Source organism: Staurois parvus, unplaced genomic scaffold (genome assembly GCF_062004578.1).
Source record: "Staurois parvus isolate SC_StPar_1 unplaced genomic scaffold, SC_StPar_1.0 ptg001090l, whole genome shotgun sequence".
Taxonomy (NCBI): Eukaryota; Metazoa; Chordata; class Amphibia; order Anura; family Ranidae; genus Staurois; species Staurois parvus.
The window spans coordinates 2,532,085-2,676,263 of NW_028318886.1; the positions used below are offsets into that span (position 1 = coordinate 2,532,085).

The window sequence follows — 144,179 nt, forward strand, 5'->3', positions numbered from 1 at the left end:
ACCCCCTTCCTGCCCAGGCCAATTTTCAGCTTTCAGTGTTGTGGCACTTTGAATGACAATTGCATGGTTATGCAACACTCCACCCATATGAAATTTTTTATAATTTTTGTTTTCACACAAATAGATCTTTCTTTTGGTGGTATTTAATCACCAGTGACATTTTAATTTTTTGCTAAATAAAACAAAAACACACCTGAAACTTTTGAAGAAAAAAAAACCCACTTTACTTTGTTTCTGTTATAAAATGTTGCAAATAAATAACATTTCTTCATACATTTAGGTCAAAATGTATTCTGCTACATTTCTTTGGTGAAAATAATAATACTAATTGAATTTGTATTTTTTTTGCAAATGTTTCTATTTTTTTTTTCCCATTACATTTTTTCATTACTATTTTATTTTTCAGCACACTGTGACCAAAGCAATACAATGTTACCATAGTAACATTGAACTACTCTGGGCAAGTGATCAGGATTTTTTTTGAACACATTATGATTGCTAATACCAATGTATTTAATTGATATTTGCAATCATTGTTGCTGAATTCATTCAATCTTTTGTTGTGATTAGCTGTGAGTGGGCAAAGCTGATCACATGATACAGATGGGCTGTGATTGGCCCTGTCTGTATTACGTGACTGCCTGTTACCAGTCACAGCTAACAACAGGATTGTATACAATGGATGGTATGACAGGAAGCCATCCATTGTATACAATTGACGTGATCTGCTGTGATTGGTCACATGACACTGGCAACGGGCCAATGTAGTGATATGTCATCAGCTGCTCACGCGGTCCCATGCGCAGCCCTGCGACCGCGTGAGCGGCTCGTTTTGACAGGACGTCATATGACGCCCAGTCATAATGGCGAGTGTCCGGTCCGGTCCTCAATCTGCTATAGACTAGACGGGAAGGTGTTAAAGCCCATACAAAGCCACAGGTGTGTCGGAGTGTGGATACTAAGGGCAAGTTCACACCACTCAAACGTTCTTCAGATCTATTCTGAATGCTTTTCTGCATACGCTTTTTTAACATGTATATGATGCACTTTTGATGCATTTCCGGATGCATTCCAATTGCTTTTTTCCTTCTTTTTTGGGGCGGTGTCATTTCAATTGCAAAATCTTTATTTTCATGAAGACAATTCTTCCAGGTCACTTTTTCCATCAGATCACTTCCTGTTTATCCCTTGAAAGTGTCCTTTGCTTGATGTGTGCTGCTGTGTAAAGAAGATGTCTGCACTGGTAGGCTTATTCATGGTTATGGCCATTGCACTGCTGAGACTGCATGCCCACAAGAGAAGGCGTCATTGGGTACATCCACTGTTGATGGAGCCTATCAGTGTCCATATACAGCCTGCTATGCTCCATCTTGTCCAGGTGTGCATGTGACCAGAAGAGAATCATGGGAGGAGTTACAATACATTTTTCTTCAGCCTGGTTCACACCAATGCGCTTTGTAGTGCTTTTTGCAGAAACGTACTAGAGTCCATTTAACATGGTTTTCTGTGGGACATGTCCACATCTATGCTTTTTGAGCTGCTGCATTTTTGGAAAGGGTCAGGAACTTTTTTAAATGCAAAAAGCAGCGTTTTTGCTATAATAGAGTTCAATGGAGAAGCTGCAGGAATGCAAATAGTGCATTTTTGCCGCACGTTGTGTTTTATTCTGCCCAGCAACAAAAACATTTCCCATTTAACTAGAAAAAAACACAAAACACTGTAAAAATGCGTGTGCAAAAATGTACTGCAAAACGGACAAAAAGCACAAAGCATTGGTGTGAACCAGGCCTTCATTTTCTTGTCATTGTACTTAGGTCCGGTGCATTTTTGATTTTGCTTTTTTTGCTGCGTTCCAGTACAGTTCTCTGTAGGAAAAAAGCAGCATGTTGTACTTTTTTTTTGGAACTGAAATGCACAGAACTGACTGCACTGCTGTGAACTAATGCCATTGGAACCCATGTAACATACTTTCCAGTTTCCATTCTTTTTTGATGCAGAAAAAAAAACTTCACTGCATATGGTGTGAACTGGCCCTTAGAACAGAGACTTGAAGAAACAGCAACTTCTTTAGGGGTGAGCACGGCACATAGAAAAAAGTGAAAGTTTTAAATAATACATTTTTTTTTAGCACTACTTTTCTTCATTCTGGCTTTTCAAGATGACAGAGAAAAAAAAACTTAAAAAGGTTGGATTAAAGATTTAGTACAATTTAACATTTTTATTGGTTAAAGAGTACATTTTTTTGTATAGAGGTCTATACATCAGTCCAAAAAAGATAAGTGGGGCAATGAGGAGGAAAAAAGGACAGAGGGATTTAGTTCCAAAAAAGGACAGTCCCTCTAAATAAGGAATAGTTGGGAACTATGTTATATCTACAGCTAATTAAACATTTGCATGAACAGAAAGTTGGAGGTATAATAATAAAGAAATAAAGAATGTACTGTGCAGTCTACCTAGCATATAGGACACCCAGTGCAGATCATTTTTTAACCCTCGTCTCTGCTACACAACAATTTTAAAGTGTCCCTTGATATTGATGTTCAGTGAAAAAAATGCTCCTTTACATTGGTAGTCAGTGGAAAAGTGCCTTTATAAATTGACAGTCAGTATAAATATGTCGTTTTACACTGGAAATCATAGGAATAGTTTTCCTTTACATTGGTGGGCAGACACAAAGGTGTCTCTTTACATCTATGATTAGTGGGAGAACTGCCCCCATACACTGGTGGTTAGTGGATCCAGCAGTAACAAAAAAACAAATCCTTGAGCAGGAACAATAAATACCCCAGCAAGGCATATGAAATGAGGAGGTGCAGAATGGGAATGTACATCCTGGTGCAGGGAATGTACATCCTGACATATAGAATGAGGCAGTGTAGAATAGGGAACATAACGAATGGCATATGGAATGAGGAGGTGCAAAAACAGGGAATGTACAGCATAGCATATGGAATGAAGAGGTGCAAAATAGGGAATGTACAGCATAGCATATGGAATGAAGAGGTGAAAAATAGGGAATGTACAGCATAGCATATGGAATGAAGAGGTGCAATATAGGGAATGAACAGCATAGCATATGGAATGAAGAGGTGCAGAATATGAAACATGCAGCTTGGCATATGGAATAGGGAGGGGCAGAATAGGGAACATACAGCATGGCATATGGAATGGGGAGGTGCAGAATAGGGAACATACAGCATGGCATATGGAATGGGGAGGTGCAGAATAGGGAACATACAGCATGGAATATGGAATGGGGAGTGCAGAATAGGGAACATACAGCATGGAATATGGAATGGGGAGGTGCAGAATAGGGAACATACAGTATGGCATATGGAATGGGGAGGTGCAGAATAGGGTACATAAAGCACAGCACATGGAATGAGGCAGTATGGAATAGGGAATGTACAGCATAGTATATGGAATGGGGAGGTGCAGAATAAGGTACATACAGTACAACATATGGAATGGGGAGGTGCAGAATAGAGAACATACAGCATGGCATATGGAATGGGGAGGTGCAGAATAGAGAACATACAGCATGGCATATGAAATGGGGAGGTACAGAATAGGGTACATAAAGCACAGCACATGGAATGAGGCAGTATGGAATAGGGAATGTACAGCATAGTATATGGAATGAGGCATGTGGAATGTGGAATATACAGCATGGGATATTGAGTGTACCCACAGAAATATTTTTGTACCTTAAAGTAGAAGTCCAGACTAATCCTATCTAATCTTAAACATACTTTCACCCCCATTCTAAGCCCTATAATAACTAGCCTGTAGAGGAAAGATGTGTATACTTACTGTACCGATCACCGACAATGGCTGCAATACCTATGCGGTGACATCACCTATAGGCCTACTATGGGGCATCCATTGTCAGCTGTCTCCTCACCCCTGAAGCTGTTGCTGGGAGCCGATCCTGTTACTGGACTAGAGCGATTAGGAAATAGGTAAGCATAGACATCTTTCATCTACAGGCTAGTTAGTATAGGGCTTGGAATGGAGGTGGGAGTAGGTGTACGTTTAGATAGCATTAGATTGCATTTCTACTTTACTAGAATGATCCTGGCCCATTCAGACCTCCATCAGCACAAATCCATCATCAATTGCCGTGATAGCTTAACATGTCAGTTCCCAGAAGTTAGGTCCTTTGTTCTCATTGGAAGAGTTCCCCCCTATTACTTTTCTGGGAACAAACCTCAAATTTGGGATTTTTTTTACTTTCACTTTCAATGATCATGGTAAACAGGACAAATAGAGAGGGTAAATCTCCGTAACTTGGCTACAGACAGCAATAAAAACTGAGAGGTACTCTAATCCCTTTCCACTCTAAAACTAAATAAAAAGTTAGTTATACTGTAAGAGTGTTACAAGACAGTGGGATTTGTAGGAGGGAAGAGATGGGTGACTAAAAGAGAAAGGAAGAATTAAAAAAATGCTTAAAGGAACTGGAACTAATTAATTTGCCACTTAGGCTTGGAAAGAGGAAGAGTCACTAAAGGCCCACCGGTACGTCCACATGGTGTGTAACCTATCAGGGTTGGAACTATCTTCTGCAACCAAAGTTACCATTGTTGTGATCTTCTTTCAAATCTGGGCCCATTCCAAGAGGTGAGGCGGGGAGGTGGATTTCCAATCAGATAACAGTTTTTAAGCAGTTACAGCTGCAACTCAGTTTTAACACATGGATGCCAACCAGCACTTCCAGTCACCTAAGAAAAAAAAAAAATTTAAATGCCAAAAATACCTACCTAAGTCTATGGCCACATGCACTGGTTGCCAAGCCTTCCATTTCCTTAACTGAGTTGGAGGAGAGTCTTTCTTTGAGGTCCATGTCACTGCCTAGGTGACATTTTTGCTGGACATTAGCGGGAGTCCTCATAGTATACAGACAGTGGCTTGTGATGCCAGGAAGAGTTAGCTGGGCTACTGCAGCACTGGATCCACAACTCATCACTACCACAAGAACCAGCAGAGAGGGCACAAATGACAGTTAGGTGGGTTTAACAAAACTTAATTAGGCATTTTATAAAAACATTTTATGCAGAGAGGGCCTTTAGGATACTTTCATTCAGTTATGGGCTCCAGCTGACTGATGGCTTTTTAATAGTCAACCAATACAGTGGCCTTCAGGATTCTAAAAATGTGTCTGAATTTATTTTAATGTATATTTTTATATTTTTTTAATTATGTGTTTCTTTTTTTATGCCATTATGTGTTCATGAGCATTACAGCTCACCAGTGCCCAGAGATTGGAAAAACGTATCTGGCCATACATATAGACATTTTCTAGAGCAGTGATGTCACCCATATGCTTCAAAGGCCCATCTGTTGTCGGTGCTTCCTCCTCTCCCCTGAAGCCACGCTGGCTGATGTAGGGGAGCTGAATCACATGACGGAGTCAGAGCTGACTGAAAATAGGTAAGTATATGCAATTTTCTAACACAGGTTAGTTAGAATATATGTTAGGAGGGGAGGGGGGGGGGCAGTTTTAAGAGTAGTTAGCTGGAATTCCACTTTAAGTTGATTAGGTTGCCCATGTGGATCTAAATACTGGAGTATGTCCTAGGCACTCAGTAAGCTGAGGAAGCTGCTTGGATTATTAGCAAAACATCTTTTAAATCTTTGACATTACAGAACAAGTCTAGATGAATGTAACTATCTTCAACTAGGAATACCATGACCTAGATAAATAACAACCTTCACAGGCATATCCGCATCTGATTTAAATTTGTTTATCTGCAAGCCTGAAATACTGGAAAAACTGTTGGAGCACTAGCATTGCCATGCCATTTATTCTGAATGGCAACCCAACAAATCTTCAGAACACAACTACATTACAGCACAATGTGGATTGGATAGGAATAGTACTTAGTATTGTCTTGTCCCTTTCTTTTAGGGAATTTTGTAATTTCCAACTCACAATATTTTAGGCTTGCATTTAGATTGTTATGTAAGAAGATATGAAGTCACTACCACTCCATATAAATGCATTTCACATATTTATTGTGAAGACAGTATTATAAAAGTCATAAGAAACAAAAGTTTTAGGTGGCCTTCCAAGGTCCCTTTCTCAAGGCATCCCAAAGACACCTTGAGGAAGGGAACCTACGAGGCCCGAAAACATCGCTTTCATATGGCTTATGCTGTCGTCACAATAAATATGTGAAATCCATTAATTTGGAATGCTGGTACTTTCATGTCTTCTTATCTGATCATGGCACAGCACCATCCATATCAATCACTTTGAGCACTCACCAATTATTTAAAAGTTTGTCAGAAGCGCAGCGTCTATTAAACTTTTACTACAGCTTAAATCCAAATTATTAAGCAATGTTTGAGAGAAGGATGTAAAAAAGGTCATGGTGACGAATTAAAGGCCTTCCAGACATCAAAGGGGAAGATTCATTGCCAGCGAATGTGATTTTGACATTGCGGAAAATTGGATGGTTTTACGAATGCTATCCACTCCTTGTCTGCTTGGGAAAAACCTAATTGGTCTTTATGTATAAGCTGACCAAGAAAGGTAAAACTGCACCCAAAACATCCTGCCTCGCCATTCAAGTTTGTGAATAATGTGTAAAAAATTCAAAATAAAATATAAATGTTGCTGGAAGCGACTGTCATGTGTTTCCACATCAGTAATAAATGATACCATAAAACAACTTTTTTATCCTGTGAGAAAGTCACGCATCAGAGGCGGGCTACGTGAAATCATCACGCCAGAAGTTCAAGGTCGGCCATTTTACTTGCTGTCAGTGTGGATGGATGTTTATCCTTAAAATAGAACTTCACTCATAACAATTGATAAAAAATAATGTTCTTTAGCAAGGAACATACATTCCACATTAATAATTATGGTACCAAAATTAGTGTGTGCTGTAAATTGCCTTCAGCATTGCTCCTGTTTCTCTTACTGGAGGCTGCCATTTTGTTGAAGCCCAAAGCCCCTGAGCAGCAGTTAAGCATAATTAAACCCTCCTGTCCTTTACAGCCAAGGAAGCTGCCATCTGTTTGATCTGCAGCTGCCATGGTGCTGCACATATGATCAGTTATAACACCAGTCATTTGATGGGTTGGCAGTTTGATTGAGAACGCAAGCAAATGTGACAGTTACATTCTTGGCAAGCCGGCAATGTAACCATTTTTTTAAACTGTTAAATCGATAGGTTTGATTCTGGTTTTAATCTTTAGACTGTCAGTAGCCTGGCCTCTACAAATTCGGCACAGTTCCTAAAGATGCCAAAAATTGGAGAGCAAATGAACATGTGTAGAGCGGGGTGAGATGATCTTTTACTGGATTTTAGCCCTTTCTCTGCCAGCACCGTTTTTACATTTTTTGCACACATTTACAACATCGTTTTAGACCAGAAGATTACACAAACCCCTAAACATTATATATTTTCTGAAAGCAGACACTCTAGAGAATAAAATAGTGGTAGTTCTAATTTTTTTATGTCACACAATATTACTGGTCTAGGTGTAGGAAACACAAAATGTAAGCAAAAAAACACACTAAAGTGAATTTTAGGGCAAACAAATGCAATAGATTACCCACATTTTTAATAAAATATAAAAGACGAGGTTGCACCTAGTAAAAACCCAACATTTAAAATGTTAAATTTGCATGCTCCTGTGAAATGGCGACAAACTTCAGTACCCTATATTTTTTTCTAGATGACGCTTCAAAGGTCCCTACAGGTCATCAATTTAGTGTTACAGAAGAGGTATGATTGCTCTCACTCTGCAATCGAGGTTTTCATGCGTAGGTGCCCCCAATGGTATATGTGGGGGTGGGGCTCAAATGTTTTTAGGAGGGATGTTGAGTGCTTGGGTGTAACTTTTTTTTTTTTTGCAAAATCGAAAAAAAAAATTTTTACTTAACTTTTTTTTCATCACATACAGGACACAAAGTTCCCTATGTGATGATTTTCAGGTAACAGGTTCTCTTTAATGAGACATGCAGGGTCCAAAACACTTTGCATGTCTCCTCCAGGCTCCACTGCAAGTATTGCAATGCAGATCGCAATCGAAAGTGACAGCGGTGACCCGGAAGTGACGTCATGCACGTCACTTTCTGGGTCACAACAAGAGGGAGGAGAGCAACGTGTGTATACTCTCCTCTCCACCCACCAGCACCCACCATGTCACTCACTGGGCCAGCAGGTGAGCAAGCGGAGCCCAGAATACATGGCAGGAGCTCATGCTTGGGGGGCTGCAGAAGCAAACAGGTGGCAGCGTAGCCGCCCAACTGCTTCCATCTGACAGGCAGGAGTCTGCCTGTCAATTTTATACACTATCCTGATGGCTGCAGCCACCGGATTGTGTATGAAGCCCCCCTCTGTCAGGTCTGTATGCCAGCAAAAGGGTTAAACAGTGTAGGCAGTTATTTTTAATATTTTACTTAGCTATACCTGTAAAAGGGGCCTGACTGAAGTGATCTAGTAAGACTTCATTTTCTGACTAAAGTTCTACTTTAAGGGGGCAATAAGTATTTATGAAACGGGTGTTTAATCTGTTTGGACGGTATTTTTTTTAGAGCTTTAGGTCGATACTAAGCAATAAAATTGGCCTGTAATGGATATGTTGAGTTTACATACCATCATTACAATAACTGCATTTAACATAGCTGGGTTTTAAGATGTTTCTTCCTTAATATGATTGAAGAGAGTGGTTGAATGGGGGGTTATGGAGGTCAAGAAACATCCTGGTCTTGTATTTTTGTTATGTTTGTTCTTTTTAATTTCCCTTTTGGCTTTTTCATCCTCAACATCCATGGCGTCAGATTTAAAAAGTTTGCAGCTTCGTTTAGGATGGGCAATGGTGGGCTCTGAATTTATCTAGAACCCTGAATGGATTACCAGACAGTGTGTTATATTTTGTAAGCAATATAATTAGCTTATGTATTTGCTTTATATCCCGTTTCTTCTCAGCCATTTCTGTACAATAAAGCCAGTCAAACTTAACTTTTTTCCAAGGTATTTTTAGTTGTAGGTGAGGGGTTTCATTTTTAATTGCAATGGAAAATCTAATTATAATTAAGATTAAACAATCGGATTTACATGTGCATGGCCAGCTTGAGCGCATTATTCTGGGTTTCCAGCAGTGAGCTCTTTCTTCTCCATGCCAAACAATATAATCAAGCTCCACCTATTGATTTCTCCACAATCAATCCACAGAGAGTGAGCTGACTACCTTATTTGCCTAAAAATTGAAAAAAGACAATGACCTGTTTTATCTGGGTATTTCAGAAGAGCCTCAAAGAAAACTGAGAGGTGTCTGCATCAACATACTGATATCCAGTTTTAGAGACTAGATTTGTTTGGACAACACCTTTAAATGGCTTCAGAAACACTTTAACACATGTATAGGTGTGGCATGTTACTTTTCAGGCACCTGAAAACCACAATCACACCAAAAATAACCACAAATGTCACTATATGCTTCCATATGTCTATATCTTTCCACCAATCCTCTAGCCTGTATTGCCACCTTATCATGTAAAAGAAACCTACAGAGAGAAAATATAGAGTCTGCTTGCTTGTTGTATGGCAATTATTCAGAGAAAGATTGAATCCAGAGATAGCTAGGAAACTAACAGTATTATCAGAAGGCCCAAGGTAGCCTCCATGTTTCCCCCAGGTACAGCAGAGGTTTCCTCCACTTATCCTTTCCCCTAACACTTAACCTGTTCACTAAAATGAAACCTTAAAACTTAACGTATTGCATACAACTGAACTCATAGTTACATAGTTAGCCTGGCTGAAAAAAGACAAAAGCCCATCCAGTTCAACCATTAAAAAAAAAAAGTTATAATCCTATACCCACAGTTGATCCAGAGGAAGGCAAAAAAAAACCAGCAAAGCATGATCCAATTTGCTCCTTCAGGCAAAACAATTCCTTCCTGATCCCCCGAGAGGCAATCGGATATTCCCTGGATCAAATTTACATATTTTAGTATCCAGTTATATTGTGTGTATCTAAGAAAGAATTCAGGCCTTTTTTAAAGCAATCCACTGAGCTGGCCAGAATCAACTCTTGAAGGAGTCAATTCCACATTTTCACAGCTCTCACTGTGAAGAAACCTTTCCATGTTCGGAAATTACATTTCTTTTCCTCCAGACATAAAGAGTACCCCCTTGTCCTCTGATGACCTCAGGGTGAATAGCTCTATACCTAACTCTGACCTTTAACCGTTCTCTAATTCTAACACTTAAAGCCCAACTCTGGGAAAATGTAAAATTATCTCTTGCAGTGGGGCTGTGCCCGCACTACAGGGGTTAATTGCTTGTTTTGTCTAGGGGAGAGGAGAAACACTTTTATTTACCGTATTCTCTACTCCCCCATGCTTTGGCGATGGACTGTCCCTCAGCGTCAACAAATCCATTGCAGGGCTTTGGACCCTGCTTCATTTTTGATGACATCAGTATTCTAGGAGCTAGTGCTAGAAGACTAGCAGCACGGAGGAGCAGAGGATCAGGTAAGTAAATATTTTTTGATCCCTTGGAACTAAATGAGCAATTAGCCAATTGCAGTGTGGGTGAAGCCCCATTGCAAAGGATCATTTTTTAGTTTCCCAGAGTTGAGCTTTAAAGTTAATTTAAACCCTAACTGATTAATATTTGGTTTGCACCGTATTCTCACAAAATCTCATGGTAAGCAAGTGTTATGTCAGCACCTAGTGAGGGAGCCAGGAGCTGTGGTCTAAGTTGAGTATCTTTTACTGTTTTCTCCTAATTGTTTTACTTTTCTTTGGGTTTAACTTAGAGTTTTACTTGGTTACATGCGAGGTGCAGTTTAACGCTATCCGTGTCCTTAATCTTACACTGTTAGAATGTAGCGCAGACCCGTTACAGGTCCTATTGATTTGTCCAAGATTTCCTCCCTGTCTGGGACCCCAGGCAGTTAGGCACACAAGACCTGAACAGAACCAGGCAGTGGATGTCTTTGTATGCTTGATCGCTGGTTAAAATTGGATGGGGTGCAGGGAAGCTTTGGGATACTCCAGAATTTAGTGCACAAAGTATTTGGAGGACACTCTCTATTCTGTCTACTGTCTTCGGGGGCATTTCTTTGCATTAGATTAGAGACACCAGCACTTCTAGGACTCCCAGAAGGGCAGATCTCACTTTAGCAACATTGACACAGTCACACAAGGGGTTAAACAGTAGACAGTCACTAGGATCCCAGTTCCAAGCTTCTACTCACTCCAGATACTTGGATACCTGTGTATAGCCCTCTAGTGTACATAGTTGGGTAAGTGAAGTTAGAGGCTTGTTAGGAGCCTGGGTAGCATAAGTTTATTTCAGCTTAGGCTGGAGGGCTCTACAGGTCAGTTCTCTGGTACCTACCCCTGCTCTAGAAGCTTGGAGAAGCTTCTAGATGTCAGTAGGTGGAGGCAAGGAGGAGCTTATCTGCATATTTATGGGAGTCTGAGTAATCCCAGGCAGGAGGTCTGGCAGTGTGGCAGACTGGCCCATAAATATGGGAGAGCCTGGCCAGCAGGAGAGTCGGGTGGAAGATGGATGGCTGAGGTGCTGCTGTGGGGGGTTGAGGGGGTTCTGACTCCAGGCTGGAGGTTGGAGGAAAGCTGAAAAAAGAGCTCCACTGGCCTGCAGTCCACTGGGGAAGGACAGCCTGCATAGCCTGTAAAAGAACCAGCCTAGCAGAAAGTCTGAAAGCAGTTCTATCCATAGCTGCAGGACAAGGACAATGTGAGTACCTCTACAACCCCAGGGCCTATAAAGAAGAAGTCTGCTAGATGAAAGTTCTTGGCAAGCCTTCAGGAGACATTTTATTGCTTACCCAATCCCTTGCCTTAAATTTGCTACTGTGGCCAAGTGGGCTGGTATTTTCTTCATTAAGGGAACTAAGAGCTCCTTCAAGTTGGGACTTTGATAAAAATCCACTCGGGGGACACCAGACTTCTAGGAGGGGATTACTTTGCCAAAGGCTGTTGCTGTCCTGGAGGGTATACAGTCAGGTATCTGTTGCAGTGTGCCAGAGAAGGAAGTTGTCCTCATTTTTCTTGTTCTGTGAGTCAAGTTCGGCAACCTCTCTACAACCTATTCTAAGTGGGTGCTACAAGACATACTGAAGTTTTGTTTGATCACTAGAGACATGTTTGGAGTGTAACACAATTTGTGTCTTGTGGTTCAGCAATGAATTTTGTGAACTGAAAGACTAAAAATTTCTAAATAAAATGAGATTAACAAACAACTTGTCAGGTACAGGTACACTTGATTAACAGGGAATTCTGTAAAAGCTCACAAACCCATTTTTGGGGTTTAGTAAACACTTTTATTTAGTTGGTGATTTAGGGCCAGTTCACATTATGCCCTGATATAAATCGCACAGGAACGCGCTGTGCATTCCTGTGCGATTCATATGGGGGTCTATGCGGAGCGATTTCGTGCCCATTTATTTGAATGGGATGAAATCGCATTGCACTGCACTAAAAGTAGTGCAAGCACTACTTTTTTTAAAAGCATGGCACCCACATCGCATGGTGCTTTGTACCATGCAGTTGGTGCGGGCCAGTGTGGGCGAACGCAATGCAGTTGCGACCTATGTTCGGGGTGTTGTCAACTTTTACCGACCCCCGCAGCAGATCGAAGGGCACTGCGATTGGAATGTGGTGCTGGAGCCACACGGGAACGCGGTTCTCCAGGGACTCTCATTCCTGATTGGCTGAGGCAGCAGCAGGAGCCATTGGCTCTTACCTCATCCCTTTAAAAACGAACACATTTAATTGCACAGGTCATGTGGCTAATTAAGGTGGCAATTAAATTCAGTTAGTGCCTTATCTGCATTAAATTATCCTCAGACCCTGTGTAATTAATATGTGTTCGGTTTTAAAAAGATGAGGTGGCAACCCTAGCTCCCACTGCTGTCAGTCACAGCCAGAGTCAATCAAGAGAGGGAGGGGGCATGGCCAAGCCGCGGCTCTGTGTGTGAATGGACGCGAAGAGTTGCGGCTCTGGAGCGAGTCTGCTTTGGTGCCTACCATAGAAATCCACTTGCTGTGGGGGCACTCTGACAGGAGGGAGGGGCCAGGAGCGCTGGCAGGGGACCCGAGAAGAGGAGGATCCAGGGTGCTCTGTGCAAAACCACTGCACAGGGCATGTAAGTATGACATGTTTGTTATTAAAATGTAAAAAAAAAAATTTAACCCCCTCCGACTGCCTCTTTAAGAGTTCTAAAAGCCGGGAGGTGGGCCTTCGGGTCATGTGACTGCTGTCACATTAGTTGGCTGTCACAGCGGTCACATGAGCGAAACGCTCCTGATGGCAAGTATGCATTAGGAGTTTACCAATCCCATTGACTACCGTGCTGGGAGCATGCAGGGAACGTGCTCTCAGCACACTAAGCTGTTTATACAGGACCGCATATATGCAGGTACTTGATGTTATGGCCCACCTACCGAGAGCCCAGTGGGAAGGTTTTAAAGAAGTGTGGTTGTGGGCAGTAAAAACACAGATCAGTCACAGATCAGGCACTTATGCAGACTATACATGGGATGAGTTCCGAATGAATTTTCTTTTCTTTAGAAAATCAGAAATTTTGTGCGTTTTATAATCTGATGGTGCCTCCATTGATTTAGAAATTTGACCCACCAAGCCTTTCATTTCACCCCATGTTGCTACAGAAAAGAATTTTCGTGGCCAAGAATTTTCTTTCCAGGTCACAGCTCATGTTTGTAGCGATACTCCCGAAGGGGCTGCTTAAGTTTGTTCACTCCGACACTCTGCCTCTCAACCCCAAGAACTGTCTCAGTCCCAACTGACACACCTGGCAATAGTGTAATTGCAAGGACCAATGAAAAGCACACACTTTGTAATAAAACACAGAGATCAGCTTTACTGTAAGACCTCTATGGAAAGTAATAAACATTAACAACAGGTATATGTTAGGTGAATCAAGAGAACTGCAAATACTGTGACTGAAAGCAATATAGCTCACTTTTAGGCTACGTTCACAGTAGAGTTGTTTGCAGGAGGCAGAAAGGCGTTTGGGAAGCATTTTTACAGCTTCCCAAACGCCTCGGACAATTCTGCACATTGCAGCACATGGTGCTGTTCTAACGGGAGCGTTAGTGTCGCAGTGCGGCAAAACGGACGCCTCTGGTCGAGTCAGGAGGCGTTGAAGCCTCCTATTCTAGTCTAAGGTGCCGCTCCGCAAATCCCGGCATTGCGACGCGCTTGCAGGGCGTTTGCAGAGCGGTAACACCATTCAAACTTCATTATAGGCATTTGTAGGGCGTTTGTAATGCTCAGCAAATGCCTAGCAACCGCCGCTGAACCGCGCATGCAGCGTTTGCGGAGCGTTTGCTGAGTGTTAAAAAACGCTCCGCAAACGCCTGGACCAACGCTTGCCAAATGCTATAGGGGCGTTTGGCAAGAGTTGGTAAAACAGTCAAGTGTGAACTAGCCCTTACACTCAGGCTGCTTTCAGGGGATTCCAACCGTGAATAACCTCAAGTGCAGAGGCAAACACTTAAATGTCAACCTCAAAGTGGGTCTAAACCCCTTTACATAAATTTGGCTCTATGATGTCCAAGCAGGAGCAGAGCAGAAGAATGACTCTGTTGTGTCAGACTTCTCCCTTCTAACCCCCAACACTACAAGAACAGTAGGCAAACACTGTACCCAACCGATGCTTAATACGGTAGCTACTTTCTAGGGTGAAGCTATTCCCTCACACACCATGCAATATAGAGGCCTGAATACGCATGCGCGTGCCCGTATGGCACCAGTAACTTCAGTCTCTTGGTAACAGGATGAATGTTGGGCTCTTCAGCTAGCCACATTCGTTGGTGCACTTAAACTCCTATGGTAAAAGTATAATTGTAATCCCGTGGCAGTATTTGTATAGCAAAGCAAGTACTGTGTCCAGGGGCGGACTGACAACTCATGGGGCCCCAGGCAATAGGGGATCATGGGGCCCCTGTGGCCTTGCCCACACTCAAACCACACCCAAAAAAGCCTATGAAAGGTACCAGGGACATCTCATGGGGCCCCTCACTGACCCCGGGCCCTTGGGCAGTGCCCGAGTTCCCCAATGGTCAGTCTGCCCCTGACTGTGTCTGTTCAGCAGGGCCATCTACACAAAGCAGTGCCTGATGAGTATGGGCAAAGTGTAATGCCTCTGTCTGTGTGCAGTGTTCCTGTCATCTGCCAGTGGGCAAAATCCCTCTCACCAGATCCTGTGACTAATGCCCAAACGATGGTCCTGGAAATACCACGCTCCTCTGGTCACCTCACGATGAGCGCTTCACACTGTCAGTGTAGGCACTGTACTGTAGGCCACTTCTCTCAGTTTGGATGTACCCCTGACTGATGCAGATAACTAAACATGCAGTGAACTCACCCTAAGCAATCCTCAGCTAAGTCCAGACTGTTACCTTGCCACATGCAGACTGCCTCCCCTCAGGAAAAACAAGATGGAGTCCTCCACTCTGCTCTCACTAAGCATGCTGGCCTCTGTAGTTCCATTTCTCATATAAGCCTATCAGGCCGTTTCTGTTCAAGACTGCATATTCCACAATGCTTTGCAGCTGCACCTCCTGCTTGAGAAAGTCCCTGTCATTGGCTCCTTTAATGGCTCTTCTGATTGGCTCTCTCTTTATTAGTCTGAGAGGAGAAGGGAGGGGCTGAAATCCCTCACTGTGCAAGTGTCAGGGTTCAGAGGAGATGCAAGTCAGCAGGTTACAGCAGTCACAGATAGGATTAATTTCCTCCACTACATGTTCATTTCTTTTTCGATTACATTTCTTGCACGATTTCTTCCATCATTGATTAGAAATTTGTTCATTTTTCCAAAAATTTCCAACATGCCCGATCACGCAAATTCCATGGTCGCTCAAAAATCGGCCGTTGTTGTGGCCCACTGAACGAAAATTCTTAGAAAAGCTTTTTGAAAGAAGTTTCTTTCGGAATTCGACCCATGTATGAGGGAATGGTGTACAAAAGAATCACTCTGCCAGGAAAGGCATAAGCAGTGGGTGCCGCGAGCTATACCATGGACAGTGCAATATGCGTCAAGGGCTTATCTGCCTGCGTGGAAAAAATGGAAAAATAGTCCCCCCTCTGCTGTCACTTTCTGTAGACCTGATGGGGGGCCAGGAAAATGTAATTATGCCCTGGTAAGCAAGAAGTGGGGTGTGGTTTAGCAAAATCCTTTTTTTTATTTATTTAGGCATAAATTAACTATAAAGTTGCCTGGGCCCAGGCCGGGTACAACAGGGCCAGTTGTGCCGCCTTGTCTGTGGTCCTGCTCTTGCACATGAATGGGAGTGATGTCATTCTGCACCAGTCAATCAAGATGGCTGAAGACTGGCACCTGGAAGAAGATGGGCAGAAGATACCAATGCTGGCGAAGGAACTGATGGGCACTGAAGCAAGAGTAAGTATTTTGGACTTTAGTTCTGCTTTAAATGCTGTCACATCTATTTGACATAGCAGGAAAAATAACAAATTTTACTATTGCATAGAGTGTAGGGAAATTATAGAAGATTCTTGCTGAATCACTTCTTCATCCACCATTTTGTAACAATGCCTAGATTTCACATTTGCAGTAAGCTTACTGGCCTTACCGCCTCTGCATTACTCTGGCCTCCTGACTGCCTGATTTTTTTCTTCCTTCTTACCTTTATTTTTTATTTGCCAAAGTGTAATTTTACATTTTCACATCGCGATCAACTGTTAAACGCTGCACTCCAAGTTAAAAGGCATGGGCCCACAGAATGTGTATAGCCTGTCCTGCTGTATTGTTACAATTTTAGTGGGCTGGGGAGGTCAGCTGCCTGTTTTTACCACCCCTCAGCCACCCGTCTGGAAAAGCCTTAAAGTGGTTGTAAAGGCTCAAGGTTTTTTACCTTCTGTAGCAGCAGCCCCCCTCAGCCCCCCTAATACTTACCTGAGCCCCATCTCCATCCAGCGATGTGCATGAGAACCTTGGCTGTCCTGGGTTTCTGCCTCCTCATTGGCTGAGAAAGTAATCACAGCCAGTGAGACAATGAGAAGACAGAGGGACAGGGCGGGGCCGAGCCACAGCTCCATGTATGAATGGACCCACGGAGCAGCGGCTCAGGAGTGTGCCTGCTCAGGTGCCCCCATAGCAAGCTGCTTGCTATGGGGGCACCAGACAGGAAGGTGGGGCCAGTAGCACCAGCGGGCGATCCAAGAAGAAGAGGATCGGGGCTGCTCTGGGCAAAATCACTGCACAGAACAGGTAAGTATAGCATGTTTGTTATTTAAAAAAAAAAAAACTGAACCTTTAGTATTGATTTAAGGCAATACATAGAGGACTAGTCTGGACAAGTCTAAAACTTAGTAAACATGTCAATGAGAGAAATTTTAGAAAGCCATCATCTCATGGCACATGGCCAAGGACATCGCCAGACAACAAGGGGTAGATTTAAAATTGGAGCACTCATGAATCTGGTGCAGCTGTGCATGGCAGCTTCAGCTTGTTCAAATAAGCTTTGAAAATAAAACTTGAACGTTTATTGGTTTCTATGCAGAGTTGTACCAGATTTTGCACTCTCCAGCTTTAGTAAATAAGCCCCCAAGAGTCACAAAATGGACTAACACCAGAGTTGCCAACCATCCGTAAATTTACGGACAGTGTAAATTTTAACCATTTATGGTTTGAACATAAATGTCCATTTACGGACAATGGCTGTCAGTGAATAAAATGGCCTTCAGCCAATTTTCCCACTGCACATGTGTGATGCCGGTTTGGGCAAGCTCAGCTGAATTCAGCTGGGCTCAAGCAGCGGGGAGGGCAGTGACTTCATGGCTCCACTTGGCGCCTTTTTATGAACAGCAACAGCCATCAACCAGGCGCCGGAGTGAAGCCGGATTGGAAGAGGAGGCGAGAGAGACGTCTCCTGGACCTCAGGAGTTTGCCAGTGCCACTCAGCCAGAAGCCGGAGGAAGGGTGACTGGTTTTAAGATTTTAACCAATAACCATATCATGTCCACAGCCTATATCCATCTCCTGTGCCGTGCCTGCAATCTGTAACCATCTCCTGTAGTATGTCTGCAGCCTGTAACCATCTTCCGTACCGTGTCCACAGCTTCTATCCAACTTCTGTACCAAGTCCAAAGCCTCTAACCATCTCCTGTACCGTGTCCGCAGCCTCTAACCATCTCCTGTACCGTGTCCACAGCCTGTAACCTTCTCCTGTACGATGTACACAGCCTATAACCATCTCCTGTACCATGTCCACAGCCTCTAACCATAGCCTGTAGTATGTCTTCAGCCTCTAACCATCTCTTGTACCGTGTCCACAGCCCCTAACCATCTCCTGTACTGTGTCTGCAGCCTTTAACCATCTCCTGTATAATGTCTACCATCTCTAACCATCATCTGTACGGAGTCTGCAGCCTCTAACCATCATCTGTACTGTGTCCACAGCCTCTAACCATCTCCTGTAGTATGTTTGCAGCCTCTAACCATCTCCTGTACTGTATCCACAGCCTCTAATCACCTCCTGCAGTATGTCCGATGCCTCTAACCATCTCTTGTGGTATGTCTTCAGTCTATAAACATCATCTGTACTGTGTCCGCAGCCTCTAACCATCATCTGTACTGTGTCTGCAGCCTCTAACCATTTCCTGTAGTGTGTCTGCAGCCTCTAACCATCTCCTTTATCATGTCTACAGTCTCTAACCAACTCTTGTATCACGTCTACAGTCTCTAACCATTTCCTGTAATACCTCCACAGTCTCTGACCATCTCTTGTATCATGTCCACAGTCTGTGACCATTTCTTGTATCATGTCCACAGTCTCTAACCAACTCTTGTATCATGTCTGCAGTCTCTGAAAGGGAGCCTGGAAAGGAGTCAAGAGCGGGAGCACCGGTGAAACGGGGTAATGGGAAGAGTCAGATGTGTTACTGTGGAGAGGAGAATATAGGATGAAACCACAGCTGCCAAGCTGGAGACAGTGAGGACTGTCTGACTGAGCCCTGCATGGTATACCTGACAGGAGGTCAGCGACAATGCCGCCGCTGAGGCAAGGGGGCAATTATGTAAGGGGGGAATTAATACAGTAAGGTAAGGGGGGCACTAATATTTAGGTTCCCCTTATATCAGTAATCCCCCCACTGTATTCACTCTACAGAAGGTGGTCTGTTGCAGCAGTTTTCACTGGAACAGGTGGTGAGGTGAACCCTCATACGGGGACACCTGTTTGACTGAAAACTGCTGCAAGCTCTTTTAACAAACTTTTATTTTAACAATGCATTAGCATTATTGCAGTAGCAAAATTACCAGGGTCACAAAGGTTGCACTTGTGACCCGGCCCTGGCGTTCCACTACTGTCGGAGGGGGCCCCAGCTGGATGCAGGGTTTTGAGCTGAGAGCGTCTCTCTCATACAGCCCAGAGCTTGCACTGACAGTTCCTCCTCCCTCGCGTGGATGGGAGAGGAGAGATGATCTGCTCCTCCCCACATGGAAGAATAATATATTTGAAATATATTTTAAAAATATTCTTACCGAATATATTGCCATATATTTGAAATGTTACAATTTTGGCCATATTCATTATATTTTTCTTCCATATGGGTCCTCCTCCCACCCCTCTCCTCCTGTGTGTGCACCACAGGAAGTGTGAAGCCCAGCAGCTGAACGATCAGACTGCTGGGTTATATTAACCTGACCTTCATGGAAAAGGAGAAATATGCTTTCTGACTTTTCTTATAACTATTAATTATAATAGACTAATAGCACTAGCTATACGTTTATAGCTTAAATATTGATATTTGCACTGTTTTGCACTTAAAATTACCACTTTATGTACTTTTTGAAGTGTCAGTAAAAAATGTGGCTCTATCAGTACATTTCATGATTTTTGTCAGTACAAAAAATTGGTGCTGTTTTTAAATTGTTGGCGTCCTGTCAGTAAATTTCACTTGAAGGGGGTTGGAAACACTGACCAACAGCCTACCAGTCTTATCTTGAAGGACAGTTCTGATGGTTATGGATATTGATTAAATATTATTTTGTGATTGGATGGATATGAAATAATTCATTATCATAACCAATGATGTTAGCATTTGATCGTATTCTTGCTTTGCAGAGTCTATAAAACCTATGTGATTGAAAGGTGATTCAGTGGTCCTTTAGCTTGTAAGCTGACCCCCCACTTATGTGTATAGCGTGTACTCAAAAAAATGATGTACCTAATTTGATAAGCCTTATTACCCTCCATTTTGTAAAAATGTCTCCATTTTTAGGCAAATACATATATTGTAGTGGACAAATCTAAAACTTAGTATACATGTCAATGAGAGAAATTTTACAACACCATTACATCATGGCACATGGCCAAGGACATCTCCAGACACTGGGAGTCACCAGATGGAACAACACCCTGCCAGCCTTATCTTGGAGGACACATCCGATTGATGGATATTATTTTGTGACTGGTTGGCAATGAAATAATGAATTATAATAACCAATGATGTTAACATTTTATTTTAATCTTGATATGCAAAATCTATAAAACGTACAGTGACTTGGAGAGGATCTGCCAAGAGGAGTGGGCCAAAATCCCTCCTGAGATGTGTGCAAACCTGGTGGCCAACTACAGGAACGTCTGACCTCTGTGATTGCCAACAAGGGATTTGCCACTAAGTACTAAGTTATGTTTTGTGAAGGGGATCAAATAGTATTTCCTTCATGAACATGCAAATCAGTGCATAATTTGTTAGACATGCATTTCTTTTGAATTTTTTGTTGCTATTCTGTCTCTCAGTGTTACAATACACCTACCATTCTATTTTTAGGCTAATCATTTCTTTGTGAGTGGGCAAACATTCAAAATCAGCAGAGGATCAAATACTTATTTCCTTCACTGTATACAATCAAAGGGGAGTTTGGTGGTCCTTTGGCTTGTAAGTTGACCACACACACATGTTCAGGTGTGCTTCAATAAAAACTTATCTAATTGAAACCTACTCACAGATGCTACTGTAATCAGTTTCTTGCTGATACCTATACAATAGCAATACTCAATAAGCACAATAGGTGCAGACAACTGGCATTGGGACACCAGCACATGAAGCGCTAATAGTCTTTTAAAACTGCTAATATCCGTTGCATTTTTTTTTTATAAGGCTTTTAGTGTTCCTGCAATAAAAAAGGTATAATAGACTGGGGAACGTGAGCATAATAACGCAAGCATATACAAATGGCTAATATAATGAATCACAAAACAAATGCATTTTTTAAGTGGGTGCTTGGAGAAAGCAAGCATAATCAAGTGAAAAAAATGTCAGGATATTGGAGCGAGTGTACGAGGGAGGAGAGGAGCAGCAAAGTGTGTGGGAGTCAGATGGAGTTTTATGTAAATACTGCCTTTTTCCTCTAGCCAATCAGAAGGAAGAGATTGAATCCTATCCCAGCCCTTCATCGCTTGCCAATTTGGCTACCAGACTCAGCTCTCAGTGGATAATCAAATCTTCTGAGCTACAGGTCTGGCCTCCAACTGACAGGCAATAAATGGGAGCAGGTGAGTAGAGCAATAAGGACCATGACCTATTCAGCAGGGAACATCAGCGTTCATAGAAGACTGGCTGCATGCTTATTGAGAGGTGATCACTGAGTGTGCAAAGTGCAGTAACCCATAGCAACCAATCAGATTTCAATTGTCATCAAGTTAAAAGCGTTCAGAACAATGAAAGATGATTTTTGAATGCTATGGGTTGCTACATACCTTATTTAATATGTTTGATTCTGCATGAAATGAATTATTTCCCAATGCATGTGATGACAGCTTCTCTATAGAAATGTTTTCTGTAACTTTATATGGATCGGGTATCAAAATATCATAATGTTTCAATATTTTTAAATATTAAATCTATCATTTAAAAAATATGTTTGAAGCTAAAATGCAGGGCCAAGTGACTCTATTCTTGATGAGAACAGACTGATGATCTGCATACATGTGGGGGAGCATGCAATGTTCTGCAAGCAAAAAAGGGAGGGGGATACTATTTAAGGAATTGGATGGAAGCAGTGATATTCTGCAGGGATAAAGAACAGAAGAAGAAAGAGCAATATTCTGCCGGTAGGAGATACAAAAAATGCAGGTCCATTAAGCAATGTTCTGTATATCTTGGGGCTAGAGTAGACTACCCATCGTTGACGAACTACAAGTCCCAGCATAGCCTGGCATATTTTATATATTAAGACATGCTGTAACTTGTAGTTCCTCAACCGGTAGACTGGAAAGGTTTAATAAAGATGGATTGCATTAGCTACACTTGATGGTACAAATGAATTGGATGAAGTTAATATTTTGAAATGAAGTTGTCATTCTACAAATTATGAAGTCAGTGTACAGTTAATGGCCAATGACAGCAGACAATTCCATTTCAGATGTTGAAATGAGAACTCAATCTGTCAGATATTAAGCAGTGACTCTCTGCTGGAGTGATGCTCTGCCAGTTTTGTCAGACAAGGCAACGAAAATGATTCCTATGGGATATCTTTCACAAGCTAAAGGAAAGAAGGAAGCTCCGCAGGGGGCTTATTAAGTGGCGTGACATCTTATTGTGGCCCATTTATGCTGCGATGTTCTGCATCATTGCTAATGAGTTCTTTTCTGCAGGCGGATTATAGCTGGGGTGAGATTGAAAAAATAATCTACATGTTTCTCTGGGCAGTATGGTAAAGGAATGCTCTGCAGATTTACTTAAAAGTATAGTGTGACACTCTGGTCTGACACTAGTGGAGCTGTTAATAGACTGATACTGTGCCGTGAGTCTTAGTGGAGAAGTTAAAAAGGTTATGTTTTACATTGGTAGTTAATAGACTGGTTAATAGAGTAATGTTCTGCGCTTTCTGGTAGCCAAGGAAATGGCGAAGTAATGTTCTGCAGTGTCTGGATAGTTGAAGAGATGGTGGAGCAATGCTCTGCTGTCTGATGAGTGGGGGTAATGCTGGAGGCGATGCTCTGTAATGTAGAAAGAGTAATAGAATGATGCTCTGCAGCAATGATTAGTAGAAGTGATAATGTGGTAAAGATAATTTTAAAGAAATGCTCTGCGGCGTCTGGTAGTATAAGTGACAATGGCACAATATTCTGCAGTGATTGAATGATAGTTTGCTGTGGGTGAGGTGAGGTAATAGAGCAACATTATATCTGTCGTGCCTGTTTGTGGAAGTGACAGTGGAGCAATGGTCTGCAGAGTCTGCTTAGTGAAAGTGATAATGGAGTCAGGTCCTCCTTGTGTCACTCAATAGAAGTGATAATGGAACAGTGTCAGATAGTGGAAGCAGTAATGGAGCGATGGTCTGCATTGGCTTGTTTGTTAAAGTGATATTAGAGCAATGTTCTGCGGTGCTGATTAGTAGATTTGATAATGGAGAGATGCTCTGCAGTGTGTTATTGTGAAGGGAGTAGTAGTGGGATGCGTCTTAGTGTATGGGCTGCAGAGAGGATGTTTGATGCCCTTTAGTGTCTGGTAGAAGAATTAGTGGTGGAGTAATGTTCTGCAGTATTTGGTAGTAGAGGTGATTGGTAGGGTTTTGTTCTGCTGTATCTACCTATAAAGTTTTTGGTGGAGCAGTGCTGTCTGGTTTTTTAAGGCAATGGTGCTCTGTAGTGTCTAGGTAACATAGGTGATAGTGGTGCAATGATCTGCAGAGTCTGAGGAGCGAAGATGGTTGTGGTGCAATGTTCTCCACCACCTGAGTAGCAGAGATGACAACAGAGCATTGCTCTGCTGTGTTGGGGTAATGGAAATAATGGAGGAGTCAAATTCTTCAGTGCCTGGGCAATGAAAGTGATGTTGGAGCAACATGCTGTAGACTCAGGTTAGTGGAGGTGGACCAATGTTTTGCAGGTCTAGGTGACAAAGCTAATGGTGGTGCAATGTTCTGCACTGTCTGGATAATGGAGTTAATTGCACAGCAATGTTCTGCAGTGTCTGGGTGATGGTAGAGCAATGTTCTGCAATCTCTGGTTGGTGGAGGTGGACAATGCTTTGCAGGTGTGAGCTGAGCAGAGCTGATGGCGGTGCAATGTTTTTCAACTTTTTGGCAATGTAGGTGATAATGCAGCAATGTTCTGTAGTGTCTGGGTAATGTAAGTAATGGTGGAGCAATGTTCTGTAATATTGGGATAGTGGAGGTGGATTAATGCTTTGCAGGGCTGGGTAGCACAGCTGATGGCGGTGCAGTGATTTGCAATGTCTGGGTATTGTAGGTTACGGTGGAGTATAATTCTGCAGCATGAGGGTAGTGAAGCTGGTGCAATGTTCTGCAGAATCTAGTTAGTGAAGGAGATGATGGAGCAATGGAGGAGTGCTGCATTTCATGGTATTGGATAACTGAGCATATGGTGGTGCAATGTCCTACAGTATCTAAGTAGTGTGAGAGATGGTGGAGGAATGAAGGAGGGACGTTCTTCATGATTTAGGTAAGTGAGCTTATGGTAGTTCTGCAGTGCCTAGGTAGTGGAAGAGATGATGGAGTGATGGAGGAGTGATGTTCTTCATGGTTTAGGTAGCTGAGTTTATGGTGGTGCAATGTTCTGCAGTGCCTAGGTAGTGTAGAAGATGATGGAGAGGTGTTCTTTATGGTTTGATTGGGTGAGCTTATAGTGGTGCAATGTTCTGCAGTGTCTAGGTAGTTGAGATGATGGAGCGATAAAGGAGTGATGTTCTTCATGGTCTGGGTAGCTGCGCATATGGTGATGTAATGTTCCGTATTGTCTAGGTCGTGAAGGAGATGATGGGGCGATGTTCTTCATGGTTTGGGTAACTGAGCTTATGGTGGTGCAAAGTTCTAAACTCTACAGTGTCTAGGTTGTGAAGGAAATGATGGAGCAATGTTCTTCATGGTCTAGGTAGCTGAGCTTATGGTGGTGTAATGTTCCGTAGTGTCTAGGTCATGAAGGAAATGATGGAGCGATGTTCTTCATGGTCTAGGTAGCTGAGCTTATGGTGGTGTAATGTTCCATAGTGTCTAGGTCATGAAGGAGATGATGCAGCGATGTTCTTCATGGTTTGGGTAGCTGAGCTTATGGTGGTGCAATGTTCTAAACTCTACAGTGTCTAGGTAGTAGAGAAGATGATGGAGAGATGTTCTTCATGATTTGGGTAGTTGAGCTTTTGGTGCTGCAATGTTCTGCAGCATCTAGGTAGTGGAGGAGATGATGGAGAGATGTTCTTCATAATTGGCGTAGCTGAGCTTTTGGTGGTGCAGTCTTCTGCACTGTCTAGGTAGCTTAGGAGATGAGATGATAGCGCAATAGAGGAGCAATGTTCTTCATGGTTTGGGTAGCTGATCTTATGGTGGTGCAATGTTCTGCAGTGTCTAGGCACTGGAGAAGATAATGGAGAAATGTTCTTTATGGTTTGAGTAGCTGAGCTTATGGTGGTGCAATGTTCTGCAGTGTTTAGGTAATTGAGGAGATGATCTAGAGGTTTTCTTCATGGTTTGGGTAGGTAATATTATGGTGGTGCAATGTCCTGCAGTATCTAGGTAGTGGAGGAGATGATCTAGAGGTATTCTTCATGGTTTGGGTAGGTAAGCTTATGGTGGTGCAATGTTCTGCACTGGCTAGGTAGTGGAGGAGATGATCTAGAGGTATTCTTCATGGTTTAGGTAGGTAAGCTTATGGTGGTGCAATGTTCTGCAGTGTCTAGGTAGCGGAGGAGATGATCTAGAGGTATTCTTCATGGTTTGGGTAGGTAAGCTTATGGTGGTGCAATGTTCTGCAGTGTCTAGGTAGCGAAGGAGATGATGGAGGAGCGGTGTTCTTCATGATTTGAGTAGGTGAGCTTATGGTGATGCAATGCTCTGCAGTTTGTTGGTAGTGAAGTTGGAATTATATTCTGCAGCATACAAATGTATGAGAAGGGTAAGTAGGTGATTACTTACCTGACATCCTGATGGTATGGATGCCCAGTAGTGGTAGTAAAGGTCTATTCGAAGAGAAGTGCTGACAGTAATTATTAGACTTGGGGGACACAGCAGGCTCAGTTTAATTTGTACTTCCAGCTTGTTCTAGAAAGGTAACACTGGAAGGCAGAAGGGTTAACACATGTACAATGTGCAGGTTATGGTGAGGGGGATTAATGAGCTGATGCAGTGAAGGAGCTTGTAGTCAGGGAGCAGCAAACCCTGTGTGGTCTCGGAAAGGTGAGCTATTATTCTGCTTGTGCTCTGTGGGGCTCTCTGTACTGCTCTTCATATTTCTCATCTCTGGGAAGTGATTGAAGCCGGCAAGGGGTTAATGGAGTGGGTAAATCTCAATATCTAAGGAGTAATGCCAAAATGAGGTGATTGCATATCACTTATATCCACTTATCTAGAGCAAAGGGCAGGACACTTCTTCACCCATAGCAACCAATCTACAGCCATCTGAGAAATAGAAGATGGTATTTGCTCGGTTGCTATGGGTTACTACACTTTGCCTGTTTCTATAGGAACTAATAAAAAAACAAGGTTGCCAAAGCAACAAGTCAGATCTAGTCTTCCATTTTTATTCAACACGGAGAAAATTAAACATGGCGTGTGTTTCTGATTGTAGGTAACAGTTGCTCTTCTCCTTGGATGAGTATTCTGCAATCCTTGTCTTCTATTATTGTGTGTGCATGTATGTATGTATGTATGTATGTGTGTATATATATATATATATATATATATACATACACACAGAGTTAGGTGCATATATTTTTGGACACATGCAAAATTTTAGCTTTTTTCAGGTGTTTACCAAAATATATTCAAGCTCTAGTTATATAATGGAAATGGGCTGAAAGTAAACACTCTCAGGTTTAATTCAAGGGTATGTACATCCAAATTGGAGGAAGGGTTTAGGAATTACAGTTCTTAAGAGTAGCCTCTTGCGTGCGTGTCTCCTTAGTGAATTTCTTTTTAAATAGGGTGCGTGTCTCCTTAGTGAATTTCTTTATAAATAGGGTGCGTGTCTCCTTAGTGAATTTCTTTATAAATAGGGTGCGTGTCTCCTTAGTGAATTTCTTTATAAATAGGGTGCTTGTCTCCTTAGTGAATTTCTTTATAAATAGGGTGCGTGTCTCCTTAGTGAATTTCTTTATAAATAGGGTGCGTGTCTCCTTAGTGAATTTCTTTATAAATAGGGTGCGTGTCTCCTTAGTGAATTTCTTTATAAATAGGGTGCGTGTCTCTTTAGTGAATTTCTTTATAAATAGGGTGCGTGTCTCCTTAGTGAATTTCTTTATAAATAGGGTGCGTGTCTCCTTAGTGAATTTCTTTATAAATAGGGTGCGTGTCTCCTTAGTGAATTTCTTTATAAATAGGGTGCGTGTCTTTTTAGTGAATTTCTTTATAAATAGGGTGCGTGTCTCCTTAGTGAATCTCTTTGTAAATGGGCTGAAAGTAAACACTCTCAGGTTTAATTCAAGGGTATGTACATCCAAATTGGAGGAAGGGTTTAGGAATTACAGTTCTTAAGAGTAGCCTCTTGCGTGCGTGTCTCCTTAGTGAATTTCTTTTTAAATAGGGTGCGTGTCTCCTTAGTGAATTTCTTTATAAATAGGGTGCGTGTCTCCTTAGTGAATTTCTTTATAAATAGGGTGCGTGTCTCCTTAGTGAATTTCTTTATAAATAGGGTGCTTGTCTCCTTAGTGAATTTCTTTATAAATAGGGTGCGTGTCTCCTTAGTGAATTTCTTTATAAATAGGGTGCGTGTCTCCTTAGTGAATTTCTTTATAAATAGGGTGCGTGTCTCCTTAGTGAATTTCTTTATAAATAGGGTGCGTGTCTCTTTAGTGAATTTCTTTATAAATAGGGTGCGTGTCTCCTTAGTGAATTTCTTTATAAATAGGGTGCGTGTCTCCTTAGTGAATTTCTTTATAAATAGGGTGCGTGTCTCCTTAGTGAATTTCTTTATAAATAGGGTGCGTGTCTCCTTAGTGAATTTCTTTATAAATAGGGTGCGTGTCTTTTTAGTGAATTTCTTTATAAATAGGGTGCGTGTCTCCTTAGTGAATCTCTTTGTAAATAGATTTTTATGATTATATAATGGCTTAAAGCTGAACATTTATAAAAGCTATAATCTGATGTGGGCAGGAAGGGTGATAGGCACAGCGCGGGGGCAATTACTGGAACTGATCCCCTGTATGTTTCTCTCTGCGGCACCTCCTGGTGCACCATACATTTCTGCTGCCTAAGCCCCCCCACCCCTTTCTCTCCTCTTCTTCCCAGCAGCAAGTGCACTATAGGATCCATAGGATGAAGGATGAAGAGTGGGGGAAGGATCTGTAAATATATCACATTTACCAGCCCCTTTCTTTCCTGAGTGAACACGAGTGACTGGCACCGATCACTCACTGTGTTCAATCATAACTGAAGCAAGGTAAACTGTGTTTATTTGGGGGCCCTGTCACGGTTGGTGCACGGGCCCCTGTGGTTTTTGACAGCAGCCCTGAATGCAAGCAATGCTAGTACCTGAATTTTACCTGACATCAGCTTCTTGTAGCCCCTGTACAGCAGAGCAAGAGTGTGAGAAGAAGCAGCAGCACAAGGAGCCAATCAATTTATGTGCTGACAAGCAGCATGCTGATATGAGGGGAAACCAGAGTGACAAAGAGATGAGCCTATCACTGTGCTGCTTCTCCTTTCACTGTCCAGTAACAGGCTGGTGTATGTTCAGGACAACCTGGGCTCAGTGGAAGTGGGTTGAATGATGCTGGCCATCAGACTGAGGACAGCTAGCATACTACAGGAAAAATCTCTGTATTTAAGGCGAATATTACAATGGTATTTTTTTCTATTCTTTTAATACGCTTTTCATTTTATCTTGTTGTTTTTGGCTGGAGTTATGCAATATTGAAAGAAGATGGCTTGCTAAGCACAGAAGGACATTAGAAATGTTCAGCCTCTCCAGGCTAGACATGAAGATGGGTTGATTTACTAAAACTCAGAATCTGGTGCAGCTGAGCATGGTAGCCAATCAGCTTCTAACTTCAGCTTGTTCCTTAAAGTGTTACTAAACCCAGGACCCTGCATTCACTATATCTGGTCTCCCACAGTACACAGAACATGGAAATGCAATTGTTTTAGTAAATATAAACTGCTAAATACCTTTTCTCATCAGCAGTTAGAGCAGCCTTGTGACTTCTGCAGAACTCCAGGAGGATGCAAAACCCCTGACCTCTGTCTGAACAGTGCTGATTGGCCCTGTGCTGATCACATGCACAAAAAAAAAAAACCTCTCTAGCAATACACACTAAATTGAGCATGTGCAGAAGGGCTACGGGTTCAGTCTTTCTTATCTTTCATTTGAACAAGAGGAGGGGCAGAGAAAACAGGATCAAACAACCTTTTTACACAATGCAGAGGATTAACCCCTTAGGTTCCACAGTGAGTATAACAAGCATGCTTTACTGCATATACAGACTGATTGTACTGTTGTAGGTTTTGTAACAGTTTAAGCTTTGACAAAAAACCTGATTGGTTTCTATGCACTCTCCAGTTTTAGTAAATCCCCCCGAAGACATTGTGGGTGGAATCAGGATCTTCCAAGGGTCCATAGAAATCCTGGTGTTTCAGTGCCTGGTGACCGTCCTCTGAAAATGCTTGTTGCCTTTGAGTTTCTTGCTGAATATCTTTTGAGTCTCTGACCCAGAATGCACAGATGCAGTCCAAGAGACTCAATGATCCTTGTAAGTCATTAGAAAGTACTTAAAGGCCAACCTCAGGAATAAAATAAAACTACTCTTGAATTGCCCTCTGCCCCCCCCCCCCCCACTGCAAGGGTTAAATGCACATGTCATATAGGGGGTACAGATACAGGTAGGATTACTTATCCTATCCCCTGCTTCGGTTGGCTCCAGCGCTGTCCTCTGCTCTGGTCTGTGGGCAGTCCCTCTGTGCCATCAAATACAATGCAGTGCTGTTAACTCTGGATTGTATGTGATGGGGCAAGCATGCAACTGGGGCAAGGAGCACCTTAGAGAGGTGGTTGTAGAGTAATGGTTGCACTGCCGGAGGGACTCTACATAGGGTAATTATTTTTCCTTATTCTGACATCCCTAAATAGAACAAGCATTTAACCTTTGCACTGGGGGCCCCCAGATTTTTTTCTAATTCCTGGTTGGGTTTAAAGCCACTGTACCAGCAAACGTGTGAAACCGTGGCCAGGAGCGCCCTACAGAGAAGGCTGTGGGGAACCAGACACACCACTGGAAGGACCATGCTGGAACCAGAATACTGCATTACTACTTATCCTAGTGTACCTAGACATAACAAGCATTTAACCCTTGTAGCGTAGAGGGGGTGGGCTTTTTTTCTTGTTCCTAGAGTTGGGCTTGATGCCACTGCACTAGCATGAGCATTGACCCACAGCTAGAAGTGTTTTAGGAAGGAGGCTGTGGGGGACCAGTCACACTGCTGGTGGACCCTGCTGGAATGCAAGGTATTACTACTTATAACAGTATACCTAGACATAACAAGCATTTACCCTTGTAGAGTAGAGGGGGTGGGCTTTTTTTTTTCTTGTTCCTAGAGTTGGACTTGATGCCACTGTACAAGTGTAAAACCGCGGCCAGGAGCGCCCTACAGAGCAGGCTGTGGGGGACCAGAAACACCACTGGAAGAACCATGCTGGAGCCAGAATACTGCATTACTACTTATCCTGGTGTACCTAGACATAACAAGCATTTAACCCTTGTAGAGTAGAGGGGGTGGGCTTTTTTTTCTTGTTCCTAGAGTTGGGCTTGATGCCACTGCACTAGCATGAGCATTGACCCACGGCTAGAAGTGTTTGAGGAAGGAGGCTGTGGGGAACCAGTCGCACTGCTGCTGGACCCTGCTGGATTACAAGGTAATACTACTTATTCCAGTATACCTAGACATAACAAGCATTTAACCCTTGTATCATAGAGGGGGTGGGCTTTTTTTTCTTGTTCCTAGAGTTGGGCTTGATGCCACTGCACCAGCATGAGCGTTGACCCATGGCTAGAAGTGTTTTAGGGAGGAGGCTGTGTGGGACCAGTCACAGTGCTGGTGGACCCTGCTGGATTGCAAGGTATTACTACTTATTCCAGTATACCTAGACATAACAAGCATTTACCCTTGTAGAGTAGAGGGGGTGGGCTTTTTCTTTTTTGTTCCTAGAGTTGGACTTGATGCCACTGTACAAGTGTGAAACCGCGGCCAGGAGCGCCCTACAGAGCAGGCTGTGGGGGACCAGACACACCACTGGAAGGACCATGCTGGAGCCAGAATACTGCATTACTACTTATCCTGGTGTACCTAGACATAACAAGCATTTAACCCTTGTAGCGTAGAGGGGGTGGGCTTTTTTTTTCTTGTTCCTAGAGTTGGGCTTGATGCCACTGTACCAGCATGAGCGTTGACCCACGGCTAGAAGTGTTTTAGGGAGGAGGCTGTGTGGGACCAGTCACAGTGCTGGTGAACCCTGCTGGATTGCAAGGTATTACTACTTATTCCAGTATACTTAGACATAACAAGCATTTAACCCTTGTAGCTAGAGATGAGCGAATCGAACTTGGCGAAGTGGAATTCGTTTCGAATATTAGGAAAAATTCGATTCGCATCGAATCCGAATTTTAGCAAACTTCGGATGCACGAATCAAATTTTCCCCGATCAGCCGGCAAAAGTGTCACTGCAGAGAGCTCCGCTATTTCTGACAGTTCTCTGACAGTTCTGACAGTTCATTTACAGCGGTTGAAACATTGTATCTATTTGTTTCCATTTAGGATACAGATGTTTTTATTCGGAAATAAATAGATACAATGTTTCAACCGCTGTAAATGAACTGTCAGAACTGTCAGAGAACTGTCAGAAATAGCGGAGCTCTCTGCAGATACACTTTTTGCTGTACTGGAATTCTTCTTCTTTTCATTCTTCTTCTTCTTTTCATTCTTCTTTTCATTCTTCTTCTTTTCATTCTTCTTCTTCTTCTTTTCATTCTTCTTTTCATTCTTCTTCTTCTTTTCATTCTTCTTCTTCTTCTTTTCATTCTTCTTTTCATTCTTCTTCTTCTTCTTTTCATTCTTCTTCTTCTTCTCATTCATTCTTCTTCTTCTTCTTTTCATTCTTCTTCTTCTTCTTTTCATTCTTCTTCTTTTCATTCTTCTTCTTCTTCTTTTCATTCTTCTTTTCATTCTTCTCATTCTTCTTTTCATTCTTCTTTTCATTCTTCTTCTCATTCTTCTTTTCATTCTTCTTCTTCTTTTCATTCTTCTTCTTTTCATTCTTCTTCTTTTCTTTCTTCTTCTTTTCATTCTTCTTCTTCTTCTTTTCATTCTTCTTCTTCTTTTCATTCTTCTTCTTCTTCTTCTTCTTCTTTTCATTCTTCTTCTTCTTCTTTTCATTCTTCTTCTTCTTCTTTTCATTCTTCTTCTTCTTTTCATTCTTCTTTTAATTCTTCTTCTCATTCTTCTTTTCATTCTTCTTCTTCTTTTCATTCTTCTTCTTTTCATTCTTCTTCTTCTTCTTCTTTTCATTCTTCTTCTTCTTCTTTTCATTCTTCTTTTCATTCTTCTTCTTCTTTTCATTACTCTTCTTCTTCTTTTCATTCTTCTTTTCATTCTTCTTCTTCTTCTTTTCATTCTTCTTTTCATTCTTCTTCTTCTTCTTTTCATTCTTCTTCTTCTCCTTCTTCTTCTTCTTCGTCGTGCCCCGTGACTGCCCAAATGAGTGAAGTGTGCGGTAATTCTAAGATCGACGGCACTCATCTGCATGTCATACTGACTGACAGTATTACTTCTCTTCCCCAGCAGACTCCAAGGGCATTTAAATTAAAGGTACAGTGTTCTGCACTAATATAAAGGCTCTCTGAAGCCTAGAAACCCTTTAAATAAGTTAAATTCGCGGCGAATAAATTCGCATCGAATCGAATTTCTCCCGCAAATTCGGAGAATCAGCCGAATCGAATTTTTGAATAATTCGCTCATCTCTACTTGTAGTGTAGAGGGGGTGGGCTTTTTTTTCTTGTTCCTAGAGTTGGGCTTGATGCCACTGTACCAGCATGAGCGTTGACCCACGGCTAGAAGTTTTTTAGGGAGAAGGCTGTGGGGGACCAGTCACACTGATTGATGGATTGCAAGGTACTACTACTTATTCCAGTATACCTAGACATAACAAGCATTTAACCCTTGCGCCACAGGATGGGGAAGTTCTAGCACCTAGAGTTTGGTTTGAATCCACTGGATCAGCCTGTAATCTATTACTTTCGGAAGATGAAGCTGGTAGTAGCTTCCTCAGATTTCTTTTAGGGCTTGTTCACACTGCCTTCAAGCTATGCCCAGTTTTAGCACGCGGAAAGCTGTCAGTTATCACTTGCAGTGAGGGGCGGTGTTGATGTGCATCTTAGTGCATCGCACTGTCAACTTTTTGTTTTTTTTAAACTTTACTTGAAATGTCACAAAGAGACACTTCATTCATGTCTCCACACAGCAAAGCGGTGACAGGTGGTACCTTCTTGTGCACCACCGCTGTGGTAAAATTCTACATGTCTATATTGTATTGCAACTCATCGCACCATGTCTCTCAGTTGTGTTGAAGTGTGAATGGAGCACAATTGTTCTCTATGTGCCCTACGGGGACTAGTGTGTATCCAGTGTGGAAAAACACCAGGCACTGTACCATATCTGAACAATCCCTTTAAACACATTCATTTTGCGTCATATACATTTTTTCTTTATTAAACCCACAACAGTAAAATCAGTCTGTATATGCAGTAAAGCATGATTGAGATACTCACTATGGAACCTAAGTGGTTAATCCTCTGTGTTGTGAGAAAATGCTGTTTTAACCTGACATCTCTGATCCTCCCCTTCTTCCAGTGCCCCCCTCTTATCTCCTGATAAGACATATGGTATGGAGATACTCTGCACATGCTCGGTTTTGTGTGTATTGCTAGAAAGGTTTTTTTTCTTTTTCTTGGGACAGTGCATGTGATCAGCACAGGGCCAATCAGCACCGTCCAGACAGAGGTTAGGGTTCTGCATCCTCCTAGAGCAGAAAGAACACTCCTCCTACAAGGTTTAACCAGTGTTCTGCTGGATACTGACAGAAGTCACAAGACTGCTCTAACTGCTGACGAGAAAAGGTATTTAGCAGTTTATATTTACTAAAATAATTGCATTTCCATGTTCTCTGTAATGTGGGAGACCAGATAGAGTGAATGCAGGGTCCTGGGTTTAGTAACACTTTAAAAATGTAATGTCTAAATAGACTGTCATAATCAGGAGGAGTATTTTTATCCTTTAGATGTTCTCCTTTTGGATTTCCTAATAATCTTTTCCAATTCAGATCAAATGTAGGCTGTTTTCTTCTTATTGATGGCGCTGGATGTTGTTATTGGTACGAGTTTTACATAGCAGCAGCTGGGGGAGACCATCTAAATGCTGGGTGGTTTTTTTTTTGCCTGTAATGTGTGGGTCTGTTGCCATAGGATTCTGTCAGAATTTGACTTGATCTGGTAGAGGCTGCTGTCCCTGACGATTGCTCCTGCCTGACTCATGCAGCACAGAGTGTGCGTGGGAGGCTCAGCTACCTCTAAAGACTACAGCTGAAAAATCAGGGACAACGAGACTTTCTTAGGGTTGAACAGTGAGTGTGTGGGAGCTCGCTGCCTGGATGATTTTGAACCTATCTCCATTAATATTGTTCTTTCTGATCCTTGAACATTGACCTTACCATATGTCTAGATTACTTATTGTACAAAATGGTCTCAAATATAAAAATTATAACAAATGGTGCTTGTATGATCTGATCGCTGTACAATCGCATTGAAAATGACATGAGGAATACACAAGGATGCATATGTATACAGCAAGTGGATACTCCTGATTCCAGTTTTTTTTCTACAGGAAAGGTAACAATGAACCGGACTAATCAAATCTTCCCTTGACTCCCAACGAGGGTCACACAGGTATTTCTGACCATTTATGCAAGAGTATTTAACCTCTTACCGACCACGTAAAGCAGGGGTGTCAAACTCAATTTCATTGTGATAACATAAAAATAGTGCAGCGCTGAAAAATAATGACAAAATGACAGAAAAGTAGTCCACTAAAAGTCTATGTCATATAAACGTATCCAGTGTCAGATGTGGATTCAGAATTGGTGATCCGTGTGGAAATGGCTGGAAAACGCACTCACCAGAAGTAAGACACATAAACGCAGTGTGTATATGAAGCTCTTGGGACTTCAATCCAGAGGGAAATAAAGCTGATCCAGTTACAGGAATGGTGGGTCCCTCCTCGGTAGATGCAGCAACAGATCTTCCTTAACACGATTAGATGTAGAATTCCAAGACCAAGGTTCTGCAAGCAAAAAGCTCCTCAAGGGAGTTTTAGGGAAGGACACCCATAGTGAAGTAGGTAATAAAAGGCAGCTTTATTCACAATAATGATATCCAATTCAAAGCAGGCAGGTATCATACAGATGTGTCAGCAAGACAACTAACCCTGGTACTTTGAATAGTGGCCGCCGGGCCTCCACGTGGCACCGGCGGCGTAGCGTCTCGACGTCCAGGCTCCTCAATTTCATTGTGGGCTGCATCAGCATTATGGTTGCCCTCAAAGGGCCAGTTGTATGTGTAAGTCAAGATGTCCAGAGCACCCCACCCCCACTTAAATCAGATGTCAGGAGCCCCCCCCACTATCAGAAGTCAAGAGTTCCCCACCCTCCCTTACATTACAGTGCACCTCCCACTTACCTTGTGCTTCTGCCAGGAAGAAGCTGGGAAGCAGAAAGTGCAGGGTCTGCAAGAGGACCAGAGGAGGGCTGGAGTCAGCTGCTGGAGTCTACTGAATGCTGAGACCAGGGGAGGCAGAGATGAGGGGGTACTGTGGCTGCACAGGGAGATGCAGGATCTGTAGGAGGAGTTCTATCCTCCACTCTTCTGTTGACTACTAACGGGGGGGGGGGGGGGTGCAGAGATGAGCCTGTCCATGGCTGCACAAGGAAGTGCAGGATCTGGAGGAGGAGTTCTGTACCCTTTTCTGTTGCTGACTGCTTAGACAAGGTGGGGTCAGAAACAAAGGGGGTGCTACAGCTGCAGGAAAGGTGGGTGGCCACATGAAATGGCCTGGTGGGCTGATTTGATCCACGGGCCTTGTGTTTGACACATGTGACGTAACATATGTGCAGCAGTAGGGAGGGTGAGCCAGTTCCATTGTCACAAAATTTGAGCAGTCAGGCTCTTTATTGTAAAAGAGACATGCAAGTCTCGTCTGCAACAAAATATACCTACCTGCCTGTTTGCTGTCTTCTTCAGCCTGTAAACTGAGCTGCACATGTGCAGCTAACCTTACATCATTGGTATGGTCTCTGTGTGCTGGGATGACCAACTCATTTACATGTGCAGGTGTGACATCATCCCGTGTCATCCAATGAAGACTGGTACCCAACAGAAGATACTACTTTTGAACACAAACACGTTGCCCACTTGGGTCCATGGGACCAAGGATTCTGCGGTGAGAGCATGCACACTGCCCGCTTCCAGCACAGTGTCACAGACAACTCCCAGTCTCTGTTTATAAGCAGGAGCTGGCAGGATGGGCTCCTGATCATGTGACCACTGTGTAGCCAATCCTGCCTCCCAGTGTCAAGACCCACTTAAAGAGCCTGGGGGGGGGGAGTCGTGAAGGGGTTAAACATTGACGTTGATCTGCCTGTTTAAAACAAGGTATATAAAGCATATACAGTTGTGGCCAAAATTATTCAACCCCCAATGCTGTAAAGGGGTTTAGGGACTATAGTGTACATTTGGAATTGTATTCAGAATCAAATCCTACAAGGACGTTGTAACTACCCAAATGCAACTAAAATGACATCAATTGTTTATGTAATACAGTAGTAAATGGTTCTTATGTGGTTTCTTCATTGCCACAATTATTCAACCCCTTAAAGACTACCACTCTGAAGAACAGAGGTTCATACAGGTGCTTTCCATCAGGTATTGAAAACACCTGTGGATGTCACCGAGCAGCAATCAAGCATAATAAGCACCAATTAGGCAGCTTTAAAATGACTGTGATACTCAGCTCCTTCTAGACATTTACTGGTGTGGTTACAAACATGGTGAAGGCAAGAGAATGGTCCAGGAAGACAAGAGAAGAGGTGATTTCTCTTCACAGGAAGGGCAATGGCTATAAGAAGATTGCAAAGATGTTAAACATACCAAGAGACACCTTAGGAAGCATCATTCGCAAATTCAAGGCAAAGGGCACTGTTGAAACGCTACCTGGTCGTGGCAGAAAGAAGATGCTGACTTCGACTGCTGTGCGCTACCTGAAGCGTAGAGTGGAGAGAAGTCCCCGTGTGACTGCTGAGGAACTGAGAAAAGATTTGTCAGATGTGGGTACAGAAGTTTCAGCCCAGACAATAAGACGCACACTGCGTAATGAAGGCCTCCGTGCCAGAACTCCCAGGCGTACCCCCTTGCTGTCTCCAAAGAATAAGAAGAGTCGACTGCAGTATGCCAAAAGCCATGTGGACAAACCACAAAAGTTGTGGGATAGTGTTCTGTGGACTGATGAAACAAAATTAGAACTGTTTGGGCCCATGGATCAACGCTATGTTTGGAGGAGGAAGAACAAGGCCTATGATGAAAAGAACACCTTGCCTACTGTGAAGCATGGTGGAGGGTCAATCATGCTTTGGGGCTGTTTTGCTTCTGCAGGTACAGGGAAGCTTCAGCGTGTGCAAGGTACCATGAATTCTCTTCAGTACCAGGAGATATTGGATGGAAACGTGATGCAGTCCGTCACACACCTGAGGCTTGGGAGACGTTGGACCTTTCAACAGGACAATGATCCCAAGCATACCTCCAAGTCCACTAGAGCATGGTTGCAGAGGAAAGGCTGGAACATTTTGGAGTGGCCATCGCAGTCACCAGACTTAAATCCGATTGAGAACCTCTGGTGGGACTTAAAGAAAGCAGTTGCAGTGCGCAAGCCTAAGAATGTGACTGAACTGGAGGCCTTTGCCCATGAAGAATGGGCGAAGATACCCGTAGATCGCTGCAAGACACTTGTGTCAAGCTATGCTTCACGTTTAAAAGCTGTTATAACTGTAAAAGGATGCTGTACTAAGTACTAAGATTGAATGTCACTTGGGGGTTGAATAAAACTGATAATGCTGTGAGCACAGAAAAGACATTTGTGGTTATTTCATTATAACTGTTATGTTATATTTGTCTGACCTACAAGTGCCTCTTTAATGTAAATGTAAGCAAGATGACTGAATGATCAAAAGCAATGTCAAACTGGCCAAAACACTCAATTTCAGTGGGGGTTGAATAATTTTGGCCACAACTGTATCTATATATAAAGTATGTCATATATAATCATATCATCATCAGATTATTGTCATCACAAGTGCATATCATCTAACATTGATAGACACTATAAATTCAAATAAAAGAACACATACCCTTACCTTTGTATCTCCTCTTCCCCCCCCCCCCCCACACACACCTATACTTACCTTCTGTCTGCTAAAAAAAAACACTGAGGGCTTAATACTATGTTAATTGAACCTTCCCCAGCTCTTTTCACCAACCTGGATATTCTTAGGACAGGTTAGAACCTCTATTAAGTGTTTATTGCTTTTGTGTTCCCTTCCAGGAGACTTCCTCTCATCTAGGAAGTTGACCGTGGTCCAGGGGTGTATTTACCACAAGGCAAACAAGGCATTTGCCTAGGGCGGCATTTTTCAGGGGGGCAGCACTGCCCCTTTGAAGAAGGGATACACATGGCATGGGGACCTGGTGGGTTCCGAGAGATGCTGTGGGTTTCATGACGGTGTATGCACAGCCTGACTCTCGTTCCTGGGGATGTCCGGAGCTGTGAAGGTGAGTGTCTTTCTCTCTTTCGCCATGGGGGATGGTGGCTGGTATATGGGGGGCAGTAGTGGTGGAGGACAGGGGTGTTCTTGGTCAATGTCAGGCTCTTTTTGTGGGGGAGGCGGCGCCAATTTTTGTGTTGCCTAGGGCAGCACAAAACCTAAACACACCACTGTTGTGGTCACTAAGACACGAAGTGAGGGGAATCTCTCCAAAGTGAAAGCAGAAAGCAGTATAGGACATATAGAGTCTCTAATCTTTCTCTGCTCTAGTAAAAATAAAGATTGTTATTGCTGTATATGTCCCTATTGTAGAGATCTTCTGTCTCTATGACCACAGTCACTGGAACAGGATACAAAGGAAATACCCAATGGAGTCACAGCAGCAAAAGTCTAACATTTCAGTCTAGAAAGTAAGTTATAATGTAGATGGTCACTGATACAAGGCACTATTCCCCCTACTGACACCAACAGTGGAACATTTTTACTCTCACTGATACCGACATCGGGGCACCATTCTTTCCACTGACACCAGCGATGGGGCACTGTTCCTCCCACTGATGCCAATGAAGGGACATTTACATTAAGAGCATTTTCTGCTCACACTGGCTACAGTCTGCCTCCCAGAAAGTCTGGCCCTTTGTTTGGAAACACTGCAGATCATCTTTTCCCATTAGTAGCTTACCATGCCTTGTTCAGTGTCTCAGTGTGTAGGCGGCCATCTTGGTAGAGCCATTTCAGAGCTGCTCCAGATGACTGGTGATCTGATAACTGATTGGAGGAATATTTAGGAAGCACCAGGATAGATGGAAAAAACACAGATCCCAAGAATGATTTAGGCAGAAGCAGGGAGATGCTTGCAGTGCAGATCCTCAAGTTCAGATTCCTCTCCTGAATTGAAACCTGAGCAGCAGAGCAGTAAAATCACAAAATCTCCTGAGACTTAACAGAGGTGGCATTGACTTATATCTCACACTTCAGATGTACAGCTAGGAGGCTGTAGGCACAAAAATGATGGAGCATCCTTACACACAGAGTGATCTGTGCTTTTCAAGACAAAAGGTAAATCTTTTAGGATACTTCCTAGACAAATAACATCTCAAGATGTTCCACATACCATAGCAAATGTTCATTTTTTAATTCAATGTTGACTTTAACATGAAAACTATAAATCTGAGGCTAGGTCCACTTTAGTTCCTAGCTGACAAAGACCATATGATGCATATTGTAGACTCTTTGAAGAAATGGACCAATATAGTTGGAAAAAAGAAGGAAACTACCATGAAGCTTCAGAACTTTCACTAGAAGAACAGCCTGGGGTTTGACCACAGCAGTGGTGTTTGTGCAGGCATCAGGCACCAGAACAAAAAGTGAGAATGAATCTTCCCCAATGAGGTACAGACAGCAAATAAAACCTGACAACTTGATGTAAAACTAGAAAAAATGTGGCTGGCCTTCCACTTTCCAGTAACCTTGTCCACATACAGCTTAAATCAAGATGAAGGCTCCATGCACAATAGCTCCTAGAAGCTGTTCTTAGCTTCCACAGACATGGAGTTTGTAAGAGTCAAATAAGACTTAGTCTGGCAATCTGGCAGCTCTAACATTTGCCAGAAGGACTGAAATGTACACTCATCGGCCATGTTTTAGGTACACCTGTTCAATTGCTTGGTAACACAAATTGCTAATCAGCCAATCACATTGCAGCAACGCAATGCATTTAGTTATCTAGACGTGGTGAAGATGAGTTGCTGAAGTTCATCAGAATGGGGAAGAAAGGGAATTTAAGTGATTTTGAACGTGGCATGGTTGTTGGTGCGAGACAGGCTGGTCTGAGTATTTCAAAAACTGCTGATCTACTGGGATTTTCACGAACAATCATCTCAGTATCTCCTGTTTTATTTTAGTCTTTATATACTCTGCTTTCCCAATATTACGCATAAATGTTATAGCGCCTTTATGAAGTAGGCCCTTCCTGTGCTGCAGAGTACACTGGGCAGCAATAGTTGCTGTTTCTGTAGTGGCTGATGCTTTTTTATACAGAGCTGTGTGCCCAGTCCTCCTCCTTTCTCAGTGCCGGCTATGGACTGGCCATGGCAGAGTAGGAAAATCAGACTGGGGCCAACTTAGTCAGAGCCCAATTAACCTACCAGTATGTTTTTGGGGTGTGGGAGGAAACCAACAGCGCCAATACATAAATATTATTGCTTAATTAGTCCTCATACTCACGGGTGATTAGGGTCGGTCTGCAAATTCTGGCGGAAAGAATCAGTGGATTCCTGCAGTTGGAATCACCTGTGTTCACATTCAGCTGTGACCATGTGAATGAATGACAAGTTGACAGTGGCCATAACAGTCCACAGGTAAATGCACCACGTGCAGTGGTTTCCTGTGGTTAGGGATGGAGGGTTGCCACTGGACGCAGAAATATGCATCTAGGCTCACACATCCTTCCCTAATTGCAGTTATCCACTGCATGTGCAGATACATGCAAACTGAAAAGCCTCCTTTCAGCCCATCATAACTTTGTACAGGCTGAAGAGCCACAACTGTTCACATACACTGGTGATCCCAGCTGCAAGAATCGAATGATTCCTGTCGCCAGGATCCCTTATGCCTCCCTAATTGCTGGTGTGAAGGGAGGCCATAGGCTTGGGAAAGTCTGGCTGCAAACACAAATGTGGGACACTTTATTTAACCAGGGGTGATATTTGGTTCCTATAATATCAACAATGACACTTAGTTGCCAACATTTGAAAAAAGTTTTTAGGGACACTTTTTGTTCTGCATGGTGTGAAAGCCTTTGTAGGCGGGGCGGTACACTAATTAGGGGCGGGGCAATTATATATTGTGGGCGTGGTCTGGGTAGTCATGGTGGGAAAAGTGGGGTGTGGTTTAAATAATTTAAATAGCGGGTGTGGCTTAAATGGGGTGTGGTTAAATAGAGTTTTAGATTTCTTACGTTTTGCAGAATGAGGTAATGTTAAACAGGGCAGGTACAGTGCAGAACAAGGGAGGATGGAGATGACTGGATGGAGGTGTGTGTGTGTGTAGGATGGAGTTAACAGGATGGAGATGACTGTGTGTTTGCAGGATGAAGATGACTGGATTGAGGTGTCTGTGTGTGTGCAGGATGGAGATTACTGCATGGAGATGTGTGTGTGAGTGTGCAGGATGGAGATCACTAGATGAAGGTGTGTACAGGAGGGAGAAGGCTGGATGGAGGTGTCTGTTGGAGGGAATTGACTAGATGAAGGTGTGTGTAGGAGGGAGATGACTGGATGGAGGTGTTTGTAGTATGGAGATGACAGACAGCTATCCCAACCAGATAGTGACCCTAAATGGCTGCTGCTGCTTGCTCCCCTCCCAAAAAAAAAACAACACAGAGAGAGACCCTTAGCCATCATGATCTCCCCCCAGAGATGGAGATGCAAAGAGAGCAAAATTTACAGCACTAACATACCTCCAGTCAGGTCCACTGCAGGCTCACCCGTATTTCCAGTGTCCTGGAAATCCAAGATCAGGGCAGGGGCAGCAGCAGATAGGGGTTCCTCAATATTCTGCAAGAGTTAGTGTAGTTGAAAAAAACTTTCCTTGCCTTATTTGCTCAGCGGAAAGTGGGGACGTGGCAGACTGGGGACTATTTCTCCATTTTTGGGAGCGGCGGAGTAATCTGTAGCACTGCTGTTTCCTTTAGTATCACAATTCGATAAGTACCTATAAATCAGCATACAGTTTTGACACTCTGTCACCTTCTCACCGTTTTAAATTTAAGGCGGGATCCTCAATAGCAAAACCAATGTGTCCAATGCAAGCAACGAGGGCTAAAGGAGACCACCATAAGAAGTAGCTAAAAAAAGAGTATAAATATAAAAAAAATTCCATATACATCAAATATATAAAGTCTAAACCTTCCCTCAAACACCATTATTATTATTATTATACAGGATTTATATAGTGCTAAAAAGGTTTGCTCAGCGCTGTACATTATAGTGGGGGACAGAACATGAGACAATACAGCAACAAACAATACACGAGGGGTTCAAGGGCCCTGCTCTTTCGAGCTTACAGTCAAAGATTGACAATGTGGTCACCTTTAAAAATTAAAGCCACCTACACATCTCACTTCCATGCATCACTGAATAGCTAGTTCCATACAATACTCTCACCAGTCAATGTGGAGCTACCCAGTTATACTAAGAGCTAATGCATTGGTAATCCACCCTTTCAGGATTATAATGACATTACTGTTCCATACAAGATGGTAGTAGCATTGGGTAGTCCTCTCTTTGTAACATTGGTGGTCCTAATCCACATGGAACGTTGCCTATTCGGATCAATTGTCAAGTTAATCATTGGAGTACTAGCCTCATATTATAATCCAGGCTACCAGCATTCATCAACCTCACTGGTAGTAACAGGAAGCCATTGGCATTCCACAGCCTCTTCCATTCACATATAAAAATAGTCCATCTGCCAGTTTTCCATATAACTCAATCATACAGCGGTATATCAGCATTTAAGCAGGCAGGTGAAATAAAGCATTGCAAAGCAGAAATTACAGTAAGGGCATTAGCAAAGCAGCATAAACTCAGTCCATCATATTCCTTCCCACGCAATTATACAGAGTACTGCAACGCTCTTATGCCATTATACAGCTTGTGCCCGGAGGCTCTCACCACTCCTGGGTCCGGTTTTAATCAGATGCCTGCCTGTCCCAGTAGGTCTGCACTTCTCGGTATTGAAGTTTAGTTTACTAATAAGAAACAGCGGCGCTAAAGATTGCTCCACCGCTCCCGAAAAATGGAGAAATTGTCCCCAGTCTGCCGAGGCCCCTACTTCCTGTCTGAGCAAATAAGGAAGGAAAGTTTTTAATCTTTTATCTACTTTAGAGTCTTGCAGAATATTAGGAACCCCTATCTGCTGCTGCCCCCATCCTGATCTCGGGTTTCCAAGGCACTGGCCAGGACCCCTGCAGATTTCCTGGACACTGGCTGGGACTGAGGCATGACGGGACATCATTCAAAAATTCATGACTGTCCCGGGCCATCCGTGACAGTTGACAACTATGCACTTAACTGTGTATATTGGTTGCTTGACTTTGCACCTTGCTTTTTTATTTTCTTTTAGCGCTTTTCTTATCTCCAACATTCTACTTTAAAGTACATCCATACCCATATTTACCATATTAATGTAAGAGCAGTGCGTGACGTATGGCATAAGATTCCAATGTTGACCCTGAAATGCCACGTTAGCAGAAGCACCCCCCAAATGATCCCTTTTTGGAAAATAGACACTCCAACGTATCTGCTAAGAGGCATGGTGAGTATTTTGCAGATCTCATTTGTTGCCACATGTTTTTAGAAAATGAAGAAAGAAAATTAAACATTTTTTTTTAAACTGTATGACAAAAAATATCTTCAAAAAACTCACCATGCCTCTTATCAAATTCCTTGGGGTGTCTACTTTCCAAAAAGTGGTAATTGTTTGTATTATCCTGGCATTTTAGGGCCTCCGAAACTGTGATAGGTATAAAGAGGTGACATGAGGAAATATGCCCTTTGAAAGCTGAAGGTGGCCATTGAATTTTAGCATCCTGTATGTGGCTAGGCTGACAAAAAGTTTCTCATATGTGGTATCCCCATACTCGGGGGTGGGGGGGGGGGGAGTAGTAAAATGTGTTTTGGGGTGTATTCCACATACTGTATACACATGGAATGTGTGAGCAATATATCATTTACATTGTGTTTAAAAAATGTTTTAAAAAATGGTATTTTCCAAAAATATGTAGCAAAAAATAAAATGTTCCATGAACTTAACATGCCTCTCAGCAAATTCCTTGGAGTATCTACTTTCCAAAACATTTTGGAGTTTTTTTTTACTGCTGTGGCATTTTAGCACCTCAAGAAATATGATAGGCAGTCAGAAAGTAAAAGCTGCGTAAATTCCTATATATTTACCATAGTCTGAAGATGCTATACCTTTCACACAAACCAATTAATATATACGTATTGGTATTTTTTTTTTTACCAAAGACATAGCAGAATACATTTTGACCTAATTCCATGACTAAATGTAAGTTCATTGTACATTTTTTTTATAACAGAAAGTAGAAAATATTTTTTTTCAAAAGTTTTTTTTTTCGTTTATATTACAAAAAAATAAAAAAAAAAAGTGGTGATCAAATACCACAAAAAAAAAGCTCTATTTGTGTGAAAAAAAGGACACAAATTTTGTTTTGGGTACAGTGTTGCATGATCGTGCAGTTGAATAGCACATAATTTAAAAGCTGAATTCCAGCCTTGCTTTCAGTTTTGCATAGCTGTACAGGCTCCTCTCTTGCATGCTGTAAGCTAATTTCCTGGCTGAAGCACATTCAGCATCATCTCTTAGATTGTAAGCTCCAAGGAGCAGGGTCCTCCTAACCCTCTTGTATTGAACTGTATTGTTGCTGTATTGTCTCCCGTTATATTGTAAAGCGCTGAGCAAACTGTTGGCACTATATAAATCCAGTATAATAATAATAAGATAATAATCTAACAGCTATGTCTCTCTTCCCCAGCCAGACTGTCCCGGTCCTTCCCTTTTCATTCATTGGACTTCAGTTCTTTTAGTCGTGGAGGCACAAAATCACATGCAGGCATTACCTAGGGCAGTGATGGCGAACCTTTTTGAGCCCGAGTGCCCAAAACTGCAACACAAACCAACTTTTTTATTTCAAAGTGCCAACACTGCAATTAACCACTTGCCTACCTGGATGCACTGACAGACGGCACTGATCGGTGGCACTGCTGGGCATCATTGATGGGTGGCACTGATGGGCAGCACTGATGGGCGACACTGCTGGGCACTGACAGGTGGCACTGCTGGGCAGCACTGACAGGTGTCACTGCTAGGCAGCGCTGACAGGCGACACTGCTGGGCACTGATGGGTGACACTGCTGGGCACTGATGGATGACACTGCTGGGCATCATTGATGGGTGGCACTGATGGGCGACACTGCTGGGCACTGACAGGTGGCACTGCTGGGCAGCACTGACAGGTGGCACTGCTGGGCAGCACTGACAGGCGACACTGCTGGGCACTGATGGGTGACACTGCTGGGCACTGATGGATGGCACTGCTGGGCATCATTGATGGGTGGCACTGATGGGCGATACTGCTGGGCACTGACATGTGGCACTGCTGGGCAGCACTGACAGGTGGCACTGCTGGGCAGCACTGACAGGCGACACTGCTGGGCACTGATGGATGGCACTGCTGGGCATCATTGATGGGTGGCACTGATGGGCAGCACTGATGGGCGACACTGCTGGGCACTGACAGGCGACACTGCTGGGCACTGATGGATGACACTGCAAGCAGTTAATCTCACCTCTGGCAGCGTCGGTGTGGCTTCCAACCCAGCAGCTCATTCCCATTCATGCTGAACACGTTGCCCCTGGCCCCGGAGCAGTGTGGGAGCCTCTTCCTCTCTTCCGCGCCCATCCCCGGGTACATCACCCCTGGTGCCAGAGCCGCATTGGAGCCGTTTCCTCTCGTCCGCGCCCACCCTGGCCCCAGAGACATGTGGGAAATGTAGTTTGATGGGGGTCCAGTGTGGACGAGATCTGGATGGCCGGTCCGTGTGCGCTCATCATCCTCTTCTTCCTGGCGTGCCCACTGAGATGGCTCTGCGTGCCAGCTCTGGCACGCGTGCCATAGGTTCGCCATCACTGACCTAGGGCATGACAATGCACCCTCCTTAGGAACACCTGCTTCTCCACTAATATCCATCCAGAAAGGCATTTTTATATTTGCATTACTCCTCCCAAGAACCAGCCTGCTGTCTGCAGGGCTGAGGACTCTTGAGATGGTCTTCCCATCCAGGTGATCTTCCCATGTAGGTCCATGTCCATGTGCTGTTTCCTAATTATGCACCTCTGTTGTCCCCTGCTGGAGATTACAAGTGGTGGCAAATGTGTATAGCAATATTGTCACTATCAAGAAGCCAGTACAGTAATGATATGTGGCTAACACTAGAGCAAGTGCATGGAGACAAAATTTGGCTAAAAGAGACTGAGATCAGCAGCATTGAGTGCAAAATCTTAAAGAAAGCGAAGAAAGCGAAAACCAAAATTTTATGGGGAAAATGCAATTGTCTATGATACACAGTGTTTTAGCAAACTAAATGTCAACCTGTTAAGGCAAGAGTGAGGACCCATTTAGATCTATGTATGTGTGATTTTTTTTTTGTAGCGTTAGGCAGATGCCTTGTCAACACACAGTTCATTGTGCTTTGACATTCAAATTTGGAGTGTATAGGGCGTTTTGATAAACTGACTACTATTAGCTTTCCTGTGCACTAAAGCAAAAAAATGGACATGTCATATTTGTAGCACTACCCCTGAGTTTTGGGTCCCCCTAGAGTCCTGGCTTTTTTTTTTGTCTTAGTAAGGGGTATTAAAATTGGATAGGGTTGAGGGATGCATGGGATGCCCAAGGGAACTGCAACTGAGGACAACTGCTGAATAACTATGTACAAGTTCATAACAGCAAAATCTCTTCTAGGAGAGCTCTCCAGCCTCTCCTGGTGTACCACTCCAGACCTCAGATGAATCCTCTTCTTCTCTGGCTGTACTGAGGGAGTCCTTGGGCAAGGGGTCCCAGCATTTGTCACTTTAGGTGGACAGTCCCAGATGGGGGCTAGTCAGGTTTCCCGCCAGAATAACCTCTTTCCTTATCTGGCCCAAGGGGTGTAGGATTACTCACTGTTCCTCGCCTGCAGACTTGTTGGGTCAGTGGCTGCCTTCAGGCCTTCTGCTGACTGGCTCCTTCCCTGGCTCTACAGATGGTCCTCTCTTAAAGGTCTGTTGAGGTAAAGTGATCCTCCTTTACAAGTCCAGCCTGTAGGTAGGCTTCTTCCCACTTGGCCCCCTCCCAGGCTCCTGCATCCCAGCCTCTCACTCCATCTTCCACCTGAATTCTCCTGCTGCTGAGTAGGATCAGTTACACTTAAAGGAGAAGTACAGCCAAAGCTCTTTTGGCTGTACTTCTCCCATGGATCACAGGAGTGCAGTTCGTTCTGCATTACTGTGACCCATTTTCAGTTGACAGTGGGCTGAAGCCTGCTGTTGGCTGACTGCACCCAGCCGGTCCAGGCTGGGGAACGATCTCGACTTTAAAGTCAGGATCCACCCCAGAGTCTGAAGCGGCAGCGGCACCTGGCTCAGCCTCTCAGCTATCTGCACTAGTGAGCGTGGGGGGGTTCAGAGCAGAGAGCAGTGACTGACAGTCCCGCTCCCTGCTCAGAGCGGCTGTGAGAACCCAGCGCTCATATGATCGCTGAATTCTCACCCTTAGAGCTGATGGGGGATCGGACCAATGTTGCATCCACCTAGATAAGCATGATTTGAAAAAAACAAAAAACAAAGCCTTACTTCTCTTTTTTTAAGGGCTTCCCTAGCCCCTTGCCAAGCCTCCTGCTTGGGGATTGGCCAGAATCCCTTAAGTGTGCAGATCAGCCCCTCCTCATCACCACCCACTGCCTTCTGGAAACTTCTCAAATCTCTAGAACAGGGGGAGGTATCAGGGAGCTAATCTGCAGAGCCCTCAACTCTGACCCAAGATGGCCTGGCTTACTTATGCAGGCTGCTACCCAGCCTTTAACTAAAAAAAAAACTAGCTCCCCCTGGCTAACTAGAGAGGTGCTATTTATCAAAACTCCCTGCACTGCAGGGTTGAGATGGACACACACATTATACAGTACCATCCCCAGCTTCAGTATGTGTACTAAGAGAACTAAAGCTTATATGGACAAAATTAGGAATGTGATAGATTTCTGATTGTCATATATGTGTCGCACTCTCCGGCTAAAAAAAAAAATCCATTCTAGCAGTGTTAGTTACTGTTGCCGGTCAACAAAGTCTGCACAGTACTATGTTTTTTACCAAGCTTTAGCATGTTAAACCTTCTTAAAGCTTTTTTTGTGTAAGTACAGTGGTTCGGCTTGGTCCAGTGTAAGTATATGTAGCACTACCCTCTTAGGGGCCACTGAGTTTTTTGGGTTTCCCTAAGCTCTGCTCAGCCAGGCAACATGCAGTTTCCACACTTTCATCCAAAGTCAGTAAACCGTCCATGAGCTTGTTTTTTTATTGCTTTATTAGGGGGTAACAACTTGGATGGGGTCTAGGGGTATATGGGATGCCCAATAGAACTGAACAGCTGTAGAGGACAACTTCTTAAGCACAAAAAAAAGAATGGCAAGAATCCAGCAAACAGCACAAAATTGTATCCTAGGCTCTCTATTCCTTAAGGAGTGGCACCTCCCTTCTGAAGAGTCTCTGCAAGGAGCACTTGGTCCCCTTAAATGAACCTCCTCAGTCCCCATATGAAAATCTCATTCATCCACCTGGTTGTCTACGTACTACGTTCTGTGATACACTCAGAATGTAGTTCCAGGTAGAACTAGTTAGGTATTGCACCTGACTGCCCTCTCCCTTCTTTGGCCCAGGCGGTGTAGAAGTACTCACACTGTCCTGATCCTGTAGCTTAATGGGTGGCAGCTGCTTTCAGGCCATACGCAGGGCTGGCTTCTTCCCTGCTGAAGCTGTCTTTCCCCAGTAGACTGTGTGACAGTGGAGGTCCTTCTATACAGCTTTGAGGCCCCCCTTTGGGCTCCACACCAACAGCACTTCCTGACTCCATCTTCCACCCAACTTTCCTGCTGACCAGCCTCTCATATTTAAGGGCTGACCCAACCACCATACCAGGCCTCCTGTCTGAGGATTGGCCATATTCCCCTAAGTATGCAGATCAGCCCCTCCTCACCCCCACCCACTGCTTCTAAAAACTTCTCCACGTTTCTAGAGTAGGGGGAGGTATCAGAGAACTGACCTGCAGTGCCTTTCAGCCTTAATCTGAAGTAACCTCACTGACTCACTTCCAGGCTTCCACCAACTAAACACAAAACTATGTACACTAGAGGGCGTTACACATGCATGTGCCATACCTGGCCAATCCACATGGAAACTGTAAATCACTGTAACTTTTAAGTCCCATGTCGAGCAGTTGCCCTGGTGCTTAGTGAACATGCTTGCTTGACATGGGCACCATTTAGGGAACACTTTGCATTTTCAAAGTGTTCCCTGACTGGATAAATAGGGGAGGTGCGATGATGATGTTACAATCTCTACCTTGTCCAATTAGAGAACAATTTGCATTTATTGAGAAACTGCAAAATGTTCTCTGAATGATGTCCGTGCCAAGCGAGTGACTTCCTGTGTTCACTAAGCAGCAGGGTAACCACTTGGCATAGAACCTAGAAGCTAGCGGTGATCAGTGTAATAGCGGTGCTTACTACAGTGATTTCCAGTTTCCACAGGGATCCTACAGGTATGGTTCATGCATACTTACAGTACCTAGGTACAAACTGGACCAATGTAATTATGCAAAAATTTCTATACCTAATATTCAACTTTAAAACACAAGTCAAGGCCTGGACTGAGCGAAGCTATAAGGGAGGGCCAGCATGACTGGGGCGTGCAGACGAGGCGGAGAGTGTAATTTGGGTGGGAGTCTAAGCAAGAGAAAAGGGGGGTGGGGGTGGTTACTTACTTGATTGGAGTACGCATAAGTGTGGGGTGGTCTTGCAGGATTTGAAAAGGGTTGGGTCTTGTCGGAGTCAGTCAGAGCTTGTGCCATCACGGAGGTGGTTTCTCCCGCCCTGGAGTTGGTTTGGTATTCTGTTTGTTGTGTTGGTTATAGTTTTGTCCTTGTGTTTGTCCTGGTGTTGGTTTGCTGTTTGGTTTGTTGTTTGTGGTGTTTGTTTTATGTGGGTTCATTGTGTTTGTTCAGTGTTCAGGACAGCTGTTGTGTCCCGAAGTGTTTGTTTGTTTTGTCATGGCAGCCGGCAGGGGTCGATGGGTCTTTGAAGGCGGTGTTGGAGTGACAAGTTGGTGAATTAAGGGTTGGGCCCATCGTAGGTATGGGTGTCCCTTCCCAATAAAAGGTCATGTTGGTAATGTGGGAGTTCATTGGCTGTATCTGGGCTAAGTAACGGTAGTATTGTCCCCAAGGTGGTGTAGTAGCGGCTGGGGGCCTTTCATTGGGTGTCAGCTACAGCCGAGTTTGTGATGGGAGTAATGGTGCCTTCGAAGACCTTGGACCCGGTTTGGGATCTTACTGTCAGGTATCCATTAAGTTACTGTAAGAAATTTATGTTTGAGTTATGGTAAATAAATGGCTGCTATGGCCGGTTTTACACCAGAAAGAGAGTTGCGTGTTTATTTGGGTGGGGAAGGTTTTTGAAGGGGGTGGTGGTTTTATGGAGTAGGTAAGTATTAGCCTCGGGGATTCTGCAAGTCCAACAGTCAAGGTATTCACATGTCTTGTTCCATCACATATCCCAAAAACAAGAGCATCATTCCTTATTTCAGGACAGTTGGTGGACACGTGCAAATGATTACTTTTCGCCCCTCTGGCCAGGTGTACATCCAGAACCACTGGTATATAGTACAAATATAGCCTAGTGTTATGGAGCTGTTTATTCCAAACTGTATACAACTGCTGTGGCCATCAGTGCATTATATGGAAAACATGGCTTCTATGGACTAGAGCTTGGGACCCAATGGGATTGGTATAGTCTGCATGGTTGTACTTTTGCCAAGGCTTGAACACAAACATAAAGCACATAAATTAGCATATCCTTTGATTCAGGTTCAGTGTCTTAGTCAGCCAGACACTCGATCTTCCTTGTACGCTGTTAGTTAAAACAACAGTTTAGTGCCATTTCCACCCACAATAAATATGTCAGGACATTAGGAAAGAGAGAACAAACAGCATTAAGTGAACCAAAAGCAGAAACACAATACTGCTAGGCTTAACCTTCATGCAAGCTGCAAAGAGGCCAATACATGACTCCCAAACACCTGATATGGCTTATAGACCTTGACACTTGCAGTGCGATGGGATGATGTCACTGACTTTGTGCTAGGGTACCACATTTCACTCTGTACTCAGAACATTAATGGATTAGCTTACCTTTGAGAACATATTGGATGTTCCACTTGATTGTAGGGTGAAACATGTAACATGTTCCCAATGCTGCATCCGCTACCACCCTCCCCCCTGTGACAGAAGTACGGGGAGACGTTTTCCATACTAGCTGTCCCTTTTTAAAAACAGCATGGCTGTGCAGGGCTCCGCCACACAGCCACTCCACACAACCGCATCATTCATTCACAGTGTTCTGTGACTGAATGAACTACAAGTTCCGACATCCTTAGCGGCTGTCAGCTTGTAATTCTCAATGAACTACCGCGGAGCTGTGGAGCGCTGTGGTAGTTCATTGAATCTTCCTGTCAGTATATCTGCTTGCCTGTACATCCGGGGCAAGCAGATATACTGACAGGTCTGCAGGAGACCTGCATGGCACCAGCGATCTGCTGATTGCAAGTGCAGTGGTTTACAGGCTCCTGCAACCAAAAATCATAACATAACTTAACATAATATTAGACAAAATATCAGAAAAGAGTCCATTAAGGTGCATTTCTCCACACCATAAGAGCAAATGAAAGTCTTATAAGAGGATGCTGGATAATACCTATTTTTCACACCAATCTTCTCCACCACTGGCGTTAAATAGTTGAATTCCAAATTTTCCAAGCCTATCCTCTCATGGGGTAGATCTCCAGACTTTCCTTCAACAATATCTGGCAAACGGGCTCAATAAAACAGCAGATATCCATAAAAACATCTAAGTGTAGTGTTTAAGATCCTTGGTACCAAACAAAATAGATTAAAATATCACTCACATGATCAGGTGCCTAGAAATCCCAGTGCTAGTTGTATAGATATTGTAGAAGGAAAGTCTTGAGGTCTACCCCATGAGAGGATAGGCTTGAAGAACTTAGTGCTGTTTGACCATCCTAACAGGGGGTCAACGTTTTCCGGTGAGTGTGGAATTCAACTATTTAACACCAGTGGTGGAGAAGATTGGTGTGGAAAATAGGCATTATCCAGCATCCTCTTATAAGACATGTCATCTAATATTATGTTAAGCAAGTGTCTCCTATCTTATAATCCCTCTACCCCTCGCCTCACTCCTTCAGTCTCTGCCCGAATCACTAGCCTTCTGAACGACATATCAGACTGGATGTCACTCCACTTCCTCAAATTAAACCTTTCCAAAACCGAGCTCCTAGTTTTCCCCCCAGCCCATGCCCCCCCCCCTGACTTCTCCATCACGACCAACAACGCCACCATCAGCCCCACCCCGCAAGCCAGAGTACTAGGTGTCATTCTAGACTCTATCTGTCTTTCCAGCCCCAGATCCAATCGCTGACAAATTCATGCAGACTCTACCTCCGCAACATCTCCAAAATACGCACGTTCCTAACTCCAGAAACTACAAAGCAACTCATTCACTCCCTTATCATATCACGACTTGACTACTGTAACTCCCTCCTCGCCGGCCTACCCCAACAAAGGCTATCTCCGCTTCAGTCTATCCTGAATTCTGCGGCCAGACTCATCCACCTTACCAACTGCTCCGTATCCGACTCCCCCCTCTGCCAATCCCTCCATTGGCTTCCGATTGCCCAACGCATAAAATTCAAAATATTAACATTGACGTACAAAGCTGTTCATAACACTGCCCCAAACTACATCACCAACCTGATATCCATCTACCACCCAAAACGCACTCTCCGTTCCTCACAAGACCTCCTACTCTCCAGTTCCCTGGTCTCCTCCTACCATGCCCGTCTACAGGACTTCTCCAGGGCTTCCCCCATCCTCTGGAACTCACTACCCCAATCCATCAGAGTATGACCTACCCTCCTCACTTTTAGGCGCACCCTGAAAAACCATCTATTTAGAGAAGCCTACCCCGCCCTCACCTAATTGCTGATCTCCTCTGCTCTTCCCACCACTCCATCCCCCACAGCTATTTCCTCCTGTACCACTCTCCCCTCCCTCCTAGATTGTAAGCCCCAAGGAGCAGGGCCCTCGAACCCCTCGTGTATTGTATTGTTACTGTACTGTCTCATGTACTGTCTCCCATTATAATGTACAGCGCTGAGCAAACTGTTGGTGCTATATAAATACTGTATAATAAAATAATAATAATCCTTTGTACAGTATAAAATCTTTGTGTTTGAAATGTGAGGATGTAGTCTTAAAAGGTGGAAAGCGCTAAAAGTCAAACGTTTCTTATTGGGTGTGCCTTGCAACACTAGGGTCCTTGGTTTGAATCCCAATCATGGCACTACCTGCCTGGAGTTTGCATATTCTCCCTGTGCCTGCGTGGGTTTCCTCCCACACTCCAAAGACATGCTGGTAGGCTAATTGTATCCTATCTAAATTGACTCCAGTTTGTGTATGTATGAATGTGAGTTAGGGACCTTAGATTGTACACCCCTTGAGGGTTAGGGACTGATGTGAATATACAATATATATGTAAAGTGCTGTGTAAATTGATTGCACTATACAAGTACCTGTAATAATAAATAAATAAATAAATAAGGATTCACATTTGATGCCACAGCTTCATGCTAAATACTGTATATATTTTATGTTCTGCTGCCTCAGGTGATGATGATGAAGTGGTGGATAGGACATGATTAGTGATTTGTGGAAAGGAGAAAGCATCAGTCAAACAAGATGGTGTTTAAAGATGAGCCTCAGGTTATCACCCAAAAGACAGGGCAGGTCTGTTTTTGTTGTAGACGACCATGGTATTGAAGTATATTGGTGTATTGCCTCTCATAGTGAAGGTGCCAGGATAAGTTTTAGGATATAGAATTTTGAAAATCAGTAGTGGCTTTATTTGGCGATCAGAGGTGGCTTTTCATGGTTGAATAAGCTCTCAAGCTACTCCAGATGACCTAACCTTGCAGCTGGGACTCTACAGTAAAATCAGTCACTCAGTCACCTTAATTGTAAATCATTTTCCAGTAATGATGCTCACAACAGACCCCTAGGTCTGCTACACACATGCACAATGGTGGGTCCTAGACTCTCTTCACATAGCTATGATTAAGGCTTTGGAAAACCGAAATGCATTCGCATTTTGTTTCTATACTGGATTTTCTGGATAAGAGTTATTAAAGAATTACTGGATCATGTTTAGTCTCTACCTTTTGATGTTTCTGCAGTCTAGGATATCTTCAGTGTAGTTGTTTTGAAAAAGGATTTTCATTGTCCTGTCACGACTCTATCTGTATGGAGTTTGCACGTTCTCCCTGTGTTTGCATGGGTTTCCCCTGTGTGTTCCAAATAGATTACAAAATCCATAGTTAATTGAATCCTGTCTAAATTGACCCTAGTATGTGTGTGAGACAGAGACCCGGAGGGCACTGACTGATGTGAATGTACAATATGTAAAGTGCTGCATAATTTGTCTGTTATAAAAATACCTGTAATAATAAATAAATAATTAAAGCACCCTTATGTCTCCAAATGATTTCTGTAAGGGTCATCCACTCATTCAGGTTTAGGGAAGGCTACTGCAGTATTCTTTACCTTTAACAGCCACCTTTCAGGGAAGCTTCATATACAGTACCTTGAATAAGTATTCATACCCCTTAAAACTTTCCACATTTTGTCATGTTGCAACCAAAAACATAAATGTATTTGATTGGGATTTTATTTGATAAACCAACACAAAGTGGCAGTAAAAGTGCCACCTTTTACTGTAATTACAGCTGCAAGTATTTTTGGGTATGTCTCTACCAGCTTTGCACACCTAGAGAGTGACATTTTTGCCCATTCTTCTTTGAAAAGTAGCTCAAGCTCTGTCAGATTGGATGGAGAGCATCTGTGAACAGCAATTTTCAAGTCTTGCCACAGATTCTCAGTTGGATTTAGGTCTGGACTTTTTGACTGGGCTATTCTAACACATGAATATGCTTTGATCTAAACCAGGGGTCTCCAAACTTTCTAAGCAAAGAGCAAGTTTACTGTCCTTCAGACTTTAGGGGGAATGGAGTGTAGCCGGTGGGAGTAGAAAAGCCCTGGAATCAGAGCCCCATCATCACTTTTATAGAAGGAATAGTTTCCCATTGTTGATATCAGTGAGAAGAATAGTGCTCCATTGTTGATATCAATGAGAATTATAATGCTCCATTGATGGTGTCAGTAGAGGGAATGGTGCTCCATCACTGGTGATAGTTGGTGGAATAGTGCCTCAAGGGCCAGATAAAGGCAAGCAAAGGGCCACATCTGGCCCCCGGGCTGCAGTTTGGAGACCACTGATCTAAACCATTCCATTGTAGCTCTGAATGTATGTTTAGGGTCATTGTCCTGCTGGAAGGTTAACCTGTCTCAAGTCTTTTGCAGACTCTAACAGGTTTTTCTAAGATTGCCCTGTATTTGGCTCCATCCATCTTCCCATCAACTCTGACCATCTTCCCTGTCAATGCTGAAGAAAAGCATCCCCACAACATGATGCTGCCACCACGTTTCAAGGTGGGGATGGTGTGTTCAGGGTGATGTGCAATGTTGGTTTTCCACCACACATAGCATTTTGGTTTTGGGCCAAAAAGTTCAATTTTGGTCTCATCTGACCAGAGCACTTTCTTCCACCTCTTTGCTGTGTCCCCCACATGGCTTCTCGCAAACTGCAAACAGGACTTCTTATGGCTTTCTTTCAACAATGGCTTTCTTCTTGTCACTCTTCCATAAAGGCCAGATTTGTAGAGTGCATGACGAATAGTTGTCCTGTGGACAGATTCTCTTACCTGAGCTGTGGATCTCTGCAGCTCCTCCAGAGTTAGTATGGGCCACTTGGCTGCTTCTCTGATTAATGCTCTCCTTGACTGACCTGTCAGTTTAGGTGGACGGCCATGTCTTGGTAGGTTTGCAGTTGTGCCATACTCTTTCCATTTTCAAATGATGGATTGAAGAGTGCTCTGTGAGATGTTCAAAGCTTGGGATATTTTTTATAATCTAACCCTGCTTTAAACTTCTCCACAACAATCCCTGACCTGACTGGTGTGTTCCTTGCCCTTCATGATGCTGTTTGTTCACTAATATTCTCTAACAAATCTCTGAGGGTTTCACAGAACAGCTGTATTTATACTGAGATTAAATTACACACAAGTGGACTCTATTTTCTACTTAGGTGACTTCTGAAGGCAATTGGTTCCACTAGATTTTAGTTAGGGGTATCAGAGTAAAGGGCTGAATACAAATGCACACCACACTTTTCAGATATTTATTTGTAAAAAATATTGAAAAACATTTATCATTTTCCTACCACTTCACAATTATGTGCCACTTTGTGTTGGTCTATCACATAAATTCTAAATAAAATACATTTATGTTTTTGGTTGTAACATGACAAAATGTGGAAAATTTCAAGTGGTATGAGTACTTTTTGAAGGCACTTTACCTCCCAGGGCTCTTATCCATTAGGTCAGGGGTCTCCAAACACTCTAAGAAAAAGGCCAATTTACTGTCTTTCAGACTTTAGAAGTATCAGATTGTGGCCAACAGGAGTAGAAAATGCCTCAAACGTCATGGTCAGCAGGGTTAAAATAATGCCTGTGGGCAGTATGAGGTATTGGTATTAGTGGGAAGAATAATCTCCATTGTCGGAGTCAGTGGGAGGAATAGTGTGTCCGTCATTGGTATTAGTGAGCAAAATAGCGCCCCATCATTGGTATCAGTGGGAGGAACAGTACCCTATTATTGGTATCATTGGGAGGAATAGTGCTCCATCTATGGTATCAGTGGAAGAAATAGTGCCCCATCATTGTTATCAATGGGAGGAATAGCGCCATGTCTATGGTATCAGTGGAAGTAATAGTGCCCCATCTATGGTGTCAGTGGGATGAATAGCTATCCATCTTTGTTGTCATTGGAAGGAATAGTGCCTTGTTTTAGTAGGAGGAATAGAGCCCTAAGGGCCAGATAAAAGCAAGCAAAGGGCCACATCCAGCCCGTGGGCCATGGTTTAGAGACCATTGTATAAGATTATAGAAAACAAAAAGATTGACCATTTTCAAATGAGACCTTGTGAAGATGAGTAAGGCTAGGAGTCAAGTTGCTGGTCTGAGACAGTGCCATCAGGTAGACCAAAAGCATACTCAGAATTGAAGTCCATAGTCAATACTGGAAAATCACTAGCTGAGCATCAGAGCAGTAATTGGATTTAAGAAACTTAGCAAAGATCAGACCAAGTGGAACTCAAGTGAGTCAGCAAAGTTCAGCAATGGGAGATTAGGAAACTACCTAGAGAAAGTCTATAAACCAAATGATATTCTGCAGTGGGTGATCAGGCGCAGGTGTCTGATGAACTATTAAAAATATATATGGTCAGTCACTAAGTATGTCCTGATACATGCACTCAGATTTGGTGATAGCATAGCAATAGTACACATGGAAAGCAACAGGCCAAAGGGAAGAGGCAGGAACAGAGACATAAGACAGAAACAGAGACAGTAGACAAGGGGGCCAAAACAATAGGGCAGAATGAGTGCAAATAGCAAACGGCTAAGTCATGATGGGACACAATGCCACAAATAGGTAACTATTTTGCAAGCAACTGATTGGCCAGACTATTAAGTGCCAAATTTTTATGATACCTTTTACTTTTCTCTTTAACCTAATCATGTATTCAGCTCCTACTCAATCTTCATGTTGAATGATCATTCTATTAATAATCACAAATGGATCATTCTAGTGTGCTCGTGTATGGCATTGACTATGAAGGAGGTTGTGGGCCGGAAGACAACACTGACGCAAGTTTATCTCATGAAGAAAATAGAAAACTGATTATAAAAAAATCCATTGCCATAGAAACCTTTGGGCACTCTACTGTATTCATGAAAGTAACCAATACCCCATTACTCACATATCAGGTATTTAACACTGTCAGAAACTCATTGCATGGAACATCAGAATGATAGAACCTTGTTGTGCCATGACATTTTAAATTAGTCCATTCAAGACACCTGCCACATCAATTTCACACACTGTTAAAAAAATATTCAGATATTAGATATAATCAGATCACACCCTAGATATTATGTGTAACATTTAATTTGACCAATGGTTTTCAGAGAGGTCAGTTATAAAAAAAGGAGCCTTGAAAGAATATTTTTTTTGCATCTATCTAGTAGAAATATTATTATTATTATTAATATTATTATACAGTATTTATATAGCGCCAACAGCGCTGTACATTACAAATATGCAATGCTCTGGTCCTAACATAGACTTTTATATATATCAGAAATGTTCAAGTCACGTAAGTGCTTTGTACAATTTGCATCTAAACGGACTCCTGTTCTCATAAAATACCAGATTTTCCTGGAATATATTCAGAAGTAGCGGTCTATAGCTCTCCAAAGCAGCCAATCCACGACCAAATTTGAAAATGTTCAGAGGAAACATGTTAAATGACTTTTAACTTTGTGGTCTTATGTTGCTTTGTGGCTCCTTGGCAATTTAAATAATGTTTTGCAACTGATGGCTTCATAGAGGCATCATTGTAGATCGCTAATAATGCACAAAATGGGCAGTACAGTGTGTTGGACAGGTTCATATTCTTTGACAGCCAGTGGTGATGATGTGGTGCAAAGGGTGGGCCATTAATAGACCAATAAGAGACTGCAGCCATGGACAATAAAATGCTTCAGGGGGTGGGAGGCAGAGAGAAGGAGACCAGTAGCAGAAGTAGTCTCTCTGCTAGGGAATAGACTCTTGGGAGCAGGGGCGGACTGACCATTTGGAAACTCGGGCACTGCCCGAGGGCCCGGGGTCAGTAGGGGGCCCCATGAGATGCCCCTGGTACCTTTTTCATAGGCTTTTTTGAGTTTTGGCAAGGACACAGGGGCCCCATGATCCCCTATTGCCCGGGGGGCCCCATGAGATGCCCCTGGTACCTTTTCCATCGGCTTTTTTGAGTTTGGGCAGGGACACAGGGGCCCCATGATCCCCTATTGCCCGGGGGCCCCATGAGTTGTCAGTCTGCCCCTGCTTGGGAGGGGATTTACTAAAACTGATGCACTCAGAATCTGTTTCAGCTGTGCACAGTAGCCAATCTGCTTCTAACTTCAGCTTGCATTAATCAATTAAAGTAGAACTATAGGCAAACTTTTTTTTTTTGGATGGAGCAAGGGAAGATTATAACCCTGTCAGATTTTTTTGTTCACCATCTGTGTCCCATTGCGGAGATTTCCCCCCACAATAACCCCCAAAAGGTCAAGAAATGTATGCATGTTTCTCTGCAAGTAGATAATACAATATACAACATAATTAACTCATGGTGATGCCTCTACTTTACATCATTTTTTAGCATGAGTTTAAATTAAATCTGGATTCTGTACATTTAAAATTGGTTTAAACTGAAGTTTAGCCAAAAAAGAATCCCTACAGCTGTGTTTGCAAATTTCAGATGGAGTAATAGAGATCTGTAAATGACTTGTTTTTTTCAGCAAAGCACATAAGGATAGCCTGTAAAACAGGTGGTGGCCACTTCATGGCTGGAAATGGGAATACACAATATTCACACAATATTTCATAAGTAACTGAAAAATTAATTAAAAACTGACTTTTTTTAGTCCTGGGCATAATGGAAAAAAAATTAAAAAACACAGTGCATTTTTGTTATGCAGTTTATTTTCAGAGTGCAAAAACAGTAGCGTTCATCATGGAGAAATTTTCACTGCAGGGATGCCTGTCCTCTTCCAGTCCCTGAATTTCCAGTGCTACAATTAACAGCTTTGAGTCTGCAAGCAGAGCAGCAGTACAGATGGTCTGACAGAGACACACCCCCTCTTCCTTCTCCTCCTTTGAGAAAAGTTATTTCATTGATTACACTGCTTATAACAAAATCTTTAATTTTAAACTTTTTATTGTCATTTTCATAGGTAAGTACAAAACACTAAGTACAACCATCACTACAATGCATCAGCACCATCAGTCAGTGTAAGTCCCATTAAGCACAATAGTTCTTTGAACACAGAAATAAAATATCATATGGTATAAACATGGAAAACTCCAGTACCAGATCCCAAAAGTTAACAATGCAGCAAATTAACAAAACTCACATGTTCCCACCAGGGGCGGACTGACAACTCATGGGGCCCCCGGGCAATAGGGGATCATGGGGCCCCTATGTCCTTGCCCAAGCTCAAAAAAGCCTATGAAAAAGGTACCAGGGGCATCTCATGGGGCCCCCTACTGACCCCGGGCCCTCGGGCAGTGCCCGAGTTTCCAAATGGTCAGTCCGCCCCTGGTTCCCACAAATATTTCAGAACATATCTACTCCCTACATATTCAATAGCATTAGGTATTCAATCCAACAGAGTAGCTGTATGGTTCACCCTACCTCCCCACACCCTGTCGAACTTGGCTGGTACGCCTCTATTTGCATTTGTAGCCTTGTATAGGGGTAATGCTTTATGTAATAATGCTTTCCAAGCCAATATGGAAGGAGCTGCTGATTTTTTTACATGAAAGCATAATTATTTTTCTGGCATAATAAAAATGTAGGGTAAGAAGGGTATGTATTACCTTCGTAGGAGCTAAGAGATCAATCAAGCCCAATAGGCAGGTTTCAACAGTCGGATATGCATTGCTGGAACAACCTGTATACATTGCACAACCTCCAACCAAAATTGTTGAATAGCCGTGCAATTCCAAAATATGTGTATAAAGTCGGCCTGGGGAGAAGCACACTGTCAACAATTAGTCGACAATGTGGGAAAAATGTTTGCCTTGTAACACAAACTTTAAATGGGGGAAAGCTTGTATTAGTCACAGGATTCACAAGCACTGTAATCAGTGGAAAAACTTTTCTCAGTGCAGGGGAGGGCAGGAATGGGCATGTCCCCATCAGAACACCTCTACTGCTGTTTTTCCTGAACACCTGAAGCTGTTAATCAGTGTAGTTCTGGAAGGTCAGAGACAGGAAGAGTATAGGCATCCCTGTTCAGTTACATATGAAATATTATGTGTAAATATTTTGCAGTATCATTTCCAGCCAAGAGGTGGAGCTCTAATCTCCACTACCTGTTTTCCCAGGTATCCTTTTCTGCTTTGCTAAAGAAGCACGTTATTTACAGATCTCAGTGAAGGTGGGAATACACAATTAGAAAATCGACCGATCGGTCATCCGACAACCGAGAGGCTGTCGTTTGTTGGTCAAAATCGTGGCCCACAGTAACCAATCTAAAAAAAAAAATTGCTCGTCGGGCAATACGTAGAGTTGACATCTTCCGTACAAGTGGAAGTGATGCAGTGTGCTTGTGACCTTGTAGCCACGCCCTTCCGGCCAGAATGAGCGATATACACAACAATTAACAGCAATGAGCATAATATAGTTTATTACATTACCTATATACATAAATAGTGATACATAAAATATAATATGCAGAATTCTGGATTCATTATCTCATTAGGCCAATCTACTTTTAACATTTGGATTTTCCGTTCGTGTTTACGAAAATTCCTTGGACATAAACATCCGGCTCAACTTCTGTTTCTGTTCATGCGTGATATTGCTTGATAGATTTTTTTCGTATGACCGTCATACCACCGCATAGAAAATCGGCCGTTCATATGCAAAACGACAACATTTTTCACTGTTGTTCAACCGGAGTTTTTCGTTCACAATATCGTTATCGGTTAAAACATCCTGCTCATCAACAAAGAGAAAATTATTCGATCAGTGGTTCCGTGAAATTTTTCCTACGATTTCATTATCGTGTGTACAGGGCATTTTGCCATCTGAAATTCACACAACTGGACATGTAAGAACAGTGATTCCTTGTTAGACGTGTGCGCAGCGGAAAAATTTGTTTCATTTGGCTGCATTTGTTAGATAGATAATTTTATTTGTGTGATGGCCCAGATAATTTTTGGGATTTGGTTTGTGTATTCATTGTAGCGGGTGCATTTGAAAAGGTTTTCTAATCCACCCGGTATAACTTCGGATGGATCCGAGTTAATTGTGAATAGCTGTGGTTGTTTAGGAGCAGGCAGCCGCCACATCCTTAGCAACCATGACTCATCTGTTGTCAGTGGGATTCCCAGCTGTCAACAGAATGTAAACAAAACAAGTGGCGGTTAAAAAAAAACAAACCACGGTCCCCTTCCAATCCATAACAAGCCCGTTGGGTATGGTATGGATTTTGAGGGGAACCCCACACCAAAGTATTTTTTTTTCCTAAATGGCAAGGGGTCTCCCCAAAATCAATACCATACCCTTTGGTCTGGTATGAATTTTAAGGGGAAACCCCCAAAATCTATGCAGCCTGGCAGTCTGGAAAAGGGGGGAAAGAGCGAGCACCCACTTCCCCCCTCCCCAAAGCACATTGTCCCTGTGTTGGTGGGACAAGGGCCTCTTCCCCACAACTCTAGGTGGTGGTCGTGGGGGTCGGTGGGTAGGGGGTTTATTGGAATTTGGAAGCCCCCTTTTTTTAACCCACACTTGTTTTGTTTACATTGTGTTAACAATGGGGAATCCTGCTGACAGTAGATGAGTCTTGGTTGTTAAGGAAGTGATGGCCACCCTCTCCTCAACCTGTTCAGGACCGCCCTATAGCAGATATACTATACAATATGTGATTTTGCATTTCCGTGTAGGGGGCGCGTGCACCACCCTATCCGCGCTGTCATTGGCTCCCGGAGATGTCATTCACCAGGTTCAGGCAGCGATTCATGGCCAGACCTCTGTGATTGGCAGAGAAGCTGACAGGGGAGAGATCTGTGTGTAAACAACAGAGGTCTCTCTCCTGTCAGCAGCAGTGTGCTGCTTTCTATCTCTCTGCTTTGCAGAGAGATAGAAAGCAGCATATCCCCTAGTAAGACAGCACACAACAGCACACTGTTAACCCTTTGATCACCCCAGATGTTAACCCCTTCCTGCCCAGTGTCATTAGTACAGTGATCAGTACTTTTTATTAGCACTGATCACTGTATTAGTGCCATTGGAGATGTCAGTGGCAGTTAGTCAGTTCCCACCAGTCAGTGGCAGTTAGTGTCAGAAAGCCCAACACACACCCGCAGCTATAATGTGCTAATCACCGCCATTACTAGTATATAAAAAAATAAATAAAAATTCCTGTATATAAACTGCCATTTGTAGATGCTATAATTTTCAAGTAAACTAATTAAAATACATTTATTTGGATATTTGTTTTCTACCAAAGACATGTAGCAGAATACATTTTGGCCTAAATTTATGAAGAAATTTAAATTTTTTTAATTTTGTTTTTATTGGATATGTTTTATAGCAAAAAGTCAAAAACATTGTTTTCTTTTAAAAAATTGTCAGTCTTTTTTTGTTTATATAAAATACCCCAGAAAGAAAGCTCTATTTGTGGGGGAAAAAAATGTAATTTATGTACAGCATTGCATGACTGTGCAATTGTCAGTTAAAGTAACTCAGCGCCATATCACAAAAAATGGCCTGGTTGTGGCCTGGGGTAAATCTTCCAGAGGGCAAGTGGTTAACAACCACAACTATTCACAATTAATTCAGATCGTTATTGAAAAAATGATTTCATCCGAATGAATGCATTTGTTAATTTTTCATTATAACTTTTTTCAGATTCATTCCAATCTTTTCTATGTTTGTTTGGAAGTTTGGATGCATCCGAATCTCCGAAAATTAATTTTTTGTCCAAAAAACGAATGTAAATGAACCAAATCGCTCATGTCTACTCCTTGCCCTCTTTCCCTGGCTGCCTGTTCATACTGCTTTGTCATAAATTTTAATAGGAGCTAAAGGAGATTGAGGGCAAAAATCATATTTTCTGATTTGCAGCTGGACTGCCACATAACACAACCCCAACACAATATCAGATAAACATCGCTTCCAGAAACTGTTGCATTCATACATACATTGAAGGATTTTGATTGGAGCCTGTATGTTTCAGGCAAAGCAATGCAAACTCATCGGTGTGTACAGAACTGTAAGGTAACCATTTTATTTAGTGATAGATGCTTTGATTGGCATTCAGACTGCTTCAAAAACACGGCTCAAATGCCACATTTTAAAAAAGTGTAAAAGCCTTAGAGTTCATGATTCAGACCTCATGAGCCATAACATGATTTAAAGAATTATTAGTTCAGATCCATTGGGACTTTTCCTGTTGTACTTAAGTTTTTGAATCACTCTGAATGTCAATCAATGCAACTTCCATTGAATAAACTGGTTACCTTACATTCTTGTACACACTGTTGAGTTTGCGCTGCTTTGATTCAGAAATTATACCCCATGTAGCTTTCTTGGTGTGTCACCAAATCTCCAAAGCCTCCATAGATGTCTATCAGAGCACTCCCTGACTGCACCTGCAAAGTCGGAGGGGTGCTTTAGAGTTAGCTTCACTTTGGATTTCATGTATTGGAAGAATTAGAAACCCAACACACATAAGGCATTTGCCAAGCTTCATTAAACTTCAAAAAAGCATCACAAAAGCATCAAAACAAATCAAAAATGCAGGTTAAAGTGGTAGACACTTTTGGGTCCTTTCACACGGAGCAGACCCGTTTAGTGGATCTGTTTGTTCAGCAGGGGATCTTTCCGCTGAGCAAGTAGATGACAGCTCTGTGTCCACTCCGCTGCTCACTCTCATTAATGGGCGATCAGATGAAAATGGACCGCCTGTCCGTTTTCATCCAACCCAATCCGACGGACGGAAGGAAAATTGGATCCCCATCAGTTCCTTTTTGGCGGATCGGATCAGCGGGTGTAAACGGAGACATGTAAACAGGCAAGCCGACCCGATTGTAATATCCACGTGGAAGAGTCCTTTGTGTGTGTTAGTAATCAATGCAAGTGTTAACAAGCCCTAAAAGTTCTCTTACCAAGAAATAGGGGGAACCCCCAGCTTTCTGTTTCATGTGGTGTTCTAATGATGCCATTATTGATGTAGGCACAAACGTTGGCTATCACTGACCCTCAGCAACAAATTATTTGAAGTGCACCAGCTAATTCACATATTCGAAGTCTACTCAGGCTCAGAAATTGAGCCAAAATTGTTAAAAGGCTATATGGTCTGAACAGATTGCTTTTAAAATTATACACATTTTTTCATAGACAAGGTTTATGGTTATAGCAGATCTATACTAGAATGTTGAGGCCCCTTGCAAAGCAGATGTTTAGCCTGTGTGCAACCAATGCTGGCATTGTAGGAGGCACAAGTGCAGCATCCAGCCCCAACCCATATGGAAGAAAAATATATTTTAAAAATATTCTTCCCAAACATATTGACGTATATTTGCAATGCTACAATTTTGGCCATATTCAATATACAGTATTTAAAAAAAAAAATAAAGAATAGCAACAAACAATTCAAACGAAATGCATGTCTAACAAATTATGCACTGATTTGCATGTTCATGAGGGAAATAAGTATTTGATCCCCTTCACAAAACATGACTTAGTACTTGGTGGCAAATCCCTTGTTGGCAATCACAGAGGACAGACATTTCCTGTAGTTGGCCACCAGGTTTGCACACATCTCAGGAGGGATTTTGGCCCACTTCTCTTGGCAGATCCTCTCCAAGTCATTAAGGTTTGGTGGCTGACATTTGGCAGCTCGAACTTTCAGCTCCCTCCACGGATTTTCAATCGGATTAAGGTCTGGAGACTGGCTAGGCCACTCCAGGACCTTAATGTGCTTCTTCTTGAGCCACTCCTTTGTTGCCTTGGCCATGTGTTTTGGGTCATTGTCATGCTGGAACACCCATCCATGACCCATTTTCAATGCCCTGGCTGAGGGAAGAAGGTTCTCACCCAAGATTTGATGGTACATTGCCCTGTCCATCATCCCTTTGATGCAGTACAGTTGTCCTGTACCCTTAGCAGAAAAATACCCCCAAAGCAGAATGTTTCCACCACCATTTTTGACAGTTGGGATGGTGTTCTTGGGGTCACAGGCAGCATTCCTCCTCCTCCAAACATGGTGAGTTGAGTTGATGCCAAAGAGCTGATTTTGGTCTCATCTGGCAACAACACTTTCAAGCAGTCCTCCTCTGCATCATTCAGATGTTCAATGGCATACTTCAGACGGGCCTAGACATGTGCAGAGAGACCTTGCGGGCACTGCAGGATTTCAATCCTTGCCAGCGTAGTGTGTTACCAATTGTTTTCTTGGTGACTGTGGTCCCAGCTGCCTGGAGATCATTGACAAGATTGGACGAGGTGAAAATTGTGACATCACTGCCCCACCTCTCTACCTTTTCCAATCAGACACCTGTTGCAACAAAAACAACTGCTTCAGTGGTTCTCCACTTCCTCAAGGATCCCACAGGTATGAAAAAGGCATACTTAACATTGGTCCTAGGTGGACCAATGTAACTATGAAATAATATCTATACCTGGACTGCAGCTTTAAGCTGGAATCCTTCTTTAGATATTGACCTCATTTTCTTATTAACAATACTATTTAAAAATAAGAAAACAAAAAAAAATGCAACATGCAAAGTCCCAATGGATTTCACTAATTAAATTATTTAAACCATGGGTCAGTGAGTTGTTATGCCATTAAACCAGCTTACTAGCTGAGTAAGTAGCATTTTCAAAAGCACAGTTCAGCAATGGCAGTCCACACATTTTCTTAATAGTCGATGTCTGACAGTTCTTAAAGAGCTAAGGGGCAGGGTCACCCGATGACATCACTGAGTGACCCCGCTCCCTTGTGACATCATCACCACGGGCATGCTGACTTGATGACATAACAAGGGGTGGGGTCACCCAGTGACATCATCGGGTGGCCCACCCCTTAGTTCTTTAAGAGCTGTCAGACGGCATGAGCCTTTGTTGGGTGCCAAGTTCTTCTTTATTTTTTCTTTCGAGTCGGAGGCATGCCTTCATCGCTCACTTTCTACACTTTTTTGGTGAATGAGTAGGGGTACTATGTAGCCGATACTCATTCACATGGGGGGGCTGGGATCTGGGGGCCCCTTAGTTAAAGGGGGCTTCCAGATTCCGATAAGCCCCCTACCAGCAGACCCCCACAACAACAGCCCAGGGTTGTAGGGAAGAGGCCCTTGTCCCCATGAACATAAGAACAAGGAGCTTTGGGGGGGAGCCCCCCTACCCCAAAGCACCCCATGTTGAGAGTGTGTGGCGTGGTATGTTTGGGTGCGGGCACTCGCTTATCTCTCCCTTTCCTGACGTGAATGCTCAGAAATGGGTCTGGTGTGGATTGGGGGGGGGGGGGGGCTCACGCTGTTTTTTTAAAAAAAATTGCCATGGGGTTCCCCTTAAAATCCATCCCAGAACCGAATGGCCTGATATAGAAAGGAAGGGACTCCACGCTGTTTTTTTCTTTATTTCTCATTGTTTAAATTCAGCTGTCAATGGAAAAACAGCTGATGAGTCATTGGTTGTTAAGGACAATAAACTTTCGATCGTTTCATATTGTTCTGAAAATTTGGAATTCATTCGAAAATGAAAAAACTAAACAAAACTAAACAATTTTCTAATGAAATACTTACGATGCATGCAAAGCTCAAAAAAAAAAAGAATATTTGTCCGAAATTTAGATTCGGACCGAAACAAATTGCACATGTCAATGCTCATTACTGTGTTCTTTCCTGGAGAGACAGCTATACCTGGTGACCTGCACTGCATGCATCTCCCAGCTTCTGCTTCACCCATTCTGTGGATCTGTGCTTTTTCTTCTTTCTGGCTGCTTTTTTATTATTAGTTATCAGATCACCAGTCATCAGGGAATGGGGGGCAGCTCTAATAAAACGTAGCAGAGTCCTGCTTTTCTACCAAGTTGGCTACCTCCACTTAAGACACCATGGACAACAAGGCATAGTAAGCTAATAATGGACAAAAGATCAGTTGCAGGGAGCCCACAAGGATGAGGAATATGGGGTAGAGCTGGCAGCATCTCCAACCAATTGTGGTGGCATCAGAAAAGCAATCCCTTTGTTGTAAATATGTATAGTGTCAGTTTAAATGTTCTATGAAAGCTAATGAGAACATTTAGTTCCAATTGCCTTGGGTTCCTGAACTTTGCACTACTGTATTAAATTAGAGGAATCTTTCAAACTGGCTGGTACTAGTCCCTTCAGTTTGCACCTTGATCCTTGCCCTATTAAGGAAGGCCCAAGAATTACATTTCCCAAACTTGGTACTTTTCCCTTAGGCACTGCTTCTGGCAACTCCAGCATCTTAACCCTTTCACCACACCTCAGCAGAGCCTTTTGTCCTGCTCTTTTCAGAGGCATCAGACTTCATGTTTCCACGGAAACTGAGTGCGCTGCTTGGAACACGCTGTACAGTGCGTGTATTTTTACTGTGGCCGTTATGATTGACAGACTATAGCATTGTGCTCGTACACAGGATATGATTATTATATCATATAAATGCCTGCTTTTCCATACTATTAGCAAATCAGGATATTCAGCATCACGTGTAACTTTCACATGTAAATAAAAGGTTTCTGTTCTATTATAATTGAATGTACTCTAGCTTGTTCAAAAGTATAGCTGCCTATACCACTATGTCTTTTTTTTATTGATGATATAATATACCTTTCACTTAAATTGAGTCAGATATTTTTAAATAAAACTTTAGTTTTATAGATATATACTGTGGATAAACTATAAAATCCCAACTGTCTCTTCTGGACCTAAATCTCATTAGGATCTGGTATCCAAGGCGTTATGTTGAAAAAAATATACTTTGTTTTTTTTTTTTCTTTATATTTTAGGTGAGAATGCATTTAACAATGTCAGGGGCCACAACATTTGGCTGAAGAAAGTATTGAAAATGACAACATACAGTTCTTAAGAAAATGGCTTAAAAGTTAACTAGTAGAACAGGGTCTAGAAAGGAGTCACAGTGAGCACCAGAATGGACAGGTTAAAATTGAAAGGTGGAGATGGAAAGGAGGAAGGCCTGAACTACCAGGTTTTAAAGGATATTTCCAATCAAGTAGAGGATACAGAATCAATTGGAGGGTCATTAATTAGCAATCTAGTTTGTATCACTGGGTATATTGGAAAACTTCATTATAGACTGTTGCGTACCAACAGGTAGGGTTGGACAAGGGATTCCAAAATGCCAAAAAATGTTTGGACATGTGATTCTGTGCTTAAGGAGGCCTCCACTCACTCCAAGCAAAAACATAAGATAGTTTAGCTATAAACAACAAAATAGTGGGGGGTTTTAGATAGATCCACTTATGGAGGATGGTTTTCCATGCTGCAAAGGGATATAATAGTGAGGATTTGTTTGCAGGCTCTTGAGATCCTAGTACCTGGGTGTAACACACAACTAGGTGCCAAAAACGTTTAACCCTGGGCTATGACCAAAAAGCAAGGAGCAAATCTGCATCTGGATGACCACACTTTGGGCAGCAAGATGAGGAGCTAAGGTCCATAAGGTGAGAGTGATGTGGAGATATGTAAGACTGTTGGAAGAGTCTAAGCATCATTTTGCATTACATTGTAGCTTTGAGCATGCCACAAGAGAAAAATATACTCATTTTTACTTCCAGTCCAGTGGTTTGTCATAACAAAATAATATAATTTGACCCCCGGGACTTTCTGTGTAAGAGTGACAACACTGCTTCTCTGTACCCTGAATGCAAAGGCAGAGCTATCACCCTGCAGTGATATGGAGGCCAGCAGAAGGAGCCAGTGAGAACTGCCAGGGACCTGGGAGATCAACACTTCTGGAAGTGTTGGTTTCCCTTTGAACTTAAAGAAGAATTCCAGGTAAGGCATTTTTTACATACAGTAGCTCCATTGTTCAACTATGCATATACTATTCCTGTGGGATCCCCCTAGAAGCTGGGAATCACTGAAGTAGACACAGCTACTCCATTGATCTCCACTAGCTTCCAGGCCCTGTGCCAAGCAGCTGCTAGAGATCACTGCACTTTCTAAAAAAAAAGCAAAGCATTCTCTGATTGGATGAGGTGGAGAGGCAGGGCTATGATGTCACATTCTTCACCATATTCAATTAGAGAACGCTTTGCATGGCACCTGTGTTGTGCAACTGACCTCATGTGTTCAGAATGCAACAGGGCAGCCACTCAACAACTCAGCCAGTGGAGGTGACTGTAGTAGTGCCTACTTCAGTGATCTCCAGCTTCTAGAGCAGTGGTTCTCAACCTTTCTAATGCCGCGACCCTTTAATACAGTTCCTCATGTTGTGGTGACCCCCAACCATAAAATTATTTTCGTTGCTACTTCATAACTGTAATTTTGCAGTGGGAGGACTAGTGCCACATCATTGGTGTCAGTGGAAAGAGTAGTGCCCCATCACTGATGTCAGTGGGATGAATAGTGTCCCATCGTTGGTATCAGTGGGAGGAATAGTGCCTCATCGTTGGTGTCAGTGGGAGGAATAGTGCCCCATCGTTGGTGTCAGTGGGAGGAATAGTGCCCCATCGTTGGTATCAGTGGAAGGAATAGTGCCCCATCATTGGTGTCAGTGGGAGGAATAGTGCCCCATCGTTGGTGTCAGTGGGAGGAATAGTGCCCCATCGTTGGTGTCAGTGGGAGGAATAGTGCCCCATCGTTGGTGTCAGTGGGAGGAATAGTGCCCCATCGTTGGTGTCAGTGGGAGGAATAGTGCCCCATCGTTTGTGTCAGTGGGAGGAATAGTGCCCCATCGTTGGTGTCAGTGGGAGGAATAGTGCCCCATCGTTGGTGTCAGTGGGAGGAATAGTGCCCCATCGTTGGTGTCAGTGGGAGGAATAGTGCCCCATCGTTGGTATCAGTGGGAGGAATAGTGCCCCATCGTTGGTGTCAGTGGGAGGAATAGTGCCCCATCATTGATGTCAGTGTGGTGGAGGGGGGAATAGTGCCCCATCATTGGGGTCAGGGGGGGAATTGTGCCCCATCATTGGTGTCAGTGGGGGGGGGGAATAGTGTCCCATCGTTGGTGTCGGTGGGGGGAGGAATAGTGCCCCATTCTTGGTGTCAGTGGGAGGAATAGTGCCCCATCGTTGGTGTCAGTGGGGGGAGGAATAGTGCCCCATCGTTGGTGTCAGTGGGGGGAGGAATAGTGTCCCATCCTTGGTGTCAGTGGGGGGAGGAATAGTGCCCCATCGTTGGTGTCAGTGGGGGGAGGAATAGTGCCCCATCGTTGGTGTCAGTGGGGGGAGGAATAGTGCCCCATCGTTGGTGTCCGTGGGGGGAGGAATAGTGCCCCATCGTTGGTGTCAGTGGGGGGAGGAATAGTGCCCCATCGTTGGTGTATGTGTTTTCCGATGGTCTTAGGCGACCCCTGTGAAATGGTCGTTCGACCCCCAGGTTGAGAACCGCTGTTCTAGAGGAACTCCACAAGTTGGGCATATACATCCTTACATTGATCAAGCTTGGACCAATGTAGCTATGTAAAAAGACCATACTTGGATTTCTTCTTTAAGCAGAAGATATTTTAGGAAAGGGATGATTCTCGCAATGCAAGAAGAGAAGAGGAGTTCTTAGGGCGCATCTGCCTTGGAGACCAGTGGAGGTAGACAGTGGAAATAGGCACTAGAGCAGCACTTCCAGGAGTAGAAGCAGACTCTGGGCAGAACAGAAGAGAAAGAAGGTGCTTCCAAGTGCCTTCTGTTCTGCTCAGCAATGCAAGCAACAGGAAAGGTGGGTAGGTCTTCTTTTACGTTTATGACATAATTGAAAATTTGGCCATAGTAACAGGGTCACTTTATGGAAAACCTTTCCTGAGAAAAAACAAGGAGTTGGAAATACTAGTTGCCTGACCATTATGCTGAACTTTTGGCTTCAAAACTTTCTGAGCCAAAAACATTTATAAAAATCTTGAAAATCAAAGTAAAGTCAGAACTTGTACAGAGTAGAAAAGAATACTTGTCTACCTGCTCTGGACTAGTGACTGACATAGAGCTAGAGAAGCAGCATGACAGTCAAGGAAATTGCATTGTCAAAAGAAGTCACCACTGGCAGCCTCCAGTGAATGCTTTCTTTAGCAATTTTTTACCCAATCACTAAAATCGCATTTAAATTAAACCTTAACATGTTAATGTCCTTTTAAATGTCATTTTAATTTCTGTTATCTGCAGCTCTCATTAAAATAATAGCTGGTGATGCTGTCAGAAGGTACTTGTTCAGGCAGTTTCTGTTATAGGGGGGTAGTGGTCTGTCTCTGTTTACCTAACGTGTTTCAGCCAGGATTCTGATGAGAAGTGGCAGTTGCAACACACATTATTACTCAGGCTTGGTCCACTCTTTTCAATATCAGCAAACCCACCCTGAGAAATGCTGTGCAGATTGCATGTAGACAGGAAGTGGCTGCAAAGAAGCTTCATGAGACATGCTCTGACATGCAACAAAGGATGACAAATAGGTGAAAATAAGTATTTTCTTTGAAAAAAAATTGCAGTTTTATTAATGATCAACAGACTCGATGGACTACTTCAACTTTTTTTCTGCCATCACTCTCCAAATTTTTAAACGAAATGTAACTAAGTTAGGGATTACCTGTAATTTTAGGGGCATTGTGGGTGCACAGAGGAGGCTTTGAACAAATGCAAAGGTTTGATAAACAGATACCTTCTGGTGCTTGCTTTCAGGGTTTGTGTCAGATAGGGTAATCAAATGACAAATTCAGTTTAAAGAGAGCAAACTGTGGAAGCTGTGCCCAAAATAATGCAAACCGAGGGCAAAAGACTAGCTACCAGTATTTCTTGTGGGCTCTCTGTAGCTGCTATTTTCCCTGTTACTGAATTACCATGCCTTCTTCTGCATGGTGTCTCTCTGTGGAGGTGACCAACTTGGTACATAGGCAGCACTTTTCTACCTGTTATTGCTGCTCCACCTTCCTCAACGACTGATGATCTAATAACTAGTGAGGTAATAATGAAGAAGTAGCAGGAGAGGTGGAGAAGCAAATACCTACAGAATGGATGAAACAGAGAGATGCTTGCAGTGCAGGTCATCAGGTACAACTGTTTCTCCAGCAAGGAAAACAGTAACAAACTTGTAAAACTAACAGCCACAGGTAAGCTCTGCCTCTCACACTGCAGATGTACAGCTATGATGCTGTAGGTACAGTAGTGCCTAGGCACACGCACCAGGAAGCACACTGCTATTTTTCAGGAGAAATTCAAATTGTGCTAAGGCACAATTAACATTTATAGAAAGCAACTTTTTCAGGCTACTTTAAGTGATATGTAATATATATTTTTACTGCTCCTATTCTCTGAAGTTGACTGTTGTACGTGACTATTGTAAGTGGCTGCAGAAAATGCATCTTTTGCAAATGCATATGTTAGAACCTCAAAGCCTACTGGGGAGCACCAGCAGGCAATTAGGAATCGAGGGCAGGATTGGTGCAATTCTGCCCGCGATTCTAAATTGTGGCAGAACGTGTGGCTCATTTTGACTGCGATTCATCCCGAGTGGCACCCAAAAAGTGGTATTATTGTTTGCAAAACGCACGAGAATTGTGGGAAAACATGAGTGTAAAATCGCACCTGGCTCAGGGCCAAAACCCTCTCTCCACAAGTTCATTGAGCAAATAAAAACACAAAAGACTAAAGTAACTAAAGCTTTATTGTTTCCATTGGAGAATCAGTGTTGCTGGATGCAGCTACAAAGTGGGTCACCATTGGAAAAGGTTGGAAAACCTGGTATATTTCAGTGAAACCTTAAGGGGTTAAGTACTACACAAAAAAAAATAAGGGGTTTATGATTTCATATTAGGATAGTGATCAGAGCATGCAACTCATTTCTTGTTTGCCCTATGACCATTTGTGCATTAAATACAGATACAGCCTAATAATATAGAGCCATTTATCACATACAACGGTTTGCAACTTGTTGGCCATCATTAGCATAGTGTATGGAAACAATGGCTTCTGTGGAGTAAGGTTTTTGAAATTATTTGCATGTTCTTCCCCCTATCCAAAAATTAGGTATTGACACATTATTTTTTGGATTTGAGTGAGACATAATTACCATCTTCTTTAGAAAAGCTCTATTGTGCTCTGTATTTATCAAGTTAATGGCTTTTTGGGTAATTTTAGCACACATCAGTAAAATCTGTCTGATTGTACCACCTTGTTTGCCCTGTAGCTGTACCCCATAAGATCAGCCTTTCTCAACCCTTTTAACCTGATGGAAGCCTTGAGATAACTTTCCAGGCTCAGAAAACATTGATGATGATTACTATGTCTACAGCTCACTGTACATTAGTGTGATGGTCAAAGGAAAGAATGCTCCTTACATTGGTGATCATTGAGAAGAAGTCCCCTTACAGATCGCTAAAAAAAATCATTTGTGTGAGTGGAAACATATGAGAGGCAGAAGTTGCTCATTGCTCAAGGAACCCCCCGCAACCTTTGGAGGAAACCTAGGGTTTCAGAGAACCATGATTGAGAAAGGCTGCTATAGATGCCATACACTCTGCTGATTGTGGTTAGCTAACATAGAATAGTTGTATGGAGTTGTGGGTTTGCATACTAAGTTTTGACTTTTCCCATGCGTCAACCACCTAATGTCATCAGTGCTGTATATAATGTATACTACTAGAAAGAGTACTACTGCTTTATAAGTTGTTTCTTAACTGCTTCTTTTTGTCCCTTTTAGGCACCTCAGTATAGGAATGGGGGGCCCCTGGATATGACTCTGGCCCCCTATATTTCTTCTCTGGCTCTTCAATTAATAGACTTTCCTCTGTCAGTTTCCGTGCCATTATGGGCAGTGTGGGCAGTCTCCTCTCTGGGCATGGCCTTAACAGCAAACAAGGAAGAGGTTCTCAACATCGTGGGAGGAAGCCACCTCACCTCAAGAAGCTGAGCCGTTGCTCAGATGGTATCCTAAGATTTGGCTTTTCCCAGGAGTCAGGGCATGCCAAAGGAGGGGGATCTAAGATGGGCCGCAGTGAAGACTTCTTCTACATCAAAGTAAGCCAGAAACAACATGTGGGACCACGAGACCACGTAGGACCACGGGACCATGCAGGCCCACGAGATCATGTAGGACCTCGACAGGAGTATCTTGGAGGAGTGGCAAGCTCAGAGTCAGAAACTCAGCCAGTCCAGGAATATCCTGTGCCAACAAATAAGCCCTGCAGCCAGACTAGCATGATCCACTTTCCCAACCGACTAGAGCTGGTAAGAATGGGTTATAGTTGCCTGAATGTTTATCTTTATTCCTTTGAAGTAAAAAATATTCATAGCTATAAAAATATGGTTGTTAAACGTTAGCAGAGCCCACAATAATTTCCAGCTGCCGTTTTTTTTCTTACTTACCTCTAGGTCACCTAAAGATCTACTGCCCTGAAGCACAATGATAAATATTAAAGTGTATCTAAACCCAAGAACCATAATGTAATATAGTGAAGCTTTGCAGCCATGGCTCAACCGCCTTTTTTTACCATAGCTCCCAACTTTTTGAGATGGGAACGTGGGACACCTATTAGCAAATGTATGCAGGCAAAGGACACACACCCTACCTCACCCCCTTAAAAGAGAATTATATACTGTTCAAAAAAATTAAAGGAACAATTTGAAAACACATCAGATCTCAATGGGGAAAAATATCATGCTGGATACCTATACTGCTATAGACTAGGTAATGTGTTGGGAACGTAAGGATGCCCCATCGTTTGATGGAAATTAAAATGATCAACCTACAGAGGACTGAATTCAAAGACACTCCAAAAATCAAAGTAAAAAAATGATGTAGCAGGCTAATCCATTTTGATGAAATTTCATTGCAGCAACTCAAAATGGAATTCAGTAGTTCATATGGCCCCCACATGCTTGTATGCATGCCTGACAATGTCAAGCCCTCAGGCCACCCTCATGAAGTCTGTTTCTGATTGTTTGGTCAGAGACATTCACATCAGTGGCCTGCTGGAGGTCATTTTATAGGCTCTGGCAGTGCTCATCCTGTTCCTCCTTGCACAAAGGAGTAGATACCGGACCTAATAATGGGTTAAGGACTTTCTATAACCCTGTCCAGCTCTCCTAGCGTAACTGCCTGTCTCCTGGAATCTCCTCCATGCTCTTGAGACTGTGCTGGGAGACACAGCAAACCTTCTGGCAATGGCTTGTATTGATGTGCCATCCGGGTATCACCTCATGCTACCAGTAGTAACAGTGGCCCTAGCCAAATGCAAAACTAGTGAAAAACAGTCAGAAAAGATGAGTAGGGAAAAATGTTCTATTGTAACACTATTCCTGGTTTGGGGGTCGTCTCATTGTTGCCCATCTAGTGCACCTGCTGTTAATTTCATTAACACCAAAGCAGCTAAAACTTATTAACAACCCCCTCAGCTACTTAACTGACCGGATAAATATCTCAGGAGTTTAATTGACTTGATGCTATACTCTGATTAAAAAGTGTTCCTTTAATTTTTTTTGAGCAGTGTACATAAAAAAAAATTAGTTAAACCTAGTGTTTTGTTTTTACTACTGCTCTTCCTTTATATTGGCTTTTGATGTTTACAAATGCAACAATTTAGAAGCTGGATAAAGGGTTTAGCACTGGGAAACACTTTTTGAAAGATGAATAGTGCATTTTATATACAACTATAGAGGGACAAATGAGGAGGAAAGAGGGACAGAGCGACTTTGTTCCAAATCAGGGACAGTCCTTCAAAATTAGGGACAGTTGGGTGGTAAGTTTTTACCTCCCTGACTGCAAGAATAATCAACCCTGTACTGACGCAGAACAAGTAAGATTCAAGTGAAGTGAGAACTTCTGATCTACATATTTGTTCCTGGTTGTTGACTCAAAAAGGACTAGATCATTGTGAAGGCCAGTTAGATTTCAGTTAACTTCAATTAGATAATTGACCGAAAAAATCTTATTGGTTGTTGCAGATTGCATATCATAATTGTTCTTTGATCTGCTTTACTGAAGAAGCCAGAGATTCACATTACAAGGGAAAAAAAATTAAAAAATAAAATATGCGGCTTGCCATGACTGAACTGAATGCTCCTTTTGAAAATGCTAGCTCCCTGTCTGCCATGCTGATCCAACAGTTTTAATACTACTGGAATAACTGGCTCACAAGAATACTGAACAGGAGTTCTGAAATTCCTCTAATTTTACAAGCTGTATGTGTATTCCAGCTCAGAGCATTGGAAACTACTGATGTCAGAGGCAGCCAGGAAATTACAGCCTGTTGACTCCCACAGTACAGTTTCCTTAAACATCTTTACATAGGTGGACAAAGCTGTCGTTGGCATGTGGCTGCATTTAGCTAGGGTGAGGCACAGGCAGGGGCGGACTGACCATTTGGAAACTCGGGCACTGCCCGAGGGCCCGGGGTCAGTAGGGGGCCCCATAAGATGCCCCTGGTACCTTTTTCATATGCGTTTTTGAGTTTGGGCAAAGACACAGGGGCCCCATGATCCCCTATTGCCCGGGGGCCCCATGAGTTGTCAGTCCGCCCCTGGGCACAGGATGATACATTCAGGGACAATTTAGGTTGTTCCATGGCAGTAAAACACATGGTGTAGTGCTTTGCATTAGCCCCCCCAATGCTCCTAAATTGCAGCACACCACAAAAGACAGTAACATACAACCATTCATTGTGGTGCGTTGCTTTGTAAAAAAAAAAAAAAGTGCAGTTCTGATATTATGTCTGTTGTGGTGCAAATCAATAGGTGGTTTTCATGTAAAGCACATTAACTCCCATGCATTGAAAAAGAACACCTACATAAATTCGTTTCAGTGTTCTGTCTCCCAGGGGACAATGGACAGGTACTACTTTGTCCCAATTTTCTACATGCTTTGTAAGCCTGACTTCAAGGTCAGACAGGGCATCCCCCTCTCTCCTATGGCTGTCCGACAACATAGCTAGCAAGGGAATGGCTACTGGATATCTGGTGTCTGTGTCAGCTCCAAGCACTTACCCTAGACAAGCAGCAGCAAGAGGAACCCAGAGGGAGATGTCAGCCTCCATACTCTGTATTTCTTTTGCCGCTGCTTGTCTCGGGCAAGTGCTTGGAGCTGAAACAAGCACTGATTGTCAAGCAGCTGTCTCCTTCCTAGCAACGTCGTCGGACAGCCATGGGTGGGCACCCTGTCCAACCTTTGTAGCTAAACATACAAAGCATAAAGGAATATGGAACAAAGTACTAAATGTACAGTATGTTGTTCCCTGGGCAACAGAACACTAAAAAGTGAGTTTCTTTTAGCGTGCTGCAACAGACCAGATGGGTTTGAATTAGTAATGCATCAATAGCCTTTTTTTCAATATGTGAGTACAAGTACCGATACTTTTGGTCAAGTACTCACCAATACCAATACTATACAAAATGTATGGACCCAAATTGCACCATAAAGAATAGCATGCGATTCCTTTCCAAATCGCATGCCGTTTCCCCACTGCTCCTGTCTGAACCCAGACTGTCATAGCCTGAGTTCACAAGATGCAGGGAAGTTTTCCACAGCAGAGATTGGGAGCGTGTGGGTATGTATACTATGGTGGCAGATGCTCCAAATTCTCAGAGGTAGGAGAGGAGAGAAAGCTGTGGGGATTTGAAATCCTAGCCACTTTCTCTCCTCTCCTTGCAGGGATGACAGTTCGGGCTAGAGGACTTTTGATTGGTCAGCACTGTCATATAGATGGTGCTGACCAATCAGATGCCGTATAGATATTTGCAATACAAATGAACTGCAATTGCAATAATTCACATTCTAATAACTAAAACATAATAAATTCAGTGTAACAATCGAAACATACAAAAAAACATACAAAGTGCAGTAATGGTGCAAACCTCCAAACTAAAAAGTCTTAATAATGTGAATGAGGCAAAAATGTTGGTTGAAATTTGGCTTTAGTTTTGTTAATCGAGTCCATATAAATCTGCTAGTGCATCTAACCCTCTCCCCAGATTGACAATCCTGCTGTCCAAAGGCTACCCCTTCCATCCAGAATGGAGACACCCTAAGATAGAAAGTGTGTTACTGACCAGATCAGAAAGAATAAAGCAAAAACAAATGAATGCAGCCACCTCATTTAAAGCTGATATTTAGATATGACAATTTTTATATAATTACATTGGTAGTGCTTGGACCAATGGGAGAATGTAAGTGCCAAACCTGTGGGATCCCCATGGGAGCTGGAAATTTCCACTAGCTTCTGGGTCCTGTACCGAGTGGCTGCCCTGCTGCATTGTGAACACAAAAGAACACTTTTCATGTTCTCGTTGAATTCAAAGTGTTCTCTTATAGAATGAGGTTTCAAGGTGGAGCAGGGGCTTACCAATCTCCACCTCATCCAATCAGAAAATCATTGGGAAAATGCAAAGCGTTCTGTGAATGGCATTTATTCCAAACGACCGACCTCTTGTGTTCGATAAGCAGCAGGACAGCCTCTGGGCACAGGACCCAGAAGCTGGTGACAAATACTGTTGTAGTGGCGCCTACTGCAATGATTTCCAGCTTCCATTGTGATCCCACAGGTATGGCACATACATACTTCCATTGGTCCAGTTTGGACCAAAAGCACTATGTCAAAATTAAAATTCAGCTTTAAGGATTATCAAACTGCAATATATTACACTTTTGTTTTGGGGTGTAATACCACTTTAGGCAGGGGCGGACTGACAACTCATGGGGCCCCCGGGCAATAGGGGATCAGGGGGCCCCTGTGTCCTTGCCCAAACTCAAAAAAGCCTATGAAAAAGGTACCAGGGGCATCTCATGGGGCCCTCTACCGACCCCGGGCCCTCGGGCAGTGCCCGAGTTTCCAAATGGTCAGCCCGCCCCTGGCTTTAGGCATACTGCCAGGTGGAATCATCATGATAGGTAGGCAACTAGCATTTTCAGAAATAAAGATCAACATTAGCAGTTTTGATGTACTTTTTGCAAAGGGTCTAAGGTGTGGATGACACAACTGTTATCAGCACACACTGTATGGATCTCTAAATGCTCTTATGTATGCAATTGTACATATAGTGCATGTCCTATATCAATCTCATGTTAGTGAAGGTTCTGACACTCATGTAATGGAATAGCTGCTTACAGGGGCGGACTGACAACTTATGGGGCCCCCAGGCAATAGGGGATCATGGGGCCCCTGTGTCCTTGCCCAAACTCAAAAAAGCCTATGAAAAAGGTACCAGGGGCATCTCATGGGGCCCCCTACTGACCCCGGGCCCTCGGGCAGTGCCCAAGTTTCCAAATGGTCAGTCTGCTCCTGGCTGCTTACATCACCCAAGCTGCTGCTCTGCTGTATTAAGGAGGCTGTTTAGTCCCTTCTTGTACAATACTGAATAGCCTTCCTTTATAAGTAAGGCTCGGTTCACACTTCTGCAGTTTTCTTTTTGTCCTTTTTGCAGTGCTTTTCGCAGTTTGTTTAGCATTTTTTCTGCACACGTTTTTGATGCATTTTTATCGCGTTTCATGTTTTGTTCAGCTCTTTTTTTTGTTAAAGTGGAATTTTTTTGTTGCTGGGCAGAATATAAATGCAAAACACAGCAAAAACGCACTACCATGCATTTCATCAGCTTCTCCGATGAACTATTGTAGCAAAAACGCTTTTAAAAAAAGTCCCTGACCCTTTCCAAAAAGCACAGCAGCTCAAAAGAAGCATAGATGTGAACATGTTCCATAGGAAGCCATGATAAATGGACTGTAGTGTGTTTCTGCAAAAAGCACTAAAAAACGCATTGGCGTATGTGCTCGTTAAATTAAATCATTTAGTACCCTAAATACATTTAGCAGACTTTGACTTTTTTTGTACAGGTGAAAAGAGAAGACATTTGCATTTCATTATTACATTCACACTGACAAACATACCCAGCAACAATCACATGCAAGAACCCCAGTGGGGTTTCTCAGAGATTAGCTGCGGGAAGTTCAATGGGAGGCTGCCGACTCCTACAGCTAATTGCAACCGCTAGCATGTAATCATTCATACAGCAGTCACCTGTGAGTGGTCGGCCCTGGACGCAGGTTAAAAAGTAAGAAAAATATACTGCAATGATTAAGCAATAGGAGTAATATGCTGCAGCAACAATAATTGTTTTAAAACACAATGTATATATTAGTGACGCGCCGATATATCGGGTGTCGAAAATTATCAGCCAAAAATAGGGTTATCAGTGTTTTGCCGACAGAAAAAAAAAGGTGCCAATAATTATAACTGACTTCAATGCAAAATCACATCCCATTGACTTCAATGCAAAATAACATCCCATTCACTTCAATGCAAAAACGCCCCCTTTGACTTCAATGCAAAATCGCATCCCATTCACTTCAATGCAAAATTGCCCATTATTGAACTCAATGCAAAAATGCTTCTATTTAGGTTTTTAATTTTATATATATTTCATTTTATTTCCCGTCCACTTTTTGTGTGTTACTTTCAAAAAAAGTTATTTAAAGTTACCGGATTGTATTTTTTGATTTCATATTCATTTAAATTCATGATATTAATCAAAAAGTCGATTCTAATACAATTATATATAAAAAATACATTTTTTTTAAAACTGTCCCTTTTGGTTTCAGTTTTTGGTCAAGTGCATCCTGAATTTTCATTTTTGGTTCAGAATTTCATTTCGGTGCACTGCTAATATAGATTTAAATCACAATAACAGTTCAGCAGTCAGTAATATGCAGTCAGTAATATGCTACCCTTCTGCTGGCTAGATCGTTGGGGCTCAACTGTTATGGTGAAGCACTCAAGGTAGTGTCCCTTTAGGAACTGATGCAGACACTGCCACTGTATTTCTTGAAGACAGTTCTGTCCCTCTTTTATCAAGGTGCAATGAACGTTTGGCCAGCAAAGTGTACCCCAGTCAGTGTTTTCAGTGTCCGTTTCACATTATAAAGCCAGGATTGAAAATACATTTCCCTATCAACACAGTCAGTTTGATGGGGTAACCCCTCCCGCGAGCTATTGTGTTCTCCAGAACACAGAGATTATTGTTATCGGCTATAGGCACTGGCAATAATCGCATGCAAAATCCAACATCCTGTTTGTACCCAAGCTGTACAATAATTGGATTGGGTACAATCGGCCTGCCCATAGATGGTTCAAATCTCAGCCGGTTCAGCAGGGATTCAAACCATCTATAGCTGGCTTAACTCTCTTTGGGAAGTACATCTCCCACAGTCCTACACACTTCCCCTAGCAGTCCACATCCTCAGTTCACCCTCTAATGGATTAGGGCGGGCTTAACACTGGCTGCACAGTTCAACAATGGCAGTTGTCTCTGTCCTTAGCTGTGCCTGTGTAAAATGTCTCAGAGTCCTTTTCCTGCCCGAGCTGCAGACTGGGCCACTTCAGGTATAATCACAAATGTGAATGTACCCTTAACGCTTTCCAAATGCTTTACCTGTTCTTTAATATGAAAGATAGCCATACGCCGTAAGGTTTCTCTTATATAGCCTCACAGGGTGAGTAAGGGAAATCTACAGATTTCTCCCATTCATGCTAACCAGCATGGATGGAGGAATCTCCTTTGCTGGCTATTGTATTTAGACAGTAGCTTGGCTGTCAGAATACCCAAACAGTGGCTGCATTCGATTGGATACAGCCACTGTTTGACCAGGTAGGATGGTTCTGGCAGGGCCAGCTACAGCTCGAATTTTGGTCAATTCATCTGGTACCAGTCGAAAATCAATCTGTGTATGGCCAGCTTAAGACTGAATGCACACCTTTACATTACAGTAACACACGGTTAGAAATACACATGATCACATTTCATTTTCAATGACATCCCAATATACATGCCAAGAACACCAAAATGGACTTGCATTTAAGCATCTCACAACTGGAGGGTGCAAAATCTGGTGCAGCTGTGGGCTAGCCTGCGGTGCAGTACAACAGCTTACAATCTTACACAAATCTACAGTATTCCCCCTCCCATAACTGGTCCTGTAGTACGTGCCTGAGTATTCCCTCTGAGAAAAATGCAAGTCTTTCTTGAGTTTGTAGGATTTTATCAGCTCTCCAATGTGAAATGTCACTTTAAGTTGTGGAGTCCTTCCAATGATCAGTAAGAACACTTGTGGCCTGACACAAACAGAGACCCTAACTAACTAACTATAGGCCTGGACTCAGTCTCAAGGCGCCAACACTGAAATGAGGTGCGTGCACGATCTTACCGACCTGGGTCTGCTTTGCATACGCTGGTGACTCTGAACAGAACAAATGTCTCTCCAACAAGCATGCAGTCTCGCCGTATATGTTGCTTAGTTCCTCTGCTCTCATCAGCATTCCTGGCAGCAATCTCATCAGCTTCCTGGCAGCAATCTCATCAGCTTCACTTAGCTGCAGCTCTGGTTACGGAGGGGTGCTCACACACCTGGATGTTTTCAGATTCTCAGCTCACAGGGCCCCTTATTCACCATTCTCCAGAACATGGCTGCTCTCTCTCCTCTGTGTGAAAACTCCACCTCTTCATGAATATAGAAATCTCTATGCAGTCTGAAGCTGTGTCAGAAAAACAGTGACATCTTGTGGCTAAACTGCAGAATGTCAGTCAAAACATTTAATTTACTCCAGACAAGCAGTATTCAAACAATGAGAGCTGCTTCCCCATCTCACACAGCTGCCCCAGATGTTGCGCTCTCCAGTTCTAGTAAATCAGCCCCCATGTGTCCCCACGCCAAATTCAGCTGACAAGCTGTACAGACAAGTGGCACCACCCCAGTCTATAACTAGCCTTTGCAGTTAGATGCAAATGGAAGGCTTTGCACATCACAAACATACAGTGGGTATAGAAAAGAATTACCCTCTTTAAAATCATCACATTTTGTTGCTTTGCAGCCTGAAATGAAGACAAACACAGTTTTTGTTTTATCCAGCTGTGTTTACTCAGTGCACCTAGTAGAGACATATCCCAACAGACTAAAGGCTGGAATTTATAATTATTATTATACAGGATTTATATAGCACCAACAGTTTGCTCAGCGCTTTACAAAATGAAGGTAGACATTACAGTTCCAATACAATTTGGTACAAGAGGAAACAGAGGGCCCTGCTCGTTAGAGCTTACAAGCTAGTAATTAAAGTGAAAGGCAGTTCAACAAAATACTGACACAAGGGGGGTGATCCTTTTTCCAACTCAGTGATTCTGTTTTTTTTATTTTTTTTATTTTTTTCAGACATGTTGGTGTTATATCTTTCACTTGGATGTTATAAGTTGCATTGAGTAAATACAGCTGGATAAAACAAAAACTGTGTCTGTCTACATTTCAGGCTGCAAAGCAACAAAATGTGATTATTTTAAGGGGGGGGTGATTCTTTTTTTTATACCCACTGTATCTTAGACACTTGTAAGGTATTTGGGAAGCTTTTGCTTTTTAATGCATTTCTTTAAAAAAAAAAAACATTTTACAAGGCATTCTGAAAACTTTAGACAGAACTAAACAATTGTCTTCAAAACACATTAAAAATGTTTCTTTTTCTATATGAGATTCAGAAGTTTTTTAACAGGCATTTCAATGCTCATTTGACCTTAGGAAATGATTTAACAACCAGGGAGATCCTGGAATCAGGGCAAATGTAACACATCAGTGCTAATGTTACAGGCTGGTTTACCACTTCCCACCAGGGGTGGACTGACCATTTGGAAACTCGGCACTGCCCGAGGGCCCGGGGTCAGTAGGGGGCCCCATGAGATGCCCCTGGTACCTTTTTCATAGGCTTTTTTGAGTTTGGGCAAGGAAACAGGGGCCCCATGATCCCCTATTGCCCGGTGGCCCCATGAGTTGTCAGTCCGCCCCTGCTTCCCACTTTTATTGGCTTACAGGGATAAGATCTAAAATGGGTTTAAGGGGAACCAAAGCCATTCCCACTTTGCAGATCCATCAAAACTAATTTACAATCTTGCCACCACAGCAATAAACTAACCTTCCTGGCCTTCGAACCTAGGTCAGCTGGCTCAGAGGGGGTAATAATAGGGACATGTTATATGCCAGCCCCCTTACTATAAATTGCTGGGTTGCCAGCAGAGATTTGTCAGTGTATGTTGGAGCAGTTTATAGAGAGCTGACAGTCTGTGTTTAGAAAGTTAGTTGCTGCCATACATTGCTATGCTGTGCTACATCATTGTGAATTGCAGTGTGGTGGGCTTCATAGCCTTGTGTAGATCCCCTGTGTTCACAGTTCAGAGATCCAAAGGTCTTTTTTAGGATTACCAACTGTGTTTTTTTTCTTTTGGGTTAACATAACAAAACAAGATTGGGGGTTACTGTTTCAGGTTTAAGTAGTTTTTGAGGAGCTATGATTTTTCTTTTTTTACTAGAACCTTTTTATTTCATGTTGTGGTCTGCAGTGTACATTTGTGGCAGACACAGGCAAAGCTGTCCTTTGTTTGCAGAACTTCGCTACATACTTACTGTTTTGGGCAACAATTCACCACATCATTTTTCCCCCTACAGCTGCCATTGACGTTTAGGCAAGCACCTTTCGTTAAAATGTTGAGCAGGCCTAAATGGAGAGGCAGAGCTTCTACACACAGATGTAGTAGAGGGCATGCAGGCTCTGAAGGACAAAGTCGTCAGGCTGTACCACCTAGTTGAAGGGCATGTGTGCCTTTTCCACTTGTGATTGGCCATGCTATACAGCCAGAATATGTGCAGAAGTTGAGTAGCAGAAAGCCTTCCTCTTCTTCTTCTTCTTCTCAGATGCAAAGCAGCTACTTATCTGCAACTGCTGTTAATAATCCTCTTCATCCTCCTCCTTTTCTTCTGCTAATCCTGCCATAGCCCTGCAACCCACCATAAAGGAGTTTATATAATTAGTTCATTACATGATCAGTCACTTGCAGCAGGAGGAGGACCTTGGTCATGCGCAAGCACTCTTTGTTTTAGGCATTAAGCAAGAGAGTGCCATGGTCATAGAAGATGGGGACATTAGGCAGGAAGCAGCAAGAGGCAATGTTGTTCCTGTAGCTGGACCTTACTGTCAAGTAGGATCCAATGATGAGCAAGGGATGAATAATGAAGTGGCAGACCTTACATGGGTCCCACCGATTGGAGAGGAAGAACAGAAGCGACTGAAGATTTTGTCCAGGGCAAGGGGCAGCTTTTAGAGGACCAGAGGAAGCAGCCTTCCTATTCCATCTGGCAGCATTGTCCCACAGTTGCAGATCACTGCTATTTTCAGGGCTGTAGCTATTGTCTATCAGATAACACATTCTATTGTTTATTTAACAATAAAACCCACCTAGTCTCTTCCTCTTACATTATCTCTATTTCCTGCTTATTCAAGTGGTTGCAAACTCTCCTAACACTAGCCAAGGTCTATTAAACACATACCTGAAGTCTATAATTTGAATATTTCGGGAATAATTAGGGATACAGGGAGGAGGGTTCACGTTCTCTTTTGACATTTTATAAAATGTTTAAGACAATGAAGTATAGTACTGAGAGAAAAGAAAGCACACAAATTGTTGTGCCACCAGACAATTTGTATGAAGTTGAGGGTTTTATCTTTATTTTTTAAGATTAATCTCCTCAACATGTAATTTAGAGGATCGGTGGCTTTCCCATGTTTCCCTCAAAGTGACAATAAAAGGAAGATCCTTTACCTACTCTATGGTATTTTTTGTACATTTTTGTTTCCACAGTGACCAGTGGCAGTTCCCAGCTTCTTATGCCCTCTTTTTTTTCACAATACCTTGCATTTTAGCCTTGAAAATTACCAGAATATAATTGTAAGATTCCCCCCTCATAGACTTCAACAAGGTTTTATTTTAAGTTCAGGTATTCTGTACTTCGTGCAGGATTCTAAGAGACCCCTGCAAATCAAACCCAGGGATGTCCGCTCATCCCCATTGACTTATTACTTAATGAGGAGCAGCCTTACTGACCCATAGGAATAGAAAAAGGCAGGAAGATGCTAACCTGTCCAACAATAGTAACATTTGTGGAATATTACTTTATTACTGCCAAGATTTTGGGTTTCACCACTACTGCAGCAGTACCTCAGCAAAGTGCTTTTTGGGTACTGACAAGTTTACTTTAAAGAGGAGTTTGCACTTATATAATTCATACAAATCTGCTAGAATGATAACCCGTGATGGGTTGACCTTAAATTAGAACTTTGGGATCTCTGTTAAAGCAAGGGAACATCTGCTTTGATTTATAAATGTAATCTATTAACAAATGTGTTACTTGTTTCTGAAATTGTGAGATGGCTAAAATATGAACTAGTTAAATACTGTTCTAGAGAATAATTTAATCTTGGTGTCCACATTGTTTTTTGATCCTTGGAAGTCAGTAGGAAGTAGGCAGTGTCTGTCTCTACCCACTGACTGCTCTCCTGAGAAAAAGACATGATTACACATACATTTATGTAGGAGTGTTAGAGGCAGGTGGGCTCTATAAAGACATACTTTTTTTTAAGAAAAGGTTGTTTGTTTTGAAATGACATAAGACTTTTATTATGCATTTTTTTTATTATTCTAATAATGGTTAGCGGAGTGCTCCTCTAAACAGGCTACTTTTGATACTTAGCAATAGTTATAAGCAAGGCATGACCAAACAGGGTGTGCTACAGTAATGATGTTATAATTTTTTCACAGGAAATGAATGCCCTGCGCCCGTCACCACTGAAGCCTGGCATGCGCAGGAACTCAGCCGTCACATGTTATCCAGCTGTAGAAAGTGGGCCACAACTTTCTCTTTACTATCGGCCAGACCGGGCTCGGGAAGCAGAGAGTCGGGCTGGGCACTGTAAAGATGGCATGTCACCGTCTGGCAGGAACTCAATGTCTAGCCTTCCCACTCATCCCAGCAAGCTGGGCACTGGATGCCACTTGGATGCTCTACTGATGCCAACAGGGCGTTTTGGAGGCAGTGCCCACAACATCACTCAGAGCAACAGGAGCAACATGCTGAGCCTCAGGGCTATGTCTCTGTCAGATGGCGGCAATGCTAATAAGATACTCAGCGTACCCACAAAGTCAGGTCTAAGGTCTCCTCCATCCTGTGACGAGTTGGTAAGAAAAGAGCCTGGTGAAAATGCAGATGAAGGTCACCGAGGAGGTATTTCCAGGTCAAGGCAAAGCTCTCAGAGAGGCCAGAGACCCCAGCACATGCTTTCTATCCAACTGACAGAAAGAGAGCCCATGGATGGCAAGATGCGAGGGTATGAAAAAGAGAAGAAGATCACCATTAGCCCATCTATGGATGAAACACAATGGGAGGTAAGGGTAAAAACAGAGGACTCAAATTAAAAATGAAAATGAGTTTTATAAAAATTTAGGGTACAATTTACCAGTTAGTCAGACCAATTCAAAAGCTTATTCCCAGCTTTAAAGCATATCTAAACCAAAGAATAAAAATGTAATATATTATAGCTCAGTGTTTCTCAACCTTTTTTCAGCCAAGGCACCCTTTAAAATTATGGACAATGTTAAGGCACCCTCTAAAATTATGGACAGTCCAGAGGCACCCTTTACAATTATGGACAGTCTTGAGGCACCCCATTCTAAAATGTAAAAACTGTTCTAATAGTTTTATATAATGCAGCAACATCCATACGCGTAGAACACCCAACGTTAGAGGTGATTTATTCTTCCAAAGCAAATACACTTTTGCACACTGGTACTGACTAGTATTCTAATGTTTCTCTTCTCCCTCAGTTTTTCTCCATCACTGAGCTAATGTGACTCCAGCACTGACAGAGGGGCAGGGGAGGGTCAAACAAAGATGCTGTGAAGGCAACTGACATTCTGTTTATCAACTGATGATGTCATTGGTTGTCAGGACGCCGGTGGCTAGAAAATAGTAATACCTGTGGCTTTGTGTAACTAATAGGCAGGCTTGTTCCACTCGCTGGCTTGTATACAAGTTTTTTGCAATATTTTGAGATTTTGCCAAGGCACCCTGGTTGAAAAAGGCTGTTATAGCTTACCAGCCCTTAATTACGGGGGGCATGACCATCAGAATTGTCACTACTGATTCACAGGACTGTAGTTTGCCAATCAGCATTTAGTTACACATAGTCCTGTCCACTGCTTTCTAAATTGGCAGCATGGTCTTTGCTACTAAAACCCTTCATTGTGAGCTGCAGTATCTGTGAGGGGAGCATGTGAGACACAAATAAAGGATGATTTGGCTAAAGCTGGTCATAGATGGTTTGTATCTCAGTTGGTTCAGCAGAAACCAGCCAAGATTTGAACCATATATGGGTAGGCTAAATGTAACCAAGTTGATTGATCGATCAACTAGCCTGTCGGATTTTACATGTGATTATTGCTAACAGCTGGTACAGCCTCTAGCAATAAGCACTGTCTTCTCCCAACGAAATTGGCTTCCTGGCTGGGAGAATACAATGGCTTGGCAGGAGAGATTCCCCTGTCAACACTGTCCTGTGGTTGCAGGAAAGAAATTCCTCCTTGTATGGCCAGCCAGTCAGGAAAGACCAAGGAAAACTTGTATTAGCTTTATGAGGTTCATACATCTCATTTTAACATGAATAGTACTTGTTTAGGAGCTTTTAGTTGTACTTTAAAATTTCTAGATGTTCCCTATATCATAAAAAAGTTGACCTTTTGAGTTCAGGTCCACTTTACTACATTAAAGTAGAACTTTAGCATTAGTAAATAGATAGGACAGTATATAATATTTACTTGTTTTAAACCTTTTTTTTTTAACATTTCTTCAATTACTTCCTGGTTTCCATGCCTAGGCTAATGATGTCATACATCCCAAGAGTCTTCAGGAGGAGAGGAAAGGTTCTCTGCTCAGTCTATGTCTGAGTTAAGGGTAGATGGATTCCAGGAAGTAAATGATACATGAATTATCTGCCCTTACTAAAAATGGCCACTGCCAGAAATGTCAGGGGGTATTTTTCAAAACGATTTCTCAGTAAAAAAAAAAAAGCATGGAGACATGGATGAATGGCTGCATTTGCTTTGAATAATAAAAATGAATTAAATCGCATTTTTGGTGTGTGATGCTCAGATACAGTGCAGTTCCATTTTAACTAACACTGATAATACTTTTATATAGTTTTATATTACAATGGTCACTGATAATACTGACAATGTTTTATATCACAATGATCTCTTTTACCTGTATGTCTAAAAGACATTAAAAATATAAATCCCCTTTAACCTTTATTAGTAACAACAAATTTTTGGCATCTTGGTTTAAAGTGTTACTAAACCACAACAGTAAAATTAGTCTATATATGTAGTAAAGCATGCTTGTTATACTCCCTGTGGAACCTACGGGGTTAATCCACTGCATTGTGTAAAAAGGCTGTTTGATCCTGTCTTCTCTGACCCTCCCCTTCTTCCAGTGTCCCCCTCTTATCTCTTGATAAGACATATGGCGTGGAGACACTCTGCACATGCTCAGTTTGGTTTGTATTGCTAGAGAGGGTTTTTTTTTTTTCTTGGGAGAGTGCATGTGATCAGCACAGGGCCATTCAGCACTGTCCAGACAGAGGTCAGGGGTTCTGCATCCTCCTAGAGCAGAAGGAAAACTCCTCCTACAAGCTTTAACCAGTGCTCTGCTGAACACTGATAGAAGTCACAAGGCTGCTCTAACTGCTGATGAGAAAAGGTATTTAGCAGTTTATATATACTAAAATAATTGCTTTTCCATGTTATGTGTTATTTAATATAGCAATTTATAAAGGAAGAACCAGCAGATAGTTCTCTTCCTAATGCATATTAAACACTCCAATTCTACAGTATACTGTAAACTAAGAGAAGATGCTTTAAAGCAGCAGAGGAACTGCTGACCAGTGGATGGAGTGCCAGCAGTGCAGCTCCCAAATATCATAGTCACAAGATAAATGGAGAGAGATTTTTTCCTTTGTAACATACATCTGAAAACAAACCTATCCATAAAGTGCCATTAAAGCTGCAGTCCAGGCAGGTAAAAAAAAAATTGTTAGTTTTGGGTTCAACTACAAAAACTATTAAATATATTTTTGAATGCTGCTAGAGTAAGTGGCTGAATTGGATTTGTTATCAGCCTCAGCCCCATGTAAAGCAGCCGTAAGACTGGAAGAGTGAGGATCTGGCATCCTGTAAAGCATATGAGCTAATAGGATAGATTCCGAAAAAAAGAGAAAGCAGACTGAACAAAGAAAAGACTCCCCAACATGCTGCTGCTGTTCATTTTATTAACCAATCATTGGCTGAAGGTGGGGAAGTAACCAAGCTGCTTTGCTGAAATGCAGCAGAGAAAAGTCAGGCCACCAACCTGGCTCAGCTATCTATTGTGTAAATTTCAGGACTGAATGGACATAAATACAAATTATTATGCAGGTAAGATGGCTCTCTCATATATGCATTTCATCTTTATATTTATGTTTGCCTGTAGTTCAGCTTTATAATCCTTGTTATATGGATGATTTGATATTTCTTCAGAGATTTTCCTTCAGGTTTTCCAGTCCCAGTAATATTGTTGTACTCATTTTTCATACAGGTATGCCAGAAATCTGGGGAAATTGCTTCCCTACGCCAGCAGTTACGAGAAATCCAAGAAGAGTCATCTCTACGTGCTAGTGAAATTCTAAGCTTGAAAGCTCAACTTCGGGAAACAAAAGGCCGTGCAGAGGTCCAGGAGCAGCGGGCAAGAGAGGCAGAGGAAAGATTGTGTGTAGCAGAGGCAGAGAGAGATGATAGGGATGATACAGTGGCAACAGAAGCTGAGCTAGAGTCCCTCCGTACAGAGCTTGAGGCAGAGCGGCAGAACAATGAGCAGATGACCGATGTGTTCCAGAGGGAGAGGAAAACATGGCGGGATGAGAAAGAGAAGGTCATTCGGTATCAGCGCCAGCTTCAGCAAAACTACCTTCACATGTGCCAGCGATGCCAAGCTCTGGAGCAAAGGCTGAGGGCTCTGAGTGGAGAGGACCTGGACGACGGGCCCATCATGACTCTGCCTGATATGGAGATCTCCTTCCAGGACATATTAGCCACTGAGATCTGACCAGAGCGAGAAAGGCTGGTTGTATGTGGTGTGTACGAGTGAGAATGGGACTGTGCATGAAGACATGTTGGACCTCATTACTGAAAGTTTGTTTCTTTTGCCCATAGCAACCAGGCAAATTCTCCCTTGCAATTTGTGGCTCAATACAGGAGACCCTAACTGGTTACTGTGGGCAACAATTCTTCCTTAAAACACCAGAAAAGTTATTTGGGACCTGTCCATCTCGAAACCTTGGATGTCAGTTGAGCTGACATTTTATTTTTAATTTGCAAATTTAGTGAAGCTACATGGCCTTCAAGCCCTGACTATTTTTTTAGGGTGCAAAATTCTCATAGTTCTCTTTTATGAGCCAGGTTCTAGGCTTTATTTGAAAACTATGGAGAAGGGCCAACTCAAGCCCAGTTCAGCCTTTAGGTTCCAATAGCAGCTTTGCCCCCCATTGAGCATTGTAATTCTGTTAGCAGAGTTGTAATTAGGGGCATTGCATCTTGGGCACAGAGCTTGTAATAACACCCCCTTCTCCTCCAAATAAAACAGGCAATGCTGCATTTTTTACATATTGTGATGTACTTTAGCCCTTGCATTTTTCAACTTGAATTTGAACAGTGTCATTTTTGCTGCAAACAAACTCTCTCTCTACATACAGTCATGTCCAAAAATATTGACACTCCTACATTTCTGACAGATAATGCACCACTTCGCCCAGAAAATTGCTGCAACTACAAATATTTAGGCCTTCTGATGTTTACATGGCACGCAAAACTCCAAAAATGGACTGGACAAAATTATTGGCACCTTCTCAAAATTATAAAAATTGCATTCCAAGTTTGTGATGTTCCTGTAATTTGGAATTAAACGTATCAATTAAAAGGTGCTGACAATATAGAAATCACACTGGCAATCAGTTACAATTGTGAAAAATTGACTCAACCTTTCTGTTGTGTGTCTTTGTATACCACATGGAGCATGGAGAAAAGAAAGAGAAGCAAAAAATGTCTGAGGATTTGAGAACAAAAATTGTGGAAAAGCATGGACAATCCCAAGGTTACAAGTCCATCTCCAGAGATCTTAATGTTCCTGTGTCCAATGTGTGCAACATTGTCAAGAAGTTTACAGCCCATAGCAACTGTAACTATTCTCCCTGGATGTGGACAAAAGAGAAAAACTTGATCAAAGATTACAATGAAGGATTGTTCAAATGGTGGCTAAAGGACCTCGATCAACTTCCAGACAAATTCCAGCTGACCTTCAGGCACAGGATACAACTCATGCCATCCCTCACTATACGCCAGCATCTGAATTAAAAGGGATGCTATGGTAGGAGACCAAGGAGGACCCCACTGCTGACACAGAAACATAAAAAAGCCAGATTGGAGTTTGCCAGAACTTGCCTGACGAAGCCAAAATCCTTTTGGGAGAATGTGCTGTGAACAGACAAAACAAAATTACAGCTTTTTGGTAAAGCCCATCATTCTACTGTTTTCAGAAAAAGCAATGAGGCCTTTAAAGAAAAGAATACAGTCCATACATTCAAACATGGTGGAGATTCACTTATGTTTTGGGGTTGCTTTGTTGCTTCAGGCACTGGATGTCTTGATGGTGTGCATGGCATTATGAAATCTGAAGACTATGAAGGAATTCTGGGCAGCAATGTAGGGCTTAGAGGCAGAAAGTTGGGTCTCCGTCAGAGGTCATGGGTCTTACAGCAGGACAATGACCCAAAGCACACATCAAAAAGCACCCAGAAATGGTTTCAGACAAAGTGCTGGAGAGTACTGAACTGGCCAGCAATGAATCAGGATCTCAATCCCATAGAGCACCTGTGGAGAGATCTCAAAACAGCAGATGGAAAAAGGAACCCTCCCAATCTGAGAGACCTGGAGCAGTTGGTTAAAAAAAGAGTGGTCCGAAATTCCAGTAAAGAGGTGTAAGAAACTCATTGATGGTTACAGGAAGTAATTGAGTTCAGTTATTTGTTCCAAGGAGTATGCTACCAAATATTAAATGGGGGATGCCAATAATTTTGTCCAGTCCATTTTTTGAGTTTTGCATGGAATGTGTCAGATTTGGCTTTTTGTTTCTTCACTTTTTTGTGTCATACCAATACAAACAAAATAAATAAACATGAGAATGCCTCAACATTTGTAATTGCAACAATTTTCTGGGTGAAGTGGTGCATTATCTGACAAAAATGCAGAGGTGCCAATTTTTTTGGCCATGGCTATTATATATAATTTGTCCTAAGAATTAAATGTATAATGTCCCACACATATAAACCTTAGAAGTATGTTTTAAATATTTTTCCTCTCTTTACTATGACTTGGGAAGCTGCACCTGCCACGTTCCCCTTAGTTACTATGTCTACCACTGAATACAATAGCAGTCAGGGGAAATTTCTCCATTAGAGCTGTTTAACATAAATCAGGGAATGGATTAATTTCTTTTATTTAACACACGGAGCTGAACAAGAGAAATCTAAACTTATAAGGCTGACTTGAAGATTACTAAACCCAAGAGCAAAAATGCAACATATTGTTCTTAGATGTGGTGGCCACATTACTTTCCTCTTTTTTCAAAAACATTTTAAGCAAATACAGAAAATATCTGTTGATATTGCCAAAATTGCAATGTCCCTCTCAGTTCCTGTGAGCTGCACTGTAAAATATCTTCCTTCCTTCCTAGAGATCTTCTGTAAACTACCAATTGCCCTGCCCCCTATGTAACAGATGTAGTGCTAACCTTTTGAGGGCCGCTGGATTTTTGGGTCCCCCTTAAGTTTTGTAAAGCCAGGCAACACGCATATTTCCACACATTCTCCCAAAGTCAGTAAAACAGTCCTTGAGCTTGGTTTTGTTGTTTTTATTTCGGGTTAACAAATTGGATGGAGTCTAGGGGTAAATGGGATGCCAAAGAAATTGTAAAACTTGAGGACCACTTCTATACAAAAAATGTGGACCAAAATTAGCAACAGTCTCTTTAAGGAGCACTGAGTCCCCTTTGGTGTACCTCCTCAGACCCCAGATGAAACTCTCCTCATCCACCCGGCTGTCCTGAGGGTATACCTGGGCAAGGGATTCCAGAATCCACTGTGAAGCAGTCCCAGATAAGTACTAGTTGGGTATTGCACCTGACCACTCTCTCCCTTCTGTGGCCCAAGGGGTGTAGGAGTATTCACACTGTCCTTTTCGCTTTGTAGGTTGCAGCTGCTCTCAGGTCTTATGATGGACCAGCTCCTTCCCTGCTTACAGGCTTTCCTCCAAGAAGACTCTAGGGCAATGGAGATCCTCCTCTCTGCTTCAGCCTGTAGGTAGGCTCCCCTATCTGCCCCCCCCCCTCCCCCAGGCTCCATGTTCCAGCACCTTTCTTCAGTCCATCATCCACCCAAACAAAACATTATACCCTGCTACACAGGCTCTCACACATTTAAGGGTTGCTCTTCGCCACCATGCCTGGCCTCCTGCCTGGGGATTGGCCAAGTTCCCTTAAACATGTAAATCTAGGCCTCCTCCGCCCCTCTTCTAGAAAGTTCCTTCAGTTTCTAGAAGTGTGGGAGGGCTCCAGAAGCCCTGACCTGTAAAGCTTCCCAGTCTGCCCTGAGGTAAACTCACTGCCTCACTCCCAGTCTGACTCATCCCAGGCTTCCAACAAGCCCTTGGCTATCACACAAAAACCCTATCTACACTACAGGGTGCTACACAGAGATGAAAAGGTAAGGACGTGTTTGTAGTCCTTAGCAGCAGAGCAGCCTAGGGTGACAAGGACTGGCTCCCTCCATAGCAATGGAGGGATGACATAGCCACCCAGGGACAAGAAATGTGTTTTTTTGCAGGATAAAGAGAGAAAAAAATATTGCAGTCACCACACCAAGGAATAGTAAACTGCAATACATTACATTTCTTGCCTGCTGTCAAACTGAACCATTTTTGTTCAGTTAAGAAAAGCAGAAGAAAACTGTATCCCTTTAAATCCTATGTAGCTCCTCACAGGGGTCTGTTGTGCTTCCCTCAATTGAAATTAAAGGAAAATGCATACAAAACATGACACCTGTGGGAAGTTCTCATGCCTGGGTTCACAGAATCGCAGGACAAAGGAAATCACATTATTTTCAGTGGTGACCTTCTAATCAACTCAGCACAGTGCAATTTTGGAAAAGGTTCCTCTTGGATTTCCATGCGATTTCAGCCCCACAGACTTATCATATCTCACAGAAGTCGCATCAGCATAGATAAGAAACGTTCTCATGCTACTATGCTGGATTCATGTCATCTACCTTCATCCATCAATTTCGATACAGCTGCGATTTTGGAGCCTTCCCTGATCCACCTTTCTTTCAATTGATCGACCACCCTTTGATCGATCAACAGTTCCTTCGATCAATCTACCCTTTGATCAATCGATCTTTCCTTAGATCGATCCTTCCTTCTATCGATTAATCCCTCCTTACTGCCATTGATCCTTACTTCGATCGATCGTTCTATTCTTTCTTCGATCGATCAAAGAAAGAATCGTCCGAAGGAAGAATTGGTCGATTGATCAAAGGAAGGATCGGTCAATTGATCAAAAGAAGGATCAAAACTGCTTTAGTGTGAACATAACTTTTAGGCAGAAAGGATGACCAGGGAGGAGAGGTGAGGACTAAAAAAAAACACTGATCCATCAAAGTCACATAGGGATAGTTCCTATCTAGGCTGATGTGACTTCTGTAAGATAACACAGATGTCCCATTTCACGTACATCACTTTTTCACATCTCACGCTGATGAGCGTAAAGTGTTTGTGCAAAAAAATAAAAACATGACTATTGCACCATAGATAGGCTCGTCCACTTCCCCATTACCACCATTACCGTTCCGCACCAACCCCCTTCCCCTTAACCAATTATACTAACAAAAGACATGACACCAATTTTGGAGTAAATGGCCAACATGGCCTTTTATTAACAACTCAAGTTACAATACACCAACCATTCCTTATAACAGAAACCCAAAGAATTGTTGTTGGTCTTCGAAGGCACCCCAAACGATCCGAAATGCACCTGCGGACAACCATATACACTAGGCCTCAAGCCGCAACCAACCAGCTCGGAGACAACCATACTGTCCGCAGTGCAGCACCACCACCTTCCAGTTAAACCTTGGTTAACTGAGAATGTCCCCGGGCATCCCATACCACCGATGGGTCCCACACCATTGTTTTTACCTTCCAAGATAAGAACCGCCTCCAAAGACCAACAACCTCCCAGGAACCAACATAACCCCCCCTCTACCTGGAGGGACCCAAAACTCACCCAAACAGGGAGGGCGGGAGGGAACCTCACACTCCTGCCGTCCAGCTAAACTGACGCCCCCTCACAGAACCTCCCACCCTAAGGTGCAGCAAAACCCCACCTACACCAACCTCTACCAATCAGCTACCCCCCACTATCAAAACAAATCCCCCTGGAGCTAACCTTAACCCTTTCTGCTCCTCCTTCCCCCACTCTGGGCCTAGTCATGTATGCCCTGCGCTATTTCTTCTTTATTTTCGCTACGGGCATTTCTTCTTTGTAATACATGCACTTTTCCCTATCTTTTGTCTCTTTTCAAACTCTGCAAAAAACAAAACAATACCTGTTGTTCTGCCAGAAATACAGAAAACCTACTTTGTAACACTGCCTCTGATGCACTGTAATCCAAAGTGATGTCCTACCTGAATACTCCCCTGCTTGACTGCTGAAGGTAGAACTGCCCATAGTAACTAAGCAAATTCTCGCTGCATTTTTGGTTCAATACAGTAGACCCTAATTAGTTACTGTAGGAACATTTCTTCCTAGACACATGGAAAGCCGAGATTTGAACCATCCATGGCTAGCATAAGACATCAGGTTTCAGAGCTTACTCTCCCTTCCCAATACCTTCCTGTATGAATAAATCAGACCAAACTTTAGAGTTTAGGTTGAGTTTAAGCACATACTGGGATGCAGCACAAATGTAACTGGTATCAGTATCATCGTGTGTAAGTGTATTATACTTCCATGTCTTCTAAAAGTAGAAGTCCATCATGGATCACCTACGGACCCCATATTAGGCAACAGCAGGTATAGCGAGCCATCTATAGCTCACATGAGCTGTGATTTCAAGATTTTAATAAATTCTCTGCACCCCACTAAGCATCTATATTCGCTTTGTAAACTTTGCATAAAATTTTTTTTTTTTTTCATACATTGCAATATATTTTTTTCAGGAACTGCCCGAATCAGGCAGTGCATAGACTTTGCCATCCCTCCCCCTGAGGTGCTCTTAGGCCATCTGCCACAATGGATATCTGTATCCTCAGAACCATCCCTGGCTGCTGCTGGCCAAATCTACACACCTCCACACCTATGATCTCCATTTATGACCTCCAACATGATATGTACCAAAGTTATGCAAGTCATTGATAACTAGTCTGTGAGAGTGCACAGGCCTACTGTGTAGCAGGAGCAATATAACTCTGCTAGTTGGTATCCCTCTATGCTCTTGTAAAGCAAACTTAAAGTCTCTGTACGCCCAGAATGTGCTGGGCCACCAACATGGGAAATACAAAAATGGTAAGCGAAGGGTTTAGCTGAATATATGTATGAAAACCTGAAATTCTGAGGGCACTGACGTAATTTTCTTAATATGAAGACATTGAAAAGAGATTTGATAAATCTATGGGTAGAATAGCAAACCCCTGTATAATGGGGAAGTGTGCCTCAACAGGGTCTGAGGCTGCAACAAGTGGAAATAGGCCATGGAAGGATGTGTGCTTTGTGTACCTTGTGCGTTTGTCCACCATGTGCAAAGTGACTGTGGAAGTATGAGTGCGCACACACATTGTGTGTATAAAGAGTCCTTCTTATAACACCCTATATGGTCCTCTTTGTTCCCTTAACATTTTTTGCAAATTGCCACAATGCTGTTTTGTGGAGTTTGTCCCGCACGCAGTCCATGTGTTCTGTGCACTGGTAGGAGTATGGCCACTGACAAGACTGGCAGAAGAACTGACAGATGTCAATCTTCGAAAAAGGAAAGAAGTAAAGAACCCATTGTATTCCTGTGGCAGATATACGGATGAAGCTAATGGAACAATGGTGTGCCATCTTTGGAGTAGAAAGAGCTCATAGACAACGCTTTGCTGGAAGGCAGGACTTACAGGACTGCTCTGCTGAGTTGAAAGAGAGGGATTAATAGTTAACGCTTGAACCATAGGTCAGGTAATTTGTGCAATGATCTTTTGAAATACAGGAAATGTCTGTGTATGTGACATCTAATAGTTGACCAGCATTGAGGAAATGACGTGACCATTGTGATGCTAAAGCCTTTGTGAATATGGGGTGGTGTTGTCACACCTTCCCTCATTGTCAATATCATGAGTGGGAGGGGCAACATATCAAACCTGGAAGGGGAAGCCATAACTCTGTGTCTGGTGCAGCCTGGTAGCTGCCTAATCAGTACAAATAAATTGAGATTTGATGTTTATATTGTTTTAAATAAAGAAATCTCCTGAATTATGTGAGGCTGTTATATACTAGAACTCACCATTTCCAATTATCAACAATATATGTACTGTTTAAGACAGAATAATTATCATGGATGTATATGATACTGATTTGGATAGAGCAAAAAAGGGGTTAGAAGCCTTTCATGATTTTTACTACTATCTGGGCTCCATTAGAAAGATTTCCCCTGACTTAGCCCTGGTTCACACTGGATCGACCTTGAAGTCGTACGATTTCAAAGCTGGATGGCAGTACAACTTGATAAAGATCTGTGATACTTCATGCACAGATGTCTATACAAGTCGCACCCAAAATTGTCAAAAGTAGTGTAGGAAATACTTTTCCAACCGATGCAAAGGTGATGAGTCACACCCAGGGGCGGACTGACAACTCATGGGGCCCCTGTGTCCTTGCCCACACTCAAACCACACCCAAAAAAGCCTGTGAAAGGTACCAGTGGCAGCTCATGGGCCCCCTACTGACCCTGCCCGAGGGCCCGAATGATCAGTTTGCCCCTGATCACACCAACATGAGTCGGAGTCACACCGATTAGAATGGTTCTGTTGCCGATCATTGTATGCGATTTGAACAGTCAAATCACATGACAATTGGCATCAGTGTGAACCAGGGCTCACTGCCACAGCGGCAACAATTGCACCAGACAGAAAATAAAGGAAAATGGTAGCACTGCAACACAGGCTGTAAAAAAAAGGTTTTCCTTTTTTTTTTATTTTTTTGTGGGGAGAGCTAGAATCCCTGCCGGCTTTGTAATGCTGTTTGTGGCTCTATTTCAGATTTTACCTCCCTTCATGGAAAAACTGTTTTCACCATGACAGTAAGGGGAAATCTCTCTAACAGACCCAGAATGGAGTAATATCTCAACAAGGGTCCTGATCCATCCAAACCCCAACTCTGTCCAAAGTAAAAAAAAAATAAGAAAAGTTGGCTGACCATGCACTTGTGTGTTAGGTGCATTTACTCGATAAGGGAAAACGTATGTGGCACTCCTGGTATATGGTTTTTGCTGAACTTTATTTAATAAACATGTAAAAAAACAACAGACACAGCTCCAAGCAGATGCACAGGTTAACACTTAAAGTGGAGATCCACCCAAAAGGGGACGTTCTGCTTTAAAGATTGGTCCCCTGCTCCCAATTAAGGATTGGCACCTTTGGGAGGGGGGGGGGAGCGGATATCCGCTCCCACGTCTGCTGTGCTCACCTAACCCAAGGGTTTCCTTACTAACAAAAGGGCCAGTTTATTGTCCTTCACTTTAGGGGGGCTGGACTGTGGTGATTGGGAGTAGAAATTGTCCTGGCATCAGTGGGAGTAAACTATTTATCTGTTGTGTTAGGAGGAGGAATTGTGCCCACCATTGGTATCATTGGGAGAGATAGTGCCCTATCATTGGTGTCAGTGGGAGGAATAGCATCCCATTGCTGGTGTCAGAGGGAGGAATAGTGCCACACCGTTGGTGTCAGTGGGAGGAATAGTGCCCCATCATTGGTGTCAGTAGGAAGAACAGTTTTAGTTGGAGGAATACTGTCCCATTGTTGATGTCAGTGGGAGGAATAGTGCCCCATCATTGGAGTTGGTTGGAGGAATAGTGCCCCATGATTGGTGTCAGTCAGAGGAAAGGTGCCCCATCATTGGTGTTAGTTTGAGGAATAAAGTCCCATCACTGGTGTCAGTAGGAGTAATACTGCCCCACTTTTGGTGTTAAAGGAACAGTGTCCCATCACTGGTGTCAGTGGGAGGAATAGTGGCCCATCATTGGTGTTAGTTACAGGAATAGTGTCCCATCATTGGTCTCAGTGGGAAGGAATAGTGCCCCATTGTTGGTGTCGGTGGGAAGGAATACTGTCTTGTATCAGTGGGAGGAAAAGTGCCCCAAGGGCCAGATAAAGGCAAGCAAAGGACCACATCTGGCCCCCAGGCCACAGTTTGGAGACCACTGACCTACGCATTGGAAGCAGACGTTGACCTCCTCCCTCCCCGTAGTCTTCTGGAACACCTGACAGGTCCCAGAAGACTACAGGACCATTCATAAAGCACAGTGCTACTCGCACATGCACAGTAGGCACCCGGCTGTGAAGTCGCAAGCTGTCACACTGAAGATACCGGTGCTTGGAACACCGAACGGCCGGTGAAACGGGCTGCAGGGAGGACCCCACAGGATCGAGGGACAGGTGAGTGGCTGTTTTTTAAAAGTCAGCAGCTACAGTTTTTGTAGTTGTTGACTTATTTTTTTACAGTGTGACTGGAACTCCGCTTTAATGTAGGTTGATTTACTTTAAATGGAGAGTGTAAAATCTGGTGCAGCTTAGCATGGTAGCCAATCAGCTTCTAAATCCAGTTTGTACAGTTATCCCTGGTTCACCCTGGTGTGACTTCAGGTGTGACATGTGATTTACAAATCACACCTGAAGTCATATCTGATGTATTTCTATGGTTCATGTCCTACTTTTTTCCGATTTCATTGCGACTTGCATTGACTTCTGTTAAATAAAGTCACATGAAATCGGAGGTACAAATCGCACTGATCTGCAGCTTAGAAATGGCGCTACTTCAAGTTAAATAGCGCCATTTCAAAGTTGCATTCAGTGTGATCCAGGGCGAAAGCAAAAAAACCTGGACGCTGATTGTTGCCTATGCAGAGCTGAACCTCTTTTGCACTCTCCAGTTTTAGTAAATCAAGTCTGTGTTTTGAGACTAAAGAACTTCTCCTGGGGAACATATGAGTGCTGCAGCTGCCAACATCCCCCTAAAAATACCCATTGCCTGGCTGTTTGGCTTCAGTGCTTTGTGAGTCAATGACCAGATGCAACCCATGATTTGCATACCTGTTCAAGGTCAGCTATTTGATCAGCAGGGCAAGTAAGCAACCATGATTATCAGGAGAGTTGAGGTATGGCAGACTCCATATCTCACTTATCTCATTTCAATCTTAATTTCTTCACTGTAAGGTGTGTGTATGTGGGTGATATCTATATTAGTGTTGTGTTCATTATAACATACTGCCATTTGGTATAAAAGGATATCTACACCAGCATGGAATACAAGGACACATCATCCTACCCAAAGGACAAGTAAGAAGACTTGATCACCGCCTGATCCATGGAAATGATACTTCTTACAAATGGAACACAGGTATGCAGGTAACCACACTGTACTCGTAAAATGTAATATTTCACAAACTGCTTGTAACCCTGAGAAAGCCCAGTGTACCCTTACACAGGGCCGTGGATAAGGGGGTAACACCAGTACTCCTGTACGGGCAGCTGTGGGCAGGGAGGGTGATCGGCACGGCAAGGGGGCAATTACTTGAACTGATCTCCTGTATGGATCTCACTCTGCAGCAGCTGAAAGCTGGCTTCTTCTCCTCTCCCTTCTGCTTTCAGCTGCTGCAGAGAGAGCCAAACAGGGGATGGATTCCAGTAACTGTACCCCACATCCCCACCACATCCATCACCCTCCCTGTGGATGATGCAATTCCCTCTTCTGTCCAGGCCCCTCTGCATGCCCCCACCCTCGCAGTGCTGCTGGCTTCCCTCCTCTTCTTCCCAATGACAGTTTCAAGCACATAGTAGGATCCTTCAGTGTGGGGGAAGCGTCCGGTAAGTGTGTCACCTTTACTAGCCCCTTCCTTTCCTGAATGAATGCAATGAGTGATTGATAACAATCACTCACTGTGTTCATAACTGAAGCAAAGGAAATGTTTTTCTGGGGGGGAGAGGGGCCCTGTCAGGTTGGCTGTATGGGGCCACATGGTTTCAAACAGCAGGCCTGCACTTACAAATCACCAAAAACTACTTTAAAGCAGAATTTAACTGTATCTGAGCAGCACAAACTGAAAACTGAATATTTTTAACATTCAAAGAAAATGCACCCATCCTTTCTATTCCTCCATGCTTTATTTTGTTAAGAAATCACTTTTACCCCATCCCCTTACTCAGCATTTCTAGCTGTAACCATCTTGAGTAATGTCAGATGATTTATGCAGTATTCTCTTCCTGGCATCCATCTGTCCTTAGCTCAGGCATGAAGGTGTGCTTACCTGAGAAGACCCCTCCTCCCGATGAAAGAGAAATAAAAAAGGCTATGGTGGCTCAGAAACCAGGAAGCAACTGAAAAAAATGTAAAAAAAAAAAAAAAAAAGAAGAACCTTTACAACAAGTAAATATATACCTTTCTATCTATTTACTTATGTTAGCAGAAATAGGAAAAATAGTTAATGTTGACTGAGAGAGTTTATTTCCGCTTTCAAGAAGAATTCCAGGTAAAATTATTTTCCCATGCAGTGGGGCTGTGCCCGCACTGCCTGGGTTAAATGTTCATTTTTGTCTAGGAGCTTGGAAAGCAATGGTATACTTTCCTAATCCGTCGATCCTCTGGGAGCAAGACTGGTCCCCACTGCTCCTCTCGCATTGTACTGTGGGCAGATGGCATATGGCATATGGGTATGTCGCTGCCTACTTCCGGGTTTCGGGCACGTGCGCCCCCCTGCCGGAACCCGATGTGATTGGAAGTGTATGATTACAGTCCAGAGCTCTGTGTTGACATTCAACACAGAGCTCTGTACACAGTGAGTGACCTATCAGTTTATCATCCCTGCTTTGCAGGGATGAGAAACTGATAGATCTCTTAGTATAAACTGCATACTTTACACACATTACATATAGTTAGGCATACATTTAACCCCTGATCGCCCTAGATGTTAACCCAGCCAGTGTCATTAGAACAGTGACAGCGTTTAGTATTTTTACTGATCACTGTAATAATGTCACTAGTGATGGCAGTGGTAGTTTGTGTCAGATTACCTGCCACACTCCTGCAACCCCATTATAAATTGCTGTTTGTCACCATTAGTAGTATTAAAAAAAAAAAAAAAGTCCAGTATATATCCTATAGTTTGTAGATGCTATAATTTTCCCGCAAACCAATCAAACTAAACACTTACAGGGATTTTTTAAATCAAAGACATGTAGCAGAATACATTCTGGCCAAAATTTATAAAGAAATTTTTTTTGGATAAGGTTTATAGCAGAAAGTAAAAAATATAGTGGGTCTTTTTTAATTTATATCACAAAAAATAAAAAGCACAGCAGCGATCAAATACCACCAAAGCTCTATTTGTGTGAAAACAATTATAAATATTTTGTTTGGGTACAGTGTTGCATGACCACACAATTACCAGTTAAAGTAGCGCAGTGTGATAAAACAAAAAATGGCCTGGTCATGAAGAGGGTAAAATCTTGCAGAGCTGAAGCGGTTACAACACGTTAATAAACACTGCCTAAACTACACCTCTGGTTTTTAGGGGTTTTCTTTCACAAGGGTAAGAGAGTACTGCCACTGTGTCAAAAACACTATAGGCTTAGCAAATGAATTCAATCAGATTGCAGAAAAGCCTAGAGAAAGCAACGTGCCCTAAAACTCTGGATACAACATAAAATGAAGTAACCCCAACATGCTGATATATACTGTCCTGTCCATCTGCCATTGTTTAAATTACCTAGTGCATTGGTAGATGGTAAGGGAGCATTAAAAATGTGACAAACACTTGTTTGCCGCATCTCTTAGCCCATATGAAAGAGGCCTTAGCCATTAAGGGTACTGTACCAGATATCGCCTCAGGATATGCACAGCCAAAAGGGAAGCCAAGGGTACCAGGACAGTGACAACCAAACGAAAAGCTTCAGGGGTGCAGCCCTCAGACGGGGAAATCAGCCACTGGATAAAGAGAAAACAGGTGGCGCACACACCTAGTGCATTATCCAAGGTTTGTTGTAAGGAGTGAAAGAATAATAAAAACATACTCACAGATGAAGCATGTATCTAAAAAGCATAGAAAAATGATGATGGCCACAATAGCAGGCAAGGTGTTCTCACTGTCAGTGCGGTCCAAATCTGACGTGTTTCGGGGACGAATCCCTTTCCTCAGAGCTAATGACCAGCCTCTGATGCAGATGTGTAATGAATGGAAAGTGGGAGCTCTGAGGAAAGGGATTCGTCCCCGAAATGCGTCAGCCATTTGACCGCACTTTTTAGATACATGCTTCATCTGTGAGTATGTTTTATTTTTTCACTCCTTACACTAAACCTTGGATAATGCACTAGGTGTGTGCGCCACCTGTTTTCTCTTTATCCAGGGTACTGTAACTCTAAAACTGTAAATATGCTCACAGGAGGAGAGAGGATGGCCTCTTTAGTGTCAATCAGCACACTACGGGTGGATCACTGACCAATTTTGGTGGAGGTAAGAACCTTACTATGATGTCTAGCAGTGGTGTCTAGGCCACAAAACTGGCAACATCAGCAAATGAGCTCCTTAACATTGTGATGGCACTGCGTTTGATGCTAGTGCAGTAGAAACCCTACTTTTTCATTGGTAACATTAGAAATAACATAAAGAGAATTTAGGGTCAACTGCTTGGTTGGTAGATATGCACGTATTAACAGCAGAAGGCTGGGCATCAATGCAGGACATAAAGCCCTGGAGGATCTTTTGTATGGCAGCCTGCGCAAAGCATTTGACTTTTGGATTATCAGGCTATGGTGGTCCAGAAGGGGTAAGCATTGGGCAGTAATATTCCTCACGTTTGCACCAGACGTCCCCACAAATATGTTATGGAAAGTGTTGTCACCGACTGTCACTGTGTGCTGGAGTTCAGAGTAAATCTATTACAAATTTGTCTGTGCCCTGCACTGTATCTAGTATACAGGTGTGTACATGCCATTTAAGAAGACTGTGCAACTGCACAAGGGCCCTCTGGAAATTTAGAACTAGAAGGGAAGTCTAGTTACATGGTACTGTATGTACTGTGATAGAGTTCAGGCTATCAAACAGGCTTAAGCCTGGTACACATGGGCCGAATATTGACCAATATCGGCCAGTTCAACAGAAACTGGCCGACATTCGGCCAGTGTGTACAGCAGCCTGTCCGGCTTCTGTTGAATGTGCATGCTAGAAAACCAGCAGCCGATCAGCCTCCGATCAGCGCTGGTAGCCGATGACTGGTGATGTTCTGGTGGAGGAGCAGTTCCCCTGTCTGAACACAATAACTCAACAGAGAGATCACTGTACTTACATTACATAGTTAGTACAGCGAGCTCTTCAGTTATTTTTCGTTCAGCCCGCTGAGTTGAACGGGAAAAAAAAACTGCTTGTGTGTACCAGGCTTTACATCTATCTATCTATCTATCTATCTATCTATCTATCTATCTATCTGTACTTGGGTGGTAGTTGAACTTTGTCCACCACTATTAGTGAAAGCACTAGAGCAGCATAGATTGAACTACCCGCCAGTTGTGCATGTTGGACACCCTCTTGGAAAGTATTCTGCATTGTTCTATGTTTGGTGGCAAAAGTCCCCCAGTAAAATAATATCTGCTGTGTGGGATGCCTGGAAATGTGGGCAACATTAGTTCAAGCCATGTTGGCAGGGGTAGAGCTGCCTGAGTTCATTAGTTTGGCACACCAGTCTTCTGACTACCATTGGATCATATGCGGCAGTCCCCATTCAGTTCTATGGTAAACGGAGGCCAGTGAAAATACATTGCACGTCACACAGACACGCAGGCAGACAAACTGAACAGTTTTGGATTCCTGATTTTGGAGACGATTTACTAAAATTGATGCGCACATCATGACAACTGTCCAAGAAGGGATTTTCCCACACTTTGTAGAGATTTATTCTCCCTTCTAGTTGCATCTCCGGAGCAGGTAGTGAAGGAAAACATGACAGCGAAAAAAAAAAATGATAGGGGTTTTAAAAAACAAATCACACTTCGACTTTTATTAATGAGTTGTTTCACAGGAGACAAGTATACAGTCATGGCCGAAATTGTTGGCACCCTTGATATTTCTCCAGGAAATCATGTATTTCTCACGAAACGTATTGCATTAACACATGTTTTGCTATACACATGTTTATTCCCTTTGTGTGTATTGGGACAAAACAAAAAAAGGGAGGAAAGAAAGCAAATTCGACATAATGTCACACAAACCTCCAAAAATGGGCTGGACAAAAGTATTGGCACCCTTTCACAACTGCGGATAAATAAGAATGTTACAAGCATGTGATGCTCCTGTAAACTCACCTGGGGCAAGTAACAGGTGTGGGCAATATAGAAATCACACCTGAAAGCAGATAAAAAGGAGAGACGTTCACTTAACCTTTGCATTGTGTGTCTGTCTGTGCCACACTAAGCATGGACAACAGAAAGAGGAGACGAGAACTGTCTGAGGACCTGAGAACCAAAATTGTGGCAAAATATCAACAATCTCAAGGTTACAAGTCCATCTCCAGAGAACTAGATTTGCCTTTGTCCACAGTGCGCAACATTATCAAGAAGTTTGCAACCCATGGCACTGTAGCTAATCTCCCTGGTCGTGGACGGATGAGGAAAATTGATGAAAGATTGCAACGCAGAATAGTCCGGATGGTGGATAAGCAGCCCCAAACATGTTCCAAAGACATTCAAGCTGTCCTGCAGGCTCAGGGAGCATCAGTGTCAGCGCGAACTATCCGTCGACATTTAAATGAAATGAAACGCTATGGCAGGAGACCCAGGAGGACCCCACTGCTGACACAGAGACATAAAAAAGCAAGACTACAGTTTGCCAAAATGTACTTGAGTAAGCCAAAAGCCTTCTGGGAAAACGTCTTGTGGACAGATGAGACCAAGATAGAGCTTTTCGGTAAAGCACATCATTCTACTGTTTACCGAAAACGGAATGAGGCCTACAAAGAACAAAACACAGTACCTACGGTAAAATATGGTGGAGGTTCAATGATGTTTTGGGGTTGTTTTGCTGCCTCTGGCACTGGGTGCCTTGACTGTGTGCAAGGCATCATGAAATCTGAGGATTACCAAAGGATTTTGGGTCGCACTGTAGGGCCCAGTGTCAGAAAGCTGGGTTTGCGTCCAAGATCCTGGGTCTTCCAGCAGGACAATGACCCCAAACATACGTCAAAAAGCACTCAGAAATGGATGGCAAAGAAGCGCTGGAGAGTTCTGAAGTGGCCAGCAATGAGCCCAGATCTAAATCCCATTGAACACCTGTGGAGAGATCTTAAAATTGCTGTTGGGAAAAGGTGTCCTTCCAATAAGAGAGACCTGGAGCTGTTTGCAAAGGAAGAGTGGTCCAAAATTCCGGGTGAGAGGTGTCAGAAGCTTATTGATGGTTATAGGAAGCGACTGATTTCAGTTATGTTTTCCAAAGGGTGTGCAACCAAATATTAAGTTAAGGGTGCCAATACTTTTGTCCAGCCCATTTTTGGGGTTTTGTGTGACATTATGTCATATTTGCTTTTCTGCCTCTGTTTTATATTTGTTCCAATACATACAAAGGGAATAAACATGTGTATAGCAAAACATGTGTTAATGCAATACCTTTTTTGTGTGAAATACTTGATTTTCAGGAAAAATATCAAGGGTGCCAACAATTTCGGCCATGACTGTATGTGCTGCTTTGTCGCATCCTCCTATATGCTGTCTAAAGCTGGCTATAGATGGATTGGTTTTTGTTTGATCAGCCAGCTGGATTCATCCATCCATGGGTTCCATTCCTCATGCTGAGCTATTGTATTCTGGCAACAGGACTCCTTTGTTTCCAGAATTCACTGATCAGTGCTGCAAAAGCTGATATAGTGAACATATACTGACACTCCTGTTCAGGAGTACATCAATAGATCAACTCCACCTGAATGCCATACATAGATCAGAATTTAGATCCATGTATGCCCAGTTTAAAGGATAAGTTCACTTTTGGGAACACGGTACATGCTCCACCAGAGGTATAACTTAAAACTTGTGGGCCCCGGTGCAAAAATTCACCTGGGGCCCCTCACTACCACCCGCCGCTTCCACCGCATGCCAACTCAAAGTTATTTCAGATCTTTATTTACATGCTGAGAGGGTAATTTAAAAGATTTTGGAGAAGCTGTCCACATTTAGATATACCGCTCCAATTATTTGAATACTTGTAAGCAGACCCCAGTGTAGAATATAAACACGCTTACAAGAATATATTACAACCTTTTATTTCCATCTCCCCAGTGAAACCATTATACTCTCTCTTCTCCTCTCCTATTCTCTTTCCTCCTCTCTCTCTTTTTTCCCTCTCTCTCTTACGCTACACTTTTCAGATATTTATTTGTAAAAATCTTTGAAAACCATTTCTCATTTTCCTTTCACTTCACAATAATATGCCACTTTGTGTTGGTCTATCACATAAAATCCCAATACAATACATTTACGTTTTTGGTTGTAATATGACAAAATGTGGAATTTTTCAAGGGGTATTAATACTTTTCCAAGGCATTGTATCAACCAATCACATACAAAATATCTTTTTTCTAGTACAAGCTAAAGAGAACACACTAACATTTAGTTGGTTGTTGTGCCAATTATGTTTTTCCTACTTTTTCTAACATAAATCAACAACTACTGTGCTTAAATTGGAGCATTTAATCAACATTCACATCCCAGACTTGAGACTGGGGCAGAGGTTCATCTTCCAGCAGGACAGTGACTCTAAACATACAGCCAGAGCTACAATGGAATGATTTAGATCAAAGCATATTAATGTGTTAGAATGGCCCAGTCAAAGTCCAGACCTAAATCCAATTGAGAATCTGTGGAAAGACTTGAAAATTGCTGTTCACAGACGCTCTCCATCCAATCTGACAGAGCTTGAGCTATTTTGCAAAGATGAATGGGCAAATATTTCACTCTCTAGATGTACAAAGCTGGCAGAGACATCCCCAAAAAGACTTGCAGCTGTAATTGCAGCGAAAGGTGGTTCTACAAAGTATTGACTCAGGGGGGCTGAATACAAATGCACGCCACACTTTTCACATATTTATTTGTAAAAAATTTTGAAAACCATTTATCATTTTCTTCCACTTTACAATTATGTGCCACTTTGTGTTGGTCTATCACATAAAATCCCAATAAAATACATTTACGTTTTTGGTTGTAATATGACAAAATGTGGAATTTTTCAAGGGGTATTAATACTTTTCCAAGGCACTGTATCAACCAATCACATACAAAATATCTTTTTTCTAGTACAAGCTAAAGAGAACACACTAACATTTAGTTGGTTGTTGTGCCAATTATGTTTTTCCTACTTTTTCTAACATAAATCAACAACTACTGTGCTTAAATTGGAGCATTTAATCAACATTCACATCCCAGACTTGAGACTGGGGCAGAGGTTCATCTTCCAGCAGGACAGTGACTCTAAACATACAGCCAGAGCTACAATGGAATGATTTAGATCAAAGCTTATAAATGTGTTAGAATGGCCCAGTCAAAGTCCAGACCTAAATCCAATTGAGAATCTGTGGAAAGACTTGAAAATTGCTGTTCACAGACGCTCTCCATCCAATCTGACAGAGCTTGAGCTATTTTGCAAAGAAGAATGTGCAAATATTTCAGTCTCTAGATGTGCAAAGCTGGTAGAGACATCTCCAAAAATACTTGCAGCTGGAATTGCAGCAAAAGGTGGTTCTACAAAGTACTGACTCACGGGGGCTGAATACAAATGCACGCCACACTTTTCATATATTTATTTTTAAAAAATTTTGAAAACCATTTATCATTTTCCTTCCACTTTACATTTATGTGCCACTTTGTGTTGGTCTGTCACATAAAATCCCAATAAAATACATTTACGTTTTTGGTTGTAATATGACAAAATGTGGAAGATTTCAAGGGGTATGAATACTTTTTTCAAGGCACTGTAGCAGATGATCTTCTTCCTCCTGTTTGTTGTCACTATTTTAAAAAATAAATATGGCTGTGTGGGGCTCCGCCTGCCCAGCCATGTCATTCATTCACAGAATTCTGTGAATGTAAAACTACAAGTCCCGGCAGCCTTTGCGGCTGTCAGTTCTCAATGAACTACAACAACATTGTTGAGTGCCATGGTAGTTCATTCTCTCCTCCTGTCAGTGTGTATCTGCGTGCCCATACGAGGTATGAGCACGCAGATACACTGACAAGTAATGGCGGCGATCAGCGACTTATAGCAGGACTGCAGTGGGCATTCTGACACTGGGTAGGAACTAACTGCCACTGACTTGCCCAGTGACACTAATACAGTGATGAGTGCTAATAAAAAGCACTGACATTGTACTAATGACACTGGGTAAGAAGGGGTTAACATCTGGGGAGATCAAAGGGTTAACTGTGTGCTGTGTGTGTTTTACTGCGTGTGCTGTGTTTTACTAGGAAGACATGTTGTTTTAGGGAGACATGCTCCCTGTTTTAGGGAGATACAAAACAGCATTGTCCATGCTGACAGGAGAGAGGCCTGTGTTGTTTACACACAGGTCTCTCCCATCAGCTGTTCCTGATGATCGCCGGCCATGAATTGCCAATTGGGACCCGGTGATTGACATCCCTAGCTGCCAATAATGTCGCGGGAAGGGAGGCGCGTGTGCACCCCCTACCCGGAAATGCAAATCACATACTGTATATACAATATATGTGATTTTGTGCAGCCCTGCAGCAGTACTTCTACTATAGGGGAAAGTGGTTAAGACTAGCTGTAAAGTCAGACAGGGCAACAACACAGACAGCAAGGAGATGGCTTGCCTGGAACATGTTAGCTGACAAGCCCCTTTCCCATTGCATTCCACATCAGATGCTTTTCACAAGTGCTTGGGAGATGGAGAAAAGTGCCGTGTATCAAAGCAGCCATCTCCTTGCTAGCTGTGTTGTCAGATGGCTGTGGCGTGAAGAGGGGTGCCCTGTCTGAGCTCACAGCTAGCCTTAGACAGCACATAGGAAATGGAACTAATAACTACATGTTTTTTGTCCCCTTGCGAACAGAGCACATTAATAAAAAGTGAAGTGAAGCTTCTTTCTTAAAGTGTTACTAAACCCAGGACCCTGCATTCACTATATCTGGTCTCTCACATTACACAGAACATGGGAATGCAATTATTTTAGTACATATAAACTGCTAAATATCTTTTCTCATCAGCAGTTAGAGCAGTCTTGTGACTTCTGTCAGTGTCCAACAGAGCACTGGTCAATCTTGTAGAAGGAGTTTTCATTCTGCTCTGACTGTCCTGTGAGCCTGCATAACCCCTGACCCTCTGTCTGGACAGTGCTGATTGATCCTGTACTGATCACATGCACCCTCCCAAAGAAAAAAAAACTCTCCAGCAATACACACCAAACTGAGCATGTGCAGAATGACCCCCAGAGCTCTGTACTATCAGCAGATGGACTGGGGACAGTAGAAATGGAAGATCAGAGAAGACAGGATCACACAGTCTTTTTACACAATGTGGAGGATTAACCCCTTAGGTTCCACAGTGAGTATACCAAGCATGCTTTACTGCATCTACAGACTATGATTTTACTGTTGTGGGTTTAGTAACACTTTAACTTTTTCCCACTAATCCAAAATAAAAAAAGCATTAGCTATACATACTCTTTTGGGCAGTCCTACTAAAAAGATTCATGCCATTCTGAAACACTGACTGATATTACAGGATGCTCACATAGTCGGTTACTGCTCCAAGAGAGCTGCAGTATGCTCTAAAGAGTCATTTATTCGGCTTGTACAAAAATAAAACAACTTGGATATACACATACAAACTGCATCTAGTGCTCACACTTGAATATAGACCTCTACATGGCTGTAAAGATCTGTACATAGCTGTATGCTGCACATACATAGTAAAGATCTGTGATCAGTGTACAGCCTGTGCTCTGTTTCTATCATCCCACACATGACAGATGAAGATGCTAATGAACTATAATTGTTCTGCACAGAGAAAATCTCACTGAGCTGATTACAGGGAGAAGGGAGGGGGTAGCGCTCAGGAATAGAACGCTGTTAAATACGCACACCTAGACCCCGTCCCTTCTCGGGAACCTGTGTGTCAGGCATCCTCCATAGCAGGCCCCAGAGGTATGGCTTCTGTCTGACACTTCTCACAACAGGCTCTCATTAAAACAAAATGTGACCCAGTTGTCTTCTGTATTTATCGTTCTTGCAGATAGTCAACATAAAATAGTGCAATGCCCCTCGGCACTTAATGCTGAATAACAAGCTATTTTTTGCACAGAGACCAAGACGCCAGTAGCACTTCTAACCTAATAGTGAGGGGATGGAACCTCTACTGTCATAAGCCAAAAAAGCAAATTGCGTTCAACTGTCCTTAATTAGTAGGGATGTTTCCTATTCTATTTCCTAATTACACTTACATTATCCTTAATTGTCTCCTAATTAGTAAAAATATCACCTGTGGAGTCTCTGAGGATACTCTATTCTGCTATCTTTCCTAGTTGGGCTTCTGTAGAACACAAGAGTTTGGTACTATGTAACACGAGCGATAACTGGCTTAAACTGTTCAGGCAGATTGATCTTTTGTCCAACAGTGCCTGCATAGTTCAAGGGCTGGCATTACTGAAAGAGCCAGAAGTGCAGGCCTGTTGGAGCTATCCCTCTGTCACTCAGGTAAGCAACTACTGAAACCATAATCTTTTTAGCTTTCTGTAGATAGGTATAATTCTACTAATGACCACTTATGTAAGGGGCATTCCTTCCGCTGACTGTTAATGTAAGCAATGTTCTTCCCACTAGCCACCAACAAAGGGTCATTCTTTCCACTAAACACCAATGTAACAGGGCATTTTTCAAAATTCAGACCCAAGAGGAAATTCTTCTCATGGATAACCAGTGTGAAGGATTTTCTTCCCATTGACCACCAATGAATGAATTCCTCCACTGACGACACATTTCCATTGACCAACAATGTAAGAGGGCACTAAATTGACCACCATACAAATAGGCACATCTCCACTTACCACCAATACGAAGGTAGTACAATGATCTTCATGAAAAGAGGCACTTCTTCACTGACCCCAATGTAAAGGGGCCACTTCTCCACTGACCACCAGTGTGGATCTGAGGTCAAAGCACTATAATACAGAGTCTAAATACAAATTTATTCCAGTGTAAAATCATGTAGAACATTGTACATGAAACCCAACACATTTCAACAAGAAACATTAGCTATTCATAAGGGCTTAATAATTAGAAAAGCATGTGGACTGGATAGAAGGTATACTATATGGTATATGGACCGTTGTGTGAGTTAGAACAGTAGACATTAGCAGCTGGTTCTGGCAGAAGCATATAAGGAGAAGTATGCAAATCAAGAGCTCTGACTTTACTGACTTTCCTGATCTGCATGCTTATCCCACATCATTGAAACATTCAGACAACTAGTGATTTTAGGAGAAGGTCAGAAGTTACTGTCCCTTTGTTTCTCTCAATATAGTTTTCCTTTACAACACCCACAATGTGTCCCGGAGTATAACTGAATTCTCCCAAAACGTAAATTTGCACTCTAGGGTTCTGCATAGGTTTTGTCTATAATATTAAATAAGCCGGGTTTAGTAAATCTGTGTAGACTTAGATAGGTTAGGTAACTAGATAGACCTTTATAGGGCATGTAGGCCAAATATTTTACCAACCATTGTCTTATATTATATTAAAGTCATATTAATATGGCTCTGACCCATCTTTTTGGCCCCATATCCAACAGTTGTCAATAGCTTGAAGACTTCACCTCTGTAGCATCTCTAAAATTCACTCCTTTTTAACTAATGAAACCGCCAAGCTACTCATTCACTCCCTTGTTATCTCATGCCTTGACTATTGCAACTCCCTTCTCATAGGCCTACCACTCCATAGGCTATCCCGTTCAGTCTATATATGAATGCTGATGCCAGAATCATCTACCTTACCAACCATTCAGTGCCTGCTACCTCTCTCTGCCAATCCCTCCACTGGCTTCCAATTGCCAATTAAATTAATTTCAAAATACAAACAACAACATACAATACAATCCACAACTTGGCCCCAAGCTACATCACCAATCTTGTCTCCAAATATCACCCAAACCATCGTCTCCGCTCCTCCAAAGACCTCTTGCTCTCTTGTCTCCTCTTCCATGCTTGTTTCCAGGACTTCTCCAGAGCCTCTCCAATCCTCTTGAACTCTCTACCTTAAAGGATAAGTTTACCTTTTGTAACATGTTACACCCATATTCAAGGTATAACTATTCAAGGCATGTTATGAGTGGACCGCCCTGATCCTCATTGTGACATCTAGTGGGGGAATTTCTCCCCTTGCTAGATGTCAAGATTTAAAAACAGCACAACCCTGTGGTGCTCCGCCAACCCAACCACAGCACTTATTCACAGTATTCTGTGGGGCTTTGCCCACATGGCCGTGTCACTCATTCACAGCTGTGGAGCTACCTGTTGCAGGTCAAATAAACAATCTGAAAGTGTTTTATATTTTTCTGTTACCAGTATGTCTGGAATTTGACACTACAGCATACATAGCACTACATTATCCTTCCACACAATTTATCAGCACTTACGTATTCATGTTCTGGCTGTTCTCATCTCACCAGAGGATAATTAGTCTCATTTAAACCTCTTTTTGCTAATCAATTCCTTAAATGCTTCCAATGTTTTTTTATGTGCAGGAATAACTGTACCAATTAAACTGTCACTTCCCCTAGGTGTGTAGATAGGTGGCAGGGATTACTAGCGTTACGCCTGCCTCCCTCCAAAATCCTATGAACACAACATTCTCCTGGGCATTTTGAGGTGCAGAGGTGTCATTTTGGCCAACGAGATGTTAACTTTCTGTGATAAGGAGAAAGGATATGTTAAAAATATAACCCCAAATACAAAAACAAACAACAAATAAAAGAACACCCATATCTATTGTAATGGCTTTAGCAAATTTTATTGTAATTCCTTATTGCTTTCTGTAGACTTGAAGAATGATCATTCCAGTCCAGAGACATACAGTTGTGTTAATAAAATAATAGCAATCAGACATCACTAACCTGATCAATCACTGTTTTTGGTAGAAATGATATTTCTACATGGCAAATAATTTACTAGCAGGTGTAGTAGAGTAATAGAAATCCAACAGACCCAACAGTCATGACATGCATGCTGCTGATTCTGTGTAATTGAATCACTAATTGAAAGGGGCATGTTCAAAATAATAGCAGTGTGGAGTTCTATTAGTGAGGTCGTTCATTCTTTGAAAAACAGGTGGCAAATATTGCCCTTATTTAAGGAAGGAAGGCAGCAAATGTTGTACATGCTGGTTACAGTACATTTCTCTCTGAAATTCTGAGGAAAATGGGTCGTTCCAGACATTGTTCAGAAGAACAGCGTACCCTGATTAAAAAGTTGATTGGAGAGGGGAAAACATAAAGAAGTGCAGAAAATGATAGGCTGCTCAGCTAAAATGAAAGACGTGGAAGAAAGTGAAAAACTACCATTCGAATGGATAGAAGAATAGCCAAAATGGCAAGGACTCAGCGAACAATCAGCTCCAGGAAGATCAAAGAAGGTCTAAAGTTACCTGTGAGTACTGTTACAATTAGAAGACGCCTATGTGAAGCCAAGCTATCTGCAAGAAGCCCCCGCAAAGTCCCACTGTTGAAAAAAAGACGTGCTGAAGAGGTTACAATTTGCCAAAGAGCACATTGACTGGCCTAAAGAGAAATGGCGCAACATTTTGTGGACTGATGAAAGTAAGATTGTTCTTTTTGGGTCTAGTGGCCGGAGACAGTTTGTCAGACAACCCCCAAACACTGAATTCAAGCCACAGTACACTGTGAAGACAGTGAAGCATGTCATTTTCCAGGTCTCTTGCTGAAATCTTCACAAATGCCAAAAAGGGGATTACAGTACATGGCCTGCTTTTTACCATGTAAGTATAGTGTTCTGCAAGCTTCATGATATGGGGATGTTTCTCATACTACGGTGTTGGGCCTATTTATCGCATACCAAGGATCATGGATCAGTTTGAATACATCAGAATACTTGAAGAGGTCATGCTGCCTTATGCTGAAGAGGAAATGCCCTTGAAATGGGTGTTCCAACAAGACAATGACCCCAAACGCACCAGTAAACATGCAACATCTTGGTTCCAGACCAACAAGATTGACGTTTTGGAGTGGCCAGCCCAATCCCCGGATCTTAATCCAATAGAAAACTTGTGGGGTGATATCAAAAATGCAGTTTCTGAGGCAAAACCAAGAAATAGAGAAGAACTGTGGAATGTAGTCCAATCATCCTGGGCTGGAATACCTGTTCACAGGTGCCAGAAGTTGGTTGACTCCATGCAACACAGATGTACAGCAGTTCTCAGAAACCGTGGTTATACAACTAAATATTTATTTAGTGATTCAAAGGAAAGCAAAATCTTCAAACATTTTTCAGTTTATATAGTGAATGTTTGAGTTTGTAAAGAAGAATACAAACACTGCTAATTTTTTGAACAGTCTAATATTCACTTTTCTTCAATTTTTTTAGAGTAACAACACAAATTTGATATATTTTTCTTCATGTTTTGATTTGGAATAGAATGTGTAGTGTTCCCAATGCATTTGTGTTTGTGGAAATAAAAGCTATTAGAAGGATTTTTAGCTTTATTTACTTTTTTCAACACACTGCTATTATTTTGAACACAACTGTATAAGAGACAGTTATACTGAATTTGATTAAAACTGGAGAATGTAAAATCTGGTGCAGCTTTCCAATCAGCTTTCAGTTTTGTTTTTTTGTCAAAGCTTAATTGAGCAAGCTAAAGTTGGAAGCTGATTGGCTACCATGCACAGCTGCACCTAATTTCGCACTCTTCAGTTTTAGTAAATCAACCCCACTGCGATTTAGGATAAAATCATTTTCCAGGTCTCTTGCTGAAATCTTCACAAATGCCAAAAAGGGGATTACAGTACATGGCCTGCTTTTTACCATGTAAGTATAGTGTTCTGCAAGCTCAGTTTGTGTTGCTTCTATCATGGTGTGATTGGTAATTCCCTCCCAGAGTGTATACAAGGATAGGGATCAGATTGTTTGGAATTTCTGGCCACATGGAGTACATCTGTATTTCCATAATACATGTGCGGCAAGTGCAAATATAACAGTGTACCAAATTAAGAAAAATAAATCATTACAGTAGAATAGTGGCCAGGGTACGGGCATTCACATATTTAGACATTCCTAAGAAGCAGGAAATGAAACATATCCATTTACATTGGTGCATTATGTCACACAAAAACGTGTTGTGTTAAGGCAGCTCATTGCAATCAAGACTGGTATAATGCCCTATAGGTTTACCTAGATAGGTTTTTGTTTTTGTTTTTTTTAGATACAAGCTGAGTAGCAGCCTGGGAGTGAGGCAGGAGTTCACCTCAGGACAGGATGGAAGGTTCTACAGGTCAGGGCTTCTGGAGCCCTCCCTCCCTGCCAGAAACTGGCAGAACTTTCTGGAGGAGGGGGGGAGGAGGCCCAGATCTGCATGTTTGAGGGACCGTGGCTGATCTTCTGACAGGAAGTTGGGTATGGTAGCCAGGACAACCCTTAAATGTGGCAGAGCCTAGGGAGAGATGTGCAGTGTCAGGTGGAAGATGGATTGAGAAGAAGGCTGGAGTGAGGAGCTTTGAAGGAGGCCCTACCCACAGGAAAGATTGTGGAAGGGAGGATCTCCACTGTCCCACCGTCTCCTGGGGAGGACAAACTGTGCAGCAGGGAAGGATCCAGCCTAGCATAGTGCCTGAAGGCAGCCACCAACCCACCAAGCTGACAGGATGGTTGGGTATTCCTACACCCCCCTGGGCCAGATGAAGGGAGAGGGCGGTCAGGTGCATGTCCCAACTAGTTCTCATCTGGGACTACTTCATTGTTAGCTCTTTGGACCCCTTACCGTCAGTGAAACTGGGTGAAGAGGAGGATTCATTCGGGGTCTGAGGAGGTACAGCAAGGAGACTTTTGTGCTCCTTAAAGAGAATTTTTCTTGATCCACATTTTTGTACAGCTTTTGTTGCCTAGAGGTTTGTCCACAAGGTTTGCAATTCCTAGGGCAACCCATATACCCCTAGACCCCATCCAAGTTGTTAACCTCTTAATAAAAACAACAACAAAAAATATCAGCTCAAGGACTGTTTTACTGACTATGTGTGTGGAGATGTGGAAGAGGCGTGTTGCCTGACCGTGCAGAGCTTAAGGGGACCCAAAAAACAAATCCAGCGGCCCTCAAGGGGGTATTGCTACACTGGCAATGCACCAATACATCCCAAAAATTGGACATGCCCCATATAATTAACACACTGCACTACAACACATGTGCATTGCCTTAGTTTGTTGGGGTGCTATTTAAAATGAATGGCACCAAAACGCATTAATGTGCGTTTTGCTAATCTGCACATTCCCACAATGAAAAGATACAAATGCACCAATAAACCAGCCCTCAATGTTCTCTGTATCTATAACTGGAGTAACTTTATCTGACAACATGCAGTAACTCATCCTCAAAGTTTGCAACTAAATCTAGTTCTTTTGACCATTGTGACTACCAGGGTTTTCTCTCACTTCCTGTTGTGGCTATGGGAGAGGAAGTGAAGGGAAATTTTGTCTATGGGACACAGATGGAATTAAAGAAAATCTGACAGGTTATAACCCTCCCATACTATATCCAAAATAACAAAAAAAACCTTTTGCCTCTAATTTTTAATGTAACCACAGCACAGATGCTTAGGAAAAGGGGTGAGCCCAATTTCACTTCTCCTCTCTCTCTTCACACCTCCTCTGAAAAAGTCTTCAGGCCAGTTGGGTGTCCTTGGGCAATAAAAACTCGACTTCAGATTAGAAAAACAATCTATATTAAATGTAGCACTCTTTAGTGTAGTTAAAGGTTTGCTAGATGCCTGGGTTTAGAAAGGGTGTTACTTCAGGTTAAACTGGAGGGTCCTACAGGTCAGTCCTCTGGTACTTACCCCTGCTGTAGAAGCTTGAAGAAGCTTCTAGAAGTCAGTAGACAGAGGTGAGGAGGGGCTGATTTGCATATTTATGAGAGTCTGACCAATTCCAGACAGGGGGCCTGGCAGTGTGGCAGATTGGCCCATAATTATGACAGAGCCTGGCCAGCAGGGAAGTTGGGTGGAAGATTGAGGATTTAAGTGCTGCTGTATAGCCTGGGAGGGGGGCCCCAGAGAAGGGAGGATCTGTCTCTAGGCTGGAGGTTGGAGGAAGGAGGAAAGCTGAAGGAGGGAGCTCCACTGCCCTACAGTTCTCTGGGGAGGGACAGCCTGCAAAGCCTGGAAAAGAACCAGCCCAGTGGAAGGCCTGAAAGCAGTTCTATCTATAGATGCAGTACAAGGATAGTGTACCTCTACACCCCCAGGGCCTATAAAGGAAAGGTCTGCTAGATGCAAGTTCTTGGCAAATCTTCAGGGGACAGTTTATAGCTTAACCAATCTCTTGTCCTGGGATCAGGTACCATAGCCAGGTGGGCTGGTATTTTGTTCACAAAGGGGACCCAGAGCTCCTACAAGTTGTCACTTTTCTAAAAATCCACTCAGGGGACACAGAATTTCTAGAAGGGAATTACTTTGCTAAAGACTGTTGTGGTTCCGGCTGGAACACACTCATATCTGTCATTTTTGAAGTTATGCTACAGAAGTAAACTACCCTCATTTTGTTGTTCTTCAATCAAGTTGGGCATCCCATAACCACTTTAACCTATTCAAGTTGAATTCCCTAATAAGTTCTTAAAATCAAGCCCATGGACTGTTTCCTGTGTCTGGAAAATGTGTGTTGCCTGGCTGTGCAGGAAGCAAGGAGGACCCAAAACCAGCAGCTCTCAAGGGGTTAGTGCTACATACAGTTTGAGAGTACTGAAAATGTTACCTAGCCCTAAGGCCCCTTTCACATGGGGCAGACCCATCAGCAGATCCGCTTGCTCAGCAGGGGATTTGCCTGCTTATCCCTGCTGAGCAAGTGGATGACAGGTCCATGTCCACTCCACCTATGCAGAGCGGACATGGACACAGCCCACTGTCCTCTGTCTGGGTTGTCAGAAGGAAACAGATAGGAGACTGCCATCCGATCCGATCAGCCAAATGGATAGGGAACGGATCCTTATCTGTTTGTTGTTAGCAGACAGGATCCAATCGGATGCAGGCAGGTGTAAACGGACACATGCTCCAATAAAGATAAATGTAGCGTCCAATTTGGTCCACTTTTAAAATGGACAGGTGGACCCGATCGGTTCACTCATGTGAAAGGGGCCTAAAGGAACACTGTCACCTTGACCATGCTAGCCCCACCCAACTTATATATACTTTACCAGCATGGCCTCACCACTTCCTTCTTCTCAGCCAGCACTTACATGACAATTGGGGGCAAAAAGGGAACAAGGCATGGGGGGTAGGGAGTGGTGACATCAGTTACTTGGTGACAGTGCTTGTGGCAGCCTAGTGATTGGCTACTAGATCCAAGCATCCTCACAGGGAAGGAAGCTACATGCTTCTCCATATCCAAAAGAGCCAGGTATTGTCACCCCCTTGTGTGGGGGTTAAGGGCCTTTACAGGGACACTTTAAAGTAGTTGTAAAGCCTGAAGATTTTTCTACCTTCTATGCATTCTATGCATGAAAAAATAAACCTTCAGTATGCAGCTCCCCCCTGGCCCCCAATACTTACTGGAGCCCAATGTGCATGAGAGCGGCTGCTGTCCCTGCTCAGCCAATGATTTCAGATTAAATCAGCTAAAAAACAGAACTCTCTATAAAGCAGGGAGTAAAAACAGCCATGTACAGTATGTAGTAAAGTAAAAGCAGCACACATTACACATTGTTAGGCACACAGCTAGCCCTTTAATTACCCCTAGATGTTAACCCCTTCCGAGCCAGTGTCATTAGTACAGCGACCGTGTACAGTAATAGCACTGATCACTGTATTTGTGTCACTATTGATGTCAGTGTTCCTTCCAGCCAGTGTCAGCTAGTGCCAATCTGTGCACCATACTATCACCGCCATTACTAGTATAGTGTCATAGCTGTGTAAATTCCAGCATATATACCATAGTTTGTAGATGCTACAACTTTTACAGAAACCAATTAATATACACTTATTGGGATTTTTTTTACCAAAGACATGTAGCAGAATACATTTTGTCCTAAATTAAAGAAGAAGCTTGATTATTTACTGGGTATGTTTTATAACAGAAAGCAGAAAATATTGTTTTTATTCCAAAATTTGCCTCTCTTTTCTTTTCCTTTATTTATTAAAAAACAAAAACACAATGGTACAGTATTCTAAGACCGTGCAGTGCGGAATAGCAAAAAATGCCCTGCTCATGAAAGGGGTAACATCTTCCAGAGGTCAAGTGGTTAAATCTGTCCTGCATGGGCAAGTTAACAGTGTATCTTTAAACAGCTGAAATTGTCCCTGAAAGTCAGACAGCTAGGAACTATTCTTCTGTATTTGGTGATCTGTCTAAACCAGGGCTAGGCAACCAATATTAGGGGACTTAAAATGAGTCCTTAAAGTGGAACTAAGGACACCATATATACCGCCAATGGTCCCAAGCCCTTGAGAGGATCTGTAAGAGCCTGGGTCCAAACCTGGGACCTTTGTTGTGTCTGGCAATGTATATTCTTGCTGAGCCACCTAGATTGCTGGACAGCTCCCTGGACGATTACTTGAATGATCTTGCCATAACCTTGTTTGTCTTGAACCTTGAAATCCTATGAACTGATTTAAGCCATGTCTCTGCACTTCGTTTGCCTCATTATTGTACACTCTTCAGCCCGTATCTTGCTCTTGTCTTCCCTGCTGCTGTCCATATTTTGCTACCACTCGTTATCGACCCTTGGCTTGTTCCTAGACTACGCTTCTGCCTAATCCCAATCTGCAACTACTCATTACTGGCCTTTGGCTTGTTAACCAACTACACTTTTGCTTGATCCTTACCTACTTACTCCACTGCTGGACCCCAGCTTGCTCACCTCCTGGTGGGGGTGAGATCCTGAGGACCGTGACCTGGTACTAACAAGCAGCAAATCCATCTCCACCATCAGGAGCTCTGATGAAAACTGGTTAGTACTTAGATTCCGCACCTCAGGTGAACCTGCATCATCCACCTGGGTGATCTGCCTGTGTACTTATCCTACTGATTGAGGGTAGTCCCGCTACTGCTATAGCAACTGGTCTTCGAGCCAATCCCATCCGAGTGCATAAAACTAGTAATTAAGATAACACCCCCTTGTGAGATTCCGCCACCATCAGCCTCTCACCTGATATGTAAGACTTACTGAACTTCAGTCTGCTTACGCCTTTAACCCTTTTGTCCCTGGGTTATGGAAATTGCCTTGCTGATGGGATCTACTGTTCGCTTGTACAGACCAATATCCGGTATGCATGTGTAGAAGGATAATCTAACATACTGTATTCCAAAAAACTCAATTTATTTAAAAATATGAATAAAAACACACTCACAAGTCTAATGCATTATCCTCAAATATGCAATTTTGGGGTATAGAAAAATACAAAGTTGGAGAGGGAGTGAAAGCAGAATCACGGTGGATTAAAGCAGAATCACGATGGATTTTTGAGCTCAAAACTTTGGTGCCTAAAGGCTTGAATGTGGAATTTGATGTAAACTACTTTATTACATATCAGGAGAGAGGCTGATGGTGGTCATATCTCACAAGGCGTTGTTATCTTAATTACTAGTTTTATGCATTCGGATGGGATTGATCATATTATATGGACTTTAAGAAGGACTTTTTTTTATATATGAGGATTATTAATTGCGTATGTAGCACTGTCCCAGATTTAGAATGTTTAGTGGAATATATATGCAGTGTGATCATATTGGGACATAGCAGCGTCATAGTATATTTGTGTCCAGTTTCCATTTAGGAAAAATATTGTTGATTTTTTATACTACGGGGGATTGCGCAAAGGTTTTCTTTATTCACTTTGGTCTTTGAGCCTAACCTCCGATAGTGACAGGATCCCACGCCAGCAATGGCATCTTCTCCCCAGCTACTACCGGGTGCCGGTCTTCACCTATTTTGATTGACCAGGGTGGGATGAAGGAATTTCTGCACATGCACAGGAGGCGGTCATCTTGAGCAACAGGGAGTATGGCAGCATGTGCAGCTCTTTGTATGTGCCACAGAAGACTGTAAGTAGGCAGGTAAGTTTATTTTATTGCAGAATAGACATTGCATGTCTCTTCTGAGATAAATAGACTGCCTGCTTGTAAGTTTTTTAATGTTGCCTTTAGTTCTACTTTAATACCTCTTAAAGAATGCATATTTATTAGAATTAAAATGCTAATTTAAAGGAAATAAGGAGAGCACTGTTCTAGCCATAATAGGTTACCCAGCAACTAATATGAAGTTGCCTTTAAGGCACCACAGCATTTTATACAGTAATACAGATACTACCGGCACCAGCGCTATGTATCAGACCTAGCAGACAGTTCCTGTTATACCAAATAACTAGTTCCTGCTAGCTGCAATAACCAATATTATGTACAATATCTGAAAGTGTATGGCATCCCCAAGGACCGTTCTTCTAAATCACTACTGCATAATTGCAATACTTGGCTGGCATCTAAGATGGTTATAATAAAATCTATCATAAATTATTCATTTTGCAGTTAGTGTAAAGAACAATCAGGCAGACAAACAGGAGCCTGCAATAAATTGGTGTTTTTAATTTATCTGTCATTATATCAGATCTCTTGCACACTGAACCGAAAAACTTCACATTTTATTATTAATGAAACAAATAAGTAAAAAAAAAAAACTTTGGACACAGGTGCAAATGAAACTGTATACTTACCCTTGCAGATTTAGGCCCGTTCACACCAGAGCAATTTGAAGCTTCTGCAGAAGTGGTTCAATATTTAACACTAGGATGATATGCAGAGAAGCCCATTCACACCTGAGTGTACAGGAATTTCTTTTTGGGCAAGTTGTTCATGTTGGCCCCAATAGACTTCAAAGAGAGAGCCTTAAAACTGCATGTAATGCTCATTATTTGTGCACTTACTTGCTTTTTATTGGGTAAAAATAAAAATCAATCTCTGAAACACATGCAAAATTGTCTGTATATAAAACAAAAAGCCCAATAAATGACCATAGATAAGCTCAAGTGTGAATGGAGCCTTACTGAATTGCAGCAGTGCAAAGGGCAAAGAGCAGTGCCTCCACCATGCAAAGTAATCCACCGGGTCTGGCTTTGGGCCATTGAATTCGTAATGGCTGTTTTGGGTTGCTACACTAAGTTCCTATGCACATGCCATTGAGTAAATGGTCATTTACACCTAAGATTGCAATAGAACATGCATTTTACCACATGCTAAGTATGCTGTCCTACTGCTAAGATTAGCCAACAGCTAGCTAACAAACAAAACTGACAGAAGCAGCATTGTGTTTCATTACAAAACTGAAATTACTTATGTGAATAGTTCTGTTAAACTGCAATACAGTCATATAAACTGAAGCTACAATATGCTTGTAAACATGTCTCTTTACAAATGCATACAATGAACACATTTCTTGAAAACAGCTACCTACAAATCACATTAAATATATTGAAATGCAATCTAGCTATGTATGTGACTTTACCAAACACAGTGAATGAACTTACAGGCTTATGTGTATCAAAGGGAGGAAGGAGGCCTTCACTAGTGTGTTTTTCTGGAAGCTAAACTAGAACTGCAGTGGTAGATGAAAAATATTTACTTTTAATAAACACTTCCTGTTCTTTCTTGATATGAATACAAAAGGGGGTGCAATTGCAGTGAATGCTCAATAGATGGCTCTCTATTCAACACAATGATATGATACAGAACACTCCCTGCCTGGTATACTATATATTTTTTAAAAACTGTAACATTTAACTAGGTAACTCTTTATTCTGGAGAAGGACTACTAAATCAGAGATAGTTTGATGGTATACTTTAGCAGTTAACCTCTACTCTGTGAACTTTACCATCACCACTGGGAATGGTTTTCATAATGAGGCCCATTGGCCACACATTGTGTTTTGCTTGAGGGTCTTTCAACAAAGCAAGGTAACTTGTAAAGATCGTTTAACGTGAACTCACCAGATGATGCTAATACTGCACAAGCCTTCATGAGCATTGCTGGTGTAGGAATTTCAGGTCTCTCGGGCTCTGTTGAAATGGAAACCAATGGCCTAGCATTCGTTATGGCTGCAACTTCACGTCTGATCTCATTGTCAGAATATGGTTCAATAAGGTCAAATACCTGGGCTTCAGGTGGCTTGCTTGTATCTGCATGACATAAAAAACCTGGGACTAGTTGGTACGTTTCAGGTTAATGCTTGAATTAGTCTGGTACCGTGATCTGCTGGATTCTGACTAGTGGTAACATAATACCATTGATCCGGCTCAGTGGATTTTGTAACGTGGATTACTCTGTTTGAGACATACATATAAAATCTTCTGGAGGTATTGTGAATATAGCCTAACACAATCTTGCTGCCAGTGTAACATTTAACTGCATCAGGCTCAAAGTCCATTTCTGCAAGAATCAGTTCTGCTAGCTCAACTGACAAAATGGCTGCACATAGTGCTAAACGGGGCAATGTGTGGGTTGGTCTTGGAGCTAGTTTAGATTTGCCCATAATAAAGCCTACATCAGGGCTTGAAATTTCCACTCGCCTGCTCGCCAATGGTGAGTGGAAACTAAGGTGGGGGCGAGTGTGTCGCCCAGAGCCGTCTTGCTGAGCAGGCTCGGAGGTCAGGCCGGATCTGTGATTGGCATTGGGAGCCGTCAGACTGCTCAATAGCTGAGCGCAGTGAAAGCAAAGCAAGGATTCTGTGCTGTGCTCTCTGCCTCCCCCTAGAGTGCAGTACCTGGATCTGTGAGTGAACAACGAAGTACTGCAACTTTTTATGGGGGGGGGGGTGTCTGTGTATGCATATACAATTGTACATGTGTCTGTGTGTATGTACATGTGTGTGTATGTACGTGTGTTTGTGTATGTACGTACATGTGTCTGTGTGTACATGTCTGTGTATGTATGTACATGTGTCTGTGCATGTGTATGTACTTGTGTATGCGTGTCTGTACGTGCCTGTGTGTGTATACGTGTCTGTATGTGTGTGTGTGTACATGTGTCTCTGTACGTGTGTGTGTATGTACATGTCTGTGTGTGCTTACAGGTGTCTCTGTTTGTGTGTGTTTGTTGGTGGCGAGAAACTCTAAGGCCTGGCTAGTAGCTCAGGACTTGAAATTTTAAGCCCTGGCCTACATGACATTGATCATTATGGTTAGAGATGAGCGAATTATTCAAAAATTCGATTCGGCTGATTCGCCGAATTTGAGGAAGAAATTCGATTCGATGCGAATTTATTCGCTGCAAATTTAACTTATAAAAAGGGTTTCTAGGCTTCAGAGAGCCTTTATATTAGTGCAGAACACTGTACCTTTAATTTAAATGCCCTTGGAGATGAGGAAGGAGAAGGAGAAGGATGAGAAGAAGGAGAAGGATGAGAAGAAGGAGAAGGAGAAGGATGAGAAGAAGGAGAAGGAGAAGGATGAGAAGAAGGAGAAGGAGAAGGATGAGAAGAAGGAGAAGGATGAGAAGAAGGAGAAGGATGAGAAGAAGGATGAGAAGAAGGAGAAGGATGAGAAGAAGGATGAGAAGAAGGAGAAGGATGAGAAGAAGGATGAGAAGAAGAAGAAGGATGAGAAGAAGGAGAAGGATGAGAAGAAGAAGAAGGATGAGAAGAAGAAGAAGGATGAAAAGAAGAAGAAGGATGAGAAGAAGGAGAAGGATGAGAAGAAGAAGAAGGATGAGAAGAAGAAGAAGGATGAGAAGAAGAAGAAGGATGAGAAGAAGGAGAATTCCAAGCCGGCAAAAAGTGTATCTGCAGAGCTCCGCTATTTCTTAGCGGAGCTCTGCAGATACACTTAGCGGAGCTCTGCAGATACACTTTTTGCCGGCTTGGAATTCTTCTTATTTTCATCCTTCTTCTTCTTCATCCTCATCCTCATCCTCAGAAGAAGAAGAAGAGGATGAGGATGAGGATGAAGAAGAAGAAGAAGTAGGATGAAAATAAGAATTCCAAGCCGGCAAAACGTGTATCTGCAGAGCTCCTCTATTTCTGACAGATACACTTTTTCTCGGCTTGGAATCCTTCTTATTTTCATCCTACTTCTTCTTCTTCTTCTTCTTCTTCATCCTCATCCTCTTCTTCTTCTTCTGAGGATGAAGAAGAAGAAGAAGAAGTAGGATGAAAATAAGAAGAATTCCAAGCCGGCAAAAAGTGTATCTGCAGAGCTCCGCTAAGTGTATCTGCAGAGCTCCGCTATTTCTGACAGTTCTCTGACATTCACATTTTACAGCGGTTGAAACATTGTATCTATTTGTTTCCATTTATGGAAACAAATAGATACAACGTTTCAACCGCTGTTAATGTGAATGTCAGAGAACTGTCAGAAATAGCGGAGCTCTGCAGATACACTTAGCGGAGCTCTGCAGATACACTTTTTGCCGGCTTGGAATTCTTATTTTCATCCTACTTCTTCTTCTTCTTCTTCTTCATCCTCATCCTCATCCTCAGAAGAAGAAGAAGAATGAAAAGAAGAAGAAGAAGAATGAAAAGAAGAATGAAAAGAAGAAGGAGAATGAAAAGAAGAAGAAGAAGAATGAAAAGAAGAATGAGAAGAATGAAAAGATTCTTCTTCTTCTTTTCATTCTTCTTTTCATTATTCTTCTTCTTTTCATTCTTCTTCTTTTCATTCTTCTTTTAATTCTTCTCATTCTTCTTCTCATTCTTCTTTTCATTCTTCTTCTCATTCTTCTTTTCATTCTTCTTTTCATTCTTCTCATTCTTCTTTTCATTCTTCTTTTCATTCTTCTTCTCATTCTTCTTTTCATTCTTCTTCTTTTCATTCTTCTTTTCATTCTCTCTTCTTCTTCTTTTCATTCTTCTTCTTCTTCTTTTCATTCTTCTCATTCTTCTTTTCATTCTTCTCATTCTTCTTTTCATTCTTCTTCTTCTTTTCATTCTTCTTTTCATTCTTCTCATTCTTCTTTTCATTCTTCTCATTCTTCTTTTCATTCTTCTTTTCATTCTTCTTCTCATTCTTCTTTTCATGAAGAAGAAAAGAAGAATGAGAAGAATGAAAAGAAGAATGAAAAGAAGAATAAGAATGAAAAGAAGAATGAAAAGAAGAATGAGAAGAATGAAAAGAAGAAGGAAAAGAAGAAGGAAAAGAAGAAGAAGAATGAAAAGAAGAAGAAGAATGAAAAGAAGAAGAATGAAAAGAAGAATGAAAAAAAGAAGAAGAATGAAAAGAAGAAGAAGAATGAAAAGAAAAAGAAGAAGAATGAAAAGAAGAATGAAAAGAAGAAGAAGAATGAAAAGAAGAAGAAGAAGAAGAATGAAAAGAAGAAGAAGAATGACAAGAAGAATGAGAAGAATGAAAAGAAGAAGAAGAAGAATGAAAAGAAGAATGAAAAGAAGAGGAAGAAGAATGAAAAGAAGAATGAAAAGAAGAAGAATGAAAAGAAGAAGAATGAAAAGAAGAATGAAAAGAAGAATGAGAAGAATGAAAAGATTCTTCTTCTTCTTCTTTTCATTCTTCTTTTCATTCTTCTTCTTCTTTTCATTCTTCTTCTTCTTCTTTTCATTCTTCTTTTCATTCTTCTCATGCTTCTTTTCATTCTTCTCATTCTTCTTCTCATTCTTCTTTTCATTCTTCTTCTCATTCTTCTTTTCATTCTTCTTCTTCTTTTCATTCTTCTTTTCATTCTTCTCATTCTTCTTTTCATTCTTCTTTTCATTCTTCTTCTCATTCTTCTTTTCATTCTTCTTCTTCTTTTCATTCTTCTTTTCATTCTTCTTCTCATTCTTCTTTTCATGAAGGAGAAAAGAAGAATGAGAAGAATGAAAAGAAGAATGAAAAAAAGAAGAAGAAGAATGAAAAGAAGAATGAGAAGAAGAATGAAAAGAAGAATGAAAAGAAGAATGAGAAGAATGAAAAGAAGAATGAGAAGAATGAAAAGAAGAATGAAAAGAAGAAGAAGAATGAAAAGAAGAAGAAGAATGAAAAGAAGAATGAAAAGAAGAAGAAGAATGAAAAAAAGAAGAAGAAGAATGAAAAGAAGAAGAAGAAGAAGAATGAAAAAAAGAATGAAAAGAAGAATGAGAAGAATGAAAAGATTCTTCTTCCTCTTCTTTTCATTCTTCTTTTCATTCTTCTCTTCTTTTCATTCTTCTTCTTCTTCTTTTCATTCTTCTCATTCTTCTTTTCATTCTTCTTCTCATTCTTCTTTTCATTCTTCTTCTCATTCTTCTTTTCATTCTTCTCATTCTTCTTTTCATTCTTCTTTTCATTCTTCTCATTCTTCTTTTCATTCTTCTTTTCATTCTTCTCATTCTTCTTTTCATTCTTCTTCTTCTTTTCATTCTTCTTTTCATTCTTCTTCTCATTCTTCTTTTCATGAAGAAGAAAAGAAGAATGAGAAGAATGAAAAGAAGAATGAAAAGGAGAAGAATGAAAAGAAGAATGAGAAGAATGAAAAGAAGAATGAGAAGAATGAAAAGAAGAATGAAAAGAAGAAGAAGAAGAATGAAAAGAAGAAGAAGAATGAAAAGAAGAATGAAAAGAAGAAGAAGAATGAAAAGAAGAAGAAGAAGAATGAAAAGAAGAATGAAAAGAAGAAGAAGAAGAATGAAAAGAAGAAGAAGAAGAATGAAAAGAAGAAGAAGAAGAATGAAAAGAAGAATGAAAAGAAGAAGAAGAATGAAAAGAAGAAGAAGAAGAATGAAAAGAAGAAGAAGAATGAAAAGAAGAAGAAGAATCATGAAAAGAAGAATGAAAAGAAGAATGAAAAGATTCTTCTTCTTCTTTTCATTCTTCTTTTCATTCTTCTTCTTCTTCTTTTCATTCTTCTTTTCATTCTTCTCATTCTTCTTTTCATTCTTCTCATTCTTCTTCTCATTCTTCTTTTCATTCTTCTTCTCATTCTTCTTTTCATTCTTCTTCTTCTTTTCATTCTTCTTTTCATTCTTCTCATTCTTCTTTTCTTTCTTCTCATTCTTCTTTTCATTCTTCTTCTTCTTCTTTTCATTCTTCTTCTTCTTCTTTTCATTCTTCTTTTCATTCTTCTCATTCTTCTTCTCATTCTTCTTTTCATTCTTCTTCTCATTCTTCTTTTCATTCTTCTTCTCATTCTTCTTTTCATTCTTCTTCTTCTTTTCATTCTTCTTTTCATTCTTCTCATTCTTCTTCTCATTCTTCTTTTCATGAAGAAGAAAAGAAGAATGAGAAGAATGAAAAGAAGAATGAAAAGAAGAAGAAGAATGAAAAGAAGAATGAGAAGAATGAAAAGAAGAATGAAAAGAAGAAGTATTCCAGTACAGTAAAAAGTGTATCTGCAGAGAGCTCCGCTATTTCTGGCAGTTCTCTGACAGTTCCTTCACATGTACAGCGTTTGAAACATTGTATCTGTTTCCGAATAAAAACATCTGTATCCTAAATGGAAACAAATAGATACAATGTTTCAACCGCTGTACATGTGAAGGAACTGTCAGAGAACTGTCAGAAATAGCGGAGCTCTCTGCAGGGACACTTTTGCCGGCTGATCGGGAAAAATCCGATTTGCGCACCCGAAGTATGCTAATATTCGGATTCGCCGCGAATCGAATTTTTCCTGAAATTCGAAACGAATTCCACTTCGCCTGGTTTGATTCGCTCATCTCTAATTATGGTCCATGACTGAGATGTGCTATAGCTGCTATTGACACAGTAGAAGCATCAGAAAAGACATCTCTTTGCACTGTAGATGTTAGCAACACTGGCACATAGGATCTGAGAATACTGAAATCTTCAAGATGAATCAAGTCTTCTGTCCATGTTCTCCACCGAATTTCTCTTTCTGGTGAGAGTGAGGAATCCCAGGCACAATGGTCTATTGAGAGCTATCTAACTAAGGCCTTGGCTTGCATAATGATTGAGGATGCAAACCCAAGTGGGCCGTGTATGTGGCTTCACCTTACTGGACACTTGAAAAGTAAAACTGTCAGTCTGGAGATTCTAACTTACTCCCAAACTCTATTGAAGGGGCAGAGGATTGAGACCTAGAACAAGGTGTTTTAACTCTTTAGCTCTGTCATCTGCAGGAAACTCTTCCATTGGCCAACCCCCTTGTATCTTAAGATTAGATCCTGCAAGCATCTCTCTAGCTCTCTGCAGGAGACTCACTGCTTCGGCTTCAGTAGGCACAGATGCAAGTCCTTAATTGACATAGAAATTACTGTTTTACGTCTTCTTCATACTCACTCCCTGCTTAGCTATTTGTCTTAGACCATAAATGGCTATGGAAGGCGAAGGAATGTTTCCAAAGACATGTACTTTCATCCTGAACTCTGTAATTTCTTTGTTGAGGTCATTATTTTGAAACCAAAGGAACCTCATGTAATTGCGGTGATCTCTAACCACAAAACAGTAAAACATTTTCTGCACATCAGTAGTAACTGCAACTTGCTTTTTGCGGAAATGTATAAGGACACCTAACAGCGCATTATTCAAATCAGGGTCTTGTTTAAGAAGTATGTCATTTAATGAGATGCCATCATACTGAGCACTAGAATCAAAAACTACTCTGATCTGCTCTGGTTTTTGAGGGTGATAGATGCCAAAGATTGGTAGGTACCAACTCTCTTCACCTGGTTTCAGTGGTTGGACACGTTCTGCTTGGTCGTGGTCAAAGATCTTTTGCATAAAGTTAACAAAATGTTCTTTCATTTCAGGTTTTCTTGAAAAGGAGTGCTGTAGAATAAGCTGTCTCTTCTGTGATTGCTCCCTGTTGTTTGGCCGGCTAGGACGTGATGAATGTGGTAGAAGTGCAACCCAGTGGTGTGCTTCATCCACAAACATCTTCTTTTCGACTGCATCAAGAACATATGACCTTCGATGGACATAGCAAGTCTTTCATCATTTATTGAACATGTTCTCACCTAAACTGTCCACATTACGAGCTGTGGATCCTGAATGGCATAGTGAGGGAGTCCATGGCTGTAGTTCACAAGTATTAAAGGTCTCTTTTGCTCACATATAGCTGATGCATGGGCTGAATAAAGAAGGGCATCCATTAGGCAGCTTGTTTGTCTTAAATGAGTTCACGGCTGATGGAGTATGAGCTCCACCTAAGCATACTTCTCTAACTATGACCCAACCTAAATATAAACATTGTGCATCAGGAGCGTTATGGGGTGCATTAATCTGCTCACGCAACTTGTGCACCCTGAGAATATCTCCTCAGAAGGAGGAGTATTTGGGCATTAGGGTCAATTGTGGGGATCTTATGTTAAAGATTTCAGATGAGTGAAATACTGTTTAATCTCAGGGGTTGGTTTTTCTGACCTGTCATCAGGCATCTTGTCACATTCAGTGAGAGTGGGAAGTTTTATTTGTGTTTTCCCATCAATATATTGAACAGTGAAGTTAGACACCCTATGCCCTGTTTTTTCCATAGTACTTGAGCATCGTTTTAGTGTGTAAGAAAACGCTTCACCACTACTGTTAAACACATTAAAGAACTCCGACTTGGCTAATGAGCAATTACTTTGATGAGCTAACACTGCATACATTTTTACAAAACAGGTTTGTTAGAAGGGTATACAGTCACTAAATAAATCTTGGAACTGATCTGGTATGCTGGCCACTACTGCACTCTCTGCATTTTATATTGACCTCACAGTCTTTAGCAATGTGTTTGGTGGATGTATAACATTCAAAGCAGATAGCATTTTCTTTCAGGTGACCTTTAAGTTCATCAATGTGCTTGCTTCTGAATCCACAACACTGACAGTGGGTGTGGTTTTTTATGGATTGGGCATGAACTGTCCATGGACTTTTTTTCCGAGTTAAGATGTAAAGTGGCATCAGTGGCTGAAACCTCTGTTTTTTGACTGACACTGCTGTTGTATTGCTATGCTTTGCTTCCATCTGTCTCTGTGTTTGTTGACATCTGGTTACTGCACATCAAGAACATGAAGCTTGGGTAATTTCTAGTCTTTGCTTGGTTGACAATAAACTTGGTAAACTGGTGGTAAGGAGAACTGATGATCTTCCTTGTACTTAGAGCCTTTGCGAAATCCACTTATCTTGCAGACTTGTGTCTAAGTATCCCAATCATGGTAAGTGGCCTACGGTCTTGGTTGCATTGGCCTCCAACATGTCACCAAGTTCTGTTAACTTGTCTTTGTTAGAAAGTATAGGTAGGTCCTCCAGTTTCTTCACCAAAGCATTCTCAATAGCTTCAGGGCTACCATAACAGTCCTCGAAGCTCTGCCATACCATTTTAACCCCAGCAGCTGGATCATAGATGTGTACAGACCTGATTCTCTTGGCCTGTCGAGATGACTCTGGTCCTAACCACTTTGTTGGCAGACCTAGCTTCTCTCCAACCATAAGACTGAGATCTCTGATGATGTCTTGGAAAGATGTTTTCCATGCCCAATAGTTCTTGGGGCGATCATCAAATGTTAGTAGCCCAGTGCTCACTATTTCTCGCTGAATTAGGTGCTTTGCTAGATCAATTGACCCAGAGGATCCTAACGGGCCATTTCCTAAGGAGGATACATGATAACTTATGTCACGTGATGAATGCTGAGGGTTAACGTCTTTGCTTTCTTGAACGTGTATCCTTGGTGCTGGGACATTTTCAGAGTTAATAGAAAAAGCAGGGGACAGTACAGGCATATCTGGAGAGGGCTATCTGTATGTCAGAATGTGTTAACCTTGATAGAAGCATACTCTGTCATAACTTGGTCTGGAGGATGGTTCTGTACATATTCCTGAGTTCTTTGCACTGAATCGTGCGTTACTATTTCCTCCAGATCTTGGAGCGGATCTCCAAACCAATTGCTGTTTCATATACCACAGCTTCTGCTAATGCTGCCACCCTTTGAGTCTACAACACATGCATACTAGCTGCTAGCTCTGCTTTCTGTCTCAAGGAGTTGGCTTCTAACTCGGCTTTCTGCCTCAAGGAGTTGGCTTCTAACTCGGCTTTCTGCCTCATCAAGTCAGCTTCTTTTTGAGCATATAAGGCCACTGCTTCTGCCTTTGCTCTTGCTCTGAAGCCTGCAGAACTGACTGATGATCTTCTAGAACACACCGAATATCTGGAACCAGACATGTGAGACCTGGTCTGTGAAGTTTGATGCGGAATGTCCACACTCCTATCTGGAACTAGTTCTGTAATATTGCATGTGCAGGAGTGACATTATCGTAGCTTGGCCAATCAAGCAGCCGGAGCCCGTGAACCTGGAAGGAAAACCAAGTAAAAATGGAAGCCCTGTCAGCGGTGACAGCATGCCACTGGAGGCCTTTGTTTTAAGGTCTTTCATAATGTGCTAGTATTCGATGCATACTAGCACATTATGACATTGTTTTGCAGTGGAATTTTTTTTTTTTTTGATGGTTTACTATCGCATTAAGCATTGCTTTTTCCTTTTGGGGTAAAGGTTTTGCATAAATGAATAATAGCTGACCATTGTATTTAAAAGGTGCTCATGTGCTACTGGACATGCAATGCTTTAACAAACAAAAGATAAATGAGACTATTGCAGCAGTCCTAAACTTTTGCAATATACCACAATACATGTATACTAAACATCAAACAGACCGCACATCAATATTAAGCATATAATCATGTGTATGTTTCAAACATTTAACATACAGCATAAATTGCCTTTAATAAAGTCCCAAATAGTGAAGTAAGTGCAAGTGCTTGTGCTCAACTTAATTGAAGTTCTTAATTTCTCCAGTCAGATCAAAGTGCTCCACTGTGCTCAACAAGGTGCCCCACATGGACTAAAACTCACCATTAGCCAGTTGTCTCAAGATTTCCGCAGGTTTTTTTTTTTTTTTTGCTATAGACAAAGCTGATAAACATTGGAGAGGATCTCGTATGGTTAGAGAGATTTAAAAAAATTAACCAAAGTGGATATATGAACTCCAAACTTTGACACCGGAAGGGTTAAATAGTGAAATAGATTTAAATTGCTTCCTAACAGATTTTTAATTAAATAGAATTAGATTGTGACATCTAATTTTACTTATAGATAATTTTAAGGTTAGTGTGTTGGTATTTATTATTTCATCATTATTTTATGCCATGTGGGGTTTCTAGTACTAAAACATCAGGTATATTTTTTCAAATTTTTTCATAGCTGCTTCCCCTTTAAGGGGACAAACCCTATGGGGTATGTTGGAAGATTTTTAATAGTATGGTATTAAAGTTGATTATAATAAATTAATCAATATGCTATAGTAATGTAATTTAAGGTAGAAGTTGTATGAAGCCCATTAATGTGTAACACCGAATGTACTCAGCAATATCACAGTTTGTATAAATCAAATTAACATTCGGCTGATGGGCATAAATAACATCACCAATATGGTGGATTTTGCACTTCCTGAAGATGAACTTTGATCGAAACGCGTCAAGGTTTGATGATGCAAATTCTGCCGATGTCACATCCGCCTTATTGAACGCACAGTGCTCTGATGAGCATGGAGTACAGTGGCTTCCATAACTATTAGGAGCAATAAGGCTGAGTACACCAGGTGCCAGGCACAGGCACTTTATTTTTGAGTGAGATTTTGTTACACTTACCCCCCAATAAAATATCTTACGGTTTTACACTATGAGATATCCTCTTTTTTTGGTGGCATGCGTATCCTAAGCCTGCGGAGATCTGGAGACAACTGTTCCATTGGGGAACGCCCCACAAGAGTCTAGAAATAGAAGGTCATTGGCTAAGGGTGCGTTTTAGTCCATGTGGGGCACCTTGTTGAGCACAGTAGAGCACTTTGATCTGACTTAAGAAATTAAGCACTACAATTAAGTTGAGCACAAGCACTTGCACTTGTTTCACTATTTGGGGCTTTATTAAAGGCAATGTATGCTGTATGTTAAATGTTTGAAACATACACATGATTATATGCTTAATATTGATGCGCAGTCCGTTTGATTTTTGGAATAGCTGACCATTGTAAGCACCCCAGTCAATGGTAAATGATTTGTCTTAACCTTCTAGCTACCACTTTTGCTGGATAGCTTGGTCTGTTAAAGGAAGTTGAAAATAACGACTTACTGGCTGGATCACTAGGTGAAAATATAACAAAACAAGCCTATAAAAAAGAGCTGTAAGCTGTAACGTAATAAATGTTTGTTTTTGGGTTTAATACCACTTTAAAGGTGACATCACTGGCTGACATCACTGAGAGGCTCTGGAGAGACCCTGACTTTAAAGTCAAGATCCACCCAGATTCCCGAGCAGCAGCTGGCAGATTCCTGAGCCAGCCATTCCCCCCCCCCCTTCCACAGTCTGACCCTCCAGTGCGTGCTGGAGGGGCAGAGCAGAGAACCAGTGACTGACAGTCACAGGCTCTACTCACTGAAGATCGAGAACGGGGCGTTCAGCGCTCTTTGATCACTCGGTTCTTGGTCATAGAGGTGGCGAGGGACCGATATTGCATCCACCTAAGTAAGTATGTTATTTTTTTTTTTATTCCTGAACTTCTCTTTTCAAGCATATCTAAATAAACCGCTTCAGCATGTGTATTACATAGGGCAACTAGCAGGGAGATAACGCCTCCATTAACCATCCTTGATAGATCCACCAAAGTAGTAACTATGCCCCGAATGATGTAGACATGGAGGAGGTAGAGAGGGATGGTTTGTCAATCATTCATCTCCAGCCACCCCTAAAGGTGATGAAATAGTCACATGGTGCAGCTAGAATCTGAGAAATAGGAAGTGAATGGCTTCCCAGTGCCATGCACTTGAACACACGTGCTAAAAAGGGTGTTGTATCTGCAAGTGCACCAGATCTTCCAGTGCACATGTGCCCTCTGTGAAACACTGCCTCCCAGGATGTGTGAAGTGGCAATTCTAGGAGGCAGTGGGGGGGCCTACATAATTCTGGTCTAAGCTATAAAGTAGAACGTGCTGACTTGCAGCACAAAAGGTAGTGTACTATACAGTAAAAGATCATACTTTTTTCCAGTTCTGTAAGAGGTAGGAGAGGAACGTAGGTTATTTTAATTGGGTGAGGTTCTGCTTTAAGGTTGCAAAGAAAGGCCTCCTAAAATTTCTTTTCAGCCAGTGGAGCACTAATCCCTAGGCACTGGAGGTCCACATCTTCCCCCATATATGGAAATGAGCTACCAAACTGAATCTTCTTTATGAGAATAGTTAGAATTGATAGCTAATTTAATGACAAGTACCTAAGTTTCTTTGAAACGTGGAGCAATCTCTACATTTTCTCATTTTTAAACCTTCACATGTCCTTACACCATTGTAAACTAACACTGGGTATACATTTTTAGACTTGTCCTGGCTGCACCCTTCTTCCTCCCTCCTCTTCTCCCCACTTTATGTACATCATCCCCTCTAAGTGTGGTGTGGGAGTACTGAGCCCCCTGTGGCTATTATAAAGCACAATTGTTTGGTTCACATCATATTCACAGTCAATACCATTGTACTTTGTTTTTACATACATTTTGCACTCTGCAATACGTCTCTCAGATAACTTGCTGTTAACCCTTAAATGGGGGATGCCTCCTACCTCTGCATATTTTCTGTATACCGTGTATTGAAAACTTAAAAAAAAACATTATTTGGGCCATGCACATTTTATTGATATTGTCACATCAAATGCAAAAAGGCAGCATTTCAGGATATTGATGTGCAAGTTTTGCATGTTGCATTCCTCATAATGTAAATATTCTCTGGAAGGAAGGATGGTATAATGGTGCCATCCATCCAATAACTTCAGCAGCCTTGTTATCACTGTGTCTACATGGACCATATGATGTTTTTTCTTTAATGGGGGATGCAGCAGCTTCTAGTCAGGGCCTGGACTGAGCGAAGCTAAAAGGGAGGGCCAGCATGACTGGTGCTTGCAGACAAGGCGGAGAATGGATTGGAGTGGGAGTATATGCAGGAGGTGGGGGTGGTTACCTGATTGGAGTAAGCGAGCTTGAGGGGTGGTCTTGCTAGGATGAGGAAAGGGGTTGGGACTTGTCCGAGGTCAGAGCTTGTGCCAGCATGGGTTTGGTTTCTCACACCCTCCCTCCCTGGAGTGGTTTGTTGTTTTGCTGATTTTTTTTTGTTTGCTTTGGTTATTGGTTTGTCTCTTGTGTTTGTCGTGCTGTTTGTTTTGTGTAAGTTCCTTGATTTTGTTTTCTTTTCTTGCTCAGCATTTGGTGTCCTGTGGTGTTTGTCTGGTTTTGTGTTTTGTCATGGCAGCCGGCAGGGGTCGCTGGGTCTTTGAAGGCGGTGTTGGCGTGATAATTTGGTGGATTATGGGTTGAGCCCATCGTAGGTATGGGTGTTCCTTCCCAGTTATAAGGTCATGTTGGTAACGTGGGATTTCATTGGCTGTATCTGGGAGTACATAACTGTAGTATGTCCCCGAGGCGGTGTAGTAGCGGCTGGGGGCCTTTCCATTGGGTGTCAGATACAGCCGAGTTATTGATGTAACAGTGCCTTCGAAGACCTTGGACCCGGTTGGGATCATGACTGGCGGTTATTATTTGATTGTACTGTAAGAAGTGTTATGTACAAGTTATGTTAAATAAATGGGCTGCTATGGCTGGTTTTACACCAAAAGGAGAGTCGGGTGGTTATTTAGCTGGGAAAGGTTGAAGGGGTGGTTGTTTTAAGGTTTAGGTGGTAATTATTAGCCTCAATATTCTGCATGTCCCTCATTCATGCACATTTAGAAGATGAACAGAAATGAAGAGTAAAAGCACAGAAATGCATGCATCATCCATATTCTTAAATAATTCTAATTTGCATAACACAGGTACAAAATTATGATAAAAATCCAAGTGAAATATATGTATATATGCAACTGGCCCATGAAAATCCATATTCTTTAATAAGTATAATCCAATTTGCATAACACACGGACAAAAATGCAACACCACATATGTATTAAAGCATGATTATACCTTTAAAAGAGATGTAAAGAGGAATAGAAGCTGTGCGTACCAAAAAAAAGCCTAGGAGAGGGCAAAGGACTAGTCATTAGTATTGCCTGTGGTCTCCCTGTAGCTGATCTTTTCCACATTACTGATTTACCATGCCTTGTTCTGCACTGTGTCTGTATGAATGTGGACAGTTTGGAAGAAGCAGCCTTTGCTTCCTCATGTCAAAGCCTCCAGCAAAAACAGTGAAAAGCACAGTAGTGACATCACCACTCCACATCTCTTGAGACTAGAAGCTACAGGCAGTATTGCCTTAGACCTCAAATTGCAGATGTACAGAAAGAAGTCTGTACTCTCTTTCATATACCAGAAAGTTATGCACAGTTAACAATTCTCTTTTTTACGTATAACTTGCATTTTCCACAGATGAAGCACAGTAGAACCTTCTTAAAACAAAACGTTTTTAACTTACATGAAAAAACATAAAAAATGATTATGTTGCATTTCTTATTCATAACTAATTCGGTTATGGTCGCTGGCAAAAAAAAGGTAGGAATCTGCACCAAGCATTAGCCCTTCCAGTGCAGGGAAGCTTTGGTTCTTATCTAGTGTCCTTAGGGCCTTTTGCGGGTTTCAGTACCCTATTTTGAAGAGTTCTGCTGGGGTAGAGAAGGGCTTCTTCCAAAACAGTCATCTACAGCCAGAAGGCTGAGGAGTGTACCTGGACCCCACTTGCAAGAATGGGGATCACCTGTATTGTTGCTGGTCCACACTGGATTCTGTGGGCAGCAATCTCTAGGGTACTGCATATCCAGTCACCTTGATGGCAAAATGCTTTACAGGTCCAGGGCAGTGATCATGTTGGGGTGGGGGTTAGCTTTCTGAAGGCTCATGGGGCACACCCGCCATAATGGATGAACATTAGGCCTTGTGACCCCACAGCATGGACTGGTGAATGCCCCAAAAGGGGTGGTGGAGGGGGTAGCATGGCATGTGATGACAATCATACAGGTAGCAGTTTGTTTCTCTGGAACAGTAACATGTGCAATGTGAGGCTCCTGGCTATTACAGCACAGATACAGCTCCAGTAGTCCAGCTACTCCCAAGCACAGCCCCCCTCTTCAAACCTACAACACATCAGTGCCAGGGAAAAGCACGTATTGGGACATAGGTCTGTTGGGCTGATTTGCTTCTTAGGAGTCTGGCTTGGGTTGACACTACTCTCAGCTGGTTAACTGCTCCTTCCTAGGGTATTATAGGCTGACTTACACCAGCAAACCATGGCATTATTCAGTCGGGGGGGGGGTGAGGATGGTGGGGTGTACTCCCCAAGTGTAACGGCTCCAATAAGGGTCAGGTTAGCTCTGAATCCTAAGCCTTATGTGATATTTCCACGGTCTCAGTGCAATCCTGTAGTTCCTTTGTGCCAAGAAAGGAATTTTCTACAGCCAATTCTAGTTTGTGGGACCAGCTCTCAGTTTGTAATACCAGGGACTGAAGCATGGGCGCTCTCTTTACTACCCACCTTGTGTGGGAGGAACATCCTCAGGATGAGGAAGACGCTGTTGAGGATCTGGAATACTCTGTAGAGGAATCCTCCCAGAAGGAATCTCAGGATCCGGGCCTGTAATAGACACAGAAGACCAAAGTGGGCTTCCTAGCAGATGTAATGCATAGGCTGCCCTTTGAGGGCTAATGCTTGTTTGGACAAACATTGAATGCCTTTATCCAGGTGGTTAGTCTGTGGGGAAAAGCCTACTCTTATCCCTAAAGAAAGGCAAAGATGGATGTCCACTATCACCACTATTGTTTATTTTAGCCCTTGAACCGCTAGCAGAGAAAAATCCATACACACCCACAAGTGAAGGGTATATCCCATAACTTATCTATGATCGCGGATGATAAATTACTATCCATCGCTTCCCCGCATCCCATTGTTCAACTTTATTTTGCTACTGAACCGCTTCACCCTTCTCTAGTCTACAGCAATGTCAATAACTTTACAGCCCCAGACTCTAGAAGCCCTCTATAATACATACACCTTTAAACAAGTCCACTACTTTACCTTATCTCAGCTTTACCCTGACTCCTTCATACGTATGCCACCGTTGTGTTATTTAAAACATGAAAATGTGTTTCCACTACCGTTCAATCTTGCGCTCACCTCCACTTATACCTGTCCACTTACAGGTCATGAGCACTTGTTTCCCTTAAATGGCTTCCTTAGGTCTGCTCCTCTCCTATATATGGACTCCCCTTTCTCCGATGTCTCGTCCTAGGTCCACTCTATGGTGTACTTTTAATTCTTAGTAGCCTGGCCCTTTAAATGTGCGATCCACATTCTGCAGTGTATTCACATACAAAGGGATGTTTCCTTCGTGTAGTAAGTTAAAATATACATGGTTTATTTAAAAACAAAATTGCACTCACAATAAAACTTTACAGCAAAAGTCACAAGCAGTGGGGCCTCTGCTCCTGCATAACTTCCGATTCCGGATTCCTGATACCCTGGCTCCGCCTACACATGTATCATCAATGGTCATGTGACTTTCTCAGTAGTACCACTGTATATGGTTGCAGAGTATACTGTTTTCGCATTATATAATTGCAGGGAGGCACAAAACCACATATTTGGCATGTTGGTTTACACTGGGAACACTTTGTTGTTCGCAGCCATCCTCATTCAATGTTATATATATCACAGTTGGTTTTCAGTTTATTGGTTTAGTGATCATTTAATATTCACATAAAGGGGGCGCAGGATAACCATAGAAAATTTGCTATACAACATCTTATATGTTATACCAAGCAAATTTTCCCACACAATATGTCTTATCAGGAGATAAGAGGGGGGCACTGGAAGAAGGGGAGGATCAGAGAAGTCAGGATCAAACAACCTTTTTACACAATGCAGAGGATTAACCCCTTAGGTTCCACAGTGAGTGTAGCAAGCATGCTTTACTACATATAGACTGATTTTACTGTTGTGGGTTTAGTAACACTTTAAGTTGGGTCCCATCTGTTCTGCTGACTTCTTATTTTGAGCCTGAGAGATTTGCTTATTGCTCCTTTCATGCAAGAGGTTGGTTTTTTGGTTGCTCATAGGGTATTGGAGATGGCTGTGCATTTCACTGCCAGGCAAAGGTGGTATCGAGTCCTTG

The 144,179-nt window shown here is 42.3% G+C and overlaps 1 protein-coding gene across 1 annotated transcript; it reads left to right on the forward strand.

The window, feature by feature from the left end:
* The first annotated feature begins 21,422 nt into the window (after positions 1 to 21,422).
* LZTS1 (leucine zipper tumor suppressor 1) lies at positions 21,423 to 93,206 on the forward strand. Its single transcript, XM_089658723.1, has 4 exons — positions 21,423 to 21,535; positions 75,366 to 75,892; positions 88,280 to 88,903; positions 92,145 to 93,206. Exons 2-4 carry the CDS (start codon positions 75,473 to 75,475, stop codon positions 92,649 to 92,651), a joined length of 1,551 nt encoding a protein of 516 aa, XP_089514849.1. The 5' UTR covers positions 21,423 to 21,535; positions 75,366 to 75,472; the 3' UTR covers positions 92,652 to 93,206.
* The last annotated feature ends 50,973 nt before the right edge of the window (positions 93,207 to 144,179 follow it).

Coding starts and splice junctions, on each gene's coding strand:
- LZTS1 (XM_089658723.1), top strand. CDS start 75,473: ATGGGCAGTGTGGGCAGTCTCCTCTCTGGGCATGGCCTTAACAGCAAA. Junction 75,893..88,279: donor TTCCCAACCGACTAGAGCTG/GTAAGAATGGGT, acceptor ATTTTTTCACAG/GAAATGAATGCCCTGCGCCC. Junction 88,904..92,144: donor TGGATGAAACACAATGGGAG/GTAAGGGTAAAA, acceptor TTTTTCATACAG/GTATGCCAGAAATCTGGGGA.